This window comes from Pezoporus occidentalis, unplaced genomic scaffold (genome assembly GCF_034315485.1).
Source record: "Pezoporus occidentalis ecotype Australia unplaced genomic scaffold, CSIRO_AGI_Poc_V1 ctg304, whole genome shotgun sequence".
NCBI classification, from domain to species: Eukaryota; Metazoa; Chordata; class Aves; order Psittaciformes; family Psittacidae; genus Pezoporus; species Pezoporus occidentalis.
The window spans coordinates 1-110,482 of NW_026914986.1; the positions used below are offsets into that span (position 1 = coordinate 1).

The 110,482-nt window shown below is 59.4% G+C and overlaps 13 protein-coding genes across 16 annotated transcripts; 5 read left to right on the forward strand and 8 right to left on the reverse strand.

Annotated features, from left to right (window-relative positions):
* Window positions 1–4,526: 4,526 nt before the first annotated feature.
* On the reverse strand, window positions 4,527–5,591 carry LOC134168204 (endoplasmic reticulum membrane sensor NFE2L1-like). The gene is made up of 2 exons (XM_062627648.1): window positions 5,464–5,591; window positions 4,527–5,146 (listed from the first exon to the last, which is right to left on the reverse strand). Exon 2 carries the CDS (start codon window positions 5,142–5,144, stop codon window positions 4,551–4,553), a length of 594 nt encoding a protein of 197 aa, XP_062483632.1. The 5' UTR covers window positions 5,145–5,146; window positions 5,464–5,591; the 3' UTR covers window positions 4,527–4,550.
* A 2,722-nt stretch (window positions 5,592–8,313) lies between these two features.
* LOC134168246 (coatomer subunit zeta-1-like) lies at window positions 8,314–11,280 on the forward strand. 2 transcript variants are annotated; one of them, XM_062627715.1, is made up of 10 exons: window positions 8,314–8,344; window positions 8,691–8,759; window positions 8,921–9,002; window positions 9,092–9,183; window positions 9,962–10,017; window positions 10,158–10,235; window positions 10,446–10,497; window positions 10,579–10,682; window positions 10,827–10,854; window positions 11,029–11,280. In XM_062627715.1, the coding sequence occupies exons 1-8, from the start codon at window positions 8,327–8,329 to the stop codon at window positions 10,666–10,668; spliced, it is 537 nt and encodes a 178-aa protein (XP_062483699.1). In that variant the 5' UTR covers window positions 8,314–8,326; the 3' UTR covers window positions 10,669–10,682; window positions 10,827–10,854; window positions 11,029–11,280. The 2 variants fall into 2 exon arrangements, with proteins under 2 accessions (XP_062483699.1, XP_062483700.1); XM_062627716.1 differs by lacking the exons at window positions 9,962–10,017; window positions 10,827–10,854; window positions 11,029–11,280 and having other exon boundaries at window positions 9,092–9,182; window positions 10,579–10,820.
* A 1,364-nt stretch (window positions 11,281–12,644) lies between these two features.
* Window positions 12,645–18,742, reverse strand: HAP1 (huntingtin associated protein 1). 2 transcript variants are annotated; one of them, XM_062627658.1, is made up of 15 exons: window positions 18,635–18,742; window positions 17,079–17,155; window positions 16,871–16,987; window positions 16,699–16,799; window positions 16,374–16,482; window positions 16,205–16,283; window positions 15,957–16,087; window positions 15,794–15,868; window positions 15,567–15,704; window positions 15,416–15,483; window positions 15,164–15,322; window positions 14,710–15,017; window positions 14,408–14,626; window positions 14,039–14,141; window positions 12,645–13,348 (listed from the first exon to the last, which is right to left on the reverse strand). In XM_062627658.1, exons 1-15 carry the CDS (start codon window positions 18,729–18,731, stop codon window positions 13,000–13,002), a joined length of 2,130 nt encoding a protein of 709 aa, XP_062483642.1. In that variant the 5' UTR covers window positions 18,732–18,742; the 3' UTR covers window positions 12,645–12,999. The 2 variants fall into 2 exon arrangements, with proteins under 2 accessions (XP_062483642.1, XP_062483643.1); XM_062627659.1 differs by lacking the exon at window positions 14,039–14,141 and having other exon boundaries at window positions 13,188–13,348.
* Window positions 18,743–20,703: 1,961 nt separating this feature from the next.
* LOC134168203 (collagen alpha-4(IV) chain-like) lies at window positions 20,704–23,326 on the reverse strand. Its single transcript, XM_062627646.1, has 4 exons — window positions 23,189–23,326; window positions 22,828–22,944; window positions 21,825–22,161; window positions 20,704–20,960 (listed from the first exon to the last, which is right to left on the reverse strand). Exons 1-4 carry the CDS (start codon window positions 23,324–23,326, stop codon window positions 20,704–20,706), a joined length of 849 nt encoding a protein of 282 aa, XP_062483630.1.
* Window positions 23,327–24,915: 1,589 nt separating this feature from the next.
* On the reverse strand, window positions 24,916–40,551 carry JUP (junction plakoglobin). The gene is made up of 15 exons (XM_062627649.1): window positions 40,473–40,551; window positions 31,845–32,077; window positions 30,768–31,021; window positions 30,121–30,359; window positions 29,578–29,779; window positions 29,290–29,434; window positions 28,917–29,020; window positions 27,908–28,246; window positions 27,408–27,563; window positions 27,149–27,268; window positions 26,847–26,997; window positions 26,630–26,751; window positions 26,373–26,412; window positions 25,934–26,080; window positions 24,916–25,809 (listed from the first exon to the last, which is right to left on the reverse strand). Exons 2-14 carry the CDS (start codon window positions 32,068–32,070, stop codon window positions 25,935–25,937), a joined length of 2,244 nt encoding a protein of 747 aa, XP_062483633.1. The 5' UTR covers window positions 32,071–32,077; window positions 40,473–40,551; the 3' UTR covers window positions 24,916–25,809; window position 25,934.
* Window positions 40,552–43,357: 2,806 nt separating this feature from the next.
* P3H4 (prolyl 3-hydroxylase family member 4 (inactive)) lies at window positions 43,358–47,488 on the reverse strand. Its single transcript, XM_062627650.1, has 8 exons — window positions 46,330–47,488; window positions 45,257–45,406; window positions 44,979–45,150; window positions 44,754–44,882; window positions 44,519–44,664; window positions 44,338–44,421; window positions 44,077–44,218; window positions 43,358–43,994 (listed from the first exon to the last, which is right to left on the reverse strand). Exons 1-8 carry the CDS (start codon window positions 47,290–47,292, stop codon window positions 43,981–43,983), a joined length of 1,800 nt encoding a protein of 599 aa, XP_062483634.1. The 5' UTR covers window positions 47,293–47,488; the 3' UTR covers window positions 43,358–43,980.
* A 547-nt stretch (window positions 47,489–48,035) lies between these two features.
* Window positions 48,036–52,734, forward strand: FKBP10 (FKBP prolyl isomerase 10). Its single transcript, XM_062627660.1, has 10 exons — window positions 48,036–48,381; window positions 49,678–49,823; window positions 49,914–50,103; window positions 50,334–50,479; window positions 50,559–50,748; window positions 50,984–51,129; window positions 51,365–51,554; window positions 51,747–51,889; window positions 51,996–52,159; window positions 52,326–52,734. The coding sequence occupies exons 1-10, from the start codon at window positions 48,176–48,178 to the stop codon at window positions 52,509–52,511; spliced, it is 1,707 nt and encodes a 568-aa protein (XP_062483644.1). The 5' UTR covers window positions 48,036–48,175; the 3' UTR covers window positions 52,512–52,734.
* A 1,464-nt stretch (window positions 52,735–54,198) lies between these two features.
* Window positions 54,199–57,163, reverse strand: NT5C3B (5'-nucleotidase, cytosolic IIIB). The gene is made up of 9 exons (XM_062627661.1): window positions 57,117–57,163; window positions 56,913–57,011; window positions 56,415–56,484; window positions 56,028–56,074; window positions 55,727–55,812; window positions 55,475–55,564; window positions 54,981–55,143; window positions 54,508–54,714; window positions 54,199–54,322 (listed from the first exon to the last, which is right to left on the reverse strand). The coding sequence occupies exons 1-9, from the start codon at window positions 57,117–57,119 to the stop codon at window positions 54,218–54,220; spliced, it is 870 nt and encodes a 289-aa protein (XP_062483645.1). The 5' UTR covers window positions 57,120–57,163; the 3' UTR covers window positions 54,199–54,217.
* Window positions 57,164–58,013: 850 nt separating this feature from the next.
* Window positions 58,014–62,193, forward strand: KLHL10 (kelch like family member 10). 2 transcript variants are annotated; one of them, XM_062627651.1, is made up of 5 exons: window positions 58,014–58,273; window positions 58,464–58,953; window positions 59,362–59,979; window positions 60,671–60,820; window positions 61,784–62,193. In XM_062627651.1, exons 1-5 carry the CDS (start codon window positions 58,086–58,088, stop codon window positions 62,153–62,155), a joined length of 1,818 nt encoding a protein of 605 aa, XP_062483635.1. In that variant the 5' UTR covers window positions 58,014–58,085; the 3' UTR covers window positions 62,156–62,193. The 2 variants fall into 2 exon arrangements, with proteins under 2 accessions (XP_062483635.1, XP_062483636.1); XM_062627652.1 differs by having other exon boundaries at window positions 58,482–58,953.
* Window positions 62,194–62,336: 143 nt separating this feature from the next.
* Window positions 62,337–68,375, reverse strand: KLHL11 (kelch like family member 11). Its single transcript, XM_062627653.1, has 2 exons — window positions 67,865–68,375; window positions 62,337–67,783 (listed from the first exon to the last, which is right to left on the reverse strand). Exons 1-2 carry the CDS (start codon window positions 68,335–68,337, stop codon window positions 66,187–66,189), a joined length of 2,070 nt encoding a protein of 689 aa, XP_062483637.1. The 5' UTR covers window positions 68,338–68,375; the 3' UTR covers window positions 62,337–66,186.
* Window positions 68,376–70,101: 1,726 nt separating this feature from the next.
* On the reverse strand, window positions 70,102–94,315 carry ACLY (ATP citrate lyase). Its single transcript, XM_062627654.1, has 28 exons — window positions 94,210–94,315; window positions 87,593–87,767; window positions 86,615–86,737; window positions 85,656–85,718; window positions 85,046–85,236; window positions 84,050–84,129; window positions 83,447–83,581; window positions 82,433–82,547; window positions 81,854–81,990; window positions 81,422–81,483; window positions 81,151–81,268; window positions 80,835–80,989; window positions 80,334–80,424; window positions 77,633–77,774; window positions 75,877–76,045; window positions 75,283–75,387; window positions 74,875–75,071; window positions 74,633–74,714; window positions 74,163–74,273; window positions 73,541–73,668; window positions 73,256–73,349; window positions 72,825–72,979; window positions 72,360–72,510; window positions 71,703–71,846; window positions 71,392–71,505; window positions 70,850–70,932; window positions 70,530–70,606; window positions 70,102–70,382 (listed from the first exon to the last, which is right to left on the reverse strand). The coding sequence occupies exons 2-28, from the start codon at window positions 87,749–87,751 to the stop codon at window positions 70,288–70,290; spliced, it is 3,276 nt and encodes a 1,091-aa protein (XP_062483638.1). The 5' UTR covers window positions 87,752–87,767; window positions 94,210–94,315; the 3' UTR covers window positions 70,102–70,287.
* Window positions 94,316–95,789: 1,474 nt separating this feature from the next.
* ODAD4 (outer dynein arm docking complex subunit 4) lies at window positions 95,790–105,412 on the forward strand. Its single transcript, XM_062627656.1, has 12 exons — window positions 95,790–95,928; window positions 96,358–96,489; window positions 96,722–96,875; window positions 98,606–98,667; window positions 99,652–99,799; window positions 100,301–100,525; window positions 101,354–101,561; window positions 102,822–102,908; window positions 103,105–103,301; window positions 103,423–103,523; window positions 104,311–104,386; window positions 105,209–105,412. The coding sequence occupies exons 1-12, from the start codon at window positions 95,821–95,823 to the stop codon at window positions 105,295–105,297; spliced, it is 1,587 nt and encodes a 528-aa protein (XP_062483640.1). The 5' UTR covers window positions 95,790–95,820; the 3' UTR covers window positions 105,298–105,412.
* Window positions 105,413–105,437: 25 nt separating this feature from the next.
* On the forward strand, window positions 105,438–110,202 carry CNP (2',3'-cyclic nucleotide 3' phosphodiesterase). The gene is made up of 4 exons (XM_062627657.1): window positions 105,438–105,556; window positions 106,960–107,629; window positions 108,218–108,360; window positions 108,915–110,202. The coding sequence occupies exons 1-4, from the start codon at window positions 105,554–105,556 to the stop codon at window positions 109,365–109,367; spliced, it is 1,269 nt and encodes a 422-aa protein (XP_062483641.1). The 5' UTR covers window positions 105,438–105,553; the 3' UTR covers window positions 109,368–110,202.
* Window positions 110,203–110,482: the final 280 nt, after the last annotated feature.

Sequence of the window (110,482 nt, forward strand, 5' to 3'; positions counted from 1 at the left end):
TGGGATGCAATAACCCCCACTGCCCCTCTTTGGGATGCAATAACCCCCACTGCCCCTCTTTGGGATGCAATAACCCCCATTGCCCCCCTTTGGGATGCAATAACCCCCACTGCCCCTCTTTGGGATGCAATAACCCCCATTGCCCCCCTTTGGGATGCAATAACCCCCACTGCCCCCCTTTGGGATGCAATAACCCCCGTTCCTCCTCTTTGGGATGCAATAACCCCCATTGCCCCTCTTTGGGATGCAATAACCCCCATTGCCCCCCTTTGGGATGCAATAACCCCCCCCCCTCTTTGGGATGCAATAACCCCATTGCCCCCCTTTGGGATGCAATAACCCCCATTGCCCCCCTTTGGGATGCAATGCCCCATTGCCTCTCTTTGGGATGCAATAACCCCCATTGCCCCCCTTTGGGATGCAATAACCCCCACTGCCCCCCTTTGGGATGCAATAACCCCCATTGCCCCCCTTTGGGATGCAATAACCCCCACTGCCCCCCTTTGGGATGCAATAACCCCCATTGCCCCTCTTTGGGATGCAATAACCCCCATTGCCCCCCTCTGGGATGCATTTACCGCCTTTGCACATGTTTTGGTTGGATTTACCCCCACTGCCCCCCTTTGGGATGCGATAACCCCCACTGCCCCCCTTTGGGATGCAATCTGCCCCCCACTGCTCTCACCACCCCCCCCCCTTTGGGATGCTCTAAGCCCCCTTGCCCCTCTTTGATGGATGCTCCCACTGCCCCCCTTTGGGATGCAATAACCCCCATAGCCCCCCTTTGGGATGCTCTTGCTTCCCTTTGGGATAACCCCCATTGCCCCTCTTTGGGATGCGATAACCCCCATTGCCCCCTTTGGGATGCAATAACCCCCCTCTTTGGGATGCGATAACCCCCATTGCCCCTCTTTGGGATGGAATAACCCCCACTGCCCCCCTTTGGGATGCAATAACCCCCACTGCCCCCCTTTGCCCCCCTTTGGGATGCAATAACCCCCACTGCCCCCCTTTGGGATGCTCTAACCCCCTCCTCTTTGGGATGCAATAACCCCCATTGCCCCCCTTTGGGATGCAATAACCCCCACTGCCCCCCTTTGGGATGCAATAACCCCCACTGCCCCTCTTTGGGATGCAATAACCCCCACTGCCCCTCTTTGGGATGCAATAACCCCCACTGCCCCTCTTTGGGATGCAATAACCCCCACTGCCCCTCTTTGGGATGCAATAACCCCCACTGCCCCTCTTTGGGATGCGATAACCCCCACTGCCCCTCTTTGGGATGCGATAACCCCCATTGCCCCTCTTTGGGATGCAATAACCCCCATTGCCCCTCTTTGGGATGCAATAACCCCTGTTCCTCCTCTTTGGGATGCAATAACCCCGATTGCCCCCCTTTGGGATGCAATAACCCCCATTGCCCCTCTTTGGGATGCAATAACCCCCATTGCCCCTCTTTGGGATGCAATAACCCCCATTGCCCCTCTTTGGGATGCAATAACCCCCACTGCCCCTCTTTGGGATGCAATAACCCCCATTGCCCCTCTTTGGGATGCAATAACCCCTGTTCCTCCTCTTTGGGATGCAATAACCCCCACTGCCCCTCTTTGGGATGCAATAACCCCCATTGCCCCTCTTTGGGATGCAGTAATCCCCACTGCCCCTCTTTGGGATGCAATAACCCCCATTGCCCCTCTTTCGGATGCAATAACCCCCACTGCCCCCCTTTGGAATGCAATAACCCCCATTGCCCCTCTTTGGGATGCAATAACCCCCACTGCCCCTCTTTGGGATGCAATAACCCCCATTGCCCCCCTTTGGGATGCAATAACCCCCACTGCCCCTCTTTGGGATGCAATAACCCCCATTGCCCCTCTTTGGGATGCAATAACCCCCACTGCCCCTCTTTGGGATGCAATAACCCCCGTTCCCCCTCTTTGGGATGCAATAACCCCTGTTCCTCCTCTTTGGGATGCAATAACCCCCATTGCCCCTCTTTGGGATGCAATAACCCCCACTGCCCCTCTTTGGGATGCAATAACCCCCATTGCCCCTCTTTGGGAGGCAATAATCCCCATTGCCCCTCTTTGGGATGCAATAACCCCCGTTCCTCCTCTTTGGGATGCAATAACCCCCGTTCCTCCTCTTTGGGATGCAATAACCCCCATTGCCCCTCTTTGGAATGCAATAACCTCTGTTCCTCCTCTTTGGAATGCAATAACCCCCGTTCCTCCTCTTTGGAATGCAATAACCCCCCTTCCTCCTCTTTGGAGATGCAATAACCCCCGTTCCCCCTCTTTGGGATGCAATAACCCCCGTTCCCCCTCTTTGGGATGCAATAACCCCCGTGCCCCCCCACTTTGGAATGCAATAACCCCATTCCCCTCTTTGGGATGCTCCCGTGGTGCCCAGGCAAGGGGTGGATTGATCCTGGAATTGATAATGGACTCATCGGATTTATAATGGAATAATTAGATTGGTAACAGAATATTTAGGTTGATAATAGAATAATCAGATTTCTCATGGAATAATCAGACTTCTAATAGAATAATTATATTGATAATAGAAGAATCCAATTTATAATGGAATAATCCGATTTATAATGGAATCATATAGATAATAGAATAATCAGATTTAGAATGGAATAATCAGATTTCTAATGGAATAATTAGATCACTAATAGAATAATTAGTTCACTAATAGAATAATCAGATCAATAGAATAATTTGATTGATAATTTTTAACTTATCCCTAAAAAACAGGGATACTCCCCAGCAAGGTCGTGCCAGGCCCAGGTGAGCCACAATATTGTAAGCACTGGGGAAAAAAGTCATGGAAAAATGGAATCCCCAAGCCTAAAGCTGCACCTCATCATCATCATCATCATCCAGCACCTAAGAAAGGAGGGGAGGAAGAGACCCTGCAGGTGTCCCTGGAGGCTGCAGATGGCAGAGCTCACACGGTATTCCCGTTGGGAAGGATGGGAGCTGCTCGGGATGAAGACACCACAGAGAAGCCTGCTGGGGGATGCTCGGAGCCAAGTGCTTTGGAATGTCACACCGCATCCCAAGGGCAACGTGCCATGGGGTGGGAGCACGAGGACAAGGGGATGTCCTGGTGCTGGTGCCTGGTGCTGTGCCCCTGGCAGCGCCTCAACAACAGCCTCCCCACTGCTCCCAGCCAGGGACACGGGGGGAACAAGGAGACGGAACCCAGAGGAAGCCTCAGCACTGGGAATGGAGAAGGTGCAGCCCCAGGCCCGCACCCTGCAGCACTGGGCTGTGTTTGCAGAGACCTATGGAGCCCCTGTGTCCAACCTGGCCTTGAACACAGCCGGGGATGGGGCAGCCACAGCTTCTCTGGGCACCCTGTGCCAGCGCCTCAGCACCCTCCCAGGGAAGAGCTTCTGCCTAAGAGCTCATCTCAGTCTCCCCTCTGGCAGGTTAAAGCCATTCCCCTTGGCCTGCCCCTACAGGCCCTTGTCCCAAGCCCCTCTCCAGCTTTCCTGCAGCCCCTTCAGGCACTGGAGCTGCTCTCAGGTCTCCCCTTCAGGAGCCTTCTCTTCTCCAGGCTGACCCAGCCCAGCTCTCTCAGCCTGGCTCCAGAGCAGAGCAAGAACAGCAAGCATTTAACATGGAAACAAGGAGGCCTCTGGAAACCAGCAGCATTCCCAGCCTCAGACCCAAGGCCTCCTCTCCAAAACCTGATCCCAGCTTCCCCACGCTCCAAGGACCTGCTGCCATCAACCACGATCACCGGAGTGGGGAAGGACAGCAGAGTCGTCCATGCAGGACCTCCACAAGGCATTTCCCAAGCCAGGGAATCACCTCTCTCAATTACCAGGGGCCTGCAGCCCCCCACGCGACCTCCCCTTGGTGACACCCCCAAGGTCGATGGCTGCACACCCCCAGCGGGGTTTGATGGAATGGGATCCCCGAGGCCCCATCCCTACAACGCTCGCCCCTCAAAACCAGCCCTGTTCACACAGGAGCCACGAGCCCGAGCCCAACCGGCCCCTCAATGCAAGGGGACCAGGGGGAGCACATCTGGAGCACAAGACACGAAGGTTCCCCCCCATGAGACAAAGAGAACGGTGCCGGGAAGGGAGGAGAGCAGCAGGACCGGGGGCCCAGGCCCGCCCCACGAGGCTGTGCTCAGGCAGGGGAGGTTCTAAACCAAGGCAGGAAGCGCTTTGCAGTTCACCTCTCCCCACCCACGTGTGATGAAAGCCCGGCCATCAGCACGGGCGCTGGAGGAGCTCCAGCACCCAGGAAGCCAACCGCCCGCCCGGCCCCGGGAGGAGCTGTTACCCAACGCCCCTGTTTATTTCCCAGCCTCGTCCCATCGCTTTCGCAACACAAAGCCACGTGCAGAGGGCGAAACGCTGGCCCCGACCCTTTCCCCCTCCGTTCGCTATTGCTTTCAGGCTGAGGATAGGAGAAACAACAAGGAAAACCCACCCCACGTGTAACCCAGGCGCCCCTAAATGCATCCTAGTGGAGCATCCCAAGTGAGGAGCTGCTGTTCCCAAGCACTAAACCCAACGTGCATCACGCTGCTCGCTCAGGTGGGTACCAAAGGGCAACACACACACACACACACCCCTCCCAGCAGCCACAGAGGCTCCTGCCTACCTCTTTGGTCAGGTTGCCATTGACAGGGGCAGCCACCGCTCCCAGATCTTCCAGTTCCTCCCCAAAGCCTTGCTCAGCTCCGCTCTCCCTCACCCCGGCGTCGGGGCTGCTCCCATCCTGAAGGCCGCTGCCGTTCTCTAGGGCGATGCCGGCGCTGGGCTGAGCACCAGCCACGGAGCTCTCGGCGTCTCTGTGCACCAACCAGGCACTGACTTCGGTGGTGGGCACCTGAAACCTGTCCAGGGCCCTCACCTGGTTGAGCAGCCTGCGGGCGGTGAAGTAATAGTCCAGGTCTACGCTCTTTGGGTGGATGCCATAACCGTCCAAGGTGTTCCTCAGGTTGTGAAACTGGGTCTGGGTGTAAGCGGAGCTCTGGCCAAGGATGATCTCCCGGAGCGGGGGGAGCTGCGAGGTCAGGTAGGTGTCCACGTCCACGCGCACGCCGATCAGGCTGAGCAGGATGGTGAACTGGATGAGGCCTTCGGTGAAGTATTTCTTCAGAGAAAGCATTTCTGGAGGCCGAGGGGGAGAAAGGAAGGAGAGGAAGGTTTGGGAATGCACGGAAAGGGCACCGAAAGCACGGCGGCGGCGCTGGCTGGCTGCTCCACACACAACAGGTTGGGTGGCTTGGCTTTCGCCCTGCCCCGCTTTCACACCGACCAAGCAAAGCAGCGGCTTCGGTGCTCAGGATGGGAGCTTCAAGCACAGTCAAGGCTTTGGGTTCAGCACCTGGGGCTTCCACTGAGGGCTCCAGAGCTCGAGCAGCACCAAACTCGGCCTCCCCCCCCCCCCAGTTCTCCTCCAGGTACACGAGGACCCGGTCACTTACTGCCCAAACCCTCCACATCCAGCGGCTCCCCCCCTGCTCCAGGCCGGGGGCTGCTCCCTCCTCCGCCGGCTCCTTTGTCCCTTCTCCTCCCCGCCGCTCCTTGAAGGCGCCGGTTACGACCCAAAGGTCCCGCTCATGGAAGCTCCGAGCCCTGCTCCGCTCCCGGCTGCGGTTTCATCAGCAGCTGAAACGTAACCGGAGAGCGCGGCCGGTAACGCACCGCGGCGGAGGCGGCTCCCTCCCTCCCTCGGCGCCCGGACCCCGGCTCACAGCGGGGGCCCCGCCGCTCTCCCCATTGTCCGCGCTTCCCCTCCCCGCGCTATTCTTAGCCCCTCGCGTCAGCTCCCCCCCCCCTCCCGAGGCCTCCGGCCCCGCTCCGCCACCACCGGCACCAAAACATCCCCGCCCCGGGGGCAGGGCCGGGCCCGGTGCTGCCGAGCGGGGAGCGGGGAGCGGGGGGGGGGGGGGCAGGCGCCGCCTCCCTCATAAACCCCCCTCACCCCGCGGCCCCTTTAAGACCCCCCCGGCGCCTCCTCGTGACCCGCCCCCCCCCCACACACACCCCGCCGCTCCCCCCCCACCCCCCCATCCTCCGCTCCCCCCTCACCCCCCTCCGTTACCCGCTCGGCGCCGGCCGCCACCGCCCTCCCGATCCCGATCCCGATCCCGGTCCCGGTCCCGGCCCCGCCGCCGGCCCCGCTCCCGCTCCCCGCCCTGGCCAACCACCGCCCCCTCCCGCCTCGCGCGGCGCCGCCGCCAATCGGCGCCCGCGAAGGGGAGGGCGGGAGAAAGCGGCGGACCAATGAAAGGCGGAGCAGAGGCGTTGCTCCCGCCCCCGCCGCCCCGCGGGCAGGCGGGCTGAGCTGCCAATTGGCGCAACGGGCCAATCGGTGAAAAGAACAGAGACAACGCGACCCCGCCCTGAGTGACAGGGCCCTCGTCCAATAGAACGCGAAGTCTCCGCCGAGCGGCAGCGACAGCAGCCAATGAGACGACGCGCAGGACCCTGCCGCTTGAGCGGCAGCGGAACGCACCAATCCCCGCGAGGCAACGGCCCCGCCCCTTCGCCCCGCAGCTGTTGCCATGGCACCCGGCGCCCCAGGCCCTCAGCGAAGGGCGAGGCCCGCAGCCGCCATGGCGGAGCCGCCCCCCCCACCCCCGACACCGGCTCCGGGGCCCCCGGGCCCGCTCGGCCGCCGGAAGCACTGAGTCCAGGCCGGCCCCGGGGCGCCGCCGGGCCCCGCAGTGGCTCAGAGGCGGCGCTGGAGCGCGGCCAGGGCAGCGCCCGTGCCTCCCCCCGCCCCGCCCGTCGCTGGTCCCAAGGGCTCAGAGGCGGCTCCGGTTGGCGGCGCCCTGCGCCCGGAGCTGCCGGGAACGGGTTCATTCCATCCCCGGCAAGGGGCTCGGTGCCCCGCGGGGTGTCCATGGGGCTGCCCTTTGGACTCGTGCCCCACCGCAGGAACCCACGGGCGGGTTTGGCTTTGGGCAGGTGAACGAGGCCCCGGCTTTCAGTGCCCTGTGAGGCTGTAACTGCCCAGCGGAGGGGAGGGATGGAGCTCAGCCCAACCGCACCGGGACCCAGGGCCTGCCCCACGCAAGCTGGACACAAGGCGCTTGGATCCGCAGGGAGAGCGGCGGCAGCGGAGGTGCCAGAACCATGGAACCATGGAGGAGACCTTCAAACGCACCCAGTCCGAGCATTCCCAGCACTGCCTCGGCCACCGCTGACCCATGGCACTGAGGGACGATGACTGCAGGCCTGCCCTGGGCAGCCTGTTCCAATGCCTGAGCACCCTCTGGGGAAGGAATTGCTCCTCAGCTCCATCTAAACCTGCCCTGGAAGTTAAAGGTGTTGCAGGAGGGGAGCCGTGGTGATCCCAATGGGAGCTGTTAAATAAGCACCGCGCAGCTCAACCCCATCGCCTCTGAGCAGCTTATTTCTACCTTTCCCTATGGATCGGTGTGGCCCAAATCGATGCCAGCACCCACAGGGCAGAGCTGGCAGGGAAGGCAGGTAGGAGGTGAGGGCAGCCAAGCAGCACCACCCGGGCCTGCTATTCCTGCCCAACCCAGACACCCTCTTCCCTGCCCCAGCAACAAACAGGATGCCAGAGACAATAGTTCATCCTAAAGAGAACCCATGGAAAAGGAGCGTGGGCTCCAGCACGCAGCAGGGTGAAGGTTCCCACCCAAGGCTGCATGCCCAACGTGGCAATGCCACCGGAGCCCCTTCATGCCAGCAGCAGGGATGCTCCAGAGCATCCACCAGCAGGAAAGGCACCGGAGCCTGGAAGCGCCCACATCCACATGGAGCTTGCTTTGTCTCCCTGCCCTCCTGGAAAACACCCCGGGGCGCGGCCACATCACCCCCAGCCGGCCCTGGATCCCAACACGGGGAGGAATGAGGAATGTGGGGGTGCTGCCAGCCCCGGTGCCCAACCTCCCCCCAGCAACCCGAGCCCCTCGGGGGTTATTTTTAGTGTGTCCCCCCCCCCGGGGATCATTTGGCAGCGGCCCCAGCTCGGGCAGGCACCAGCCCTGTGGGTGCCCGGTGCTGAGCAGAGGGGGGGGGTGCGTGGAGCCCCTTCCCCATGGGAGAACTTAGCCCCCCCCACCCCCCGGGGTGAGGTTTGGCTTTGGGGGGGGGGGGGGGGAGGTCCTGTTCTCATCCCACCCCATTGGCCCCCACCCGGTGTTGGTTCCAAAGGAGGGGGCTGGAGATCAACACCCCCCCCCCCCCTCCGGAGACCCCCGTTTCCCTCCGGTACCGCGGGGAGGGGGGGACCGGGGCGGGGCGGGCCGGGGGGGGGGGGGGGGGGGCGGGCGGGGGCGGGGGGGGGGGGTGGACAAAGGCGACGGGGACATGGAGCCTGCGGGGCCGGTACGGCCGGGATTGGGATCGGGACCGCGCAGCCTTCAATGGGAACTTCGTGAGGCCTCGGCGGGATAGGGAGGAACGGGGGGGAAACGGGAAGGAAAACGTGGGAGGGGGAGAAAAGGGGAAAAACACGGAGGGGGAACGGGAGCGGGGGAAAGCGGGGTCGGGACAGAGGGGGAGGACCACGGGGGGAGACGGAGGGAGAGGGGAGGAATGGGAAGAGGGAAAATGCGGAAAGAGAATGGGGGGAACCGGGCGGGGGGGAAGGAGCGGGGCGGGCCAAGGGAGCAGCGGGGTCCCCAGTACCCGGAGCCGGGGGTGGCCGGGACTGAGCCCCCCCGGCCCCCAGGAGCCCTCCCTGTACACGGTGAAGGCTCTGCTCGTCCTGGACAGCCTCGGGCAGCGCCTCCTGGCCAAGGTGAAGCCCGGACCCCCCCCCACCCCGTGCCTCAGTTTCCCCCCATTCACCCGGCTCAGCACCAACCCCTGCCGGGCTGCGGGGGTCCTGGATGCGACCCTGGGGGTCCTGATGGCAACCTGGGGGTCCCGGCACATGGCTGAGCCCCTGCCCACCCGCAGTACTACGACAGCACCTTCCCCACGGCCAAGGAGCAGTTGGCCTTCGAGAGGAGCATCTTCAGGCAGAGCCAGCGGGCGGGCGGTGAGCAGGGGACGGGGGGGGGACACCCGGCTGCAAAGGGGAGGGCAGCAGCATCCCCGGGGGGGGCTCTGACGCTGCTCTGTGTGCAGGTGAAGTCGCGAGTCTGCAGGGACTCACCGTCGTGTACAGGAGCAGCGGAGACCTCTGCTTCTACGTGGTGGGTGGCGGACAGGAGAATGAGGTGGGAACCACGGACCCCCATGGCCCCAGTGACACCCAGGGCACCCCCATGGCCCCAGTGACACCCAGGGCACCCCCATGGGCTCCATGAAACCCAGGGCACCCCCATGGCCCCAGTGACACCCAGGGCACCCCCATGGGCTCCATGAAACCCAGGGCACCCCCATGGCCCCAGTGACACCCAGGGCACCCCCATGGCCCCAGTGACACCCAGGGCACCCCCATGGGCTCCCTGACACCCAGGGCACCCCCATGGCCTCCCTGACACCCAGGGCACCCCCATGGCCTCAGTGACACCCAGGGCACCCCCATGGCCTCAGTGACACCCAGGGCACCCCCATGGCCCCAGTGACACCCAGGGCACCCCCATGGCCCCAGTGACACCCAGGGCACCCCCATGGCCTCAGTGACACACAGGGCACCCCCATGGCCCCAGTGACACCCAGGGCACCCCCATGGCCTCAGTGACACACAGGGCACCCCCATGGCCCCAGTGACACACAGGGCACCCCCATGGCCTCAGTGACACCCAGGGCACCCCCATGGCCTCCCTGACACCCAGGGCACCCCCATGGGCTCCATGAAACCCAGGGCACCCCCATGGCCCCAGTGACACCCAGGGCACCCCCATGGCCCCAGTGACACACAGGGCACCCCCATGGCCCCAGTGACACCCAGGGCACCCCCATGGCCTCAGTGACACCCAGAGGGCACCCCCATGGCCTCCCTGACACCCAGGGCACCCCCGTGGCCTTGCTGACACCCCGCTTCTCCTGCAGCTGATGCTGTTGTCCGTGCTCACCTGCCTCCTCGATGCTCTCAGCCACCTCCTGCAGTGAGTCCCTGGAGCCACTCAGCTCCAAACGCATGGGGAAAGTGAGGCAGGGCATCCCGGGATGAGGGGGTCCGGCTGCCAGCACCTCACATGGGATCACCGGGAGCGGCTGCTCCAGCCTCCCACCCGCTCGCCCGCAGGAAGGAGGTGGAGAAGCGCCGGCTGCTGGCTAACATGGAGGGGACGTTCCTGGTGGTGGATGAGATCGTGGACAGGGGGTGAGCTCCTGCTGGGGATGGGTGCAGGCGCAGGGGGATCCCTGGGTGCTGGGATGGTGCCAAGGGGGAGCTGGGCACCCCTCTTTGCCCCCAGCGCTGCAGCTCTTCCTCCAGCCCAGGGAGGGGAACTGAGGCACGGGGTGGTGGAGCCCAGTGGAGCCCAGCGGGAATGGGGGATCCCGGTGGGATCGGCACCGCTCTGCTCCACAGGGTGATCCTGGAGAGTGACCCACAGCAAGTGATCCAGCGCCTGAGCCTGCGGGTGAGGGCACCCATCCTGCTCCATGGCCTTCCTCTTTCCTGCCTCCTTCCTGCACCCTCCTCACCCTCTTTCCCCCCCAAGGTCCCAGAGCCAGCACCCTACGGCTTCGTCCTCTTTGACTACCTGTCAGGCAGCTCGGAGCAGAAGGGCTCAGGGAACAGCCACAAATAAGCAGCACTGAGGAGGTCAAACCCTTCCCTGTCCCCGGGGGATAGGCAGGGATTGGGGTCAGGGTCCCGATGGGTGTCCAGAGGATGCTTTTCACATCAGGGCACCCCATGGGTCCCCTTTGCCACAGCCAAAGCTGTTGATCCCCTTCCCTCCTCCAGGTTGGTGCCTGAGCAGAGCGTGCCCCAGGTAGGTGCTAATGGGGGGGTTGCCCAGCTTCACCCCTTAGCAAGGAGATGGGGTGCACCCTAGCACCCATAATTGCTTGGCATGAGGTGTCCCCCCCATTCCCAGCCAAGGGAACCCATGCATCTGGCTGGGAATGGCACCCCGTGGTCAGCTTGACCCCATCCCCTTCCCCAGGGTCTCGATCCTGCAGCTCCTCAAGGAGAACACGGCGCCATCCCTATGGACGTGACCGCTCCCCTTGGAGCGGCTCTTTGGAACGGTGGGATCCCAGCGTCGGGCAGCAGGACGCAGCATCCCCCATCCGACTCTGGCCACATCCAGGCCTCCCGTCTGCCTCCAGCACTGAGAACACCAAGGGGAAAATGAGCCCCAGATGGAAGGGGGCGATTCCCCCCGCTCCCAGCCACAAATAAAGCTTTCCTCCGCGGTTCCACGTCCTCCCTCCGTCAGCCCTGTGGGGCGGTGGGTCCGGGGGTGGCCCAGCAAGGCCGGGTGCTGGGGGGTCGTTTGCTCTTTGTGTTTCCTTTGGGGGCAGAAGTGACATTTTCAGGTTTTCCGGGGAAATTCCGCTCTTTGCGGCTTCATCCTTTGAAACCGCTGCAGATCAATGGGGGAAAGGAGGAAGGGAAAAGGAAGGGAAGGGAAAAGGGATGGGAAGGGAAAAGTGATGGGAAGGGAAAAGGGAAAGGAAGGGAAGGGAAGGGAAGGGAAGGGAAGGGAAGGGAAGGGAAGGGAAGGGAAGGGAAAAGGGATGGGAAGGGAAAAGTGATGGGAAGGGAAAAGGGAAGGGAAGGGAAAAGGGAAGGGAAGGGAAGGGAAGGGAAGGGAAGGGAAGGGAAAAGGGATGGGAAGGGAAAAGGGAAGGGAAGGGGGAAGGGAAAAGGGATGAGAAGGGAAAAGGGAAGGGAAAAGGGAAGGGAAAAGGGAAGGGAAAAGGAAAGGGAAGGGAAGGGAAAAGGGAAGGGAAAAGGGATGGGAAGGGAAAAGGGAAGGGAAAAGGAAAGGGAAGGGAAGGGAAAAGGGAAGGGAAAAGGGATGGGAAGGGAAGGGAAAAGGGATGGGAAGGGAAGGGAAAAGGGATGGGAAGGGAAGGGATGGGAAGGGAAGGGAAGGGAAGGGAAGGGAAAAGGGATGGGAAGGGAAAAGGGATGGGAAGGGAAAAGGGAAGGGAAGGGAAAAGGGAAGGGAAGGGAAGGGAAAAGGGAAGGGAAAAGGGATGGGAAGGGAAGGGAAGGGAAAGGAAGGGAAGGGAAAAGGGATGGGAAGGGAAGGGAAAAGGGAAGGGAAAAGGGAAGGGAAAAGGGATGGGAAGCGTCCCCATCCTGACTCTCGCCGCCGACTCTTGCTCGACGCTCCCTTGGCAAGGCGGTGGCTTCATTTGCATATCTCCGCCCCGCGCTGGGTATACTCCTTATATGGGGCATGACCACGCCCTTCCCCGTCTTAGCCCCGCCCCTAGCGGGATTGCGCATCCCTTATCCTGCATCGCCACCTGCGGGCGGGACTGGGGAGCGAGGGAGCCCTCGCCAGGACCCTCCCCATCACATCCCACCCCCGTGTGACCCCCCAAACCACAGGGACCCCCAACCGGCCCTGGGGGACGCCCCAGTTCTGTCACCCCCCCTCCATCACAGGGACGCCTCTCCCTTGGGACACCCCCCCGTACCCCAGCCCCTCCTGCGGTCACCCCAAACCACATGGACCCCAAAGCGCCCTTTGTCTCCGCACCCCAAAGCACGAGTGACACCCCAAAAGCTTCCCCACGGCCACCCCCTGCTCCCATGGGGGAGTCACTCGGAAGGCCCAGATCGCTGCTTGGGTCACGCTGGGTACCAGTCAGTGGGTGCTGAGTAATTGTATTGGGCATCACTTGTGTTTATTGCTTTCTATTCCCCTTTCAGTTTCATATTCCCCTTATGAGCGGTGGTAGCAGTGGCTTTGTATCGTACTTCAGTTATTGGACTGTTCTTATCTCAGCCCATGGGATTCACATCCTTTCCCTTCTCCCCACCCCTTTAGGAGCGGTGCTGAGCCAAACACAGCACCCCAAGGTGCCAGTGCTGGGGCTGCCCCATCTCCATCGCCCCAGGGCTGGACCATGAAGACAACGCTTCTCATCCTGAGCCTCCGGGCACTGCAGCGCCTTCAGGTCAGCGCACCCCGGCCCCCCCTGTGCTGTCCCCGGGTGCAGGACATCTCCCCTCTGGCCACCACCGTGTCCAGCCCCAGGCGCTGCAGCTTCTCCACCAGGTTCAAGCTGAAGATGCTGCTCCGGGGCCGGGGTCCCTCCTGCCCCCCGGCCGTGGGGAAGGGCCGGGGATGAGCACGGGGGAGCCCTGGCACCGAGGGGAGGATGCCCCGGCCCAGGAGGAGCCTGACGAGTCCCACGGGGGTGCTGGTGGTGCTGGGGTAGCCAGAAGAGAGCTCTGGGCAGGGGCTGCCGCGGTTCAGCCCCTCAAAGGGCCCACAAGAAGGCACGGCCGCGTTATACAGACTGGAGGGGAAGAGAGAGGAGAAGAGGGGGTCAGTGGCTGGGGGATGCTGCTGCAGGTATTGAGACAGAGCAGGGCTCCCCTTTCCTCCACGCTCATTCCCCTCATGAACCTCGAGCTGGGGGTGACCCCAACCCTTGCACCATTGCCCAAGCACCCCAAAGCTCAAGGCACGGTGCTGGGGGGCTACAGCCTTGGTATCCACACACGCACGCATGCACATTCCCTGGCAGCCAGGAGAGAACGGGCCGGGGCTGCTGCTCCACAAGTGTTTCCCAACCATGCAAGGTCGTGTCCAGTGCCCTCCAGCTCACACCGGCCCCCAGCGAGCCCCACAGGGGCTCATTAGCACTAAAACTAATTAACTAAAGCTCATTAACGAAGGGGAACGGTCCTGGTGGATGGATGCACGAGTGCCAAGAGAAGGGAAGCCGCGTCCATTGCAGGGAAAGCGACTCCCGCCCCAAGGGTGCTCTTCCCATCAAAGGGCTGCAGCGCAGGGGCCGGGGGGGGCTGCACAGCCCCAGGCACAAGCAGCCAGAGGTGGGAGCATCCCAAGCACCGAGCATCGCTCTGTGAGGGGCTCCCAGCACAGAGCAATGAGGCAGAGGTGAGGAGCAGAGCGTTGGAGGGGCGGGGGGGGTTACGGCGGTGCAGGCAGAGCAGGCGGTGGGGGGGGGCCCACGCTTTACCTGGGTGTCACCGTGGTGAGCGCGGTGGTGGGGTGGAGGATGTGGCAGGTGGTGATGGTGAAGGTGGACGGGGTCTGGGGGAGGTTGTTAACAGAGAGGAACACTGGAAGGGACAGGAGACACGAGGTTAACGGGAACGGGGGGGGCACGACACAGGCAGGGGCGGGATGGGAGGAGCAAAGCTGAGGGTAAGGGCTCAGCTCCGAGGACAAGCAGGGACCGAAGCTGATGCCTCTCCCGGCCGAGGGCTCAGCCCACGGGGGCGGCCGCAGGCAGAGCATCCCCGCGGGGCCGGGCTGGCGCAGGGGGGTGCGAGGGGCAGGACCGGAGCATCCCTGGGGGGGCCACGTCCCGCCCGCAGCCGCTCACCCCCGGGGCGCTCCTTGGCTTTGGCGGGGGTTGAGGTAGGGAGCAGCTGGAAGGAGCCGGCGTCCACGTCGTCCTCCTCCAGGTCGTCGAGGCTGTAAACGTGCTCCTGGTCGATGTCCAAGTGCCGGAAGTCTTTGGTGAGCACCCCGGGACGGGGCACCAGGATCCCGCCCAGGTTGGGCCGCGCCAGCTGCTGCCAGTGGTGCAGCGTCACCGAGCCTGGGGCGGGGGGGACACAGAGCTGAGCCATGGGGGACCCTCAGGGCACATCCAGCCCCGCAGCGCGTCCCTGCATCCCTCACCTTCCAGGGGCTTCACGATCTGCAGCTTGTCGGGCAGGTAGGAGAGGGAGCCGAGGGAGAAGCCGGAGCCGGCGGTGAGCTCCGAGCTCGCAGAGCGGTTGGTGCCGGTGGAGCCGATGCTGTCGTTGGGGCTGAGGAAGCCGCTGGAGCTGTCCCCGTCCCGCAGCCAGAGCTTGCGCTCCCGCTCCGCCTCCAGGGAGGAGCGCTCGTCCTCGCGGCTCTGCCGCTGCACCGAGAGCCGCTGCACCGCGGCCTCCAGGTCCTGCCGGCCCGGCGCTGCCCGCGGCTCCGCTCCGGGCCCCTCGCCCCTGCCGGGGGCACAGCGTTAGGGAGCGCATGGCCATGGACCCCCGCTGCACCCCCCAGCGCTCTGCCGGCCACAGGCTTGTGGCATCAAAGCTCCATCAGCAGCACCCAGCCCGACTGTCGTGTGTGTCCCCCCCCCGGCACTCACCGGGCACCCTCCGAGCCGGTGCGGGGGGTGCTGCTCCCCATGGAAGGGGCAGCGGAGCACGGCTTGGAGCCCTGTGTGTTCTGGGGAGATTCGGAGCAAGACTTGGCTTTGGCAGCCTGGTTCACTGCTTTCACCGCCTCAAAGATGCGCCGACAGCTCCTGCAGGCAGGAAGAGCAGGGGTGGATCCTTGAGCCAAGCCCCACAGGGATCCCCCACACACACCAAGGGCCATGAGCCACCGATGCACTCACTTGTAGTCCGAGGAGGAGCTGTCTGCGCCCTTCCTCATCATCCCCTTGATCTCAGCTGCCAGCGAGTCCTGGACACCCGGGGGACCAGGGTGAGAGGGGAGAGCAGAGCCCCCCCCCGTGCCCCCAGCCCCGGGTACCGCGCTCGGCTCACCACGGGCAGCAGGCTGGCTGTGCTGTAGCGGCTGACGGTGCTGTTGGGCAGGCTGCGGCTCCGCAGGCTCTTCACCTCCTCCTGGGCCTCCTGCAGCATCCCCCCGCACTCCGTGTACTTCTCCTGCAAGTCCCGCAGCTGCGGGCACCGGCACGGCTCAGACACGGCCCCGGTGGTGCCCGGGCAGGACCCAGGACCCCCCCCCCCCCTCTGGTCCAGGGGCTCACCTCCATCCGGAGCTGCTGCTGCACCTCCTTCGCCGCAGCCAAGTGCTGCTGGAGCTCCTCCACCTCGGCGCCGTACTGCGGGCAGGAGCGGGGGCTCAGGGACCTGCGCCCTGTGCGTGTCCCCCCCACCCCGCCGCCATGGCACGGGTACCCCGGCGCTCACCGCACGGCACTTGCGCTGCAGGTCCACGACCTGCACCAGGAGCTGGCTGATCTCCTCCTGCTGCCGCGCCGTGTCCTCGGCCCTGCGGGCCAGCTCCTCCGAGAGCTGGGCGACCTGCTGGCTGGCTTCGGCTGCGGGGGGCCGGGGGCTCCATCACCGCCAGGGCCACCCCTTCCCCAGCCCATGCAGCGGTGCTGGGCAGTGCCTGCAGCCCCCCTCCCAACCCGAGCCCCCCAAAGCCCACGTACAGAACTGCTCCACGCAGTCGATCATCAGCTGCTGCTCCTGCTCCTCGTAGCGACAGGTCTCGGTTGTGATGTTGTTGGCCTGGGGGAGAGGGCCAGAGGGTCTGAGCACGACGGGCAGGACCCGCAGGGAGTGGGGCAGGGGTGGGCACAGCAAAAGGTGCCCCCCAACCTCCATGCGAAGCTTCTGGTTCTCCTCCTCCAGGCACTTGAGTTTCTGCTGCAGGGTCTCGTACTGGAAGTACTGCTGCAGGGACAGCGAGGGCTCCGGCCGCTGCAACCTGGGGGCAGCAGGGAGGGCGCTGAGCGCCGCAGAGCGGGCAGGATGGGGCTGCCACTGCCCCCAGAAGGCATCTGCAGTGACCCAGCTCTGTGGGGCTGGACCCACGGCTGCTGTAGGAGGGGAAAGAGCAGCAGCCCTGGTGCTACCCAAGGGATGGTGACGGCTCCAGGCCCAATGCCCCAGGGTCAGCCCTGGGATAGGGACCCGCACTCACGGCGCAGAGGAGCAGGAGATGGGCTCACTCTCCTCTGTGGTTGTGGTGTAGAAGTGGAGCAGATCGTCCCGCATGGAAACCTCATGGCGGAGCTGCGCGATCTGCGACGGGAAAGGGGCATCAGGGCACGGCCATAGGGACTGCACCCCCCCAGGACCCCGGGGACCGCTACCTCCTCCTTGGCCAGCTCCAGCTGCTCCTCCAGGAGCTCATTGCGCTCGGTCAGGCTCCGGTTCTGCTTCAGCAGGGACTGCCCGATGCGCGCCGCCAGCTCCAGGTCCCGCTCCTTCTGCAAAGGGCAGGTCCGGCTCAGCCCCAGCCCGGCCCCTGGCTCTGCCCCCTTGTCCCCAGCCTGCATGGGGGGGGTCCCATGGCCGTACCTCATCCAGCAGGTTGGTCACAGCATCGATGTCGTGGTAGGTCTTGGTGATCCTGGCCACCCGCTCAGCGCACAGCACTGGGGGAGATGGACGAAGGGTGACCCCAGCGGCTCAGCACTGTCCCCCCGTGTCACCGCTTCCCATCAGTGACCCCCAGGGGTGCCCATGGGGGAAACGGGAGGTCGCTGCTGCAGGTGGCACGAAGCAGCTCCACCAAAAAGGAGCTTTTATCTGCTTGGCAGCACCAGCCGTGATGCAGAGGGCAGAGATGCACAGGGATGCTCGCAGCCAGGTCAGCACCACGGGAAACGGGGTGCTCCCACCTCACCCGCACCCCTGCTGCCTCTTGGGATGGCAAAGAAGGATGCTGACACCACCACCCCCCCCGCTGCTCCCATAGCGCCAGCCCCACCGCAGGGCACACAGATGGGAAGGAGGGATGGGAAGAGGCAGGCAGCAGAGATGGGATCGGAGCCGACACCTCCAGCAAGGAGCTCCGGTACAAACAGCAGCGGGTGGCACCACGCCGAGACGGGCCCGCAGGCAGCGTCCCCAGCTCCCTCCCCTTCAACGCCCCCCCCACCAAGAGCCAGCCCCGTCCTGGGTGCCTCAGTTTCCCCTGACCTCAGCCCGCAGCCGGGCAGACAAAGCGGGTTAACGGGAGGCTCAGCCGCACAAATCCCATTACCCCGCCCCAGCTGGGGGGGGGGGGGTGTGTGCAGTGATGTGTGCGTTGTCACAGCAATGCTCCCACCCCACAACCCCCATCCTCCGGTCCCCACTGCCCCGCGGCGCTGGTCCCCTGCACCCCAGTGGGCACGGACCCCAGCGGGCACATCCATGGGGAGAGGGGACAACCCCAGCTTCATCCCCCTCCCGCGCCCCAAGAGCAGCTGCTCCCTGCAGGGTCCCCAAGTGCACCTCGTCAGGCCCCCGAGCCGTTAATTGGAAGTAATTAGAGCATGAGCATCGTTACGGTTTGAGCGAGCGGCGGGCCCGGGCAGACGCAGGGGGCTGAGCGCTGCAAGCACGTAAACACCGCCCCAGCGCCGGCCTCATCCAGCGGGGTGCGGGGCGATGGGGGACCCCCACCCCATGGGCACACAGCGACCTCCATCCCGTGGGCACACAGCGACCTCCATCCCGTGGGCACACAGGGATCCCCATCCCATGGGCACACAGGGATCCCCATCCCGTGGGCACACAGCGACCTCCATCCCGTGGGCACACAGAGACCTCCATCCCGTGGGCACACAGGGATCCCCATCCCATGGGCACACAGAGCCCTCCATCCCGTGGGCACACAGGGATCCCCATCCCATGGGCACACAGGGACCCCCACCCCGTGGGCACACAGCCACCTCCATCCCGTGGGCACGCAGGGATCCCCATCCCGTGGGCACACACGGACCTGGCCGGGTCCCTATCCCCTACCCAGCGCTGCAGGAGCTCAGAGCCCCGCTCCGGGTCTCAGCGCTGCGAGCGGGGACCGCGCACCCCCCATCAGGGACCCGGCTCCGCTGCCCCCGGTCAGGGCCGGCCCGGGCCGCCCTCACCTTCCTCCAGCTCCCGGGCGATGGGGTCGGTGCCGCCGCCCCGCTCCGCGCTCCCGTTGCGCTCATCGTAGGCAGCGGGGCTGCTCCAGATCTCCATCGCGCTGCGCCCAACCGTGCCCCCCCGCGCAGCGCAGCGCTGCGCCGCGCAGCTCGCCCCTATTTATGGCATCGTCCGGGCTGCGCGCACCTGCCCCGGGCGCCTCCCACCCACCGCGATCGTGACCGAGAGTGGGGCAGGGGGCGGAGCTGGAGGGGCCGGGGGGGGGGGGTCTGGGGCTGCCCTTTCCTGCCCGATCCCTTTGGATCGGGTCACAGAGGCTGCTGCTCCCCGGGGTACCCTGGGGACCCATCAGGACAATCCCAGGGGTGCCGGTGCCGCCGGGTGATGTGTTCCACCTCCCAGCCCCTACCCCATGGATGCGGGGCGGGGGGGGGGTGGTCTGGGCACAGGGATCCTCATGGATGTGGCCGTGGAGGGTTCGCTGGTCCCTTTGCAGGGCTGACCCAATGGGGTCATGCAGCTTCTGCCCCTTAGGGGTGAGGGGAGGTTTTGGGTCTCTCATCCAGGGCTGGGGTCCCCGGGTACCACAGCGCAGCTTTTGCCTGCCCAGGCCTGGGTGCTTCACCATCACCCAACCCGCTCAGCACAGAGCCTGCACGGTGCCCAGGGCAGTGCTGGGTCCCTGAGCTGGGAAAGGGTTTTTCCATCCATCAGCACCCCCCTACCCCGAGCAGGGGCTGGCACGAGCCTGGCCCCGTGCCCCACACTGCAGCCCCCGTTGCAGCCCCACAGCCACGACCAGCGCGGAAGCAGGAGCTGAATAAATCATGGGCTGAATGATGGAGGAGCAGCCCGGCACGTACGCAGGCCTCAAGGGCGGGAGGGCGGCGGCGAGGGCCCCACAGCCCCACGGCCCCACGGCTCAGCGTGATGCTGGTAATGCCAACATACGCACGGCCTGCCCCAGTGCCAGTCCTCATTAGCACCAAACTCAGTGACGGGTCGATGAGGCTGGGGCTGGAGCTGCCCCTCCTCATCCCATGATGCCTTTTCCTGCCTCCTGGACTCCCACCCACCCGCTGCCCCAAAACTCGTCCTGCCATAACCCTGCTGCAGCTGGGGCCAGAGCCGGGCACCCTCAGCCCCAGCATCGCCCTCCTCACACCAGGGTCTCTCCCAGTGAGGGCAGGGACCCAGCAGCAACCCAGGGCACCCAGCCAGGGACCCCAAGGACACAGCAGGGTCTCCTGGCCAGGCAGGAGCTGCTTCTTCCTAATCCCCAGCGCCAGGTCCCTCGTGTCTGTGCACAAGCAGATTACAGGGGGCTATTTCTGACGGCAGCTTAAAGGTTTGGGTAAGGGGATGAGGCAGAGCCAGCCCCCACCACAGCAGTGCTGGAGCCAGGGAGAAACGTGACCCTCGGCCCATGGCTGCACCCACATCCTGCTCCCTGCCCCATGGCACCTAAATGGGCTTTGGGGCTCAATCCCCCACTGGGTTGGGGGGTGCTGGTGTCGGGGGGGGGGGGCTGCACCTGGCGGCACAGGGAGGGGAGCAGATGGATGGGGAAAGCTGGAGCACGACGGGGGGTTTATCCCCAGCCTCAGCCCCATCTGTCTCCCACTGCCCCACATCCAGCCCCTCGCTCTAATCCTGTCCCCGCCGCACGTAGGCCGGAGGCAGAAGTGAAGTGGAGATCATCCATCAGTGCCCCACAGCCAACAGCAACCATGGGGGGCATCACCCCTGCCCCACATGGGGGCTGTGGGTGCCCCCCCCCAACCCCGGGCTTCTCATCCCCTTCAGTGGCTCGCAGCAGCACTGGGGGCACCGGTGACCCCTCTGCCACCCGTGTCCCCCTCCCCATGGCACAACGAGGGGGTTGTGCAGGGGGTCCTGGGGTACCCGGAGCCTCTCCCCGAGCATCCGGTTTGGCTCTGCAGAAGCCGCTGCCGGAATTAGAGCGGGATGTTCCGGGTGAGGAAATCCAGCTCCGCAATCCCGTTATCCCGTTGCTGTTATCCCGTTGCTGTTATCCCGTTGTTATCCCGTTGCTGTTATCCCGTTGTTATCCCGTTGCTGTTATCCCGTTAGCGGCCATGAGCGCCGGTGCCGCCCTGACCCCGCACTCACGGAAGTACCGCAGCGTCTCCTCCATCTGCCGGGGCGTGAGCGGGGCCGCGGGCCCCGGGGGGCCGGGGGGGGCACGGAGCCAGTCCTCGTGGTCGTACCCGAAGACGGTGTCGGCCCGCAGCGTGTAACGGGGCAGCGGCTCCCGCAGGAGGCTGCTGAGCTCCACCTCGGGGACATCGCCGCTGCACGGCTCTGGGGGCACCGGGCACGGGCTCAGCAGTGGGGGGCACCGGGAGCTCCCCAGAGACACTCGTGAAGGGACCGGGGGTTGGGGGACCCCCCATAGGGTGGCAAACAGGGGGACCCCCCCCCAGGTCCTAACCTTAACCCCTCTCGCCTCCCCGTTTCCCCCTTTCTGCGGGCAGGGTCCTGCTGCCATCTCCTGGCCACGCTCTGCCCGGCAGAGCAGCGCTGGGCTCAGCGGGAGAGGGGATGCTGTGGGGCGAGGGATGCTGGTGTGGGGTGAGGGATGCTGTGGGGAGAGGGATGCCGTGGGGAGAGAGATGATGCTGTGGGGAGAGGGATGCTGGTGTGGGGTGAGGGATGATGTGGGGAGAGGGATGCTGTGGGGCGAGGGATGCTGGTGTGGGGAGAGGGATGCTGGTGTGGGGTGAGGGATGCTGGTGTGGGGTGAGGGATGCTGTGGGGAGAGGGATGCTGGTGTGGGGAGAAGGATGCTGGTGTGGGGTGAGGGATGCTGGTGTGGGGAGAGGGATGCTGGTGTGGGGTGAGGGATGCTGTGGGGCGAGGGATGCTGCTGTGGGGAGAGGGATGATGTGGGGAGAGGGATGCTGGTGTGGGGAGAAGGATGATGTGGGGAGAGGGATGCCATGGGGCAAGGGATGCTGGTGTGGGGCAAGGGATGCTGTGGGGAGAGGGATGCTGCTGTGGGGAGAGGGATGCCATGGGGCAAGGGATGCTGGTGTGGGGTGAGGGATGCCAGGAGGGTGGCTCAGCTCCAGTCATAGATGGGGACAGGACAAAGGACCAGCCCGGAGCTGCCCCAGCTCCGCATCCCCCTCACCCCACTCCCCACCACAACCCGGCTCTACCCACCAGTGATGGTTGCGGCATCGCAGCATCTGCCTGTGGATGTGGGGCTGGTGTGGGGCAGGGCAGTGACGGGGGAGTCCGGGCTGCGCTGGAGGTGGCCGGGGGGGGTCTCTGGTGGGACCACGGTGTCCAGTTTGGCTGCTGTTACGTGGGGGGCGCCATGGGAGAAGCTCTTTCCACCCTGGCTCCCCGGAGCAGCACTGGGCAGCAGAGTCCCTCCTGCAGCCCCTGCCTGCGGACAAGGAGCCGTTAGGGTGATGCTCTGGGGACCAGGGACACATCCTGAACCCCGCGCTCCGGGTCCTGTCCCCAGGCACGCTGCCCGCTGGTTCAAGGCTCCCTATGGGCAGCATCTGCCCAGCCGGGGCTTGTGGGGTCCTGGACAGCGCGGCCAGGGCCGCGGGTCCCCCCATGGGGACAAGGGGAGCAGGCAGCACCAGGACAGGCCCCACTGCTGCCGAACACGGCGCAGTTCCGGGATGGCGCCGGGTCATCGTACCTGCTCAGCTCCACTACGTGACACGGGGCACTCAGCACCAAAGCAAACACTTGGTGATGTCCGGATCAGCACCGGTGCCGGAGGGGGGAGAGGATGCTCCGAAGGGATGGGGCAGGAGCCTGCGCCCCTCCCCGGGCTCGCTGCCGGGTCCCTGCCCGTGGTAGCGGGCAGAGGAAGGAGCCGCGGAGGTGCTCGGAGCGGGCAGACGCATCGGAGCCTGCGGAGCCCCACCTCGGAGGGCAAAGTTCGGCTGCGAACCTGCTCCCCGCCCGCTGCAGGATGCGGAGCCGGGACCCGCCGCGCCGCCCCGGGCAGGGCTGGGCAGCACCCGCTCCCGGCCCGGCCATAAACACATCACGGGACAGGCCATAAACCAGCGCGTTCCTGCCCCCTCCAGCGCCTCGGCTCCGGCTGCAGCCGCTGCGGGCACCGCTGTGCCCGGCCCGGAGCCCCGTGCCCCATCTCCCCCCCCCCCCCAGCAGGGCCGTGCCAGGGCATCGCCGGTACCTCCGCGGTGCCCCCAAACCCTGCACAGCCGGGAGGCAGCACGGACACCCCCGAGCACGCCCATGGCCCCGGTCTCTGCCCCCCGGCACTGGAACCATCAGGCTCAGGCGGCTCAATCTGCCCGAGGAACAGATCCGCAGCCCCAAACCCGCAGCCCCCCACCCATGGTCCCCAGCGCAGGAAGGGACCCACCGTGCTGCGGGGCTGCCGCTGCCCGCGCTGGCTCCGCGGATGGAGCCCGGTGTGGGTCAGCGCGGGGCCGGGGCTGCCAGAGCCCTGCGCCTGCTCTTGGCCCCGCTCCTGCACTCGTTGTGCCCAGGGAGAGCCGGGTCCGGACCCGTCCGAGCAGCTCCCATCGCACCCGGCCCCTGCCCTTGGGCTGATGCGGGACCTGCCCCATGGGAGCAGGGCGGTGGTGCCGGGGCAGCAGCGGGAGCAGCAGGGCCCGGGGCAGGGGGCAGGCGCAGACCTGAGCCCGGTGCCCTCTGCCCGGTGCCATCGTGCGGCTCCTGCCCTGCCCGTGCAGCCGCGGGTGGCTTCATCCCATGGCTGGGATGTGGGGGCCGCTGCCACCCTGCCCTGGCCCCAGCGCAGGGGGTGTCCCCAGGGGGGCCCTTGTGGAGCCCTCCTGAGCTGGGAACGTCCCTTGAAGTCACAGACATGGCCAGGATGCGGCTCCCGCAGTGCTGGATCCCAGCCCTCAGCAATGGGTCTCTCCATGCACCCAAAGCCATCACCCTGCCCTGCTCATCCTGACGCTGCCCAACTTCCCAGCTGGAACGGGCTCAGTTCCGCTGTGATCCCCAAGCCCGGGTGCTCTGTGCCTGCCACAGCCCTCACTGGGGCTGCCCACACCGTGGGATGCTCTCTGTGCCCAAGGGCTGTGTCCTCAGCTCCCTTCCCCCTGCAGAAACGCCCTCCGCAGCCTCAGCCTCTTCCGCAGAGCAGGAAAACCCTCCCCGCTCCCACGCTGACTTCCTGGTTCAGGCACTGGGGAAGATGGAGCACGGCCGCATCCCAGCTCCTGCGGCCAAACCGCTCTGCAGCTGCGGCCAATCCATCCCTGGGGATCCCGGTCCAGCCGCAGGCCCCCAGCCGCTCACTCCGAGGGAGCTGGAATCCCAATGGAAAACCCCTTATAGGTGTCAGAGTCCCCAAGTGGGAGTGGGGCCATGGAAGTCTCAGCACCTTCCCCACTGAGAAGACCCCAGGGTTTGAGGGGCACATCCCTGCCCATGGCCCCGGGTGCTGCAGGACGCGGTCCCTCCTGGGGCAGGTGCTCAGTGTCCTGCTCCCCCTGCACAGGGGCCCGTTCCCGTTGTCACTGCTCCAGCTCCTGCTCTGGCAGCGCCTCCCTGGTCCCAGCCTTGTCCCGAAGCTGCCCTCCGGAAGCGCGCTCGGCTCTGCCCGGGAAGCAGCTGCCGTGCTCCTCATCCCTATGGCAGGGCCAGGGCAGGAAGCGCGGCCGCATCCCTCCTGCGCCGGGGCTGAGCTCAGCACAGGAGCCATGGGGCAGGGATGGAGCCGGCCCCGCTTCCCAGAGCGGCTCCTGCCAGGCCTCACCATGGCCAAGCACGGTCCTGCTGTGCCCTGTGCTGTACCCACCTCCCAGCGCGATCCCTCCTGGCACAGGCGACGCTTCCCATTGCGCTCCTGGGCACGGCTGAGCCAAGAGCATTTCCTCTGCCATCTGCTGCCGTGCTGGGCAGGAGGCAGCCCGGGTTGATGGAGGCAATGCCACCGTTCACCTGGCCCCATCCAGGCTCCGCTCCATCACTCAGAGCAGCTCGATCCTGACCAGCACCTCAGTAAAGAGGAGATGCTGCTGGTGCTGCCTAATTAGCACGACTCTTAATTACAGGGAGGTTGCAGCTCCTGACAGAGCAGAGGTGCCTGGTGACAGGCACGGGGCTGCCAGAGGTGACCTGTGCCTTGCTGAGCAGCATCCTCAGCCACCACCTGAGCCCTGGGCCAGGCAACGTGGGTGCAAAGGATGGAATGAGCTCCCACAAGGAGGGCGCTGGTGACCCGCAGCCCGGCCACCCCAATGGGGCTCGGGGACAGAAGAACAGGCTCAGGGCACCACGGGGCTGGGGGGTTATTTTATTCTTTGCTTTGGTCTATACAAAAACAACTTACAGAAATAATAAACTCTTCCATTCCTGCACCACGCTCCTGTAAGCGTCCATCCCCTTCCAGTGGAAGCGTTAAACCACCATCTAGAGCCTCTTTAGAACATGTGTTAGAGAAGGGAGCGGGTTGGGGGGGACAGGAACACACCACTCACCAAAAAGAAGGGAAAGGGGTTAAAATGTGCAACAGAGATCAGTAACAAGGACACGGTTCCTAATGCGGGATCACTCCTATACGGGTCCTGGGGTGGGGGGGATAGGCAGGTACAGAGTCAGCTCCCCAACGGCTGATGGGAAAGAGACATCCCGATGGCTAAAAGGAAGGTCCTGGGACAGGGCACGCTTTGCTTTCAGCAAACGGGGTTGGCCTGATTTGGGTTTGGGTTCGCAGAGAACAAAGGGGTTTCCCATGTTAGATTCCATCCCTCGAACACCAACAGGGGGAACAAGCAGCGGGGTGTGGGGGGGGTGTTGGAAAGCACAAACTTAAAGGTGGCAAAAGCCATTGGCACCATATTAAAAATACAAAAGAAATCTCTAGTCATAGAAAAAGGACTATTGTGGCAACGGAAGGTCGCAGACGGGGCAGGGCTTGTGGGCCTTAAAGCTTCAGAAACAGGATCTTGGATGCTGGATGCGGCAGGAGGTGCGTGAAGAAGTCCCAGGGGGAAAGGACCTCCTCCGCAGCCCCACAGCCAAGAAAAGACATCGAAAACCAAAGCCTCTGGTGGGAATGGAAAAGTTTTGTCTTCTCAGGCACTTCTGTCTCCCAAGTCCTTCTTGCAGATGCTCAGCCTGGGGCCACCCTCTTCTGTACGGAGAAAACACCTGCACGGGGCACGGAGAGCTCCTGTTACTGAGCTGAAACCTGGGGGCCACCAAAGCCCATGGGACAATGGGGACGCCGACCCCATTGGCACCGGGGACCCCATGGCCCTGCCATGCACAGGGCAGCGGTACCTGGTGCGGGGCACGTTAGGCCAGCATGTGGTCAGCAAAGGGCGCTCGGACGCCGTCGCTGTAGGCGTCCATGGGGTAGTCCCCGTCCATGTCCATGTGCATGTCGATGGGGTCCAGGGGGATGTCACCCGAGTACATGGGGCGATAGCCGGGGTCCAGCTCTGCGGGAAGGGATGGGGCAACCTCAGCTCCCATCAGTGAGCGGCTTCTCCAAGCCCAGACCCCCTCCTGGTCCCCCTGCCCGCAGCACCCACAATGGACCCAAGCGTCACCGATGGCCCCACGCGCCAGGGCCAGCATCCTGCTGAGCATCCCCAGCAGGCCAGGCTGGTGCTGCACCAGCAGCTACCCAAGAAAGGGTTTGGAACCAGCCTGGTTTGGTGAGAGGAGGCCAATGCCCCACCAGAGCACAGCCACGAGGAGCCCCGCAGGAAGAGCCGGCGCCGCACTCACCATCTGAGTAGGGCTCGTTGATGGGGATCATGCTCTGAGCCTACAAGAGAAGGGGACACAAGTGAAGGGGGATTCGTGTTCACGTGTGCCCAAGGCCCAGCCCCATCCCAGGGAGCACCCAGCGCTGCTGGCGAGCTCGGGATGCAGCCCGTCCACCCCGCACCCCCTTTTTCCAGTCGCTCCCATCCACGGTTGGCTGCTGGAGCCGGGACGGGTCCATCCGCAGGGACAAAACGGGCTCCCTGGGGGATGCTCACCGCCTCCCAGGCTGCGGGGTCGTGCTTGAAGAGGGAGTTGGTGAGCTCCACGGAGACGCGCTTCCTGTAGTCGGGGTTCTTGTCCTCGGAGATGCGGAAGAGCACGGCAGCGGCGTAGGTGGCTGCAGGGCAAGGGCAGCAGGCTCAGCACCCTAAAGCACTGCGAGCTGGGGGGATACCCGGCAGCACAGAGCCCCCCCCCAACCCTGGCACTCACCCGTCCCCTCGTTCCTGGAGTGCAGCAGCTCCATGAGGGGAGCCGAGGCCCCCTCAGCATCGATGGCGTCTGCTGCCTCCTTGTCCTGCGCCAGCTCGCACAGCACCCCGGCCGCCACGCGCTGGATGTTCTCCACCGGCGAGTAGAGGAGCTGTCGGGGTTGGTGAGGAGCACCATGAGGGGAAGCAGGCAGCGGGGAGCTGCGGGCTCCTGACGGGCTCCCACAGCGGCAGCGCTGGCAGCGAGCACCGGGGTCCCTGGGTGGTGACAAAGAGCAGCCCCGTGCCCCCCCAGCCCCTGACCTGCACGAAGAGAGGGATGGTGTTGAGGCGGAAGATCTCCATGCGGTTCATGGGGTCCCGGGCCAGGATGTGCAGTGCCCCTGTGCATCCCTCCACGATCTCCTCCATCTTCACTCCGTCCTGCCAGGGGACAAGGGCTCAGCCAGGGCCATGGAGCAGCCGGAGCAGAACCAGCGCCAGGGCACAACCCCCCCCTGAGCATGAGCCAACCCCCCCCACCAGGGATGGGTTGGTTTTGGGGGCACCAGAGGGGTCTCACCGTGTAGGGCTGCTGCGTGCCGGCGGCCACGTGCCGCTGGGCATCCTGGTGAGCCTTGACCAGCAGCTGGACCAGGCGTGGGATGACGGCGGCCTCCTGCAGCGGGGCATGGTTGGCCGGGCACAGGGCCAGGTTGCGGATCAGGCCTATGGTAGCCTGGAGGAGAGGAGAAAGGGGTGAGGGGGGGGGGAAGAGAGATGGGTCTCAACCGTGGATCAGGGCAGCGTGTGCTTCCCATGGGAACCCATCAGCACGGAGCTTCCTCCTTGCTCATCCCACCCCATCCTCCTGCATGACTTCAGCTTCCTCCCACCGGGGCGAGTATTGATCCGAGCCAGCAGCCAGCACGAGCTCACTTCCTCCATTAGCTGCCATCAGGGATGTGCAGCTCACCGTGCCGCATGCAGCCACCACCGCTCCCCGCACAGCACCGGCCACAGAGCCCTCAGCACCACATCCCGGCACGGAGCGGCAGCCGGCGCCCAGCTCCAGCCCCTCACCTTGACCAGTGGCCACTGGTTGGGCTGGTTGAGGAGCTTGACGATGGCGGGGATGCCGTAGTTGAGCCGCACCGAGTTCTGCGCCATCTCGGCCTCGGGGTGCCGGCTGGTGAGGTGCCGCAGCGCGCACACGGCCGGCTCGGTGATGTCCTCCTTGTCGCCCGCCCGCAGGATGGTGTGGATGAGGGCTTCCACCCCGTTCGACTGCGTCACCAGGGTCTTGTTCTTGCTGTTGTTGCAGGTCAGGTTGGAGAGGGTGCCGGTGGCGCAGGTCAGCACGTTCACGTCGTCGGAGCTCAGCTGGTTCACCAGGATCTTGAGGACCCCGTCCAGGCCCTCCTGCAGGAGCAGGGATGGGAGGTTGGAGCAGCCTCCGTGCTGCAGGCTCTTGTCCAGGCGTGGGGAGGCAGAGCTGCCCCGCAGCACGCCATGGACCGGAGCAGGCAGTGATGGAGGAGATGCAGCCTTTGCACACCCCCGGTCCCCCGAGCTGCTTGCCCGCAGTGCTCCCGGCACGCGCTGCTCCATTGGGAATTCAATGTCTCCAGCAGCATTTCCCTGCTGGGAACTGCAAACAATGCATCCCCGGGTGACCCGGTCCCAGCCCCGCCGCAGGCAGGGGCAGGAAGGAGTTAAAGGCACCACGGTCCCGTCCCCCCCCGCAGCTGAGCAGGGATGGTTCAGCGCCAGCACAAATAGTTTCCAGGCTGCATCAGGCTCTAATCTGCCCGGAGGAGCCCCAGCAGCTGGGGATCGCATCAGGAGGCGGCAATGGGCTGCGAGAGCAACCCCAGAGCAGGGCTCAGGGTCACCCTCACCCGGTCCCCCATGGGCAGACATCTCCACAGCAGCTCCTTGGGCAGCACCAAGTGGGTGGCTGGGGTCCAAGGCAGGGCCAGCACCAGCCCTGGTGATGCTGCCCCCCCATCACAGATAAACGGGGGTGGCCTTGGCAGCAGCAGCCCCCAGACTGGGTGCTGGAGCACAGGGCAGGGTCCCGCACGCTCACCTGCTTGGTGGCCACATCAGACAGGTTCCGCAGGGTCCAGAGGCAGTTCTGGACCAGCCTGGGGCTGGAGCTGGTCAGGTGCTTGCCCAGCGCCTGCATGCCGCCTGCCAGGGAGGAGACCCCAGCGTCAACACCCAAAGGAGAAGGGGGAGGCAATGGGTTTGCACGGCGAGAGCAGCCCATAAACGATGCTCCTAATGCGGGATGCAGCCTCAGAGGCTAAATGCAGCGCAGGGAGACAGCTCCCAGGCAGCCAGGCCAGATCCTGCTCGCACACAGTGCCAGGGCAGCACCTCAGCAGCCGTTCAGAGCATCACCCCGGCACCCCCCTGCCCCACCTCCTGCCCCACACCGGCAGGGCAGCCCCTCTTACCAGCCTCAACAATAGCGGGCTTGTTGCTGGGACACACCGAGAGCACCTTCAGCACCCGGCTCGTGGTCCAGAGCAGCTTCTCGTAGTTGTAGCTGCGCATGATCTGCACCAGGGCCTGGGGGCCTCCGTTGGCCAGGATTATCAGCTGCAAGACAAGCACCATGGGCAGGGTGTGCGGGACACACACTGCCATCACCCCCGTGAGAGCAGGGCATCAGCCCGCAGGGAGCGAGGATGGGCAATCACCCCGCTCCTCCCTCCCTTCTGTAGGACCCCCCCGGGCCCCACCTTGCTCTCCTGGTTGCCGTAGGCGAGGAGCTGAAGGCAGTCGGTGGTGATGGCCAGGAACTTGGGGTTGTTCTTGTTGAGCAGAGGGACCATCTTCTGCAAGCCGTCGGCCAGGCGCACGGCCATCTTGGCCCCTTCCTGGTACAGCAGCAGGTTGTGCAGGGTGGTGATGGCGTAGAAGAGGACCGACTCGACCGGCGAGCTGCAGGCAGCAGCCCGGAGCCACGTCAGCTCGCCACAGCCCCGGCTCCCACCCAGCGCCCTCCCGCAGCACCGGATGCGAGCCCAACCGTGCCACGGGCAGGGACACCGAGGGAGCCCCATCCCTATGGACAAGGCAATGGGGGGGCTGCTCCCCTCCTCCTGCCGCCACACAGGCTCCAAAGGCAGCAACCCCTGGGGCTCCCATAGGCTGAAAGGTTCCAGGTCTCCCATTCCCTTGGTTTTGGTGCGAGCAGGAGGCAGCAGGAGCCCTCCCTTCCTCTACCCCCAGCCCAGGATGGGGGGGGGGACCTTTTGTGCTCCCGACCAGCAGCCTCCTACCTCAGCATCCTGACGAGGGCCGGGATGCCGCCGGACTTGAAGATGGAGAGCAGGCCCTCGCGGTGGTGCGAGAGGTTGTGCAGGATGCTGGTGGTGCAGCGCGCCGTGTCCAGGTCGCTGGTGCTCTGCATGGTGCGCACCACGGCCGCCACGATCTGCGGCGACTGCATCAGGGCACGGCGCGAGGCCTCCTTCTTGGAGAGCTGGTTCACGATCATGGCTGCTTTGCTGACAACCACCTGCGGGAGAGAAGCTGCTGGTGGGAAGGGGTCCCGCTGCCGCCCATCCCCGCAGGGACAGGAGGGATCCACGGGCAGCGTGGTGCTGGGGCAGCAGCACCGGCACGGATGAGGACCGCTGGTTGTAACAGCGCTCATCCGCGCTGCTCCGGGAGCCACGCTGCAGTGCGAACAATGGGGGGTCCATGCAGCACCAGCATGCTGCAGGGATGGGCTGCAGCACCGAGAGCTGGCGTCTGCGCAAGGCCAGGGCAGGAGAGCTGCATCCCGAGCAGCAAGGATGGGATGCGAGCGGACGGAGCTGGGTTCCATCCTTCTGCGGGGATTGCAGAGCTCTGCCAAGGAGCCCCATGAGGACGGGAGCTCATCTGTGCTGGGAGCCCGGCGCCAGCCAAGCCGCTTCCTTACCGGGTCCTCATCGTTGAGCAGCTTGGTGAGCTCGGGGATGGCGCGCGTGGCCAGCTCGGCGTCGTCCTGGTAGTTGATGAGGTGCACGATGGCCGATTTCAGCATCTGCGAGGGCTCGGCCAGGCGCTGCACGTTGGTCTGCTGCCCCTCGAGCTGCGTGCTGAGCAGCAGCGAGCGGTCCTCCACCGTCTCCGGGTACATGGCAGCACGGACGCGCTGCGCCCGGGTCATGGCCAGCTGAGCCTCCATGTCCGCTGCGGGGGGCAAGGAGGAGCAGCGTCAGAGCCGGGCTCCCCCACCGCCGCTTCCCCATCTCGATGCGCTGAGCATCGCCGCAAGGAGCTGGTGCTTCAAAGCGGGCACAGATACGGCAGCGCGGAGGTAACGCAACGCTCAGTGAGGCAGCGTGAGGAGGCACTCGTCTCACAAGGCCCGTTCATTAAGAAAATGAAGGATATTTGCAACTTGGACAAGCTGGGGATTAGGAGGAGGACACAGAGGCCTCCCCTGTAACACCGGGATGAGAGTGAGCTGTGCGGCAGCGATGCTGCAGCAGTGTCCCCGTCACTGCGGCACGGGTACCACTTGGTCCCCAGGGGTGCTGGCAACCAAACCTCCCATGGCCCATCCACACGGGGGATGCGTGGAGGCAAACAGAGCCCTCTTTTATGGGCTGAAGCTGTGGGAAGCATCTCCTTTAGCTCCGGGGGCTGTGTCTCTGCCTGCTTTGCCCTCGCAGACAGGCCAAGCAGGCAGAGCTGGAGCACAGGCTGGCAGCTCGGAGCCAGCGCTCCCGCGTGGGCAGCAGAGCAGACGCCGATCCGTGGGCCGGGATCAGCTGTTCGCAGCTCGATCCAAGGCGGATGTGCGCGCAGAGCTCAGCACCGCGGGCTGGCTGCGTGCCACCCCACAGCCCCAGCGCGGGGCAGGACAGGAGGGAGCAGATTTCAGCAGCTCCCGGGGTGTGGAAGGCGGCGTGGAGCAGTGCCCAGAATGAGCACGGCTCCCGGGGGAGGCGAAGGCAGGCAGGAGCTGAGCAGCCAAGGCTGCAGGCGTGCCCGGTCCCGCAGCCCATACCTTGTGCTTGGCTCTGGTTCTGGCTCCCTCCCTGGCAGTAGCTGGTGGTGGTCGTCTTCTTGATGGTGTACTGCTTCCCATAGAGCTCCTCCTCGTCCCCGAGGCACTTGCTGCTGACCGAGGGCACCTGGGTGTTGACTCCGGAGTGGATGCCCGAGTCGTAGGTGTAGGTTTGCTGCCACTCCGTCACCTTGATGGGCTGCTCCATCATGTTCATCACCTCCATGGCTGCTCTGCGGGGCAGGCAGGGGAGGAGTGAGTCCTGCGGCAGCCCCCAGCCCCACGCAGCCCCAGCAGATGCCAATCTGCCCCTCCGCCCGGCGCCGGATGAAAGCAGCGCGGGGATGACGAACCCACAGCTCAGCACTTTGCTGCTCGTGTTCAGACACGACCGCGCCTGGCGCAGCGTCAGCACCGCCTCGGCGGGGAAGGTGCGAGCGCAGGGACCCGCAGCCAGGACCCGGCTCCAGCCCCACCACTTGTACAGAGCGGCCTCAGAGCCAGGGGCTGCAGCGCCAAGGAGCTCTTAGAAGCCCTCTGGGATGCTCCCAGATCACCTAAAGATACCCAGGGGAAGCTCTCCTGCGGGCGCTCAGCACCACGAGCACGCGTGGCGCGGTCCCGTGCTGCGCTGAGCACCACACTGTGGCGGCAGGACAGGGCAGCCCAGCGCACCCCAAACTCAGGACCAGGCTGCTTTCGAGCAGGGCTGCGTTTCCCTTCTCTTTGCTAAGGAGGATGGCTCCCGGAGGAACCCCTGAGCTCACAGGCAGGCGGAAGCTGCAGGGCTGTGAGTCACCAGCCCCACATCCAGCCCCCGGCACGGCCAGGAGGGGAGGGATGGGGGGGACGACACGACACAGACAGCACCATCCAGCCCCACAGCGGGATTCCTGCCCCTTCCTCCGGCGGCGCAAGGGTGGGGATGACTCAGAGTTTCAGAGGCGAGATAAGCTTGAAGGGAGCAGCTGCACCCGGCCGCGCTTCCCAACAGGCGTAATTACCACCTCCACCAGCTCTGATTCATGCAGCAACCTGGACCGGGGCGGCCACGAGCCCCTGGATGCGCTCCAGACCCCGGGACCAGCCGGGCCGGTGCGGCAGCCTCGGGCCTTAGCACCCTGCTTGGGGTTGGAAGGGGAAGGGGTTGAGCCCCCCCAGCAGCCCCCCACCACCCGGCAGCTGAGTCAGGGCGTCGGGTGGCGGCCGGGGACGCGGCGTGCGTGGGGCGCGCGGTGGGGCACGGCAGGGCACGGCGCGCACGGGCTTGGCACAGCTCGCCCCAGCGCTGCCGGCTGTTCCCAAGGAGCGGCCGAGCTCGCAGGGAAAAACCCCAGCCTGGCACAAACACTGGAGCCACATCACACATCCCACCGTGAGAGCATCCCACCGTGAGAGCATCCCACCATGAGCGCACCTTACATCCCACTGCGTGAGCACCCTGCATCCCACCATGCGAGCATCCCGCATCCCACTATGAGCGCACCTTACATCCCACTGCGCAAGCACCCTGCATCCCACCATGCAAGCATCCCGCATCCCACTATGAGCGCACCTTACATCCCACTGCGCAAGCACCCTGCATCCCACCATGCAAGCATCCTGCATCCCACTATGCGAGCATCCCGCATCCCACTGCTGCATCCTGCATCCCACCCTGTCAGCATCCCACATCCCACCATGCGAGCACCTTGCATCCCACCCTGTGAGCATCCCGCATCCCACCAATGCATTCTGCATCCCACTCTGCAAGCACCCTGCATCCCACCCTATGAACATCCCGCATCTCACTGATGCTTTCTGCATCCCACCCTGTGAGCATCCCGCATCCCACTGATGCATTCTGCATCCCACCCTGCGAGCACCCTGCATCCCACCGATGCATTCTGCCTCCCACCCTGTCAGCATCCCACATCCCACCATGCGAGCACCTTGCATCCCACCCTGTGAGCATCCTGCATCCCACCAATGCATCCCGCATCCCACTGATGCATTCTGCATCCCACCCTGCGAGCACCCTGCATCCCACCGATGCATTCTGCCTCCCACCCTGTCAGCATCCCACATCCCACCATGCGAGCACCTTGCATCCCACCCTGTGGGCATCCTGCATCCCACCAATGCATTCTGCATCCCACCCTGTGAGCATCCCGCATCCCACCATGGGCACCCCCAGCCACCTCCCCAGCACCGCTGCTGGGCCCTGCTCCTGCCAGTTCAGTGTTCTTGAGCTGTCAAGCAGCAATCACAGCCTAAGAACTGCTCTGGCTTTAATGTGCCCTGCATTATGCATGCTCGCAAGGCAGCAGGACCTGGACCCGCTAATGGAGGCCAGCCAGGGCACATCATTCCCATGCAGGGTGTGGGCAGGAGCCGGGGTTCCCATTCAGCGCATGACGCCCGTGTCCGCTCCCCACCCTGTGCCCCAGCAGGGCTTGGCCAGGAGAGCCCCAGTGCCAAGCTGGGAGTGCCCCAGCACCACACACCCTGTGTGTATCCCAGAGCTGCTGCCTCGGCAGTTGGGAGAGCAAATCCTCCCCCATTGGAACGCCCTGGCCATGGGGGGCAGAGCCTCCAAACTATGGGGAAGCCAAAGGAAAGCAATGATAAGCCCTGCCCAAGGAAGGCCGCGGGCAGGAGAGCGCACTGCTGGCACTGGTGGCCTTGGTGCTGCTGCCATGGCAGCTCCCAGCCACGCTGCCCTGAACAGGCTGGGCAAGGGGAGAGCAGAGCCAAGGGCAGGGAAGCTCCTGCAGCACACGGGGGGGGTATAAGGACCCCGAGCATCCCCAAAGCCAGAGCAGGGACCCCCAGGCAGCAGGGAACCAGCACTGGAGAGGGGCAGGCTGTGCCTGCATCGCAGCGGCTGCTGGCATCTGCTCCACATCACACAGGCATTTGATAGGCTCTTAATTCTCCAAACCTGTGTGAGCCCAGCTCAGACACCGGCCCCGGCTCCTCGCAGCTCCCTCCCTGCATTATGCATGAGCCACATGAGCCATCCCCCTCCGTCTGCACCACGAGGACATCAAACGCCAGCAAAGCTCCTCCGAGCCCAGACACAAGCTCAGGTGATGATGGGCTCCAGACAAGGAGAGTGGGTCCAAGCTAATGAGCACCGGGTTAGAGGCGTCGGTGCCCTGCAGCAGATGCAGAGGGGGCACAGGGTGGGTGCTGCACAGCACAGGCAGGATCCCTCCCCAGGAGGGACCATGGGCACCTCATTTAATGCAGAACCCATCGTTCCCCTGCAGCATCAGCACAGCCGGTGGCACCCGAGGTGATGGGGCCAGGGGAGCAAACGTTGGATGCTCCAGCAGCAAGCAGGGAGGTTTCCGCTGAGCCAAGCATCCTCTGCTCATCACTCAGTAAGGGCCAGACACCCAACATAAGCTTCGCCCCCATGCTCTATAACAGGGCTCTGTCCTCAGATGTCCTCCCTCCTCCTCCTCTGAGGGACCAGAGGATGCCGGTTGTGCCGGGGCTCACCCGTGATGCTTTTGGTGGTGAATGGATGCAGCGGGGCAGGGCCCCCACAGACAGCAAAGGGGAGGGCAGCAGGGGGTGTTTGGGGTCCAGGGGAGAACACTTGCCCTGGAGGGGTCAGCCGTGAGGTATACTGGGCTGTAGGTAGGACAAGTGCTGCTCTTCCCTCCCTCATCCACAGGATGTTATTGGACGTTATGGAGCACAGCAAGGGCAGAGCGACACCACCCAGCCCCAGCTGAGCCCACCCCCAAGCCTGCAGGGAGCCAGGACTCAGCCCCAGGAACAGTGGGACCCCCCCCCCCAGGAGCCAGCAAGGCAGATATGGGGCACCCCAAAGAGCGGGTCTGGGGGAGGACAGACCTCGAGCACCACGATGGGGACAGGGCCAAGCCAATAAAGGGGCTTCAGCCAGTGCCATGCAGCAGAGAGCCAGGAGAAGGTTAATGCCTCTCCCACCACTTCCCGCAGCCAGGAATGCCAGGGAAGGCAGAGGCAGCTCCCACGGCACCAGAGCCATTTGATGAGCATCCAGCAGCACCGTCCCTCCCCACAGCGCCTGCGGAGGAAGGATCTGGGAACGGCAGCCCCAGGCTGAGCCACCCAGACCAGCAGCGGGGAGGCCACAAGCACTGCTTGGTGCAGGAAGAGCCATTGCCCAGGGACCTCGTGGGGAGCAGCAGCGCTTCCCCCCCCAAAGCGAGCAGATGGGGGGCACAGAGCAGGTTTGGGGGGCTGAGATCACATCGTGCTTCCCAGTCCAGAGCATCCTTGCGCCCATTCTTCCCATGGAGCAGTGGAGCTGCAGTGACCCCCAAAGAGGCTGTGCCTGGAACTGGAGCCACTTCAGCTCTTAAGGAGAGGGAAGAGGCAGTGGCAGCAACTCAACAAATGCAGTGTGAGAACAGAGTCTATTTTAGAAGCACTCGGGCTACAACGGGAACGATCTCCGGTCCCCAGCACCCTGCTGGAGCGGTGACCCCTGCTCGAACAGAGCCACATCGACACCCAGCAGCACTGGAGCCCTCCAAGGGACAAGGTCCCCCATCACCATCACCCCATCGCTAAGGAAGCTCCTGCAGCAGCCCCAGCACCGCACAAAAGCTGTGCTGGCTTTGAAGAGGATCCCTCGCAGGAACACGCAGCGGGAGGAGGCAGAGAAAGGAGCTTTTCAGGAGCATCAATGGGAAGCGTTAGAGTCAGAGCCCGGCTACCACAAGCCCTTTCAATGGGGCTTTACAGTGAAGATAAGTGGGTTTCAAAGGGGGAACAAGAGCAGTTTGAAGTTTAATGAGGAGGAGAGGGCAACAGGGGATCGGCCTCTTGTTGGAGACTGAGAGCTGACTGCAATGGCACGAGGCTGCCCTGGACCTGCACACAAAGGAGCTGGTGGCCTTTGTTGCCTGACAGAGGTACCAGCAGCTCTGGCCACCCCACCAGCTCTGACAGCATCAGGTCCCTGAGGACAGGGATGGGTGGAAGCTGCTCTATAGACCTGTGCTCTCACCCCCTGGTTATTCTTTGGGTGCTCCTGAGGAGGTTAAGCTTGAGCAGAGCTCCTGCTCCCACCATCCAGGGGTACCACAGCCCGTGGGCATGGTGCCACCAGCCCCTGGCAGCATCCCCAGCGGGACCCGCTCTGCTCCTGCTCTCCATCACCTGCTCCCTGCACCCGCATCAACCGCTCCCGACAGCCCTGGCACACGCCGAGCCCAGGCTGGAGGGTCCTGGCACTTCACGCCATGACGAGTTATCACCCATCGCCCCTTGTGAGAGCGGGCACAGCACCAGGCATGACAGCCACCGACCTGTGCGGGAGCTGCACCAAGGCACCATCTGCTGCACCACGGCCACCGCGCGCTCCCCACACCGTGCCCCACTGCAGCCCAGCATCACCTCCCTGCCCCACATGCGCTTCTGACCACTAGCACGGACCCAGCAGCCTTGATGTGGGATCAGGTCCCCTTCTCTTGTGCTGCCTCTGCTCCCATGGGGGCAGCCCCACACCAGGGATCCTGTCTCAAGGAGGCTTTTCCCATGGGCACGGACGTGCTGAAGACCCACGGCAGGCTCTCTGGCAGCCCCACATCTTCTCTCCCCACGTCCAACACTACCATCTGCAGAGGCATCGGGAAGACCCACACAGACACATCCCCTCCTCAGTTCAAGCTTGCTGATCTCATTAGAAACACTGCCACTTGTCCATGGCAATTACCCACCATAGCTCCATCTGCATTAAAAGAAAAAACACACAAACCCCATTATTTTGCTTTCAAGCGCACAAAGAACAAATCGTCCTTTAAGAACACGATAATTGCAGGCTTTAAATTTAGGCTTTGAGCCTCCCAGCCTGTTCCCAGCTCCCATCACGAAACACTGGGGTTTTGCCACCTCGGCCCCGGCGGAGCCGAGGCGGTGGCAGGGACCCTGCGCTTCCCTTCTCCATCCAACTGCATTCCACGGGTAAAGTTCAGAGGCTTCACAAGGAATTATCAGCGGCACCCGTCAGCACCCGGCCTGTCGGAGCAAGTTACGGGTTTGTCACCGGGGCTCTGCCCGCGCGTCACAGCCATTACAACAGCGCTGGGGCAGCACCAAAGCTCTCTCCCACACGCCTGATGCAGCCATTCCCGGCCCTGGTGGCAAAGGGGTTTGGGAGCTGAGTGGCCGAGGTGCGTGGAGGTGCCCTGGGGTCTGCCAGCAGCGGAGCCCCCCAGGGCTGGCCGGTTGGGAAGGGTATTTCAAGCCTCTCCTTATAGAAACAGCTTCATCTCCCCTGCGCGCAGCCCTGGGGAAGCCGGGTTGAGGAGCTCTGCCCATTGAGGCACCTGCACAGCACCAGACCCAGCCCAGTTTAAGCACAGGCATTGCTTAGGCCAAGTTTAAAGGCTTCTTTGGAGAGGGAGCACCTCTGCCTCCACACCCCTGCTGGCCTCCAGTGCTTCAAACAGCATCCATAGGAAACAGGGGTGAACCCAACCCTCCCATCGCAGGGATTCGAGGCACCAGCACAGCCCCGGCGAGCTGCTTCCATCCACACAGACCCCCACAGTTACATGGGGCCGAGAGGCACCTCCCAAGCCCCACACCCCCAGTCTAGGTGAGAAAGCACCACCAAAAAGGAAGGCAAAAGCTCAAGTCCAAAGCAGCCTGAGCTGTTTTAACAGACATTAAATGTCCTTTTAAGTTGTGTTAATTAGAAGCCAGTCTCATTTAAACCCTGCAGACGAGCAGCAGCCTGGGTACAGATGCTGCAATTAAAGCCTTGCAAGTTCTCTGCAAAGCACCTCCGGGCCTGCGGATGGGCCCAGGGCAGCTCCGCTCCCGGGGGCTCCCCCATTCGCACCCGGCTCCGAAACCCTGGAGAGCTGGAAGCAGGATGGAAAGCCAGATCCCATGGAGCGCTCCCACACCAAACCACAGCCTCGAAGGGAAACCAGCATCCCGGGAACAGCCCCAGCCGAGAGCCGTGCAGCTGCACCCGCCTGCCCCACAGAGCAGGATTCCAATGGGGAAACAAAGGGGACACTTAATGGGATTAGGGCAGCAGCGAGTATGACACTGAACACCAGCACCGGGACCAGGGGGATGACCCTCCAAGGTCCCCGGCTGCAGCCAAGCCACGGCAGTGCCACCATGGCTGAGCACAGGGCACGGTGCATGGGTCACTCCGTGCCCAGCCCCGGCAGAACCCCCCCAGCAGCCGGGCTCGGCCCCACCGGGATGCAGGCGCTTCCTGGAGCCGGCAAGGACGCTCCACCTCGCCCAGACAATAGGCTGAGAACGCCATTGTCTGGAAGCCAGGGCCCTGCCGTGGCAGCCCCACCTTCCCACAGCACCCCATTAGCACCCCCGAGTGCTGGGGACCCACATCTCCCCTAGGAGCCGACCCCTGAGGAGGGGAAACCACCCCTTGGCCACTGGCGCCGGGAGCCTTGGCCATTCCTACCCAGACAGCCAACTTTGAGCCAAATCAGCAGTAAAATGGGTTTTTCATGAGACTTTACAGAAAGCCTCCAAAGCGATGAGCGATTACAGGCTTCAGATGTGCGGAGCCAGTTCCGTGGGGTGCCCAGCGCACCGCCTGGGTGACATTGACACAGCACCCCCAAGGACACCAAAAGGGACCCTAAAGCCTCCCCGGCCCCGTTACCGGCTGGGCCGGACCCGAGTGCGGGGCCAGGAGCGGAGCCTTGGGCACAGCGCCCGCCCCGGCTGCGGTGACAGCTCCCGGCCCCGCTCCAGCCCCGCGGTACCCGGGGGGGGGGTGTGAAGACGCTTTGCCCCCGGCACCAGCCAGCCCCACGGCAGAAGGCGCCGAGAGCAGCGGGCGCCGAAGCCAGGACGGTGCGGGCTGGAGCAGGAGGTGCGGCGGCTGCTGGGGATGAAGCCAGCTGGGTCATGGTCCCCTCCACACGGGGATGGTGGCAGGGAACGGTCACCAAAGCCATGGGGCTTGCCCGAGGTGCTAAGGAAGGGAAACGCTGTGGCCTAAGTGAGGGCAGCCGCCACCTTCCCACCCGTGCGGGGACAACGCCAAGACAGGACCGAGGCCTCTCGGCAAGGGCTCTCCCTCCTCTCCCGGCACCGACGTCCAAGCTGCACCGGGCAGCTCCCAGCGCCTTTCACCGTTGCCCCTTCCTCTGCGAACCCGATTCACGAAGCCAAAGCGAGGAGCGGGCGCGCTCCTCTCCCACCGCCGCGGGCTCACCCTGGAGGGCTCCACCGGGACCCCCCTCTGGGCTGCGCTGATCCCGGGCCACCGAAGCCCCCCCCCCCCCAAGCCCTCGGGCAGCGCCGGGCACCGCAGGGCTCCGGGGCGGACCCGGCAGCGCGGCCGCCACCGGGGAGCGGGGCCCGGGACAGCGCCCGCGGGGCCTCGCCCCAGGGACCCGCCCGACCGGATCCGCGCAGGCTGCGCCCTCCCCGGCCGCACGCACACGGGACCGGCGGAACTCGGGGCTCCGCTGCTGCGGAGGGGTTGGGGGGGGGGGGGGGTGGCACCGACGGACCTGCCCCGGACAGCGGGACCGAGCCGCGACCCCCGACCCGGCTCCGATCCCGGTCCCGATCCCGATCCCGATCCCGATCCCGATCCCGATCCCGATCCCGGTCCCGGTCCCGATCCCGGTCCCCTCTCACCTGCGCGCGCGCGACCCCAGCGCGAGCTCTGCCGCCCGCCCCGCTCCGGCCCGAACAAAAGCCGAGCAGCGCCCGCGCCAGCCCCGCCCCGCCCCGCCCTGCCTCGCCCCGCCCCAAGCCCCGCCCCTTATGGAGTTTCCGCGTTCCTATTGGACACTCGACGCGCCCGTCAACAGCGGCCGCCTCCTGGCCACGCCCCCCCGCCGGACGTGTTTATCCGCTCCCTATTGGCGGGGGCGCGGCCGCCCCGCCTGTGGCCGGCAGGTGATTGGGCAGCGGGGCGGGAATCACCTGGGTGACGTCACCGGGCGCGGCGAGGCACGTGCGGGGGGGGGGGGAGCGCGGGGACCCCCATGTGCGGGGATCCCCCCCCAGGTCCCCCCAAGGCTCCAGCATCGCCCTGAGGGCTCCGAGCGGGCAGGGCCGTGGTCAGGGTCCGGCTCAGCCCTGCGGCCCCCCTGGGGTCCCCCGGTGCTGCCGGGCCATGGTGGCGCCATGCGGGCACCCCTGCCCCGGGCGTGGCGGTGGCAGCGCTGCGTGCCCGGGTGGGTTAAGAACGGAGCAGGGCCCGTTCCCCGCGGAGGGAACCCGAGGCCGGAGCCGGGCAGGGGCAGCGAGAGGCGCTGGGGAAGGGCTGGGGCGGTGACAGCGCCCTGCGTCACCCGGCCCTGGCCAGACTGGTCCAGCCGGGTGCTGCTGCCGCGTCCCGGCTCACCCGGCTCCGCGCCGGCCCCAGGCGAAGCCTCGTCAGCCCGAGTCAGGAGTGAGCGCCCAGCAGCAGGGCAGGGCCCAGCCCATGGTGGGGATCGTCCAGCCGCCAGCCCCCCCAGAGCTGGGGACGCATCCTGCACCCCCAGCACCAGCCCTGCGCGGGTCTGTGCCGCAGCTGCCTGCCAGCGCTGACTCAGTTGGGGAATAGCAGCTCTGAAGGGAGGTGAGAGACGGAGCTTCCACCGCCCCTGCAAGGAGCTGGGATCTCATCCCTGTGTGTGGAGCTGGGGAGCCAGAGCACAGCGAGAGCCCTTCCAGCATGGGGAGGAAAGTGGCACAGCACACAGCATGGCATGGCACAACACACAGCATGGCACGGCACAGCACACAGCATGGCACAGCACACAGCATGGCATGGCACAGAACACAGCATGGCACAGCACACAGCATGGCATGGCACAGCACACAGCATGGCATGGCACAACACACAGCATGGCATGGCACAGCACACAGCATGGCACGGCACAGCACACAGCATGGCACGGCACAGCACACAGCATGGCACAGCACACAGCATGGCATGGCATGGCACAGCACACAGCATGGCACGGCACAGCACACAGCATGGCACAGCACACAGCATGGCATGGCACAACACACAGCATGGCATGGCACAGCACAGCACACAGCATGGCATGCCAAGATGACAGCCAAAACACTCATGTTCCTCCTTGGCCAAGGTCAGGGGAGTCAGGGCAGCTCAGTGCTGCCTGTATGGTGCTAACCCATGGAGTACTGCAGGCTCAGTAGCCCTCCAGTATAACCCAGTACACTGCAGGCTCAGTATCCCTCCAGTATAACCCAGCACACTGCAGGCTCAGTATCCCTCCAGTATAACCCAGTACACTGCAGGCTCAGTATCCCTCCAGTATAACCCAGTACACTGCAGGCTCAGTAGCCCTCCAATATAACCCAGCACACTGCAGGCTCAGTAGCCCTCCAGTATAACCCAGTACACTGCAGGCCCTGCATCCCACCTCCATCCCCTGCTCATGCCCCTGCATCCCACCCCTGCACTCCATGGGGAACGGTGACTGTGACCACAGCTCAACCACTGCTGGGTCACGCCAGTTGCAGAGCGCTACCGGGAGCGCTGGCCCCAGTGGTGCAGGGGGGAGCAGGAAGGGGACCCAGGAGAGCCGGCCTGGGACTCTGAGCGGCTTCACCCGGTGCCAGCAGAGGAGCAGGAGCAAGGAACCGTGTCCCACAACGTGAGCCCAGGGCCACGGTGCCCAGGAGCGCGTCAGAGCAGGGCGGAGGCCGGTTGGGAGCATCGAGCCTTTGGCCCCTGGGCCGAGCCCCAGCTCCACTCCCATGGGTGACGAACCCCGATCCTCCCCGTCCAGGCACAGCCCTGCCCTGCGCAGGGGGCAAGGGGCTGCCCCCCCCCCCCAGCGCTGTCCCGAGCCCCGAGCCCTGCAGTGGGTCTGGGGGCTCAGCCCCATCCCTGCTCCCAGCGCGGAGCTGGGAAAGCCCTGGGAAATGGGAGCTGCGGGGCCGGGCAGGGCGGGTCCTGGCAGCCTCCCCGCCACCCCCTTCCTTCCATTCCATTCCCTTCCCTGCCCTGCCCTGCCCCGGGGCCAACGCCGTGATTCACCCTCTCGGTTTCAGTCCTCGCAGCCAACAGCTTCCATGGGAGCAGGAACGCGCCCCGGTGCTGCCCTGTGCCCCGTGCCCGGGGCACGCACGGGCCCGCAGCCCCTGGAGCGGCTCCGAAACAGGCTCCAAACCGCCCGGCGGGAGGGGGGCATCACCCCCCCCCCCAGGCACCCTGGGACAGAGGCAGGGGCCACGCTGCACCCTCCGGGCCAGCCGCAGCACCAGGCACCCCCAGTGACCGGTGTCGGGATGATGCAACCCCAAACCAAGCAGCAGGTGATGCACATCGCCCCCAGGCACCCATCCTGCCCCCCTGCAGCCCCCCCCCAGCCCCATTCACTGTTCCCATCATGTGGTCAGGACCCTGCCAAGCCCCACAAGAGGCTCCCATGGCCCCCAAGCCACGCAAGGCTCCCTGTGGGGTCTCCCCTACTCGATGGGGGCATCCAGTCCCCCAACCCATCCCGGCCCATAGGATAGCCCAGTGCCAGGGAGTCCCCAGGCGGAGGCAGCCATGAAAAGACTGGTCCAGACTTTATTAAAAGTAAATATTTAGGACTAAAAAGCACCCGTGCAGGTCAGGAAGTATTAAATTAACGGAGCTTGAGGCTACAGAGGGCTGGTGGGGGGAGAACTCAAGGCACACATAGGGCATGGGCGATGCGGCCTCGCCAGGCACCATGGGGACGCCAGCACACCGGGATCCCCATCCCATCACTGGGACATGGGGTCCAAAGGGACCCTGGAAGGAGCCCTGGGATGGGGCAGCACCGTGCATTGCTCCCGGAGCAGGGCAGCCCCTTGAGACAACATGGAGCAGTGTCCCCAGGCCCTGGGAAGGAGCTGATGGACACAGTGACCCCGGTGCTGTGGGTTACCATCAGGCTCCTAGGGACAAGGGTGGCCCCGGGGGGAGCTCGTGGGCAGGCAGGAAGGTTCAGCGGTGCCGATGCTCCATTGACAGGCATGGGGCTGCGCTCAGCACAGGGATGCCCGGGCGGCAGAGGCAGCGCTGCCGCAGGGCTCTGGGCAGGATCAGCCCTTCCCTGCAAGCCCAAGGTTTCCGCGGGGGGGCCGTCAGGAGCTCAGGGCCACCAGCACCATCCAGCTCTGCCAGGGCCGTGCCCCTTCGCCTGGCTCACGACAGGGTCTCTGCAAACATGGAGGGCTCGGTGGCACCGGGGAGCAGGCGCCCCTGCCCCATGGCGCGGCCCCTTGTCCCAGCATCACAAACCTTGGTCAGCTTTGTCCCCTTTGGTCCTGGGCTCCTGCCACCACTCAGCAAAGAAGCCCTCCTCGTAGTCACCTTCACCCTCAAACTCACCATCAGAGGGCAGGTCCCGCACCTCCAGCCCCTCATCCCCATCCACCTCCATCTGCAACGTGGGGTGGGCAGGGGGAGGCATTGGATCAGCCCCCCCCCCGCCTGAGTAAAAGCCCTCCCCAGGGGTACCCACAGCACCCACCCGCACCCCAAAGCGTGGCCATCGTTTACCTCATCATCAGCCTGCAGGTACTGCCTGGCGAAGTCCAGCATCATCTTCTGCGTGGCCGTCTGGTTGTGGTAGTGCACGGCTTCCTGGGCACAGCGTGGAGCGAGGCCTGGGTCAGCCCCTCCGTCCCCACCGGAGCCATGGGACATGGGGCTCAGGATGGTGGGGGGGGGGGGTCCTCACCGGCCGTGGCTCGAAGTCCTCCTCACGCAGGCGCCAGCGCTCGCGGTGGAAGCGGTAATAGACGAGGTTCTGCTGCATCACGGTGTCCCCCGGGTCGAAGAGCATGTAGCTGGCGACGCTGCGCACCGCATCCTGCACGTCGTTCACTGTGGGGAGCAGCGCCCAGAGCCGGTGACACCCAGCCCAGGGACCCGCAGCACCCCGGGGCTGCCCTGTCCTCCCCACCATCACTCACACTTGTAGTAGGCGAACTGCAGGTAGTGGTACATGGTGGCCACAAACTTCTCCACGAAGTAGCCCCCCACGTTGGGGGTGAGCTCGGTCTCGCAGTCCACCTTGCACTGCAGCACGCTCACAAAGTGGTCTGGGGGGGTGTGGGGTGTGAAGCATCACGTTCTGCACCCCATTGCCCCCCCACCCCGGTCCCAACCCGCTGTCCCCCGGCCCCATAGCGAGTCACCTGCAATAGCAGGGTAGAAGTCCTTGAAGTCCTGCAGCTCGTAGGCTCCCTCGCAGCCGGCCAGGCAGTCCTCGTACGCCCGGTAGTACTGAGCCAGCGCCTGCTCCATGTCGGCCGCGCTGCTCCGGAAGTCGCCGTTGTTGTAGAGCTTCACCGACCGCACGAATGTCGGCTGCGGGAGGTCAGGGACCGGGGCTCAGGATGCTCCCAAAGGGCTTGGCAGGACCAGGCGTTGGCAGCCCCAGGAGACCCAGCCCTAACCCCATGGCCCTCCTCACCTCGTAGGGCTGAGCCTCCAGGTCCACCAGGTATTCATCCACATCCAGCATCGTCCTGTAATAGTTCAGGTACCTCAAGGTCATCTCGTGCTTGGGGTTCTTCTGCAGGAAGGTGTGGGCAGCGGACACGGCCTTCTCGAGCTTATTTGACTGGGGAAGGGGGAAGAGGCAGGGTGGGGACAGGTCAACCCCTCAGGAACCCCACATCCACGTGGTGCGGGTTGGATCCATGCATCCCGGGAGAGCCTCCTGCTTTACGAGCACTGGGATGGCAGCTTCAGGGGAGTGAGACTTGGTGGGGCGAAGGAGCCATCAATGAGATGGGTTTGGGCCAGAGCGAGCAAGAGGAAAAGGCATTAAGAATCTAGGCCAGGCTGTCCCCTGCCCCTGCCAGCACTGAGCATTAAACCAGGATCCACAGCTCAGCACCGTGCCTGGGGAGGGGAGAGGCCCCCACCAGAGAGCTTGGGCAGGGTCACCCGGGCCGATGCATCCGAAACCTCCCTCCATGTCTGCACCGCGAGCCCAGGCAAGGGCTTCTCCCTGCTGAGGCATCCAGACACGTCCTGCAGCAACCACAGTGGCTCTGGTCCTGCCAGCTCAGGCTGCTTGGCCAGGGGGACGCCGGGGCACCAGGGGGACACAAGGTGGAATGGGGTGGATGCAACCACAGGGGCCCAGTCCCAGGCACTCCCCTCACGTCCTGATGCATCCCAGATGATGCTGACGTGCCGTGGCACAGGGGCAGGATGGAGGAGCCAAGGGGGGGATGCCAGGTGGGGGGTGCAGGACAGGAAAGCAAATGACAGCAGGGTGCAGGATAGAAGGGAATGGGGTTCAGGGGGTGCGGGCTGGGAGTGAAGGGTGGGGAATGCAGGATGGGGGTGTCAAAGAGGAGGACAAGGGGTGCAGGATGAGTGTGCAGAGCTGGGGGGATGCAGGGTGAAGGGTAAAAGAGGAGGCACAGACCAGGGCAGTGCAGGATGGAGGCACAGGAACACCCCCCCACCACCACCACTTCCTCCTTCTTCCCACCAGCCGCATTGCGCGGCATTTGCGCGCCCCCGGCTCACCTTGAAGAGCGCGTAGTGCAGGTACTGGTAGGGCAGGCGGCGCTGGAAGTCGCGCAGCGTCTGCGCGGGCGGGTAGCGCAGCTGGAACACGGGCAGGTCGCGCTTGCAGGCGCGCAGGCAGCCTGCGCGGCGCAGCAGCTGCCCGAAGAGCTGCATCTCCCGCTCCCACTCCCGGGCCGCGGGGTCCCCATCGGCGGGGGGCTCCCCGGCGGGGCCCGGCTCCGCGCAGCGCCGGTGGCAATGCGCTTCGCTGTCGCGCAGCAGCCGGTGCAGGCGCAGGCTCGCCTCCAGCTCCCGGGCGCTCTCTGCCCACTGCGCACCCGCGTATTGCTCCAGCGCCCGCGCGTAGGCTCGCTGCAGCGGCTCCAGCGCGTCCGCGGGGAACCCGCGCACGCTGTACTCCTCGTACTGCGCCGCGCACGGCCCCCCCGCCGCCACCACCAGCAGCAGCAGCAGCGCCAGCGCCGCGCCGCCCATCCCCGCCGCCTCCGCCGCCGCGCAATGCCCGCGCAGCGCCGCGCACCGCTCCGCGCAGGGGGGCGGGCGGCGGGGAAGGGGCGGTGCGCGGCGGGCGCGCAGGGTCTTAGTGCGGCTCTGCGCGGCCGGCGCAGCGCAACACGGGGCGTGCTCGGTGCTGCGCGGCTCCCGTGTGTTCCCTCCCGCACCCCGCGCTGTCGCGGGGTGAAGGGGGTCACTCTGCGCCCCGCACTGCGGGCTCCGGGGCTGCAGGACCCCGGCGATGTGCTCGGCGCTGCCCTGTGGAGCGGGATGTGCTGCGTGTGCCCTGTGCTGCAGCTCAGAGCATCCCGCACCCTGTGCTGGACCCCGGAGCACCCCGGGGTGCTGGGCTCTGCCAAACCCGTGCAGTGGCCCCATCCCAGCGCTGGTGGCTGGTGCCAAGCTGGTGGCCACAGAGCCGGTGCCGTGCCAGCCCCTAGCACTGCCCCGAGCCAGCCTTGGCATGGCCACGCTGGCCGCAGCCCAAACCCAGCGCCTTGCTGCCGGCTGGCCAGTGGCACTGAGGGATGTCACAGCGTGGGGCAGGAGCCAGGACACTGCTGAGGCTTCTTCCTGCTCCCACAAGCTCCACAGGATGCAGGCCGGGCGCTGCGTGCACCCTGAGCCCCGGCTCCAGGGGGGTGCTTGAGGTTTTGTCCTCACCCGGGGTGCTGCCCCTCGGAGAACCCGGGTTTTGGTTCGGGTTGTCTTGAATTCCCATCTGGGACTTGCCAAGGGCTCTTATCACGGTGCCCATCACGTTTGGGTTTGGGGAGGTGGGGATGCAGGGGCAACGCGTACGGGTGCATTTGGTGCTGCTGCTATCGGGGAAAGGCTTTTGGGGGGGGTATTTTTAACCATCAGCACCCAATAAAAGCAGATTGAGGAGTAGGAGGTGTTACTGAAACACTGAATCCCTCGGATTCCCTCTGCCAGGGGACTGAGCAGCAGCATCCGGAGCTGGGGGAGCGATGGCTCCGGCGGGAAGAGGCAGCAGCGCTAGGACCCGGCACAAACTCGCTTCCAAGCAGCTCCCGCGGGGCTCTTCCTTTGCGGAAAAGAAAGGAAAACACAAAAAGGAGAGGAAAAAAAAACCCTCACCCCGACCCGTCCTGCGGGAGCTGCCCTGGAGCTTCCCCTGGGGCTTCCCAGCGCTGCCCGCTTGTGGAATCGCCCCGGTGTGGGGGGGGACGGGACTGGCGTTGGGATCGTGGCTGAGGAAGCGGCAGGCCCGGACACGTGTACAGAAATTCCGGGCAGGAATCCCACGGGAAGGGGCGGCCGAGCTGAGCAGGCCCCGTCCCTCCGCCTCCCGCTGCCTTTCCGCCGGCTGCAGCCTCCCAGCGCCATGGCCCCCGGCAGCGTCTTCCTCCTCCTCCTCCTCCTCCTCAGCATCCTGGGGGTGCCGGGGCTGGGCGACCCCGGCCCGCTGGAAGACGTGGTGATAGACAGATACTACATCCCCAAAATCTGCCTGCGGGAGGCCCAGATGGGGGATTTCATTCGCTACCACTACAATGGGACCTTTAAAGACGGCCAAAAGTTTGACTCCAGGTACAGCCCTCGGCTCCTCACCACTGCATGCGGTGCCGGGGGGGACCCCTGCATGCCTTGCGTCCCCAAGGGGCAGCAGGGGAGGGACAGGCTCCGGGGCAGCCCCATGCTTGGAGCCCAAGGAAGGCTTTTGGTGGGTGCTGGGGGCGAGGGCAGGGAGCCTGAGGGTTCTGCTGCGCCCCATGAAGCAGCAGCCCCTGCCCATCGGTGCCTGCACGCCCTCAGCCCCAGGCACGGGCAGGATCTGTCCCTGAGGGAGGCATTTTGCGCTCAGGACATGTATTTGCATGTGCAGGGGCAGGGAAGCACTGGAAGCCCTTTGAAACGTGGCAGCAGTGAAACCCGTTCATTACCTAAGAGGCTTTGCTCTGGCCGGACTTGGTTTTCCTCAGCCTGGGCACCGATCCTGCTCTGCTCCCAGTGGCTGCCGAGCAGTTTGTGTCGGGGCAGTCCCTGCTCTGCAGCACCGGGAGCAAGGGGAGAGTGAGGGACACAACCAAAGGGCAGAGACAGAGGGTGCAGGAGCAAAAGCTTTCCACACAGACGCGTTTAAGAGGAAAGCAAAGGGATGCTGCTCCGGTTTAATGTGTCTTTAGTGGGAGCATGAACGGGGGAGAAAGTAACTGGGTGATGAGATTCACCTTCTGCTGTGCACACCCCACATGCATTGGGAGCCTGGGGACATTCCCTGCTAAAGGAACTCCTTGTCTTGACTGCAGGGTGGCAGCATGAGCTGCACATGGGGGGGGACGGAGGGTTCACTTTATCCTAAACGGCCCCAGTTGCTTCTTGCAGTATTGTCAGGTTTACAAATAAAGCCGGATTTGCAATGGAAGGATGAGGCCTGGGCTCTTTCCTTCCCTCCTTGCTCCATAGAGCTCCAAACACGCTGTATGCAAAGGGGTTTGGAAGCGGCAGAAAGCCCTGGAGCTGCCGCATCCAGCTCCATGGATGAGGATGGTGTCGAAGAGTTTGGTACCAATGGGAAGCATCACCCATGTCCTTTGCACCCAGAGGGTCCCATCTGCACTCCCCTGCCTGCAGGGCGCTGGGTGCGCAGGTCAGGATGCAGCTCCACCGCAGGCAGTGCAGGATTGAGCCCATCAGCATCAATGGTTTTGGGCTGCGGGCTCTGCAGCAGCGCAGGGACCCACCGCGAGGCTGCCCTGTGTTCGCATGGTTGGGGTCCTGATGCACCCCAAACCCTGGGTGCTGAGCACTCGGCTCCCCCAGCACCAGCAGCATCAGGGGCTTCCCCCCATCCCGCACCCCTGACGGCTCTGCCCCTTCACCCAGCTACGACCGAGGGGCCACGGTGGCCGGCGTGGTGGGTGTCGGGCGCCTCATCACGGGCATGGACCGGGGGCTGCAGGGCATGTGCGTCAACGAGCGGCGTCACCTCATCGTGCCCCCCCACCTCGGCTACGGCAGCATCGGTGTGGGTACGTGGGGCTGGGGGGGGGCCTGCATAGGCTTTGCTGGGAGCGGGGGTCCTGACCTAAGCTGCTCTGTCCTCGCTGCTGCCCCTTTAGCGGGGCTGATCCCCCCAGATGCCACCTTGTACTTCGATGTGGTCATGCTGGACATCTGGAACAAGAAGGACAAGCTGCAGGTCACCTCCTTGTCCAGACCCCTGCACTGCAACCGCACCGTGGAGAACTCGGACTTCGTGCGCTACCACTACAACGGCACGCTGCTGGATGGCACCCCCTTCGACTCCAGGTACAGGGCACCGGGATGCTGCAGGTGGATGCAGCCTCTGCCCTGGGGATGGGGGCACTGGGAGGGCAGGGACCAGCAGGTGCTGGACATGGGGGCTCAAGCTGCACCCCGGCCACAGCAGCCTCCCCCTGTGATTTCCCTCCCTGCATCCCGGCAGGGCCGGTGCAGCTCCGTGATCCCAAACCAGCTTCCCACATGGCACCGTCCCCACTCTTATTCCTCCCCACCAGCTACAGCAAGAACAGCACCTACGACACCTACGTGGGCACGGGCTGGCTGATCAAGGGCATGGACCAGGGGCTGCTGGGCATGTGCGCCGGGGAGAAGAGGAGCATCATCATCCCGCCGTTCCTCGCCTATGGGGAGAAGGGCTATGGTGGGTCGGGCATCGCCCCCTTCCCTCCCGCCCCTGTGCGCCAGGCCCCGGCGCGGGCTGATCCGTGTCCCCTCCTCAGGGTCCGTGATCCCGCCGCAGGCGTCGCTGGTGTTCAGCGTGCTGCTGGTGGACTTCCACAACCCCAAGGACGGGGTGTCCCTGCAGCACCTCGAGGTGCCCGAGCCCTGCAAGCGCCGCGCTGCGAGCGGGGACTTCGTCCGCTACCACTACAACGGGACATTGATGGACGGGACGCTCTTTGACTCCAGGTGTGGGGAGGGAAGTGGGGAGTCCCTGAGCCCGCCCTCTCCATCCCCGTGCTCAGCAGCATGGAAAAGCTGGAGAACTGATGGAGGAGAGGGTGGGAAGGGCACAAAACCGGCTGCAAAGGACAACCCCTGTTTGCTGCGGAGGGTTTGGCTCCGGGGGAGCGGGGCAGAGGCTGGGACAAGAGGTGCGGGAGCAGGGCTGAGATCACCCCAGGCTCTGCTCCTGTCCCCGCAGCTACTCCCGCAACCACACGTACAACACCTACATCGGGAAGGGCTACATCATCCCCGGCATGGACCAGGGCCTGCAGGGGGTCTGCATGGGGGAGAGGCTGCGCGTGGTCATCCCCCCACACCTGGCCTATGGGGAGAACGGAGCAGGTAAAGCACCGGCTCCAGCACCACGCGCTGCGGCATCCCCTCCTTCAGCCCTGCGCATCCCACACCATGGGAAAAGCTCTGACCAGGTGGGACCACCACCATCCCCAGGGCTCTGGGTGTCGTGGGGGGGCAGGGCTGACACCAACACGTGCCGAGGGATGGATGCGCTATGGGGAGATGCAGGAAAGGGCTTTACCGCGGGGCTCCCGCAGCTCCCCTCATCCTCCCCTTCCAGGGAACAAGATTCCCGGCTCAGCCGTGCTCATCTTCGACGTCCACATCATTGACTTCCACAACCCCGAGGACCCGGTGGAGATGGAGACCTTGTACCGGCCGGAGGGCTGCAACCTCACCACCCGCCCCCGGGACTTCATCCGCTACCACTACAACTGCTCCTTGCTGGACGGCACCAAGCTCTTCTCCTCGTGCGTGCTGGGACGCATCCTGCCGGTGCTGGGCTGGGGCGAGGACAGGCGCCGGTGCAGCAGCCCCGTGCCACGGGGCAGCACTGGCGCATCGGCAGCACGGCCATGGGGCAGAGCAGGGTGGTTTGGGGGGCACAGCGGGATGGAGCACAGGGGACGGGGACCAAGGGGTCTTCTCTGTGCCTGCTGCAGCCACGACTACGAGAAGCCGCAGGAGGTGACCCTGGGCACCAACAAAGTGATCGAAGGCTTGAACCGGGGCCTCCTGGATATGTGCGTAGGGGAGCGGAGGGTGCTCATCGTCCCCCCTCACCTGGGACACGGCGAGAGCGGAGGTAGGAAGCATCCTGCGCGCAGCCGGGGGGCCCGGGGTCCTTTCCCCCATCACCCGATGGGCGCTGGAGGCTTTCGCCCATCGGGATCCTTCGTGGGGTTTTGCAGCCCGGGGGGTGCCGGGCAGCGCCGTGCTCCGCTTCGAGGTGGAGCTGATCTCCATGGAGGAGGGCGTTCCCGAGGGATACCTCTTCATCTGGCACGGGGAGCCCCCGGCCGGCCTCTACGAACAGATGGACCTCAACAAGGACGGGGAAATCCCGGCTGAGGAGGTGAGTGAGGGCCCCGAGTGCCCCCGGGTGATGGGTGCAGGAGGACACCGGGGACCCCACGGCGGGGAGCAGCATCCCAGGGATGCCGGAGCCAGGCACCCAGGGCCGCGCAGGAGGGAGCCGGGTGCGCGGAGCGAAGCAGCTTCTCCCCCTGTCCCCGCTGCAGTTCTCCACCTTCATCAAGAGCCAGGTGGCGGAAGGGAAGGGGCGGCTCATGCCCGGCTCCGACCCGGACAAAGTCATCGCCGACATGTTCAGGAACCAGGACCGCAACCAGGACGGGAGGATCAGCCCCGAGGAGCTGAAGCTGAAGTCGGATGAGGACCAGGAGAAGATCCACGAGGAGCTCTGAGGAGCAGCTCCTGCTCTTCCCTCACACAGGACTCGTCCTGGCCATGCCCTGGCCGGTCCCCCCCTCCCCAGGAACCTGCCCTTGCCCTTCCCCAGCCCTTCCAGGGGAGAGCATTTGGGGGTTCCCCCCCCCATCCATTAACTGAGGGGCTTTGGATGCTCCTTTGGGCAGGAAAACACCGAGCCCCAGCAAATAAACCCAGGCAAGAAGGTGGGAAACACCCCCACGGGGTCTGCATCCACCCCGGGGACAGCAGCGCCCGCATCCCCGTCCCCTTGCGCCCTGCACATGGTACCTCTGCTGTGGAGCCAGACCCTGGAGCCCTTCCCTGCTGCCAAACCCCACTCTGCCCCCCTGCTCCCAGCTCCCCACAGGGTAGCAGCATCCCCATCCCCATCCCCTTCCTCCCCAGCCAGTAACTGCATGTCCTGCTCCATGTGCTGCACCCATGGCAGGCAGGAGGGAGCTGCCTCTCGCTGCTGCAGCAGCACGGTGTGGTTTGGGGCTGAGCCTTTAATGCTCCAGCCCCTGCTCCCCCCAGCATCCTCTCTGGGACAAGAGGCTGGAAGGGGCTCAGGTCCCAGGGCAAAACCCCAAGGTCCCGCAGGCATTTGCTGCTCCAGAAAACCCAGCACCCCCCAAGGCAGCAGGGAGCTGGCAAAGCCCTTGTTTGCCTTTGGGAGCAGGAAACCAGAAACGGCCCTCAGGGAGCAGCATCCTCCCTGCCCTGCAGCAGCGGCCCTCACGGATGAGAGCAATCAGCCCAAAACTGCCTCTAAAAGTGTCTTGCAGGTCAAAGGGATGCAAGAAGAGAAGAGTGCAACGGGTCCCAGAGAGCTCCTCCACCGAGTGCTGCCTTCCACCAAATAAATCATCTCTACTGGTTTCCAAGGAGTTTGCTTTGTGCCACGTTACTTTGCCATGGAACATTCCTCATGCAGGGGGGGTTCCAGGCTCCAGCACTGCTGGGTCAGGCAGGATTGGAACCAAACCTCCTGGGATGCTCCAGCACAGGGGGATGATGCTGCAGTGCCCGGTGGCTCCATCCGGGATGGCGATACCTGGAGCTGGGAGCAGAGATGCAGCAGCCCTGGCACTGAAAGCTGAAACGGAGCGAGAGGAACAGCAAGGCTGGGAGCTGCAGGGTGTCCATGGGGCACATGGGGTGGGTGATGCTACCCCTGGAGCTCAGCCGGGCACTTGGAAGCCCAGAGACAACAGAAGAGACTTGTTTTCACAGGGAGGAAATTAAACCACTTCCATCTGTCCTCAGACTACAGCAAATGATCTCCACTTCCATGCTTGACCACTGCAGCAAGTGTGGAGCATCTCTACCTGAGACATAAAAGGGGTTGTCCGAGTGGGATGAAGCCTGAATGGGATGAAGTCTGAATGGGATACACAGTCTGAATGGGATGAAGTCCCAGTCTGAACGGGATGAAGTCCAAGTGGGATGAAGCCTGAATAGGATGAAGTCTGGGTAGGATATGCAGTCTGAATGGGATGAAGTCTGAGTGGGAAGCAGCAGATGTGGGCAATGTGGGGTGAAGGCAGTGGAGCAGCTTCCTCCACCTCCAGGGCTGCCCAAAGGGGGTGAGTGAGGTCGGGATGTGCAAAGGGGCAGGAGCCAGCCCAGCATCAGGATGTAGGTAGCAGAAGATCAACTCCAGCTCTGCCCGGGGCAGGACACCTGGAGCCTTCCCAGCTCACGTCTCCGTAAGGATGTAGCGGAGGATCCCGTTGGCCACGTCCAGCGTCTCGTCTCTCTCCAGCACGATGTCGTAGGCATCCAGGTACTTCCCCCTCCGCTCCTCCACCTACAGCAATGGGATGGAGCAGGGAGGACTGAGAATGAAGCTGCTGCACCCACAGCACCTCCTGATGCTACCACAGAGAGGGGTCAGGGACCACAGCGATGATGCTCCCCCCGTCACTGGGGCAGCTCCTCTTTAGGGCTCTCTTAAGGACGACGGGGGATCAAGGAACTGCTTCTCACTCCCACCTTGTCATTGAGGAAGCCAATCTTGAGGATGTTCTCCACGCTGGGAACACCGTCTGCCATGGTCAGGTCGCCCATGGAGTCCCCCAGCAGGATGATGCTCGTCCTGGTGCTCAGCTGCTGGAAGTACTCCGTGCCCTGCAGGACGCTGTTGTTCTTGTTGTAGGTGTGGATGAGAGGTCCCTTGAAGCGCGTGAGGACTCCCTGTGCAAACAGGACAAACCCCTCCATGGGCCACAGCTCCCTTCCTGGAATGGGGATGCTCCCAGGGCAGCGGCCCTCATCTCCGGGATACCCCAAGGAAAACCCAGCAGCCCTGGAACAAGGAGATGGCCCCAGCAGTCAGCTCCATCCACAGGGATCAAACAGGCAGCTTTGAACCTAGCGGTGCCTTTAAACACATCGCAGCCCTCGGTCCCAGCTGGGGCCTCCTCTCCGCATCCCCACACGCACGCGATGCAGGAACTCACATCCCCATCAAAGTCCATGTAGTTGGAGACCACGTTGATGTTCGCGTGGAAGACGTTGGCCTGACGGAGGATCTCCTCAAGGACGTCCCCGACGCCAGCGGAGAAGATGAACAGGGGCACGCTGTGCTCGTGCAGCTGATCAAACAATTCCTTGAATCCATCCCTGGAGCAGAGGTGCCCGTTACAGGGTATCCCGTTCACCCCGGTGTGACAGCCCCAGAATGCCAGGACACGATTTCCATGCAGAAGGAGAACTTGGGCTCGGGAAAGCCCGGAGGAATGGAGCCATCTCTCCTCTGGGACTGGCAGCTCCTTCAAGCCAAGCCAGTTTTAGGACCATCACCAGCAGGGCCAGCTTTAATAGTGAGCGTTAGCACAACGGTTTTGTGCTCTGGGTAACATCTGATGCTGAGCCAAGGGCCTGGATAATGCCCAGCAGTGGAGAGGGGAGCTGCCCCCATACCCTGCCTGCTGCCGGTGCCTGCAGCCCGTACCTGAGCATCACTCCCGACTCCCTGACGATCTGGGCTATGTCCCCCTTCCGGATGTTCTGCTGTGTCAGGAGCTCATGGACCCTGCTCCACCTGGGGAGAGGCAGAGGAAGGAGCTTCCCAAAGCACCCTTTGGGCAATGAAAGCTCCCGGCGCTGCCACCGAGCGCAGGGACACCTCGAGCCCGTGTCCTGTAGAACCCAGGCACAAGCAGCTGCCGGGACAAGGCGAAGCTCGCCCCATCCAAGCACTCACCACTCCACCATGAGGGGCCGTTTCTCTTCCAGGGTGCGGTTGGGATCGATTTCTATGGGATAGTAATAGTGCAGCAGATCCTTTAGCTGGCGGTGGAGAGATGGAAAAGAGCGGAGTGAACGTCCTGCCTGAAGAGGCTGAGCCACAGCGAGCAGGCAGACTAAAACCTCCCTTCGTAACCTCTCCTTCCATCAGCAGTGGCTGAGGCACAGCCTGGGGAGCTGCCACAGGACCCCTGCAGCCTCCTGATGATGGGTGATAGGCGCAAAGCCCACAGCGCCGAGCAGCAGCAGGCACCCACCTTCTTCCTGCCGTCCTCGCTGATAACGCGGCTGTCGTTGAGGATATCTGCGAGGACAGTGAGGAGCCGGTGCTGCAGCCCAGCAGCACCCGAAGGCTTCCCAAGAGGCGGCTGCCCTGCAGCCCCAGCCCCAGCTCTTCCCAAAGGCGAGCCCTGCGTGGCACGGTGCCGACCACAGGCGCTATGAGAGCAGCATCAGCGCTGGTGAGGAGACAGCGAGGAGGAGAAGCAGCAAGGCCGGGGGGGGGCAGCTTCTGCAGGGCTGCCCAAGGAGAGGGGAGGAGCGGGTGGGCTCGGCAGAGGTGCGAGGAGGAGAACGGGAGGCACAGAGCCCGAGAGCACAAACACGGGAAGCAAACAGCACCAGCGCCAAGGGCTCGGACTCACTGTGCGAGGTGGGGCAGCGCCGGCCGTTGCACCCGAACCTGCTCAGGGTCATGTCGAAGTCAGAAATGACCTGGGGGGTGAGAGGAGCCCGGACCGGTGTGAGGCAGCGCGTTCTGCCCTGGCCGACTCAGCCAAGGCGCTGCGAGGGTGCAAGGTCCAGGGCAGGGTGCAGAGCCCAGCGGCCATGGATGCGGATGCTCCTGCCTCCGTGGGGCTGCCAGCCCCATCACCCTCCCGCCCTAGGGCGCCTGTCAGCACCAAACGGCTTCATCCTGCTGACACCGCCGTGGGCAGAGGGGGCTGTTTGGGCACCCGGACATATTCGTATCGTGCATTAACAGGGAAGGAAAGGGCCCATGCAGGGAGAGCCGCCCCCCTGGTCCTGCCTCTCCCCTGGGGCTTCTCCATCTGCGCAGCGTGGGGACGGCGCTCCCGGCACCGGGCTGGGCACGGAGCACCCCAACCCCTCACCGCTTCCCCCCCCCCCGGGGCCGGTACCTGCAGTTTGCTCGCCCCCTGCTCCTTGAGGGACCGGATGATCCCGGCCGCACGCTCCGGGTGCCGGATGAGGACCGTGGCTTTCTCCAGCTCGGGCACCTGCGGGCAGAGACCGCGCTGCGGTGTCCGGGCCCCAGCGCGGCTCCCGGGGCTGCGGTGCCCTCCAGCCCCCGCCGGGCCCCGCTCCCGCAGCCCCGCGCTCACCATCGCTGCGCTCCGGGCAGGGCCGAGCAGCGCCGGGGCCGCGCAACCGCGGGGAGGAGCCGGAGCCGGAGCCGGAGCCGGGGCTGGGGCTGGGGCCGGGGCGTGCGGGGCCGCCTGGAGCCGCTGGGGGCGCGGCGGGGCCGGTGCCCGAGGCTGCGCTTCCCCCGCAGGGCGGTGCGGGGCAGGACGGGGCAAGAGAGGAGGAGCAAAAACCCCAGCGGGGCCCGGGGCACCGAGACACGCACGGGTCGGATTCAGAGCCCGCACCGGCAGCAGCGCGGGACCCCGGGATGGGCTGGGTTGAAGGGAGCTTAAACCCCATCCAGCTCCAACCCCTGCCACGGGCAGGGACCCCTTCCGCTGGAGCAGCTTGCTCCAAGCGCCTGTGTCCAACCTGGCCTTGAACACTGCCAGGGATGGGGCAGCCATTTCCCTCCCAGAGCTGTTTCCTGGTACACCCAGACACGGTGACAAGCAGCCAGCAATGAGCTACAGCAGGATGGGGGTCCCTGTGCCCCACATGCCCTCCTCAGCCCCAGGCGGCTCTTTCCACCCCTCCAAAAGGAGCAGCAGACCCAGCACTTGTGGCTCCATCACTGACATGAGCTAACCTGGGCCCCAGCTTCCTCCTGCATGAGCTGGTTCAGGGGCACTGCAGCAGCCATGGGTGCCTGCACCTGGGGAGCTTTATACCAGTGCTGAATGGCATGAAGGAGCTGCAGGGGAATCTTGAAGCCCTTCTTCCTCAGCCATCAATGGGGCCTGGTCCAGCACAGCCTGGGCTATGGGGCAGCCATGGATCAGGGGCTGGGGGGGGGCAGGACCCTGTTCCCAGGCACTGCTGCCCTGGTTCCCTGAGTTTGTGACCTCATCATGGAGCATGTTCTAGAACCACCGGGCAGGGGTGATGTTGGAGGGACAAAGATAAAGACCCTGAGAGAGGCACCTCCCACGGCCGCAGGCTTCACCATGGGAGACAGGTTGGTGTCCACCAAATGCTCACCCTCACACATGGAGAGGAAGATGAGTGCTATGGCTTGCACCATCTTCAATGAACTTCGTCTCGAGGGGAAACTCTGTGATGTGATCATCAGCGTGGATGGGATCGAATTTAATGCCCACAAGAACATCCTCTGCAGCTGCAGCCACTATTTCAGGTTGGTCAGAGCGGATGGGTGGCATTTCCTAGCCTGGGCCGTGCTTCCATCACTAATGAAACATGGATAAAACCACACGGCCTCCCAGCATGGCTACTGCTGGTACCCAAATGGGTGCCCAGGGGATAACGGGCAGGGTTTAACCCAGCAAAGCTGGTTTTGCCTCCAGCACTGCTTGTTTTTTTTCCAGGGCTTTGTTCACCAGCAGCTGGAACAGGGCCGAGAAGACGGTGTACAAAATCCCCGGGATTTCACCCGAAATGATGAGGCTCATTATCGATTACGCCTACACCCGGACCGTTCAGGTCACCATGGAGAACGTGGAAAGCCTGCTCGTCGCCGCAGACCAGCTCAACATCATGGGCATCATTCGGCTGTGCTGCGAGTTCCTAAAGTCCCAGCTCTGCTTTGAGAACTGCATCGGCATCTACAGGCTCACAGAACACTACTACTGCCCCGAGCTGCAGGAAGCAGCCTTCCTGTTCATCCTCCATCACTTCGAGGACATCACCAAGGTCTCTGCAGAGTTCCTCGACCTCTCCGTCAGCGAGCTGGATAACATCATCGAGAAGGACGAGCTCAACGCGAGGGATGAGGATGCCGTGTTCAAGGCTATTGTGAAGTGGATTGACCACGACCCCCCGAACCGGCGGCACCACATCGCCAAGCTGCTGAGCAAGGTTGGTGCTGACGCAGGCTCTGCAGGGCCACAGCCGCTCTGCTTGAAGACCCTGGCGCTGGGCTCCGGGCTGAGCTCCCACGTGCCCGTTTCCTCGCGTTCAGCCAGGAGGGACCAAAGCTCACAAGGGACGTTATCCCTGCACACGCAGAGCCTCTGTCTGTGCACGAGCCACGCAAACAGCAGCAGGCATTAGGGCAGTTTGAGTCTGCGAAGAGGAAAGCCCCGTGCCAAAGCAGCAGCAGGCTCCGTGCCATGAAATCAAGCGATTTACCCTTGCACCCCCCTTTCCAGACTAGCTATAAGCGACACATTGAGTTCTCAGGTTCTGTCACAGCAAAACCATTGAGCGCTGCGGCTCTCCCCCATGGGGATGCCGCCCCTAACCCCCCCTTTCTGTGCTTTCCAGGTTCGTCTGGCGCTGATGCAAGCGGAATTCTTCATGAACGACGTCAAGACGCAGGAGTACGTGGTGGAAAGCGAGGACTGCAAAGGCCTCATCATCAACACGCTGACGGAGATGTACCACCTCAGCATGCACGGGCCCCCTTACATGGACTTCGCCAACCCGCTCAGCCGGCCTCGCCTGCCCTACGCCGTCCTGTTCGCCATCGGGGGCTGGAGCGGGGGCAGCCCCACCAACGCCATGGAGACGTACGACGTGCGGGCGGACAAGTGGATGAACGTGACGAGCGAGCGGGAGAGCCCGGTGGCTTACCACGGCACGGCCTATTTGAAAGGCTTCGTCTACGTCGTGGGCGGCTTCGACAGCGTGGATTACTTCAACAACGTCAGGAGGTTCGACCCCCTGCGGAAGACGTGGCACCAGGTCGCGCCCATGCACTCGCGCCGCTGCTACGTCAGCGTCACCGTCCTCGACGGCTTCATCTACGCCATGGGCGGGTTCGACGGCTACACGCGCCTCAACACGGCCGAGCGCTACGAGCCCGAGACGAACCAGTGGACGCTGATCACCCCCATGCGGGCGCAGAGGAGCGACGCCAGTGCCACCACGCTGCATGGGAAGGTAACGGGCACGTTAGCGGGGAGCGGGTCGGGTTGGGGTGAGCGGAGCGGGATGAGGAACCGAGCACGTGCGCAGCATCACACGCACGGCCTGTCCTTTCACATGGCCCAACAGCGAGCACTTGAGCCAGAGCCCCTTGGTGAGCAGCAGCTCAAGGAGGGGATTCTCCCCCTCTGCTGTGCTCTGGGAGAACCCCCCCTGCAGCCCTGATCCAGCACAAGGGGGATATGGAGCTGCTGGAGTGAGTGCAGAGGAGGCCATGGGGATGCTGCGAGGGCTGGAGCAGCTCTGCTCTGGAGCCAGGCTGAGAGAGCTGGGCTGGGGCAGCCTGGACAAGAGAAGGCTCCTGAAGGGGAGACCTGAGAGCAGCTCCAGTGCCTGAAGGGGCTGCAGGAAAGCTGGAGAGGGGCCTGGGACAAGGGATGTAGGGACAGGCCAAGGGGAATGGCTTGAACCTGCCAGAGGGCCTGCCTCAGGCAGTTGGGGAAACACAGGGTCTAAATCCTGCTGGCCTGAAGAACACACTGTGCTTGTACTCCTTCAAAGCCAGGATGCCAGGACCATTCCCACTGAAAACCAAAGCAACCTCCCCCTAAAAACCCCATCCAGCCACGTCACTCGTTTTCCCTTCACGTCCTCCTACCAGGAGAGCCACTGCCCTGCTCACACTGCGCCTTCCTCCCCTGCTCAGGTGTACATATGCGGTGGGTTCAACGGCAACGAGTGCCTGATCACTGCTGAAGTGTACGACGCCAGCACAGAGCAGTGGACCTTCATAGCGCCCATGAGAAGCAGAAGAAGCGGAGTAGGAGTCATCGCGTACCGGAACGAGGTGTATGCGGTAAGGGAGCCCGGTGTCTCTGTCCTCACAGCCCCCAGCACGTGTAGTGCTCCCCCTTTGCTGATCTGCATCTCCTGGACTTCAGTGCTGGCCTTCTGCTTTAAAGTGAGATGTAGGGAAGGAAGGAATAGAATCATGGAAAGGGTTGGGTTGGAAGGGACCTTAAAGCTCCTCCAGCTCCAACCCCTGCCACTGGAGCAGCTTGCTCCAAGCCCCTGTGTCCAACCTGGCCTTGAACACTGCCAGGGATGGGGCAGCCACAGCTTCTCTGGGCACCCTGTGCCAGCGCCTCAGCACCCTCACAGGGAAGAGCTTCTGCCTTATCTCCAATCTAAACTTCCCCCATTTCAGTCTGAACCCATTGGAGCCTCCTGAGAACATCATCACCTGCACGCTTCTGGTTCTGAGAAATGTACAGACTATTTTTAAGCATCCTGCAGCAAAGCAGTGATTTTTGGCTGCTGCCAACAGGTTCAGCAGCACAGAGGCCTCGCTTGGTCCCATTCACCCCAGCCATACACTGCATTTAAACCCTGTAAAGTGCGAAATCTGACAGTTGCACAAAATACTTTTGGATGTTTCAGGAGGAACAAGGGAGCAGCCTGCAATGATCACACGTTTTGAGATGCCACGCTCTCAGCAATGCTCAACTGAGCTCAGCGAGGCACGGCCACTTCCCCTTGTGCAGGAAGTTCTTCCTTGTGAGGGTGCTGAGGCACTGGAATGGGTTACCCAAAGAAGTGGTGAATGCTCCACCCCTGGCAGTGTTCAAGGCCAGGTTGGACAGAGCCTTGGGCAACATGTGTGAGGTGTCCTTGTCCATGGCAGGGGGCTGGAACTGGATGATTTTAAGGTCCTTTCCACCCCAAACTACTCTGTGATTCTGTAACTCTATGTAATGACCCAGCTGGCCGAGCAGGTGAGGAAGAGCCGGGTTCAGCTCCGTGCCTTTGGCATTCACAGGTAGGAGGATTCGACGGAGTGAACCGGCTCCGCAGCGTGGAAGCGTACAACCCCATCAACAACACGTGGCACGCGGTCCCCCCCATGTTCAACCCTCGCAGCAACTTCGGCATCGAGGTGGTGGACGACTTCTTGTACGTGGTTGGGGGCTTCAACGGCTTTACAACGACTTTCAACGCCGAGTGCTACGATGAAAACGCCAACGAGTGGTACGACATCCAGGACATGAGCATATACCGCAGCGCCCTGAGCTGCTGCGTGGTGCCAGGCCTCTCCAACATCAGGGACTACGTTGCCAAGCGAGACGGCATCGTGGACAACTCTTCAAATGAAGTCAGGTTCACTTCTTCAACCAGCAGCCTGCCTGTATAAACAGCTCCATGCAGTGAATAAAGCCCTCTGAGCAGCAAGTGAATGTATTGACTTCTGTTCTATAACAAATCAATAAAATCATAAAGGCCAAAAGAAGGCCTTTCATTCTATGGCACCACAAAGCGTGCGCATCGGCCCCGGCCTCTGCAGCCACTGAGACAATGAAAGGTACAACAAAGGATGCTAGAGAAATAAAAGGTTTATTTTCATTAATCCACCTCTTACAGTGAACTTTAGTACAGTGTATTCAAGGTAAAGAACGTGACAGTAGGGTTTGTTTCAAACCTAGATGCACACACACTACGTTACCTTACTGGAAGCCAGTACAGGCATGCTCCTCCCCAGGCACTCATGGAAGTCTACATTAACACAGGAGAGCACCGCTGCCGTGATCCACAGTGACACGCACCTATGAGGAGCATCTGACTATTAATGGTCTTCAACCACCTCGTTAGTTCCACACTTTACATTCATGTTAGTAACAGGATTAGATCCTCAAGAGCACCTGTTTTAGCAGACTTCCACTTCAGGACTGACAAGTGGAGATATGATGTATACCCTGCGTAACGTGGACACAGCTGGCAATAAATCTAAGCCATACACCACTTACTTGAAGCTTGCTTTTTTAAGCCCACTGAGAGTTACAATGTACTGTTAACTAGGTTGTGTTAAACAGAACCCAAACAGTTGCAATGCTTTGTGACTCAGTTTGTCAGTACAGAGCAGTGGATTCCCTGACACACAAGTTGAGCCAATAGCTCTCATGTTAACATTGACTGTGATGGAGAAAGATGCTGTTGAAAATAGTACTGCAGAATGCTTGGCATGGCTATTCATAATGCATGCTAAAAAGTTGGCATGTCTTCATTACAAACCCAGCGTACTAACAGAGTATTCAGGTAGTTAGAAAATACTATGTACACACGTGGCACCTAGAAATTACTACACTGACTGCCGAGTGTGAGGCAGGATGTGTCCTACTCCACTGATGCTCTGAGCAGGAAGACAGGACATGAAACATGCATTGTGTGGCACATACTCAGTACAGGTGGAGGAGTGTGATTGTCATGAGGAGGAGGGAAAACTCCTCCCAGTGCTCTTTTACGTTAGTAAAGCCAAAAGTTGGCCTTCCAATACTTACTGCATACACACTAGGATCTTGCTGACATGGAACTGGCCACTATAGACACACTGAAAGAATCTCCAGGCTTCTGCTTCTAGGATCATTTTATTGAGAGCCAGCAAGCTACGGCAGTCAGGGGAGTTGTGAGCCTCACAGGTTAGTGGGCTACAACACAGAGCCAATAATGCAGCTCTTCCAAACACCTACATGTGATACAACGGGTAGTTAGAGTTGTCAGTTAAAACCCATGTGCAATGCAATTGGTCCATTTAAAGTCAAGGTTAAAAGACCCCAAAACAAACCCAATGACTTTAAAAATCCATAGAACCAGCATAGCAAGAGTTTGAGCAAGTGCAGCTGTGCCCCTCACTCACCATGCAGACACAGCACACGGGTACAGTGCATCACGGATGGAATCACGGCTGGCATTCCCGTGCTCTGGATGCTAAAGCTGTTTGGACACTATCTTGGAGTGGAATGTTTTTAGTAAACTATGGAGCCTGTGTGTTAGCCAAAAGTTCTCATGGTAAGTGCAGTATCAGTTTTGCTTAGGAAAAGAATGACTGCAGTAAGTTTGTTCTTGTATTGAATTTGGTCGCATGCTGCCACATGTTAAACTAGTCATCTTCCACCAGAAATAACCTTGGGATTTCTCCCTATATATTGTCCATATTAATTGGCAGACCACAAGAGGGCTTTGACAGAGCTGGGCTGGGCTGATATACACCATCCTACAGCTGCTTGTCAAACCCCTACAGCCAAGTCAGCGGGTAGAGCACAAAACCTCTTCTCCATTTTTTCTGTGCAAAGTCTGGTGAAATATCTTGAAATCAGCTCCCACAAATTAAAGTTAAATCAGTGGATTTAGCTCCAGTTCTTAAACTACTCAAGCCAAACCCACAAGAGCTCATGGGCCAAACTCCACTGAGTAAGCCCTTGCTCACAGGCTGATTTGGTAACAGTCACTTCTGGACATCAGCCTTAAACCTGAGCAAGCATTACCTACTTGTTCTCTTAGGCCAGCATCATACAATTTCATCTGCCCTAACAATCTGACAGGCAAAGAAAATACAACAGAGTTACTACAGGTGAGTAAATTGAGACAAACTGTTAGGATTTTCAACTTCTTTTCTTTTTAAACCAAGGCTAGATTCTTCTCTTACAAAAAGACAAGTTACTGATCTCCAAAGTGGCAACTGCAAAGCAGAGCAGAAAGGGTTGTACACATCAGAGAAACCTTGACACACTGTGTGGTTGAAAGACTTACCCAGTGTTTCAGCTCTGATCTAGGTTGGTGCTGAATTGGGAAATGGGAAGTATCAGCTCAGAAAGCTAAACAGTTAAAACAAAACAAAACAAAAAGCCAAACTGTTTAGAAGTTCTTTTGCAAAGAAGTTGCCCCCATCAAAACCACCAGAAAACCATGCTAAGAACCAAAGACAGTAAATACATTCTCCAACAAGGTTTGTCTAGACAAATTCTGGAACACCCTGCTTACTCCTCCCTTTCCCTTCCCTAAGATCCTGAGTTAGCTGCATGTGAACGCCTGGAACATTCAAACGAAGGGAAGGATGGGGAAGAAATGAAGGGAGGAAGGATGCATTCAATCTGCCAGTAACCTCAACCGTCCTGGAGCTCTTGGGATCAGGGAGGAGGAGTGTTCGGTGGGACAGGAACCGTTTACTCTGAAGGAAATCTTCCATTTCTGTTCCTTAGGAGCCCAGCAGGAAGCGAACCAGAGCCAGTCAGGGCACTGGTTTATGTAAAACCCCCTCAGCACACCGAAAGGTATTGAAATCAGCTTCAATCTTCCCACCACACTAAGTGGGGAAATTCACCTGTTGAGACACTACGGAAACTCAAGTGTCTCGCTTCAAGAGGACACCAAGTATGGATTTGTGATGGACCCTGCAGCACGAGGGACAGGGTACCGAAGGCAAAGAGTTCTGATTGTCACAGACAGGCTGGAAACAGGCTCACGGGGGTTCTTCTAATCACCTTTTCATTAGGCTTAAAAGGTGTGCAACACGCGAGGAAGGATCTACAACCAGCTCCGGTTTCAGGCCGTTACTGTGAAACACCCTCATTCTCACTACTCCACACTGACAGCAGGAACCAGTCCGTGCTGGCGGGTGGTACTTTGGTGGTTTTCACTCCTTTTCTCAGGCTGATGTTGACCCCAGTTCCTAACGAAGCTGTCAAAGACAAAGCATCTTCTTTACTGCCTCAAGTTCTCTGCTCTAGCAAGGGTCTTGTGTTCTACCAACCATCCATTCACAAGCAAACGCTGCAGCCTCTCTACAACAGACAAATACAAAATATTGAATACACATAGAAACATCCTGCAGTAAGTTGGCAAGGAAAGATTGTGCTTTTGTTTTCATATATAGACATAACTATTGCACTTGCCTCCAGCGTGGGAAAGCGAAGTACATGAACACAAACTGCATGTGAAGTTTAGTCACTGAGGAGGAGAGACTCAAAGGAATGTCAATAGATAAGTGCAAATAAAAGAGGAGAGGTGCTTTCAAGCACATACAAATGTAACCACTGAATTATTACAATAAGGATCTTTGATTTTCAAAATGCAACTGCTGGAGCCCAACTCCACAGAAGTCCTTGAAAACAAAGATCCCAAGAGAGAAGTAACAAACATAATGTTCCCAAAGATACCTCACAGCCCGATACAGGCCACGGCTTCTCCCTGGGCACCACTGAGTAATACTGTTGGATTCACATAGCTCCTCAATTCCCATCCATCCTCCATTTCTGAGCTTCTTAATACTCAATACATAGAAGATGCTGGTTTTATGCATCAAACCAAACCAACACCCTCATGTCTTATAAAGACATCTCCAGCCGAACAAGACACCACTTTCTAGGCTCATCAGGAGTGATGCTCCATGAGCTAGCACTCTATCTGCGAGCGGGGGATCCTCCGCAAGCTCAGGGAGTGCCGGTGTATTTCCTGCATCTGCCTTTCCTGCATTTGCCTTATTCTGTCCTTTTGCCACATGAGATTTTGTGGCATAGGGTATCTCTGCGTGCCCTGCAAGCACCTGAAGGGAATCCTCACGTGGCAGGCTGTTGCTCTGCACCGAGGCTGAGGCATAGGAGGCAAAAGCATCCAGCGCTTTCTCTCCGCACAGTAACGGTAGGCCTCCTTCCTGTACTGCTTGTCAATATCATCGCTGTTTTTCCACCCCCCAATGATAAACACATCATCTTTATAATAACAAATAGCTGCTCCTTCAATGCTAAGCACCTCTGGGGGTAAGCTTTCAAGTATTTCATCTGAGGCCCTGCCAGAGATCTTTACCTTGGCCTCCTCATTATCTATAGGGTAACTCTTGGGGCAGCACGATGCTGTGTGGTAAAAGTTCGTGTTAGCCACAGACATCTGAAAAGAGCAATAGTTATCAATGAGAGGCAGGGACTCCACGTCCTGCCACTGCCTCGTGTCAGCATCGTATCTGATAATGACTGCCCTCAGCCCATCTTCACTATCCCTGTCAACCGGGGTTCGAGCAGCGACATAAATGAAACGGTCTTCTACAGAAACAGCTTTGACATCCCGAAGGATCTTGGGGGCTGACTCCAGGTTAAGCCATTTGTCCTGCTCAGGGTTATAAACGGCCACATCTTTAAAGCCAGGGCTGAAATTGCCATGCCCACCGATACTGTACAAGCTGCCTCTCACTTCAGTAAGGCCAAAGGAATGCTTTCTGGTTAGCAGGTTGGAGACTTGCTCCCAGATATTCCTGTTTGGATTGTACCTTTCTACAGTCTTGGCAAACCCTGGTTCCATGGAGCCAGCCACATACACGTACGATTCCGTCACGGCAACCGCGTGCCCATCGAGGTGGTTATGGATGTGGGGTAAGTTTACCCACCTATCTTCATCGATGAAATACCCTACGCACTCACTCAAGTAATCCCCTCCCTCCGACACGCCACCAATGACCATAATGACATCCATGTTCTGCCCAAACCGCGGCAGCAACGCTACAGGACAAGCGGAATGCTGCAAGTTACCAGGCTGCAAGTTCTCGGACCTCAAGGCATGGCTCTCCACGGCTTCAGCCACTAATTTAACACAGGCTTCGTTGCTCGACACCAGCCTTTCCGACTTGACGTGGCGAGTAAGGTAAGTGGGCTTCATCTGGGACAACCTGAGCAGTTTAAAGAGATCCTCAAAGTACCTCTCTCTTTCCTCGGGGCTCTTCTGCACCCACCTCAGCACAGTCTCAAAGAGGACTTCTTCAGAGTCCACCGTGATCTCCGAGTCCGAGAGCCAGTCCCTGACCAGGTGGAAGGGCAGCGTGTAGAACTCCTCGTCCTGGATGACCCTGTAGAAGTTCCTCCTGATCATGTCCTGCGCTTTGAGGGCCAGCTGGTTCAGGGAGTACATGTGCGCCAGGCTGTGAACCGCCACGCAGTTGGAGAGGTTCAGCTTCTTCTTCAGGAACTCCCCGCAGAACTCCTTCAGCCGGGCCAGGAGGAACCTGCGGCACAAACGCACACGGGTGATGCCGGGCCCGGCCCCGCGCCCTGCCCGCTGCCACCCCCCCTCCGGCCCCGCTCACCTGTCCGCCATCTCCAGCACCTCATGCACGTTCCCGGGGCTCACGCGGATGGTGCCGGTGTACATGAACCCGATGACGGCCTCCACCGTGTCGGGGTCGGGGCCGCCCTCCGAGCTCCACTTCTGCAGCTCCACGCGGCCCGAGCGCGACTCGGCGAAGCCGCCCGACAGCAGCGGGGTGAAGTACTCGGTGGCGGCGGCCAGCACGGAGCGGTGCGCCCGGTACTCGCGGGCCGGGCCGGGCCGCCCGCCGCCGAACGCCAGGGTGATGTCGCAGTAGAGGCCGTGGCGGCGCTGCTCGTTCTGCCGCCACGCCAGGTCGGAGCAGTGCGCGGGGCACCCGAACTCCTCCGCCTCGGCCTCCACCTCCCCCCCGCCGCCGGGCCGCGGGGCTCCGCTCTCCGCTACCGCCGGCGGCCCCGGGCCCGGCTGCGGCTGAGGGGAGGCCGCGGCCGCCGCCATCTTGTCCGACATGGCGGGGAGCGAGCACTGCGCCTGCGCTGCGAGCCTGAGCGGCGCGGCACTGCCCCCTGGCGGGTGGGAGGTGTCGCCGCCGCAGGGAAAATGGCGGCGGAGTGGGCGGGAGCGGGGCTTTACCTCAGCGCCGGTCGGAGCCCGGGGCAGGCCGGAGGGGGAGGCACCGGCTCCATCACCCCCTGAGAGCCCCTCAGGAGCGAGCTGAGGTGGTTCTCCCGGTGCAGGACCCGGTGTGACAGCAGCCAGAGCCGGAGGCAGCGCCCAGGCACTGGGAGGAGGGAGGCCCTGGGGCTCCTTCCCACCCTGCACAGGTACCGGGGGCCGGGAGCACGAACACAGGGCTTGGCAGAGCCTGGACGTGGCCTTTCCTTTATTTCTCCTCCTTAAAACCTCCTCCCTCAGGCAAAGCTGCAGGGAAGGGATTTAAGGAGAAATTAACTCCCTCCACCCAAAGGGCACTTGTTGGTGTGGAGCTGATTGCGTGTTTCCTATGCAACGTGTGTATCCCCCCATTCCTCTTAACTAGAACACGGAATTATGGAGTGGTTTGGGTTGGAAAAGACCTCAAGCTCTTCGAGTTCCAACCCCCTGCCACCCAAGGCTCCAGCCTTGAGCACTGCCAGGGATGGGGCAGCCACAGCTTCTCTGGGCACCCTGTGCCAGCGCCTCAGCACCCTCACAGTAAAGAATTCCTTCCTTACATCCAATCGGGATCCCACCTGCTTCAGTCTGAACCCATCACCCCTTGTCCTATCACTACATTCCCTGATGAAGAGCCCCTCTCCAGACACTGGAAGCTGCTCTGAGGTCTCCACACAGCTTCTCTTCTCCAGGCTGAACAGCCCCAAGGTTCCCAGCCTGGCTCCATACAGGAGCTGCTCAGCCCCTGCTCATCCTTGTGGCCTCCTCCGGACTTGTTCCAGAGGACACCAGACCTGCACCCAGGGCTGCAAGGGGGATATCATGAGCAGAGTAGAGGGGCAAGATCAGCTCCTTGGCCCTGCTGTCACACTCCTTTTGATGCAGCCCAGGACACGGTTGGTTGCTGTCTGGGTCACATTCAGCTTCTCATAGACCAACAGCCCCAAGTCCTTCTCCTCAGGCTACTCTGAATCCCTTCTCTGCCCAACCTGGAGCTGGGCCTGGGACTGCCCCACCCCTGAGGAAAGAACTGGTTGGAGGTAGTGACCATTTCCCCCTATCTAAACCCCAATTTCTAGGAGCCAGAAGAAGAGTAACGGAGTAATGTATCATTTATTTGAGTTGGGTTACAATACACAGACGTTATCACGGAGATGAGCTGGGATCTGCAGCTCCCATGAGTGACAGTCCCATCTACCAGCGCTCGTGTAGTACAGGAGAAGCTGTTTGCATAAATACAGACACCGGCACACAGGGAGGTTCACAGTTTTAACAGCGGTTATGTTACAACTTTACACTTTAAATTACTACACCCGAGGTCGAGTAACATTGATTACACATCAGCGGTGGTCCCACGAGGCAGGGTACAGAGAGACTGAAGATGAGAACACAGTAAAGGGTGGAAGAACAGCCAAGAACAAAAAGAGGCCAAAGTCAGGGCTGAGGGGAAGGGTGGGAACCTTCCCCTCCATCAGGAACAGTCACAGCTGGGTACCACACTAATGGATCTGCCTAAGAGCAAACTCCCCCTCACCACATCCCTTAAAGTCTTCTCTGGAGATTAATGAAACAGGAAGAAAAGGGTGAGAGACAGTATTAAATACAGCAGGTAAGATGGCATATCACAACTTTTGGTTTTTATTAGAGTAAGGTTCTAGTTAGAAAACAGTTGCTTTGCACAGCTGGACCAGGCAGCTCAATGTCTATGTACCAGTGGCCTTCAGCCAGCAAAGTCCCATCTGTGGCTGACCTCTGTGCAGGCTGCTGTGGTCTTCAAGTGCCATTCTGAGGCAGGAGTACAGGCTCTCACATGGTCATGTGCTCGGGTAGAACATAGGATATGTCATCCCATGGGTGACGGTACAGACCCTGCTTCAGTCGCTTCTGATCCAGGTAGTGTCCTAAACCAGAAGCAGTTTGGGTTATAACGGTGCTGTTGCTCCTCCTTGTCTTATTTTGCCTGGAAACAGCTTTGGTTCCTGGCTTCCTACAAGGAGCATTGGGCATCCCTCACTAAGATGGAAGGGGTGGGAAAGTGGCAAACTTACCAATGAATCCCATGCTCCTGCCTAGTACAAAGATGCCATTAAGAGCTCCTATATCAATATATTCATCTGCTTCTTCCCTGCAAAAGAGAAGGAATTCAATAGCTCCTCACAACGATCTAGTTAAGGAATCAATTAGCAAGGCTATGAGTCTCCTCTAGAGGCAGTAGCAACACTGAGTTCATGTGGAAGCTTCCTTCCCAAGTCCAGGTTATGTTCCCTTCGCAATGTCCCAAAACCCTGGCCCCACGTGAGCTGGCAGGACAGTTCCCATCGTTTTTATAGGGCCGTGATCCAAGAGAAACAGCCCCCACCAGACTTACCTTGTGAAAGAGCCACAATTCCTGAGTACATCAACAAAGGCAACTCCAATAAAGCCATCTACATTCAGAATAAGGTTTGGTTTCTGCAGGAAATGAGAACACAGCCCAACAAAGATGTTAACAGTGGTGGAGGATGATCACCAGGCAACTTTCATCCTCAAGGGCAATTTGGGGGTTGTGGACACAGAAGCCTCGTGATAGACGAGGCCATACTTAATGTGAGCAATGGAAAACCAGCCCCGAACAATGGGCCTGTGTTTTCAGGGATCAACCACAGGGATGATCTGCCCCAGCCCATCACACGTGCTACTTCTGCCTCAGCTTTAAAGGCAGCCCTTCCAGTGTGGACAACACCAGGAATGGGTTCTGGTTTAATTCAGTGTTTTCCTGCTGTCCCAACAAATGCCTTCAGCCTTACCAAGCTGTAGTTGCACTTGGCCTCAAGTCTACCATAGAACAACCACCATCTGGGACACTGCAATTGAAATGCAGTATTTCCTGGAGGAAGAGGGCTCGGGGAGGAAAGCAGTAGCACATTTCACCTTGGAAGTTGTAATCTTCTCTACTTCAAGCGCGTAGTCCAGCAGCGGGGTGGCCGGGAAGTGCTGCTTCACGTAGTCTTTGAGAATCTGAACTCTCATGTCTGGGTTATTTATCTGCAGGTTAAACACACATGACAGTCACTCACGTTGCCTCTCACCCATGTACTTGCCATAAGCTTTGCTGTTTATAGCTTGAAGAGAATTTGGTCAATAGATGCCTCAAAAATTGCTGATTTTCTTTCCTCTGTTTCTTCTCTCCCCCACCCTTCCACTAAAACCCCCTCCAGCTTGTAAGGATGCACTTCTCTTACTGATTTGACTCTGTGTCCAATGCCCATGATCAGTTTCCCTTCTTTCTTCATCTTATTCACAAACTCCATAGGGATAATGCCACTGTCGAAGGCTTTGCTGAACATTTTAGCTGCAGCATCCAGTGCTCCACCAAACCGGTCACCCTGGGGGCAACACACAAAGGGAATTACCGCAAAGGACTCCCCAGTTAAGGAACAAAACAAACACAGGCTTATCTTCCCCATCTGCCCTGCCTATCGCTGTGGCACGCACAACATTCCCATTAGGCAGGCAGCTGAGATAAAGCATCTGTTTATAACTCAAGTGCCAACATGCAGCCAACACATCTCCACTAGAGACAAGTGTGGGGGAAAGGCAAGCTCCAGTTTTGCTTCACATTTTCACTTGTCAGTCTTGGAAGAGACTCAGCAACCACACAGGGACCACGCTGGAAACAGTTTGGCCTCTACAGAACATTTCTAGTGACAGACATTCAAGTGACAGACATCAAAATAGCTTGCTTACTAGGAAAATGGGCTAGAAGTCAACAGAAACTCAAAGTGTAAGTGAATAGACACTGCCTGGCCATGGCTCTGCACTATTCTTAAATTAACAGTAATAAAAGCTAAGTGGAATAGTAAGTAATGATGCTCATGTGCTGGGCATTAGGCACTTACGATAGTAAGAAGGCCTGAAGTGAGACTTGAGACAAGATCCTTTCCAGCTCTTGCACAGACGATGGTGTTGTGGGCTCCAGACACAGCAGGGCCGTGGTCTGCTGTTACCATCAGGCACATCTCAATGAACTGGCAGGCATACCTGGGTAACCTGAGCAAGAGAGGGACTGGGGTCATTTACTGTGAAGAAAACCAAGTAACAAGACACTTGGTGTTACTGGACAGTGGCTTTTGGTATAGGTGTATGCTTGAAAGAAACAGCAGAGAAAAGGAGCTGCAGAGTCTCAACACCCATCAGCCTTGAGATGCTGACGTGGTGACAGAAGAGGGAACAGAGATGGCATTTCTAGTGATCCTATATCCACAAAGGAATCCTTGAGTTACAGTTTTTGCTTACAAGTCTAATAACACCCAAAAAAACCTTGAAGCCAAAGGATGCAAGAACTTTCCCACAAGCTGCCTCACCTCCTCTGAAACCAGAGCAGGCCCAGCACCCCTCCAATGCCCATCTCTTCTTTGAAGACCTCAGTGATCGGCATCCCAGCATAGATCAGTTCCTGGCCTCTCTCGTCACAGATGCTTGTCATGAAGGAAGCTGGTTTGCGAATCAGACCCAGCTCCTGGAATTACAGCATAAAGATGGGATTTTAAACAAGCCCCATTAGGAGCAAGGGGCAGGAGGAGGCAGAGTGGTCAAACAACAGCACCTCGAGCTTGCCCTCAGAGCAGCTTCCACAGCCCAGAACCAGTGTAAGTCACTGAGCTCACAAATAACACTATGAAGTGTGAGAAATAACCCCAAGGCAGCACCATTACTGCCATGAGCATCCAGAATCACAGCAAACAGCCTGTTGGTTTCTAAGGAACCAAAAAGCAGGTAAAACCACACAGCTCACCCTTGCCCAGGAGTAGTCCATTGGCACAGTTGGAGGAGGCACTTCCTCAGCTGGTTCAATCACTCTTTTGGCCACAAGATCCTGGTAGACAGACCTAGGGAAAGAATCCTGGTATTCAGTTCCCTTTTAAGATACACAAGTGAAGTGGTCTTAATCTGCACCTTAAAACCCCATAATGGGTAGAAGCTGCTTTCCTTGAGCAGGAATATATTCCTTTATCAGGCTTGAATCAGTGCCCCAGCAGTTTCTGTCCCCTGCTGAAGGTGTTCTGTTCGTGTCACTTACTGAATGACCTCTCCCAGCTCATCAAAACTGCGGGGAACAAAGACTCCAGCTTCTTTTAAGGCCTGATTCTTTGCCACAGCAGTTTCGGAAGCCTGGTTGGCACAAGCTCCTGCGTGGCCAAACTGCACCTACAAACAAGAGAGGAGACAGCAGTGAGGAATGCCCTCATTCACCTGCAGAGAGTAAGACAGAATCAAGAACTGACTGGGAAATGGTGACAGCGCAATTCCAGTGACTGCACATCTGCCCTCCTGGGCTAACACAACTCTTGGTCACACTACAGTCAGCACTGCAATATGCAAGGTGCCTTCTGATCTGGAATCACTCCAGGATGTCCACTGAGGTTCTGCCTCTGAGTTCCCCACTCCCCAGAGCTGCTTGCCTTGCATCATTCCCATTCCACTCCAGAAGCAGGTGGCTGTTAGAATCTGTTGCATTCCCTGGGGTCTTTGGGCTCCCTTTAGAAGCAGACCCCAGCAGAACAGAAAGCTTTTATCATTTATTACCTTCTGCATGCTACTGGCAATTCTGGGAGGTTTAAGCCCAGTGAGAGGTTGGTGTATTTTCTTCTTGTCATGGACATAGACTTATTTTATGCTTTTGCCCCCCTGTTTGCACATACCTCTGAAGAAAACATGGTGGCACAAGTCCCGATACACCAGCACACCACGGGCTTGGTGATACGACCTTCTTTAATACCCCTGCAGATCTTGTACTCTTCTGTGCCTCCAATCTGCAGAAAGAGAGCTGAGCTGGTTCAAAACTGCATCATTCCAGCAACCAGCTCCATGATTCACACGGAAACATTAATCAGATTCTTTTCCCTCTCCTGTTTCATTAATAACAACTGAAGTCTCAAAACCAAACCTCTCTATTGGATTGGATTGGTAGAGGAACCTGTGCTTGTCTGTGGAATACATTCAATTTCTTTGGACTAAAGCAGCATGAAACAAGAATTGGGCTATTCAGGAACAGCCTGAAGAGCTGGCCCTGACCTGTAGCTGTTACTTAGCATCCTGGCAGCCAGGTGAGCTGCTCCCACAACAGAACACGGGGGTGCTGCTCAGGTAAGAGTGAACTGGTCTCACTCACCTCTCCAAGTACTACGATCATTTTCACTCCTGGAGTATCCTGGTAACGCAAGACATGATCCATGAAAGTTGAACCAGGATATCTGTGCAGAACAGGGGGGAAATGGCAGAACTTGAATTTGTTTCATGAACTTGTCTGAAAGAGCTAAAATTAACACCAACCCACCCTTCCTCCTCCAAACCACTAAGTTCTTCTGTTGACTGACTTAACAACTCATGCCTTTGTTGAAGACACAGTCCTACCTGTCTCCTCCAATGGCCACCCCTTCATAGACCCCATCAGTGGTTCGGGAAATGATGTTGTTGAGCTCATTGGACATCCCTCCTGAGCGTGAAACATAAGCCACGCTGCCGGGTCGGTACAGTTTGGATGCCAAGATATTATCCAGCATGCCTCCTGTGTTGCCTATTTTAAAGCAACCTGGTTTGATGCCACCAACCTGCAAGACAATGAGAGATGGAAAAAGCCCTTGGAGCCCTCCTCAAAGAGTTTACACAAACCATGGAATGTGACCTTCAAACAAGAAACTAACATGCACTTGATGTTACTGAGGCCAAAACGGGTTGTAGGAGATACTTAATGCTTCAGAGCAAGATGATCTGAAGGCTAAGACAGATAAAGAAGGGGAGAAAAAGGCTCTCAGTACTTACAGTTGCAGGCCCAATGATGGTGACTCCTTTTTTATCAGCTGCCTTGATCAGTTTGCGTGTCAGGGCCTCTGGAATGCCCTCGGCAATGATGGCGATGGTGCGGATCTGCAGCAAGGTAAAGAAAGCCACTGGTACCCCCAAGCATCACCAACCTGAGGGACTGCAGGACAGAGAAGGCAAAGAGCTGCTTGCAGGGCAGGACCAGCCTCTTGTCTGGCCTCTGGGTGAGTGCACCCTCGACTGGAAAGGCCCAGTGCATGGATCCAGTCTGCTGAGATCACACTGTTCAGAGAGCTCTTTTCTCCCCCTTGCACAGCAGAGCAGTGCTATGTCTTAACCAACCCAGAGTAATTCCTCCTGACCATGAGGTGCCAAGTCCCTCTTACACAAATTGCCAGTCCAGCATTAGATTTTGCTCTGCAGCTCCATTGGAAATCCTCCTTGGAACCTGTAAGGAGCTGGAATCGAGGTATTTATCTGCCAGCTTGGACACCCAAGACAATTTGCTAATGCTATAATGGTTTCAGAAATGCTGGTACCCTGCTGACGAGAGCTGCCTTCTTTTCTTGGGCTTCTTCTAGACCCCTCGCTCACCTGTGGATAATTCATGGTTTCAACAGTGCTGTCATAAGCAGAGCGCAGAGAGGCAAAGTTGATGAGAACATCGACCTCCGGGTGCTTCCTCATGGCATCCGACATGTTCTTGTACACTGGGATCAGGATTTCCTTGTGGCCCCAATAGAACTTCTGCCTGTGGTCACCACTGTGGAGGAGAAAGCAAGAAAGCCCTGACCTTAAGGCTACTGGAAGGACAACAGGATACAGTGCATGCAGACAGAGAGGTTTACCAACCCAGCTCTCAGACACCACAACTGACTGCAAGACACTCACTAGCAAGTGAGGGCATATGGGAAGGGACCATACTAACAGCAGAAGGATCTTCAGAGTATAGAACAGAGCAGCATATGGAAGGAGACGGGCTAATGGGGACAGAGGCATCCAGCAAGATGAATAAGCTCTCCCACAGTGAGGTTACCAGAGCCTCAAGTCTACTCCAAGCTGGAAGACAGAATGAGGCACAGAAAGAGTAATGAATGAGATGCATGCAAAGCGGCATTACTGGGCTGGAACAAATACCAGGCTGAGGGAAGAGGAAACCAGTATCTGGGGTGGAGAACCAGTACAGCAAATCAAGGGCCAGTCAGCTCTCCAGCTCTTCTACAGTGAGACTTTGTCCACCCTGCCCCTCAGACACCAAAGGATGCACCTAGGAAAGCTTCACTGTAGGTCTTGTCTTTTACAGGGTGGTTGCTCGTTGAAGTCTGCTCTGTTCAGTCACTCAGGAGTGTACCTATTGGCTGTATTCCCACACTGGTACATTTGTAACAGAACATTCCAGGTTTTGCCAGCCTGGCTTCCTCCAAAAGGTCAGGCTGAACCAGGAATTGTAGGCAGCCTTAAGCTTTTAATCCCTATTGCTTTTTCTCTGCTGAATAACCATAACCCCGCAAGGGGTTGAGCTCAGCTCTAGCCGTGGCTGAGCCTGCACTCGCTTTTAGTACCCTGGGGTTGGCACCAGCTGAGAAGTTATTGCAGAGCTGCAATCATCATCAGAGCTACTGCACTGTCAAGAGGCAGAATCCTCTGCGGGACAGCGGCTGATTAGACACGAGCTCTCCTGGGTGTCTGTGAACACCACAGCAAGGAGAAACCTCCTCCCTCTGCCTGGGCTCCCAGCAGAGCCCAGCCACTCCTTTCCTTCTCACTGCTTGCTGTTTGACAGGGACCCCCCTGAGGGGGGTACAGCCACAAACCAGCCTGTGCACACAGTGCTCTGCAGGCTCCTCCTGATGGCAGTTTCAAACACCCAAGAGCCTCTCTCACCCCACTGAGCTGTGAGGATAAGGCAAAAGAAGGTGAACAGCACAAGAGAACTCTGTGCCTCTGAAGGAGCCACATGCTTCCTGCCTGCTAAGGAACTTCTGCCACTGTAGGGAAGAGTGTGAGCTCAGGTTCCTAGAGAAAGCCCAGCTCATCATGCCTGCCTTGCTTGCTGAGTGAAGGAACAGAATGTGGAGACTCTCTGAAGGAACAGAAAGTAGGACTTCATTTATGTAGCTGGCATTAAGCTGTTTCAACAGAGCAGCCTGAGGATCAACGGCGGAGGGAAATGGGAAGCAGTCTGCAAAGCCAACCTGATGGTGGGAGGGAGCAGGGGAGAAGGTGTTAAAGCAGAGATGCAGGCTAGGGCAGAGCTACACCAAAGAACTGCGGAGACTGGGAAAGGGGGAACTGAACAGAAGGATTTGAGGGAAACAGAGAAAGAGTGGAGTGAACACAGGGTACTTACGTGAATGGATAAACCATGGCAGCGACTGAAGGCTCATCCCGGGAGCAAATATAATCAAAGTCCAGCATCCCTTGCACAGCCCGTGTCTGCATCCCCCAGATGATGGCTTTGGTGTGGCGGCTGAACAGGGTTGTAGCTTTCCCTGCTCAGAGAAAGGGGGAAATCCACACACATTCAAAGTGTCCATCCGTGCAAGATAAAGCTCCAACTTCACCAGGTGCCTGCTGAAAGATGGGGCTACTCCCCTCCCTCTTCCTGCACTGCACATGTGGTAGCCACAGTGTCCAAACTAAGGCAGAAACTGCAGATGAAGCAGCATCCCCCTTGCCAGGATTCCAAACACAAGAGCCAGGTTCTGGGTTTCAGGAAACGGGCAAATGCTTTATCATGAGTTAAATAATCAGTGATTTATTGCTTGGGGTATGGCCTACAGGAGGTTTGCCCCCCCGTGCTTGTCAGGGCACCACAGCAGGATGACAGGAAACAGAGAGAAAAGCAGTGAATGGGGGGGACAGAGAAAGCAAAGGAGCTCTCAGGACTCAGCTTTTGGTTTCTGGGTTTTCTGGATGATCAAACACAAACCTGACAGCTCCAAGAGTTCATAAATGGGAACCCAACAGCCCAAAATGTGGCTTCAGGGCACAGTCACAGAAAGGCAACAGCTCAGTCGGTGAGGATGGCCTGTTTGCTTATGTCCACCCCTGTTCCTCCCTTTGACTCCAGGCAGGGTTTGTACTAAACCCCTTAGGAACTCGGAGCTGATCCTGCTGCTGTAGCCAGCTCGGTCTACAGCTCATTTCTTCTTGGCTTTGACCCAAAGGTAAACAGCATTAGGGATTAAACAGGATCCTGTTCCTTGGGCTTTAACAAGAGACCAGTCACTGCTCTCCACCCCTACACACTGGAGGCACTGCCACAAGACTTGGTATTAGATGACTGAAAGACTCCTGCAAGGAGGTGACAAGAATTGACAGGACCAGGGAAGCAGAGGTCCAGAAAGGCCACGCTCCTCGAGACCACACAAGGAAACAATCTGAGCATTCCCCTTCTACTGCCCCTCCTCGTAGGATAGGGGGGAAGAGCTTGAAATTCCACCTTGATCCCAATCCAGCAGTTCATTTCCATCCAGCACAGAGCTCAGAGTGCTTCAAGTCCCCAGGAATTCAGTGCTTTGCTGAAGTGATAAGGCAACAAGAACATTTAGTTCTGTGCCCTTCAAGGCTCAGCGGCAGAGCACCTGCACTGTTCTGTTCCCCTTTTAAACACAACCCCAGTTACTAGGCCTGGTAAATGATGCCTTCTCTCTGAAGGCAAAGGGGACAGAGGTTTTCACAATGTGCCTGGATTTGACTGGGGAGGGGGAGAAGGGAAAACAGAGTTTATTTCAACCTGTTCCTGTCTCCTCCAGAAACAAGTCTTTGCACCAAGGGATATGTTGAGGAAAGAGATGAAAAGCTCATGTGGTGGTAACCGAATGGGCTGGGCAGGAGGGAGGGAGCAGACAACACTGCAAACTACTGCAGAGGACAAACAGCAACAGAACCAGGAACTAAAGCCAGCTGCCAGCGAGGGCAGGCACACTGAGCCCATCACACAGCTCCTACCTGAACCACGGCTCCAAGCTGGGACTGAGTCTGTTAAAGAGAGAATCACTCCTGCAGCCACACGACAGAGCTGGCTGCTGCCAGGCCAGCAGCAGGGCTCCAGCACTCCAGCCTTTGGGATCTGCTTGTGTTAAAGCCAAGCAGACTGGAGCCCTCTCCCCTGCCTCCTGGAATAGCCACGCATCCAATGTGCATTTTGCCATCTAGAGAAGCTTTGCTCATCCCAGCACAACCACTGCAGCTCTGTGCACTGGAGCTCCATGGGGCTCACATTCCCAGTTGTCTGAGGCATTGCTCATGCCAAACTGTGTGCCCAGTGATCAGGAGGAGCAGAAGTGCCTTTTGTGATGTGTTTCACCACAATTAGATGTGGCTCTTGGTGGCATCCTGTCACAGTGATGTAAATGGGACCAGTATCGCCTCATGTTCAAATGAGGAGGACCAGGACGTTATCCCATTCTGTCCCTGCCCCATTCGGCTGTTGTTTTATCCCTATATAACATGCTCTTACTCAATAAGGCTTCCAAATACGAACACAAAGCTGCCAAAGCTCTTGCTTATCTCCATGTTAGAGAAGCTTCCTACAGATGTCAGTAAAGAACACCTCAAACAAGCCCCAAACCTGAAAAATGAGGACAAATCCCCCCAAGAAAACCACACAACACAGCACACAGCAACCTCTGACCCTGAATGTCACAACTGAACTGACTGCAGAGTGTTTATCCAGGAAGCTGCAGCGTGTACCAAATAGGACTTTGTTAATACCTCCACCATTCCAGCAGCATCCCATGGGAACACCCCCATGTATTTAATAAGAAGCAGGCCTCAGTTGAGCAACCACAGCGCAGACAGTTACATAAAGGGACATGGGGAAGTGGGAGTTCTCAGACTGTGCTGTTCCCTTCAGAGGAACACTCGGGATCAAGGCAACTCTGACTCAGCTTGTGCATGAGCTAATGGCACAGCAAGTGACAACGCTCTAAAGTGCTTAACTTAACCCAGCACGAAGACAGACAGGTACCACAGCATCAGTCTAGTCCACATTCTGTCTTTGGGAGAGGAGAACTGCTCACAATCATTTCCAATGCTGGACTTACCAAGAGGTGCTGCTGGTTTTGCCTTCTTAGCTGGAGCAATATCATCTGGTCTGGACTCCGAGAAGGAAGCTGTTCTGCTTGTTGCTGGAGTCTGAAAGATTCAGAAGCCACGTAAGGGACAGGGTGCCAGGTAAGACCTGGAGCATACAGAAGACGGGCACTTTGGCTATGGAGCACGCAGGAAATGACCACTTTGGCTACGCAAGTCTATAAAGCAAGTTATTTCTGAGATAGGGCCATTTCAGTGTAGTGAGGGAAACCACACTGACCAAATCCTCAGCAGATGCAGCAGTCACATCGCTGCTTTCAAGGGGTCACATTTCCTGTATGAGGGAGGTGGACACTGCGAGGATCCCTCCTGATAAACCATGCAGGCAGAGGCACTTTAGCTCTCCTAGAGCTTAGTGCAAACACAATGGCAGCCAGGATCCACCTCCAAGCTGCTCAGCCTTTGGGAAGCTGCCTTCAGGAGCGTTCCTTTCACAGAGGGAAGGGACTCACCGAGGGGCTGCCGCTGGCGTTGAGGAGGAAGTTGGCAGTGTGGGCTGCAGCAGGAGGCTGGTTGGGGATGGGCCGGTGGCCAAGGGCCATGCCCACAATTGCAGTCATGTGAGTCTCCGTGCCAAAGACATGGATGGGGATCCCAGTGGTCTTCCCTGTGTATGCATATGAGAACAGTCAGCTTTGGGGCGGGGGGGGGGAAGGAACAACAGGAGCTTCTGGCAAAATAAAGCATTTAACTGTGAAAAGGCTCAGCAGGAAGCAGGTGGAAGAAACCAGATGCAAGAATGAAACTTGGGAAGCGGCTGATCCTTACCAACTTCTCCCATCACACGTAATCCTTCTTGGTAGTTCGGGCCTCCTCTTCGCACAAAGATCCTCACCTCATGCTCTTTCAGAGGACCCTGGTAATCCTTAATGGCTCTCACGATGCCCTAAGAGAAACACACAGGAGGGGTGAACTGGGCAGGCAACGCTGACCCTGTCCCATCAGCTCAGGACCTCCTGGAAGGGATGCGCCACCAGCCTCAGCACAGAGCTCAGGGGCCATCACTGGGATGTGCTGACACTTCCCCACAGGCACTCACTTTAAAGGTGGCTGCCACGTTGGTGAAGTTGGCGATGCTGCCGCCGATGATCAGGATCTTTCCTGAGGGAAGAAACAGGCATCTATAAAAGTGGTTTAGGAACATCAGGTGCTCCCTGTCCTGAGCTGCTTCCTGATCCTGCAGTGAAACACGGCTGCAGTTTACACTGGCCAATAGTTCACAGTAAGCTGGGTTTAAACAGAGCTTGGAAGGTAAGAGCTTCGTACCAAGCAAGAACTTTCCTGATAAGACTCTTTTGAGGCACACTTTGCTCTTTGCTACACTGAAAATTACAAGTCCTGCCTCTGAAACCCAGTGCTATTCACTCAGAAGGCAGCACTACATTAAAAGCTCTGCCAGGGAGATCCAAGCATAGGAACAGCCCAGATTTAGTCATTTTTCCCAGATTTGGAATTGCAGCAGCTCCCTTACCTTCAGGGTGCTTCTCTCGAGTCATGAGGGAGAGAATAGTCTTGGCGTAGTCATAGGTCTGCTGCTCACTGGGGGCTCCAGAGTATTCCCCATAGTTGGCCAGTTCATTCACACCCCCCAGGTCACAAATGGTGTCACTGTGACAAAAGTTATTTAAAGAGATATAATTAGAGGCACTATAAAGGGCTTAACAAAGCATTGTGTGCAAGTCCTGGGAAAGTGGGATCATGCTGTCTGCTGAAGACAAAGCTGCTCTTGGTGCCAGTCATGATTAATCTCATTACTTCCTAGATATGATGGGAACTCGGTGATTACCACAGCAATGACAGTACCATAAACAGCTTCCAGCTTCTGCCTTCACAAGACAAGAAGAAACTGCATCTCAGTCTCCCAGAATTAAACTCCCTAAGGGACACGTGCTGGTAAGAAATGTGCACAGCATCTTCATTGCAAAGAGGTCCCAAGCAGTGATGGCACTGGGAAGGATCACTTTAGCAGAGGCTCCCTTCCAGAGGCTGCATCAGTTTCTTCCAGCAGTGTAAATCCCCCCTCCAGCCTCTGGAAGCCTCATTTTGTTACCTGTAAACCACTGAGGCACCACCACCAGCCACCATGGTCCAGATCCTGCCTTTGGGGTTGAGAATAGTGAGTTTCAAGCTGGCTCCACTCTTCGCATCCAGGTCAGCAATGTAGGCTTCCTGCAAGCAGAGCAGCACAGTTTAAGCTCCCTTCCCTGCATCCTCCTTTCCCAAATCAGAGGGTTTCCAGTGCTGGGCCCATTTGGATATGCAGAGCCCCCACATCTCCTGTCAACTACAGTTGAGGGGAGAGCAGAACCACAAACACCATTGGTGTAAGGGACAGAGAGCCAGGGTCATCTCTTGGGGGCCAGGACTGGTTTGGCTCCAGTGTTCTTCCAGATAGAACACGGAATTAGGCTGGATGTAGAGAGCTTGCACCGTTCTCTGTGACAAACTCCAAGGGGATCAACCTGAGCAGAAACTCCAAGGTTTCTCCATTCCACATCACAGTCATAGCATCAAATGCCTCTGAACTGACAAGTCTTGTTCTGACCTTGTCTGCAGACTGAGGCCAGAGGAAGGTTAAACCTCAACGCACCCATGGCTATACACTGGCTGTGCTGCAGCCAAGAATGTCATCACTGAGAGCACTGCAATCTGGCTCAAGAGTGTCCCTGTATCACAGTGGGTTTGCCTCTTGAGAAGCACTTTATTGGGAGTTCATTACAGCCCTCAGCAGAGACACTGCCATAACAACCTTCACAGTGATTTGCAGAGGGATGATTCAGAGACAAACACTGAACTAATCCTTTTAAGAGCAAATTGAGTTAAGAGTTGGCATCCAGCAAGCTACATGGAGAGAAAGAGCTAAATGGATTTCCTGGCCACGTTACAAAAACCTTCCCCAAGTGAAGCATAATTATAATGATCAAAATTAAAAAGCCAGGACAGAAATCTTTTTGGAGACAGCAGAAGTCACTTGGGATGAGTAACAGCAGTTAAGGAGAGAGCTCCACTTCCAACAGTTGTGGTAGCCCACAGTAAAGGGGTTTGGGCCACAGTGGGCAGGTACTTGCCTCGGGATAAGCTTCCCTGCCAAAGGGAGGGGGGAACTCCACGTCCCCCCATTTCACTTTGCAGATGTAGTCAGCAGTCGCATCGATCTTCGCGGCCAAGTCGAGGATGTAGACACCATCACCGGTCACCACTGCGTTTGAGGACACACACCACTGTGGGCTGGGTTTGTACAGAGAGATTTACCCCTAAAACCCAACACCCTACAGAGAGCACTACAAAAGGCCTCTGTTCCCCTTCTTGCAGCACTCAGTTTGCTGTATGCACCAGACCCAGCAAGTTCCCTTCAGCATTAAGCAGTGCCTGTGGTCATAGAGCAGGCCCTGGTTCAGGTTCTGTTTTGTTCAGATCCAACCCAGCAATTTTTATGTACTTCAGATTTAACATTCCTTTCAATTGAATTTTTCATTTCCACCAGGAATTTAGATAAGAGAACACCTATAAGCAGTGCTTGGTTTGATTTATTCAGCCCAGATACATCCCAGCCGCTTTTGTACTTCTTTTGCATATGCCACTTGGAACTGTTGCAAACTACACAAAGATAAAGTACCCATTTCAGTGGTTTAGAACAGAAAGTCCTGCTCCCCAAAATGTCTGTTACCTAAGGGATTGATCTCGAGGTATGTGAAATATAGATCTTCATAAAGGTTGAACAGGCCACAGATGAAGCTAGCCAAGATGCTGTAAAAAAACGTAACACAAGCTCATTAAAGCAGCCAGATACAAAGTGCAGCCTGCTCTGCCTCATTTATATGAGTGGCAATCTGCAAATCTACTCCCTATCAATCTCTTCCGTTCCCATTCATCTTGTCTGGAAGAAGCCCAGGTGATGACTCAAGGAGAGGAGGACCTCAATGACTCATCTTAATTACACTCCACCAAACTCTGCTGAGAGCACAGTGCTCGACTGCCAGAGATGCTTGGTCCAGACAGAAATGCATCACTGTCCCACTGGCACGTACACGTCTTGGTCAGAACTAAGCTTCCTTAGCTGGGAACAGGACAAGGCAACGGTCAGCTATGTTGGTGACAGGCTTCTTGAGCCTCTCAGAGCTGAACAGTGCCATCAGTTACTATGTTGTCTTTGGAAAAATCATGACTTATATTAAGATAACTAATAGGTAAGGGCTAAAGCATCTCATTAAAGGAGATGCAGAAGACTTTGACATCTACAGATAAGCTTGCAGTAAGCAGAGGAACAGCAAGAGAATTCTTTCTTAAACCAGGCCAGAGCAAGAGAGGGTACATTTCGGAATTAGCAATCAGAACCACATCTTATCACCACTTCTTCTAAATAAAAACCTCTTCTATGCTGGAAGGATCAGGATTCAATACAAGCCTCCAGCACCGCAGAGGTCAGGCCCTGAGAAGTGCTCCTGCCAAGAGAAGGCTCCAAGCACTGTGAACACTCATTTTGAATTTGACAAGCAGTTCGGATCACGTCAAAGAACCTGGATTTAGGATGCATGGCATATACTTGAGAGCAGCAGGGATGGCAGCAGAACAAGCTTTAGGGTGAAGCAGAATAAAGGGATGCTGGACTGAAATAGAGGAGCTTCTGGCTGGCCATGCCTGGGACTGGGCATCTTGTACTTACTCCTTTTTATTGGCTGGTGCATGCTGCAGGAGATATTTCTTGACATCTGATTCATTGAGCTTTTCATCCACCGCCACAAGCAACTTCTGAGCTTTGGCATCAACGTCTCCCACATCCACACCCCCTTCGTGGTGGAAGAGCACGTAGTCTCCTTCACGGGCAGCGTATATGCACACATAGAACTCCTCCTCCTGCACCACGGACCCAGCACAAGCATTAGCAAGTCACACTCAGAGAAGACCTCGAAGAAGAGGCTTTTGTGTTGGTGTTAGGGAAGGGGCAGCTGGGCACAGCACTGGAGCAGCCCAGACACCCCCCAGGCTCATCCCTAGGGAGAGCAGCAGGGCTCAGAGCGCTTCATCCTGGTGAGAGGTGCCAGGGACAACATGTTCCATTGCTGGAGACAACTGCTCCTGGCTGACACATCCCAAGTGCAGCCCAGGTATCTGTAACCTCCTCCCAGCCAATGTGATTGTGTGCTCTGACCACACACGGACACCATCAGCTCACAGCACCCTCCCAAGCTCCTGCTTTCTCTGCTGTATCATCCATCTGAGCTGCATCAAAGAGATTGCCAAGCACTTTTTAATGCTTTCTTTGGTACACTGACCTGTTTGTGAGGCACGAAGGGTTCAATCAGGAAATTCTTGAGGATTCCCTTAGCGTTAGCAATCTGCAGGCAGAAAACAAGACAGACACCAGTAAACCCTTGTCCAGTTTCCATAGTCATGGCAGCATAAGGCAAGCCTTAAGAATTAACCAGCACTGCTCTGAAATCACTTCCTCCCAGTCACTCTCCGCTGGGTTTCGCAGGGAACTGGGCTATTGGAATTATACTGGACTGGCTGCTCCTGTCCCAGAGACAGCACCGTGATAGAGCACTGCTCAGTGCAGCATCAACTGCAACGGCTGCAGCTGCTGCTTGGAGCTTTGGAAGAATCCAAAGTGAGGGAACTCCTGAGCTCCACAGGGAGCAGCAGGAGCAGTGGTGTCAGTGAGCATGGAAGAGTGAGAGAGCTCTTTAAGCCCCTTCCTGCACCTGGGATGGCAGGCGTTTCTTTACCATCACCAGTGCAGTGTCACTCCCAGGAGAAGAAATATTACAAGGCAGCACTGCATTAAAGTGAGCACTTGAAGTAACTCAGTCATCAGCCAGAACCCGCTGGCTGGCTGCAGTAAGAGGGCAGTTTCAGGACAGATTTTACCCTTGCCTTGTTAAATCTGCCTTGGGGATTCAAAGCAGGCAGCTCAGCCAAGGACACACCGCATCTGAGCTCTCAGCTGCTGACTCCCAAGGGGAAAGGACTTTCCAAATGGTATCAGTCCCACCACACAGGCCCTGCACTGGGGATGGGAACAGGGAGCATTGAGCTGTGCTCCCTCTCGAGGCCTGGCATTTACCAGCAGGGAATTCACACGTGGGACAGTTTCTCACTTGCTTTGGCATCAGCGTAACATGGATATTAAACCACCATAAGCAAGAGAAGAGCTGTGCACCAGCTCCTATCTCACAAGCAGGCAGAGAAGACAGAACGAGTCCTCTGGCTCTGTGGCTGAGGTGGCACTCACCGTGGTTTCCTGGCCCAGGCGCTGTTTGAGCCAAACCTTCACCTGCTCCAGGGTGAGGTTAATCCCAACGAGGCCGAGCTTCCCACGTCTCTTGATGAGCTGATCTGGCTTCACCACCAAACGCTACAACAACATTGTGCAAGGGAGATGAAACCAAAGCAGCGTTAGAAAGCGCCTCTGCAGAGAGTGAAACCTCCTGGAATTCTGTCCAGCAAACAGCCTTGACAAATGCCTTTAATCTCCTCCTGGAAAGGGCTGCAAGCCCTTTCAGCAGCACTGCCAACACCTTCCTGCAATTCACTCGTGCACTGGAGCATGGCACATGGACTTGCTTAGCACAGGGCTGCCATCAGTCAGTCAAGGACTGTGGAACATCCATGCTCTCCCAGCCAGTGACTTCAGGTAATTAATCACTCGTAAGAAGCCGGCTTGGACAACAAATAAAGAGAGCTTTAGGTATGTTGTTTTCTATAGGAAGTGCATGGCTATGAAGCACAAAGAGATAGAAAAGATCTTACACAGAAAAAGCAAAAGAGGAAGTTTTCCACGACATTTTGCTTGGATGCAGGGAAGCTGAGCAGAACCCCACCTGAACAGGAAGGCTAGTGGAGAAAGCACCCTGCCTTCAGAAAGTGAGGCTTTGGGAACAGGGACTGGCATCCCGAGGGCTTCTGGCTTTGTCTGAATTAGCCTCGTTTGCCCTGTTATTAGCAGGGTTTTGTTGGCAGCTCCCTCTGCTCCTGTGTTTCACAGGCCTTAAAGGAATGTGACAATCACCCCCCCCCAGAAGGTGACAGAACCGCCTTGGAGCAGGGCTTGTTTCTTCATCAGTGTTGCAAATGAACGTGTCGGAGCAGCAGCAGCGACCGGTCCTTCCGGAAAGATCCGGAGCTCAGGACCTGCTGCAGCACGATGGGAGCAGCTCCAGGGAGCGGGGGGGCAGAGGTGCCACTGCTGCAGGGCAAGTCCCATCCTCACCTCGCTCAGAAGCCAGGGGTGGTCCTGGGTGAGCCGGGCCCAGTCCGTGGCTGGGGTGACCCGGGCATACTTGAAGCGGTTCTGGATGGCAGAGGACGTGCAGATGTACTTGTACAGGAACTCCTTCCCCGTCTGCTCAGAGATGGCTTTGGCCGACATGGCTGCCTAGTCTGAACTGGGGGAATAAACCAGCAATCAGGAGCAGAGCCCGTGGAGAACTCCCTATCACGCAGCTCAATGCAAAACCAAAGTAAATACAAAGCTGGGTGTCTGCCCACCATAAACGAGGCTGTAAAACTCACCTGCTAAGAGCTTTTCCTGTTGCTTACAACTTCCACCCCATCCCACTGCTCTGAGCACTGGTGTGGTCCAGCCTTGCCCAGCTCTGAGCATCCCGAGTATGAACTAACTCATCTCAACCCACAGAGCACGTGGGGTTGCTGCCATGGGATGCAGGTAACACACCTACAGCATCTAGATCAGCACCAGGGAGTGACATGGCAGCAGGAGAGGAAAACCTTCCCCCTCCCACTTGTTTTCCTATGGCATGCCACATTTCCAGTCTGAGCTTGGCTGCAGGCAACCCAGCAACCCCCCAGGTCTTCTTCTACAGGGAAAAGAAACCAGGGCCAGTATTAGCAAAACCAGAGCACTGGTTTGTCCATCACTCTTTTGTTTCAGAATCCACTTTTCCTGGAAGCAGGCTCACCCCCTGCAGAGCAAGATGCTCAAGACCCTTTTTCCTCTCTCAAGACTTTTCTGCACTGACATCAGCGAGTTCTGACCTCAAGGCTGTAACTTTCCGATGGGCAGCAAGTCACAGGGGCCCAAGATGCATTTATATTTAGGAGCAGCAACCATTTATGTAAAGGAACCCTTCATCCCAATGAACCTGTCTGCATGTGTCAAGCATCAGAACTGCGTCAGCCAGCGGTCAACAGGCAGTCTGGGTTGGTGTGAGGGCTCAGGCTGCTGACAGAGGAGCTCGAGCAGTGCTCGTGCTGCATTCTGAGTGCCTGGAGGTCGAGTCACTGCTCCCGAGCCCAGCACGGACAGCAAACACACTTGGGGATGGTTTCTGCAGGCACCAACACGACAAAGAGCAGCTCTGTTTGCACCTGAAGATGTGAAGTCTCTGAACGGCTCAGTAACACTGACTGTAACTGCCCATTCCAGCACGAAACGCATCCCAGATTGATACCCATAGAGGGGAAACGGCTCAAAAACCCCTCAGGTATTTCTCGTGCTACCTTCTGGGTAATAAGCATTAAGCAATCAACTGGGTTATTCATCCTATAAGGAAGCAGGGAACACGCCAGGCAATAACCAGCTACCTTTACAAAAAGACCTTTTATGCCCCTTAAAGGAAGGGGTTTGGTTGGTCCCAGTCCCACCCCAGAGACACACAACAGTTACTGAGCAGAAAGGAGCAGGAGGAGGCTGGCTGCTTTCTCTGGGTACCTCTAGAATGGCAGAGGTTGGGTTAAGCAAGTGCTGCTATTGACACCTGTTCATTAGGCTTAGGAACCAGCAGTCAGATTTGGGGCTAACAACTTCCCCAAAGCAATTCCAATGGGAAAACGGAAAAGGAGAAGCCACAGACAGGGTAAAAGGTGTTCAACCCCAGTGTTCCTGCTTCCAGGAAAGCGTTGTTAGGCGAAACTCCAACACGATTGCGGCGCAGCTTCCAATTGAACCCGTTTCAAAACAACATCAGGCACCCCATCTTTCGTCACAGCATCAAACCCCATCCCTGTCACCATAAGCACTTGCACCTAATACTTAGTTTGCTAAACATAACCTCACTTTGTTTTCATCACCTTGGTGCCCAAGCCCCATAGGCTAAGGATAGGGCTACGACAACCTAAAGGAGACCAAGCACGTGTTGAGTGTCTGGCCCTGCAAAGCCAGCCTGGTTTGTGTTAGAAGGGACCCTAAAGCTCATCCAGCTCCAACCCCTGCCACGGGCAGGGACCCCTTCCACTGGAGCAGCTTGCTCCAAGCCCCTGTGTCCAACCTGGCCTTGAGCACTGCCAGGGATGGGGCAGCCACAGCTTCTCTGGGCACCCTCACAGGGAACAGTTTCTTCCGGGCACCCTCACAGGGAACAGTTTCTTCCTGCCTCTCCTCCCTTCTCCCTTTTACCCCCTTTACCACCGTGGTGCTGTGTTAGCTCCACTGGCTCTCCAAGAGGCATTCCTAAAGATACGCATCCAGAGATGCTGTGGGAATGGAGCTGTCTCAGAAAACCACTGAGTTATGGCAAGTCCCGAGGCTACGAGCAGCAGTAACTCCAGCAGCAATCCAGAGCTGCCACTGCAAGCTCCTCATTGCAAAAGACGGAGACTAAAACAAAGATTTAACTCACTGGAAGGATTTATACAGAGCTATGGGAGATCTACAGTCAGGGAAGGGGAAACACTGGGTACCAGTGGATTAACCTTCAACGTTCAGGAGCTGGGAGGTTGATGCTGCAGCCCCTGAGGGAGGCTGCAGTTCTGGCTGCGAGCTAAGCACAGACATCAGTGCTGGAGAAACACCGATCTCTTCTTGGTGTTAAACCACCACAGCTCCCAAAGACAGGAGGAGGTGCCCCAGGCTCAAGGGGAAGCCACCCACAGCAGGTAAGCGGTGGTGACAGAGACACTGGTGTCGCACAGGTGGCAGGCACGGCACAGCTTCCTGTGCTTATGGAGCAACTGGGCACTTGCTCCATAAAGCCCTGCTGACAGCTGCAGTTCTCTGCCCATCTTTGCCCTGTGAAGGCCATGAAATTGGATGAGCACCAGTTGTGTTGTAATCTGGATTAAACCCCAAAGATCAGCAGAGTTGCTTTGGCTCCTGCACCTTTATTGGCAGGGAAGCTGCAGGTTTACTGCTAGAAACCAGCTTGAGTTTGCTGCATCAGGCTAAGAAGCATCTCAAGTGGGTTTGCAGAACTGGTTTGCATCAATCCTCTCCTAATTGTGGATCAGCTTCAGGGCACCATTCCAAAACAGCTTTTTCCTTAATTATCAGGCACTGTCTGTACATGAGATAACCTTGTTGACAAGGTTGATACCAGGCTCTGACCAAAGCCTACTGCTTTATTCAATGGTCAGTCAGGCACGGAAGACTTCCCAAAGCTGCACAAGTGCCTGGATGCTGGGCAGAGCTGTAAGAAAGCAAACACAGAACAGAAAACCGAACCAGCCCTACCTGCAGGCATGCACAGGCACATCCCCTGCCCACAGACACCGCTGCTGCCTTGCCTCCACAGCTGGGCACACACATCCCACAGTAAATCACCTGTACTGTAGTGCTGAACACTTTCCATCCCGATTTCTGCTTTCAAGCAGTGCTACTTCCGAGAGCAAATCCTGCTCCAGGTTACCTGCAGCTATTTATGTTGCCTGCCAGGAAGCTGGAATACCCTTGGCTTTCAAAGCCCTTCAAATCCATCAGCTGCCTGATCTACAACAGGCTAAAGGCCAGTCCCAGAGGAAACAGTGTCACATTTCACTGCAGCAGAATCAGATGGAGAAAGGGGAGCGGCAAAGCTATTCCTTAACCTGACAAAGAGCCCGGCTGAGCAGTTTTCATCCCTCCAGGGTGACACAGCCCCTGCACAACGCTGCAGCTCTTCGGTCCACCCTCAGATTGAAACAACGGAGCTGATGCTGTGCCAATGCCCAAGCTGGAATTGGCTGCAACTGCAGGGAGCCGGACCCAGGACATGGCTCGGGTCTTACTAAAACCGGCCCTGCAAAATGAAGACATCAGTGGGAACAGGAGTGACGTACGTGGGATTGCTCAAAGCCGAGGGACACGGCGGCGCTCCCCACGGCACCACTGCCAAGCTGCTGCTCACAGGAGCTTTGCTGGCCTTGGCCACCACCTTCTCTGCTCCCCTCGTTGCTGGCCCGGTTTCACCACCTCCTTTGTTGCAATAGCACTACTGGGGTAAAGAGAGAAAACCCAGAGGATGATTACACGAAATAACACGATCCTTGTGTCGGCAACAGCAGCAGGAGCGAGGCTCTTCCACCCGTGTCTGCCCGTGGTGCACCAGAACGGCTCCTGAGCATTAGGGAGTCATTAATCAGCCCCCTTGCTCAGTTTTTCCACTGCTCCAACCCTGCTTTTCCCAGGCCATAAACAGCACAAAACAATTGCTTGGGTCTGCTGAGCTGCGGAGCTAAAAGATCAGCAGGAAAACATAAAACCCCATCTGGCATCAGCAATCCCCAGCTATGTGCTGGTGCAGGTCCCTCATCAGCCAGGGAGACAGGAGCAGAGCAGCTCCATCACCTCCTGCAGGCTCCGGGAAGCAGCATCTCTGCAGCTTCCCAGGGATGAGGATGCTCATGTGTCCTGGGTAATCCGATGTTCAGTCATGCCCAGCACCTGCAATGCCAACCAACACTGCTGGGAGCAACGGATGCACCTCTGAAGGAGAACAGAGGAGATGCAGAGGAAAACCAAGCTCCTTTCTCTGTACCAAAGACGAGCTCCAGGGTAATGTTCTCTTCTACTGCTGCTCTCCAGCCTTTAAAGCATTTCCCACAGTCTGTGCCATGAAGTTGTCAGTTAAAATGCAACTCTTGAGCAGAGGGAAACGTGCTTCAGGCACAAGAAGTGAAGGAGAAGAGCAGGCTAAGAGCTCTCCTGAACAGGTGCCATGCACCCGGCGTCAGTTTAAGGAGTGATCACTGACCTCCATGAATGATTTGTGCTCATTTACTGAGGCTCTAAACCAAACAGCTTCCCTGTAACACATCAGAGATCATCATCCATACCCATGGATTCAAAAAGCATTTCAGCCTTCACTAACCAGTCCAGAGCACGAGAACTGGATCGGATCACATCTCTGGGGGCTCAGAATCCCTGTCAAACATGTGCAAAACTAAAACTGCGCTTGGGGAAAGCATCTCGAGTGTGTTGGCAAACAAAAGACAGCTCAATGGTGGCAAGCTAGACAAGGATTAAAGAGCTGGCTGCTGTGCTGGCTGTGACACAACTGATACACGTGCCTCAAGACTCTAGCGATGAGCTGAAGGGAAAACCCAGAGGCAGCATCCCTGACACCAGAACCAGGTAAAGCCTCCTCGGCTCCCAGAACTCAGGCGATGCGGCACCACTTAGCACAGCTAGCCTGCCCTGCAAGGGGGCACAAGACAGACATTGCTTTGGTTTATGCTTCTTTAAACCCTTTTAGGACTCAGAGGTAGGCTGAGCATCGCCGGGTTGTGCTCACACTTAGATCCAGCTCAGTACCAGCCCCAGCCACGCACAAGTGATGCTTTTGTTGGGAGAAAAGGACTCCCTCTCCAGTAAAGGTTTATGCCCTCTTTCCTAAGAGCTCTGTCAACAACCCCACACTGCACAGCAACCGCCCCTCGCATCCCAGGTCATTTATTAACACAGTTCCAGATGAGCCAGTACAGTCAGCCCACAGCAGCGTGAAAGTTACGTCAGCTCCCACCTGGCAAACACACACAGGTTTGTCAGAGGGCTCTGCAGAAGAGGCCCAGCAAACACCACGGGTCAAGATACCTGGGTGCTGGGTGTTAGGAAACGCCTGGCACCGCTGCAGAGTGATGCAAGCGGGTGAGCTGAGGCAGCGGGTGCTGAGCACCTGGTGCTGGAAGAGGCTCCCTGCAGACACGGGACCTCCGAGAGCAGAACAGCAGCCGTGGAAGGAGCACACTATGAGCAGGGGCAAGCCGGGCTAAAAGACAGCAGCCAATGGGTGCCAAACACCCGCATAAGCACCCAGTGCCAGGCACAGGGAATCCTGCCTTTGGAGCCCACCTTGTTCTGCAGCTTTAGGGAAGGGCCTCGATGAGTTTATTCCTTAAATCCCTGCTCTGCGCTGTGTGGCTGGGCAGGATTCCCAGCCAGGCTCCCCTTGGCATCAGGTCCCAGCTCAGGCAGAGCAGCGGTGCTGCCGGAGCACGGCAAGCACAGCTCCATGCGTGCAAACGAAGCCTGGAATGTGGAAAACTCCACAGGGCTGGAATAACAGCATCGGGCAGCAGAACTGATAACACTGAGCTCCAAACGCAGCAGAACTGATAGCACTGAGCTCCAAACGCAGGTCGGGAAACGAATCAAACAGAGATATCTACACAACATAGTGAGGATGCACTTAAGCTTCCAGCCTGCAGGCAAGAAACAGAGAGAGGAGCAGCCTGTAGGAAAGGAAGGGGACTCCAAAGCACCGGGAGACAGCAGGCAGCGAACAAGGGAATGGGGAAGCACCATGGAGCAGCTCCGGGGAACCAGAAGGGCACGGGCTCACCCCCGCCGGTGCGGACCAAGCACCGGGGCTACCGCCGAGGGAAGAGCACTGGGGAAGAGGCCCCGCTGGGCGAACGGAACCGAGGCGCAGAGCACAGGGCCCCCGTAAGTACCCAAAGGGACCGGGACCTCACCGGGGGCCGCCGCCTCCCCTCCCGCTGATGAGGAAATCGCGGCCGGAGGCCCGCGGACTCGCACCGGGGCGCTCCGCTCCGTTCCGCCCCGCAAACCCTCCCCTCGAGCCGCACCGCGGCCCTGCGCGTCCCGCAGGCTGCGGCCCAGCCCCCGGTGGGTGCGACCGGCGCCGCTGCCCCGGGGGCCCCGCCGGCACTCACCGGACCCCGCTCCTCCGCGCTGGCCCCGCGCCGCTGCCGCCGCCTTTTGTTCGCTGCGGCGCGGCGGAGCCTCCCCGGCCCATCGGCCTACGGGCGCCGCCACCTCCCATTGGCTGCCGCCGCCGTCACATGTGCCTTGCCTGAGCGGCTGCCCCGCGCCCATTGGCTGCCGAGGGTGGGGCGCGGCCGCGCGGCCTTGTGGGAGTCGTAGTTCCGCCCCTCCTTCGCCACGCCCCTCGTGCAGTGAACGGGGGGGGGCAGCGGGACACGGCCGATGACGTCACGCGGGAGCACGGGGGCGCGTGCCCGCTTCTGCCTCCCCCCCCCCCCCCGGGATCGGGGCCGCGCCCGGTGCTCCCGCTCCCGCCCGGCCCCGGCGGAGCAGCCTCCCACGGGTGTGTTGTAACCGCGGGGGCAGGCGCAGCCCGGGGGGTGCCCGCGGTCCCGGCTGAGCCGCAGCGGTGACCGCCCCAGCGCGGAGTGCGACCAGCGACCAGGGCAGCGCAGGCGGGGAATGGGGCCGGGGCCGGGTCAGGGACGCTGCGGAGGGGAACAGGGACGTGGCCATCCTGGCTCCGGGCTCCCGCCTGCCCCGTTCTCCACCGCGCCTCTACCAGCAGACATCAGACCTCTGCCAGCCAGAACCGCTCGTCCCGTGTTCATCGCCACTGTCACAACCTCTGGTGTGACAGCAGCAGCAGCAGCGCCAAGGGGAGGCACCGGGGCGGCCTCTGACGAGAGCCGGTGGCCTTGCTCCAGGGGACAGGTCAGTGGTGATGTTGTCACCAGGCTGACCACGGGCCTGGGGCAGCCACCACGCAGGACACAGACAAGGATGCTCCTGCCCATCTCAGGGAGAGCGGCTCACCCTTGGCGGCACCGCTGGGGAAAGACTCCATGGAAAACAATTACTGAAGCTTAAACTCTGCCCGGCTCCCTGGTGACGGGGGGCATCACGCTGGCCTCTCACCCCTGGGCTCCCTCCCCTCCAGCCACTCCAGCCCCATTCCCGCAGCCACGGAGTGAGGATGGGCTGTGTCATTCCCGAGCTGTGTCCAAACCCAACATCGGCGCTGATTTTCCCTGCGGTGACGTTAAATCTGACAGGTTTGGAGCAGGACGGACACGCCACGCCACACTGAGTCACTTGGCAGGGACAAACTGCTTCAATCATTCATCTTGGCAGTGTCTTAGCCAAGGCCAGAATGAAGTCACTGAGAGGAGAGAACCATCGGCATCTCCCATTCATCCCTCCCGCCTGTCTCGGATGGGATGCTGCCGGGATGAGGCAGTACCAGCGCATCCCCAAACGCACCCAATTTCCCTATGGGAAACCGGTTTTACCGAGGGTCCGTGCTCGGTAAAACCTTTGGAACCCCGGGTGCAGGGACCAGCCCCCATCGGACACCGGCTCCTCCTCCGCACCCAGGCGGGCTGGGCCAGGAGCCACGGTGAGGACCGACCGGGACCGGCGGCTCCACGCGGGAACTGCTGCCGGGGCGCGGGAAAGCTCCCGGGGCGCGCCACGTCGACGTCACTGCCTGGGCGGGGCTTAGCGCCGTGCCGGAAGTCGGGCGGTTGCCAAGCGACGGCGGCGGCAGCGGCCTGGCCATGGAGGCGGAGGCGGCGCCGGTCGGGACCTTCCCCAGCTTCATGACCGAGGGCTCCGTGCTGCTGCGGCGTGGGGAGCACGGCAAGGCCCTGGTCTGCTTCAACAACGTGAGCGCAGCGGGAGGCCGGGGGGCGGCTGTGCCCTGTGGGGGTGCCCAGAGGAGCTGTGGCTGCCCCATCCCCGGCAGTGTTCAAGGCCGCAGGGGCTTGGAGCACCCTGCTCCAGTGGAAGGGGTCCCTGCCCGTGGTAAGGGATTGGGACTGGGTGAGCTTTGAGGTCCCTTCAACCCAAACCAGGCTGGGGTTCCATGAAGGGAAGCGTCCTCAAGAGCACCTGGAGGTGAGGGCATGAAGGGAGGTGGCAGACGGGCAGCAGTGGGGCCGCAGCACCCATGGGCGGCTGCAGCAGCAGCAGCAGAGGGGGTTTTGAGCATCAAGGGAATCCGTGGGTTCATCCCCATCCATCACCAAGGCCCGTGCCGGGATGGAGCAGGCTCCTCCGTTGATGCTGGATGCTGGATCCCTGCTGTGTTGCAGGCGCTGAAGCTGCGAGGCGGTGACAGGGAGTGCCTGGCTGCGCGCTCCAAGTGCTTCCTGCGCCTGGGGGACACGGACAATGCCCTGAAAGACGCTGAAGCCTCTCTCCGCAATGACCAAACCTTCTCCAAGGTAAAGAGCAGGAAGGGGGAAGAGCCAGGGATCCGGTCACTAACACGGCCCTGCCGGGGTTACTGCTTCCAGAGAAGTGGAGGTGCTGGGAGACAACTGAATTCCAGGGCTGGATTTGAGCGGAGGCCGGTTGGGACAGTGCAGGGCAGTCAATGGGGAGGGAACCGCGATCTCCAAAGCTCTCCCCATCCCCTGATTTTCACTTGTTTCTTGTTTCCCAATGGCGCTTTAGGGACTGTACCAAAAAGCAGAGGCGCTGTACACCATGGGCGACTTCGAGTTCGCGTTGGTGTTCTACCACCGTGGCTACCGGCTGCGGCCGGAGCTGCACGAGTTCAAGGTGGGGATCGAGAAATCCCAGGAAGCCATCATCAACTGCATCGGAGGTGAGGGCTCCAGCCAGGCTGGCGGGGGGCAGTGGGGCCGCGCCAGCTCTGCAAGGCACCCGTGGACCCTGCAACTGGAACCTCTTTGCCTGCGTGTGCCCAGTGGTCACCGAGATGAAACCAGGAAGCACCAAGAAGTGCACAGCTCGGCTCCTGTTTAATTCTAATTCTATGCCTGTTCCTATGTAGTAGATATAATATATATTTTATATATGAATTATATTAAATATTTTATATATTATATGTATGAATATATGTGAATATAATTAATATATATTTATTTATATTAAATATATTTAATATAATCATATGAACAGGCACAGAATTAGAATATTATATATATTTATACATCAATATATATATTATACACATATATGAATATATGTGAATATAATTAATATATTTTTATATTAAATATATTTTAAATAATATACTTATTATAATTTCATAATATGCTTTAATATAATTTTAACATAATATTGATTAAATGTATTAAATATATATTAAATATATTAATATAAATATATTAATTATATTCACATATATTCAAACATATAATCTATATTTAATATAACTCATATATAATATATATAAATATAGATATGATGTGTATTATATACCTGTTCTAATAACTCCAGTTATGGAAGTAAACGATGACACTGATTTAATTGTCCAAAGTCACCATCAAACCCCAGGTAACAAAGTAACAAACGGAACAAAGCAGCTCCTCTACTTGCAGATCCCACTGGGAGATCTTTATCCCGACATTCCAAGTTTGTAATGGAATTTGCCGTGCTACCTGAGACTGCCCCTGCCGTGATCCTGACTTCCCTCCAGCTCCCATTGCATAAGTCCAGTGAAACTGTTGACTCTTGCAATGCAGCAACTGCTTTCCTAACTCCTGGCTTGGATCCTAGACTGGAGTCCTGCAGGAAAGGCCAAGGACCAGGGGATGTTCAAAGCAAACCTGTCCCTTTTCCCTTAGTTTTCCTTCCTCTTATGCAGCGATGAGCATGGGCAGAGCGTGCTCCGGCTCTCAGGCACGCAGCCACCCTGCAGGGAGATGAATGGATTAGAGCCCAAGAGGAGATAGCCCTTGATGCAGGGGGAAAGGAAACGCTGCCATCTGATCCGGCTGTTTAAACAGTTGGGAAATGTGCATACATGAACAGGGCACATCCCAGAACCGCTTTGCTGGCGGCATTCAGAACCTCCAGCCTTCCGTGACACACGTGGACACACGCTGCTCCCTCCGGCCCCATTGCCCTGCTGCAGGTCAGGCTCTTCCCTTCCTTCCAACCAGCCCAAGCCAGAGCTGCTTTCACTCTTACCTCCAGTGCCAGAGTGCTGCCTGAGCAGCAGCGTGGGAGTCACAGTGAAAATGGGAGTTAGTTGCTCTGGAACATCCCTGTACTTAGAGCTTTAACTCCAGTTTAAGCATCAGCTGTAAGCCCTCAGAAGAACCTGCCATCCTTTGCCTTCCTCTGTTTCCACGCAGTAGGAAAAGCCCCCTGGTGCCATGGGAAAGCAGTGATTAAAACCCCAAGAGGAGCTGCACCTCTGAGCTGTATTCCCTGCCTGCAGACCACAGATTTCACATGGAAGAATTAGCAGAAGGCTTTATTTCAAACAGGACATGATAGGCTCGGCACATTTATGGTCATTTTGATTCCTAAAGCCTCTGCACTGCTGTTCTTGAGCACTAACCAGTGTTTTCTCTGTATTTGCAGCTCCATCCTCAGTTAAACTGAAGAACAAAGGGAATCTGTGCTTCATAAGCAAGCAGGCAGAGGTACGGTCTGAAGAGCTCTTGCTTTAGGGGCCAACTGGAGCTGTTGTATCACCGGTGCTTTCTGAAATAGCTGTTAGAGGGTTAATAGTTTCTGCAGCAAGGTGGACTAGGCTGGTCTCTGAGCACTGGAAGCGCAGTGAGCCCTCACGAGAGCATTTATGCACCCGGTTTTAATGTAGCTCTTGCTCAAGCTACACAGAATGTGAAGGAGGAGGCAGAAGGGCAGGAAAGAGCAGCCACGGAGGAGCAGAGCATCCTCTGCCAGCCCCAGTTTGGCTGCCGGGTGTTGCTGCTCACCCATCACAGGCTAATGAGTAACAGCAGCGAGGTCGGAGCCAGGGTACCTTTGCCTCCAGTGTTTGCTTTGGGTTTCCTGATGTTTAAGGTTTGATAATGGGCACTTTCTCCATTGCTTCACCCTGGGGGGATGCATGGAGGCAGTGCCCTGCTCCTGCAGGATGCCACGTTTCCCTTTGAAGGCAGTGCAGGGGATGCTCACTGCCTCCTCCAGCGGGAATCACGGGTCCTCAGTGCTTAAAAGAACTACAAAGGGGCCTAAGGAATAGCCCTGCAATTCCTGGGATTCGGAATGTGAAACTTTAAAAGCCCTGGCTCTTACAGCCTCTGTTTCTTTGTGGATAACTGGACCTGCCTTGCCCACCACCTTCATAGAACCCATGAATCCCAGGAGGGATGGGACCTCAAGGATCACCTGGTCCAGCCATTCTAGGCCCTAGGTGAGGTGTCCCAGCTCCCTGTCCTCCCACAGCAGTGATCAGGAGCAGAACTAATTCTTGCTCTTATGATGCTCAACATCATACAGAGGGCAAAACTGCAGCTGCTCAGCACCAGAGCAATCGGTGACACTGATTGTTGCTTTTAGTTAAAGACTAAGCTGGTTTATGTGGAGTGTAATGAGAATCCTGCTAAGCCCAGTGCTCCCCACTCACCTCTCCCAACTGCCTTTGTTGTTCCTTGCTGTAGTGCAAACAGAAAGTCCCAATCAAAGTGGCAAAGAATCCAAAGTGGACAAAGAACCAGAAGCCTGTGAGGAACCCAAAGACGGAGCGAGAGCTGCTTGGAGAGCTCTATGCTGACAAGGCCTACCTGGAAAAGCTGCTCAATGACAAAGGTCTTTCTCCACTGCAGTTAACTAAATGCTCCTTCTAAGCAGGTTCTTTCTCCTCTTCTTTTATATCCCTGTGGCTACTCTTCCTTGTTTGTATCAGAGCTCACATAGAGCTTGTGGGGGTCGTGAGAGAGGCAGGTATCTTTGGAGCCAGATCCCATCTCTGAGCACATTTCCTTCCCTGTTAAATGGGAGGCTTTTATAACCAAGCGTAAATCAAGCCCAAGCAATCTGTGCTGACGAAATCCAAAGCAGAAACAGCAGCGTTACAAATAACTCCTGTCATCATGATTCATGATGAATTCCACCACAGGGGTTGGGAACACCAGCACTAGCTCACTGAAGCACATGGAATGGGAATGACGAGGCAGCTTTCCCTCCTAAGCACACCAGTTCTGAGGAGCACCAAGGCTTTGGTTTCTAGGAGCCTCTGTCAGAGCAGGAAAACTGCAGCCTCCTCCATCCCTCTCATTAACGCTCCCCTGGGTTCCTGTCTCCTTTCAGAGCTGATGGAGAGCAGCACACAGCAGGGGATCAAGGTAAAGGACCTGGTTTTGGGGGGCATTTCCTACCTGGAGACCCGCAGCGAGTTCTGGCAGCAGCAGAAGCCCATTTATGCCCGGGTGAGGGAGCGCAAGCTCCGGCAGCAAAGGTGGAGCCGGGACAAGAAGCAGAAACCCCTGGAGGTTGGCAGATACATTGAGAAGGCCATGGAGGACATTGACATGTGTGGGTATCCTGGCTGGAAGCAGTAAGGAAATGATGGCGGGCACATGGGGTTATCTGCTGTAGTAATTACAGTAGATGCAGACCAACAGAAGCAGTGCAAACACGAGCAGGCTGTTTGGGGCAGGATTTGCTGTTGCAGTCTTCACCTTTCCAACACTTTCTTCACAATCCTGGGTTAGTTTTCCCATACTTCCTGCTCTGAAGGAAGGAGAATTCAGCTCCCCCTGGGCTCTTTCTTTGGCCCTCTGCTACTTGTTTAGAACCCAGAGAGAATCATTTACTTGTTTCCTTCTTTTAAGCTGTAACAGTGAGGAGGGTGGCAAAACCCCTGCAGCCTCATTCCCACAGCACTGCAGCCCAGCTGGGTACAGGGAGCAGAGCTCAGCAGGGATGTGCAAGGGGCTAATGTGGGGGATAAACCCCACAGTGTTGTAGCTAGAACTTCATCCAAGAGCAGGCTGCTCTGCTACAACCGTGAGCTCTCGAACCTTCAGACAAGCAGCTTTACTTCAGCATGGGATGTTAGCAGTAATTCCCCATCCCTGGCAGTGCTCAAAGCCATGCTGGATGGGGCTTGGAGCAAGCTGCTCTAGTGGAAGGAGCTGCGTGAGCTTTGGTCCCTTCCAACCCATAGCCTGGGATTCTGTGTTTTCCCTTTACTTGCTGTGATCCCCAGTAGTGCAGTTTCCCAGGGGAATAGTGCCTGACCAGTGAGGAGCTCTAACCCATCCCAAGGTTTGCCTGGGGCTAATCCAGCTGCACTCAGCCTCACCCGCCCAGCACCGCCACGTCCACCCAGCAGCATTAAACCTCCCTCTTTCCCTCCAGTGCTGAGCGGTGACTCCCCTGAAGACAGCTGCAAGAAAGCCAAGCGTGTGCTAAGAAAGGTACAAGGGTGGTCAGAGGAGGAACTTCCCAACAGGAAGGAGCTGATCGCAGACCTCTACAGCCGCATTGGGAAAGCTCAGCTAGAGATGGGCCAGACGGAGGCAGCCCTGCAGAGCCACAGAATGGATTTGGAGCTGGCCAGGCAGCAGTAAGTGCTGGGTTCAGGTGGATGGGCAAAGAGGGAAGTAGCTCTATTAAGATGTTACAGCATCAGGTCATGGAATTCTCACCTGGAGCTTTAACAGGACAATGTGCTCAGCCCGTGCCCAGGTATCACACTGATTTCTTATCGTCCCTGTTTCAAACAGAAGGAGCCTGAAGCAGGTCTTTAAAGGGCCTGGAGCACGTGGCACATCTCAGCCCCTGCTGAAGCAAAGCAAGAGGGAGCACAAGCCCCACTGTGAGCTCTGGAGGATGCGTTTCCTTCCCAGGCTCTGACCTCAAGTCTTCCGCTGCGTTTGCTCTTAGAACCATTTGCATTCAAACCTGGATGTATTTATCCTGGAGGAGCAGTCACCTGCCCACACACAGCAATTCCAGCTAAAACAGAATGGAGCAAGGCATAGCCTGAAGCCTTCCTCAGAGCCTTGCCTGCTGTGAACTGGGGGTTCCTTCTGCCAAGCCTGCGAAGGGCTTGCAGCAGCCTCGGAGCATTTTCACGTGGTTTGTGAACCTTCTGCCTGTCTCCTTGTGCCCTCCACTCGCACAAACCAAGTCCAGCATCAGCAGGAGGGAGGCAGCAGCCGGGGTTCAGTTGCTTTTAGAGCCGTGGGAAGCGATGGTGAAGGAGAACCCGCAGCGGGGGGGGCGGCTCGCCCTCTGGTGGCTGCCGCCCGCAGTGGGCACAGAGAAGATGTCCCCAACGGGGCGCATCCCTCCTCTCCATCAGCTTTTCCCTGTTAGGTGAGGGCAGGCGGCTCAGGCCACTCTGGAGATGGGGACAGGGACTGCTTGAGGTCCTCAGGCTACATCCTTACAGAAGGAGCTGCCTCCAGCGTGGGGCAAAGGCTCATTGCGAGCACAGCAAGTCTGGAGCCCCATTGCTGACACACGTCTGGGGTCTTCCCTTTCCTCCCGGCCAGAACTAACCTGTCAGCGTTAAGGACCCAGGAGCTCTGTGGGGCCCACAAGGCAACAAAGAGCGAGACTTTGACAAGGACGGCCAGATCCACAGCAGCAAATCCCCACAGAACCTGAGGACAAACCTAAACCCTTTCTCCCTGCGTGTTATGGGCTGCCAGGAGAGAAAATCAGAACTCAGCCTTCAGTTCATGGCCTCGCTCCTTTGCTTCTCAACACGTAGCCTGAGGTGCTGTTGAGCCCCAAAGCGAGTGGGAAGCTGAGGGAAGCACGGACTGTAGCAGAAACAAGCCCCTGCCACAATGATTTCTTTCTCTTTCCAATGCAGTGATCTGCCAGATGCTGTATCCAGAGCCCTCGAGAACATCGGCAGGGTTTATGCCAGCACCAGGAGATTCCAGCCTGCTATCGACACGTACGTAACACCAGGGACAAGGGAAGGCACCAGCTTGTGGATATATTTCAGGTTATCTATCCCCGCTGCTCGAGGGGGAGCTGTGGGGTGTTTGTACCCACAGTACCTGGAAGCCTTCAGTTATAACAGCAGGGGTTGAACTAACCACACCTGGGGAGATGCACTCACCTCTGCCCTGCTTCCTCCCTGCTTGCAGATGGGAGAAGAAGATTCCAATGGTGAAATCCAACCTGGAGAAGGCCTGGCTATTCCATGAAATTGGCCGATGTTACCTCGAGCTGGATAATGCAAAAGCTGCCCAAAGTTACGGGCTGAAGTCCCTGCAGGCGGCAGGTGAAGAGGGAGATGCTGAGTGGCAGCTCCACGCTATGGTCCTCGTGGCACAAGCACAAGGTAGAGGCGTTAGTACCAATGGGAACTGTTCAGATCAAGGCATCTTGGAGACCTGCTCGATCCACCAGTGGTGTTCTCTTGGTCTGGGGTTAAAATAGATGTTTGCATTTGTCTGTTACAGTGAGGTTAAAGGATTACCGGCCTGCAATCCTGACCTTTGAGAAAGCACTCGACAAGGCAACACTTCTTCATGATGAAGCTGCTCAGGAGGCCATCGTCACTGTAAGTGGGTTCTTGCAAAGAGGACAGGAGCTTGGGGCAGCATCCGTCAGTTACCTCTAACTAACTAGTGTCTGGTGTGCTGTGAACTGAGGAAGTATCCCTGCACAGCCAGTGTGTGCAGAGGGAACATCCCTGCACAGCCAGTGTGTCCAGAGGGAACATCCCTGCACAGCCAGTGTGTGCAGAGGGAGCATCCCTGCACAGCCAGTGTGTCCAGAGGGAACATCCCTGCACAGCCAGTGTGTGCAGAGGGAACATCCCTGCACAGCCAGTGTGTGCAGAGGGAGCATCCCTGCACAGCCAGTGTGTCCAGAGGGAACATCCCTGCACAGCCAGTGTGTGCAGAGGGAACATCCCTGCACAGCCAGTGTGTGCAGAGGGAACATCCCTGCACAGCCAGTGTGTGCAGAGGGAACATCCCTGCACAGCCAGTGTGTGCAGAGGGAACATCCCTGCACAGCCAGTGTGTCCACAGGGAACATCCAAAATGTCCCAGAGAAACCCCTCTGCACCAAACCACAGCCCCAGCACAGCACTCACCTCCCCGGTGATCCCTCCTGGGTGCCTGGAGCTCGGGCAGAGCCAGGAGAAAAGCACTAGTGGAGAGAGATGGAACGGTCAGGGGAGGAGACCTTTGTGAAGGGACAGGAACAGGTAGTGACCACTGCAGGGAGCTCTGTGGTAGGAAAGGGCCGTGTGATGACAGCAGAGAGCAGGACACAGGAGGAGCGTGGCAGTGTGTAACTGCCTTTCTAGGGCCTTTCTTAACAACCTCCATCCCTTCCAGGCTTTGGATGAGGTGAGCAAAAGCTTCATGGAGCAGCTGAGCGACACAGAAGACCCAAGAGCTCCGAGCCTCAGAGGTACCTGCCCTTGACACCTCTGCGCCCCATAAGCACACACATTCTCCACCTCCCTTCCCCGAAGCACGGGAGCAAAGCTCCCCATTCCCAGGGAGCAGACACCCGCGCTCCTGGCACTATCGCATCCACTGCGCTAGCCCGGAGCAGCCGGAACACGCGGGTGGGTGCGGAGTTACCGCGGATAGGGGCGGAGTTACCGCGGAGGTACCGCGGGTGAGCGCGGAGTTACCGTGGCGTTACCGTGGAGGTACCGGGAGTGGGTGCGGAGGTACCGCGGAGTTACTGTGGAGGTACCGCGGGTGGGTGGGGAGTTAGTGCGGGTGGGTGCGGAGGTACCGCGGGTGCGGGCAGAGATACCGAGGAGTTACCGGGGAGTTACCGCGGAGGTACCGCAGGTGCGCGTGGAGTTACCACGGGTACGTGCGGAGGTACCGCGGGTTAGCGCAGAGGTACCGCGGGTGGGCGCGGAGTTACCGTGGGTGCCGGCGGAGTTACCGCGGGTGGGTGCGGAGTTACCGCGGGTGGGCGCGGAGTTACCGCGGGTGGGTGCGGAGTTACCGCGGGTGGGCGCGGAGTTACCGCGGGTGGGTGCGGAGTTACCGCGGGTGGGCGCGGAGTTACCGCGGGTGGGTGCGGAGTTACCGTGGGTGCCGGCGGAGTTACCGCGGGTGGGTGCGGAGTTACCGTGGGTGCGGGCGAAGTTAAGGCGGGTGGGTGCGGAGTTACCGCGGGTGGGCGCGGAGTTACCGCGGGTGGGCGCGGAGTTACCGCGGAGCTCCCGCGGCTCCGGTTCGCGGCTCAAAGCGGCGTTTTCCTCCGCAGAGGACCCCAGCAGCGAGAGCACCGAAGTCGACGGCTTCGAGAAGGACGCGGAGGGAGAGGCCGGGGCCGGAGCGCAGCGGGGGCACTGAGCGGGACGGGGGAGGAAGGGGCGACACGGGGACAATAAACAGCGGCCGGTGACGGTGTCGCGCTATCGCGATAGCGCTGCAAACAGAGGCCCCCTCGTGTCCGCTCCGTCCCTCCCCGCTCCCCCCCCGCGCATGCTCCGCCGCAGCGGGGCGGGGGGGGTCCCCCCGGTGCTATGAAAGGGGCTGCGGTGGGGGGGGCCGGTCCAGAGCCGCTGTCCCGCCGCGCCGCTCCGCACCGGCGGCCGCTGCCCTCACCATGGTAAGTGCGGGACCGGGGGTGCTGCGGGGCGCGTTCACCCGACGGGAGGCGGCGGCGGCGCGGACGCGAGGTCGATGGGAGCGGGGGGGTGCGGGAGGGGAGGGAGCGCAGCCGGACCCCGAGGCTCCATCGCGGTCTCCCCGAACCCCTCCGGCCGCCCGGAGCAGCCGAGCCTCGGCCCCGCGGGGGCTGAATGGGGGGGATTGTCCGGCTGCAGCCCGGCGCGGGGCTCTGTGGGGCCATTGTCCGCCCGCCCCGGCCGTGAAGGCTCCATTCTCCTCCGCGCTGGCCCCCGAACAATGGGGCCGGAGCGAGGTTTTCCATTATTGTTCCTTTGTTTGCGGCTCTGAAAAGCGGCCTCAGTCCTGCCCCGCCGGCAGCTGCGGGCGCAGGGGACACGCACCAGCTCCCGGAGCTGCCTCGACCGTTTGCTGCCTCCTGGAGCCCCCCAGTCCATAGGGAAGGGGCCAGGAGCGATGCTTGGGGCTCGCTCTCCTTGGAGACCCATTCATGGAACTCCTTGTGCAGGCACAGCTGCTCCCCTGCACCCGGGGCTCTCCGTCCTGGTCCCCATCCTCCGTGTTCTGCAATGGGAGATGGGGCAGGGAGCTGGAATAGCTGGGTTTTGGTAACAGCTTCCCTCTGCAAACGGGGGAGCAGGCAGAGCACAGAGGTTGGGGATAAACCCCTCAGTGTTTGCATCAAAGGCAAACCGGAATCCTTCAGCCCCTCTGCAGCTCGGGTCTGGTGGGGGAAAATGGAGAGGTCCCAGCGCCGCAAAAAGCAGCGGCTGCCCCATTGCTGCGAGTGCGCGGGCACGGCTGGAGAAGTCCCCGTCCCGCTTCCACCTTTTCCCAGACCCTGCTGGGAATTAAGCCCGGATTCCAGCTGGCGGCAGCGCTGCTCGCTCGCTCCAGGGGCTGGTTTCACTTTCGTGTTCCTCCCCGCGGCCGCTGAGCGCAGGTTTGCCTTTACCGGAAGCATTTTCAGCTGCTCCTCAGCACGAGAGGAGCCCAAATCCCCTCCTCGGAGGCAGCCGGGGGCTGCAGTGCAGAGAAAGGGGCAGCTCTTACAGTGCGAGAGCATCCTCAGCCTCAGGACCAGCTTTGCCTTCGGGTCGGCTGAAGGGCTGGGACGGCAGCAGCCGCCACAACGCGCTGGGACTTCAGGTTGCTGTTCTCAAGGCAAGTTCCCCTCCGCACGCCCAGGTTTAGGGGGCACAGAAGCGTTTTGGGCGCTCAGAGGGAGGCTTTGATGCTCACAGCTGCAGCTCTGCCACGGCAGGGGTGAAACCTCCCCTTCCCGAGGGTCCTGCTGCAAGGGGGGGAGTTAAGCCGCAGGGGTAACGCATCCCCATCGCACCGGGGTCGGTAACTGGCACCTCTCTCCTTGTCGCATTCCAGAACAGAGGCTTCTCCAAGAAGAGTCACCCATTCCTGCCCAAGCTGTTTAGGAAAATGTCCACTCAATCAGCCAAAGAAAGACCCGAAAGTTTGCACTTCCCCTTCCTGGACGATGAAGACACCATCGCCACGCTCAAAGAGTCCAAAACCTTCTTCATCCTCCGAGGCCTGCCCGGCAGCGGGAAGTCCACGCTGGCCCACGCTATCCAAGACCGGTATAAGGATGCCTGCAAGGTGATCTCTGTCGACAACTATAAAATCACTCCTTCCGTTCGAAGCGCCATTCCCGAAGAGTATTCCAAGGTGGATGAGGATCTAGTTGACTATTGCAAACGCGACATCAGCGTTATCGTTTTGGATGACACCCACCACGAGAGGGAACGACTGGACCAACTCTTTGATATTGCTGACAAATACCGGTACAAAGTCATCTTCGCCGAGCCCAAAACCCCGTGGCGACAGGATTGCTCGCAGCTGAAGGAGAAGAACCAATGGAAACTGTCAGCGGAAGAGCTGAAGAAGATGAAGCCCAGCCTGGAGAAGGAATTCCTGCCCATGTATTTTGGGTGGTTTCTGAGCAAAAGAAGCTCGGAGATCCTGCGCAAGGCTGGCCAGGCCTTCTTGGATGAGCTCGCAAGTCTCAAAGCCTTCAAAAAGGAGAGTAAATACTGTACGTATAGAAGCAGCGTACCCAGTTCTTCCTCTGGTGGCAGGATGTTAGCGCTTGGCAAGCGGAACGCATCCACTGGGCTTCCGAGGTGGATTCCTAGTTAGAGTAAGGCGCGAGGCCAGGCTACGAGATCCTAACCCCTAGTTCACAGAGGGCTTTTGTGAGCTCAAGGGAATGAAACCGCTCTCCCCAAGCAGCCCGTTCGGTCCAACCCTGCGGGAGCTGGGTCCAGCACCAGCATCGGGGGCCTGGGCATGGGCATGGCCCCAGCTCCGCAGCTGGGTGGGTGAGGGCAGAACCAACGTGGAGCCAGGGAGCGAAGGGAAGGACGGAGCCCGCTGTCCCCCGAGGGGGTCTGACATGGGCAGCGTTGGCCCAAGCCCTGTTTTGTGCAGAAGCCTCTGTTTTGGGGTCCCATGCAGCAGTGAGGTGGGAGGTGTGTGTGTGTGTGGGGAGTTCATTTCCCCACCTGCTCCTTCGCAGCGTTAAGCTAAAGCAGGAGGGGCTCTGCTGGGCTGGGCCCTGGGCTCCTGGTGGCACTGCTGGCGCTGGGGCTCTCGCAGTAACGTCGCTTCCCTCCGCCTGCAGTTGCTTCCGCTATCGAGGACCCCAAAATCAAAATCGCCCTCACCAGCTACTTCGTGAAGAGGCCGCCCGGGGTCCTGCACTGCACCACGAAGTACACCGAGTTCGGGAAGGCAGCCGGGGCCGAGGACTACGCGCAGCAAGAGGTGAGCAACCGGGGCCCTGGTGGCCCCAGGAGCCGCGGGGTGGGCTGGGGACACGGCCTGAGCTGAGGCCCAGCGACAGCGGGAACTGGAGGGTGTTAAGGTCCTTTCCAGCCCTATTCGATGGTTCTATGACATCCCTGTGCAATAGAGAAGCTGGAGGAGATGGGGGCTACTTCCCATGGCAGGGGGGTTGGAACTAGATCATCTTAAGGTCCTTTCCAACCCTAACTGTTCTATGATTTCCTGTATGTTTCCAGAGAGCCCATTCCTGCACCATCTCCAACAGCTTGCTTTGGGTGATGATGAACTGCTAGAGGATTTCAAACCCAATAAACCCAAGTTAAATAGTGGAATGTGGGAGGGAACAAGACGCAGGCAGCTCCAAATTCATGGAGCAGGGACTCGGGCCATGAGAACTTCGAGGTGCACATGGTATTTCCAATAGGTCCCTGTGATCAGCCAAGCCCCCGAGCAATAAACCCAAGCACAGGGCCGCAAACCCCTTGCCTGCAGGCAGCTCAAGCTGTGCTCTGCTTCCTTCCCTCTCCTCCCAGGCCGTGAAGGCTTCGTACGGCAAAGGCTTCACCTTGTCCATCTCGGCCCTGTTCCTCACGACAAAAACTGTGGGTGCTCGCGTGGAGCTGAGCGAGCAGCAGCTGCTGCTTTGGCCTGGGGATGCCGACAAGATCCTGCCCACCGACAGCCTCCCGAAGGGCAGCCGGGCCCACATCACCCTGGGCTGCGCCAACGGCGTCGAGGCCGTGCAGACCGGGCTGGATCTGCTGGAGTTCGTGAAGCTGGAAAAGGCAGGGAACAAAGGGGATGAAGTGGGGGAGATTGGAGGAGGGAAACTGCTGTATTTCGATAACGGGATGTGGATGCTCACCCTCTCGAAAAAGATCGATGTGAAGGCGATATTCTCGGGTTACTACGGAAAAGGGAAGCTCGTGCCAACGCAGAGCACCAACAAACGGGGCTCTGCTTTTAGCTCCTGCACCATCATCTAGGAGCGTGGGGAGGGCGCCACGTTTGCTTGGGTTTAAAAGGCAAGTAACTCCTGTAACCTTTAAACGTGGAAAGAGAAATAATGCTACCTTTACTAAAGCCCTTTCGCCAGCCCCTGGGTGAAGCCTCTCTGCAGAGAGGTCCCCGGCCTCAGAACGAGGATGAAAACAAGCACCAAAGCGAAGCTGCCCCATAACCCCTGCCAGCGGCTGAAGGGCTGCTCAGGGTATTTAACACGAGTGCGCTCTGCTTGTTTTCTTCCTCGGAGGAAGAGCCCCCGTGGTCTCTTGTAACTTCCCTATGAACCACAATCGTTTGATCCTTACCTGGCAGCACCCCAAAGCCTGCACAGATGGGGCTGATGCCAAGCGACGCAACCGCCCCATGGCTCCCCTTCACCCGCAGCCCAGGGCCCGACCCCGCTCACGCCGGTACCCGAGCTCCTGGGTACAACCCTGCAAGACCCTGGTGCGGGTCCCTTCTGTGTGGCAGTTACTGAGCCCAGCCTGCAGGAGGGGGCACATGGGGAGGCCACCAGCCATGCTCTGCCCAACTCCTGCCTGTGTCCGTGCCCCCTTCGCTGCAGGGGAGGGATGCGCTGGCGAGCGGACAAGGAAAGGACCTTGGTGTCAAAGGCCACTGCGATGGAGTGAAAGGGAAGCACCAGGAGAGGTGCTCAGATCCTGCAGCTTCCCTTCACCCATCGGAGCAGGCAGGAGCAAGCACCGTCCCTGTCCTTATCCTGTAGGGAACAATCCTGCCTTGGCAGGGAGCGGAAGAGACGAACTCGAGTCTTTTCCATCGTATCTGATAGCAACTAAAATCGTGCCTGAGGTACAGCAGAGTTCTTCAGGCAAGGTTTTCCTACTTTTCTCTAATGCACTTGAATGTTAAGAGGTAGGATGGCAGTAACATCGTAATCTAGGACGTAAGCGGAGGCACTGTAACTGCGTAACTCAAGGCTGCTCAAACCTAAACCGTTGGCTGGAAACACAGAAGTTAATGGTCAAGCACTCCTCTTCTTAAGCCTCTTTCAGGGGAGCTTCTGGATTTGCTCTTAGCCAGGCCCTTTGCCGGTGGCTACACGGTCACTAACACAGAGCTCGACTAACGCACG

Bases quoted from the DNA above. Each gene is read 5' to 3' on its own strand.
- ACLY (XM_062627654.1), bottom strand. From the start codon at position 87,751: ATGTCGGCCAAAGCCATCTCTGAGCAGACGGGGAAGGAGTTCCTGTAC. The intron at 85,237-85,655 runs GTCAGTGTACCA...TCCGTGGTGCAG, and splicing joins CCTTCGTGCCTCACAAACAG to GAGGAGGAGTTCTATGTGTG. The intron at 81,269-81,421 runs GTGAGTGCCTGT...TGTTTCTCTTAG, and splicing joins ACGTGGCAGCCACCTTTAAA to GGCATCGTGAGAGCCATTAA.
- CNP (XM_062627657.1), top strand. The intron at 107,630-108,217 runs GTACGTATAGAA...CTCCGCCTGCAG, and splicing joins CAAAAAGGAGAGTAAATACT to TTGCTTCCGCTATCGAGGAC. The intron at 108,361-108,914 runs GTGAGCAACCGG...CTCTCCTCCCAG, and splicing joins AGGACTACGCGCAGCAAGAG to GCCGTGAAGGCTTCGTACGG.
- LOC134168204 (XM_062627648.1), bottom strand. From the start codon at position 5,144: ATGCTTTCTCTGAAGAAATACTTCACCGAAGGCCTCATCCAGTTCACC.
- ODAD4 (XM_062627656.1), top strand. From the start codon at position 95,821: ATGGAGGCGGAGGCGGCGCCGGTCGGGACCTTCCCCAGCTTCATGACC. The intron at 96,490-96,721 runs GTAAAGAGCAGG...ATGGCGCTTTAG, and splicing joins ATGACCAAACCTTCTCCAAG to GGACTGTACCAAAAAGCAGA. The intron at 99,800-100,300 runs GTCTTTCTCCAC...GTCTCCTTTCAG, and splicing joins AAAGCTGCTCAATGACAAAG to AGCTGATGGAGAGCAGCACA.
- FKBP10 (XM_062627660.1), top strand. From the start codon at position 48,176: ATGGCCCCCGGCAGCGTCTTCCTCCTCCTCCTCCTCCTCCTCAGCATC. The intron at 50,104-50,333 runs GTACAGGGCACC...CCTCCCCACCAG, and splicing joins GGCACCCCCTTCGACTCCAG to CTACAGCAAGAACAGCACCT. The intron at 50,749-50,983 runs GTGTGGGGAGGG...CTGTCCCCGCAG, and splicing joins GGGACGCTCTTTGACTCCAG to CTACTCCCGCAACCACACGT.
- KLHL11 (XM_062627653.1), bottom strand. From the start codon at position 68,337: ATGTCGGACAAGATGGCGGCGGCCGCGGCCTCCCCTCAGCCGCAGCCG. The intron at 67,784-67,864 runs GTGAGCGGGGCC...TTTGTGCCGCAG, and splicing joins GTGCTGGAGATGGCGGACAG to GTTCCTCCTGGCCCGGCTGA.
- LOC134168203 (XM_062627646.1), bottom strand. From the start codon at position 23,326: ATGGCACCGGGCAGAGGGCACCGGGCTCAGGTCTGCGCCTGCCCCCTG. The intron at 22,945-23,188 runs GTGCGATGGGAG...TTCCTCGGGCAG, and splicing joins AGCCCAAGGGCAGGGGCCGG to ATTGAGCCGCCTGAGCCTGA. The intron at 22,162-22,827 runs GTACCGGCGATG...TGCTGCCCATAG, and splicing joins GGTTTGGGGGCACCGCGGAG to GGAGCCTTGAACCAGCGGGC.
- HAP1 (XM_062627658.1), bottom strand. From the start codon at position 18,731: ATGGAGATCTGGAGCAGCCCCGCTGCCTACGATGAGCGCAACGGGAGC. The intron at 16,284-16,373 runs GTTGGGGGGCAC...CCTCTCCCCCAG, and splicing joins ACCAGAAGCTTCGCATGGAG to GCCAACAACATCACAACCGA. The intron at 15,484-15,566 runs GTGAGCCGAGCG...CCGGGTGTCCAG, and splicing joins CAGCCAGCCTGCTGCCCGTG to GACTCGCTGGCAGCTGAGAT.
- NT5C3B (XM_062627661.1), bottom strand. The intron at 56,485-56,912 runs GTACCGGCCCCG...CTCACCCCCCAG, and splicing joins AGGGGGCGAGCAAACTGCAG to GTCATTTCTGACTTCGACAT. The intron at 55,144-55,474 runs GTACGGGCTGCA...CCTCTGCTCCAG, and splicing joins GAGTCGGGAGTGATGCTCAG to GGATGGATTCAAGGAATTGT.
- KLHL10 (XM_062627651.1), top strand. From the start codon at position 58,086: ATGGGAGACAGGTTGGTGTCCACCAAATGCTCACCCTCACACATGGAG. The intron at 58,274-58,463 runs GTTGGTCAGAGC...TTTTTTTTCCAG, and splicing joins AGCTGCAGCCACTATTTCAG to GGCTTTGTTCACCAGCAGCT. The intron at 60,821-61,783 runs GTAAGGGAGCCC...TGGCATTCACAG, and splicing joins ACCGGAACGAGGTGTATGCG to GTAGGAGGATTCGACGGAGT.
- JUP (XM_062627649.1), bottom strand. From the start codon at position 32,070: ATGGAGGTGATGAACATGATGGAGCAGCCCATCAAGGTGACGGAGTGG. The intron at 29,780-30,120 runs GTAGGAGGCTGC...TGCTGCCTGCAG, and splicing joins GCCCTCGTCAGGATGCTGAG to CTCGCCGGTCGAGTCGGTCC. The intron at 26,998-27,148 runs GTCAGGGGCTGG...CAACCCCGACAG, and splicing joins CCATCCCTCTCTTCGTGCAG to CTCCTCTACTCGCCGGTGGA.
- LOC134168246 (XM_062627715.1), top strand. The intron at 9,003-9,091 runs GTGAGCAGGGGA...CTCTGTGTGCAG, and splicing joins GCAGAGCCAGCGGGCGGGCG to GTGAAGTCGCGAGTCTGCAG. The intron at 10,018-10,157 runs GTGAGTCCCTGG...GCTCGCCCGCAG, and splicing joins GCTCTCAGCCACCTCCTGCA to GAAGGAGGTGGAGAAGCGCC.
- P3H4 (XM_062627650.1), bottom strand. From the start codon at position 47,292: ATGCCAAGGCTGGCTCGGGGCAGTGCTAGGGGCTGGCACGGCACCGGC. The intron at 44,883-44,978 runs GTGACTCGCTAT...ACACCCCCCCAG, and splicing joins CTTCTACCCTGCTATTGCAG to ACCACTTTGTGAGCGTGCTG. The intron at 44,665-44,753 runs GTGAGTGATGGT...TGCTCCCCACAG, and splicing joins GCAGTTCGCCTACTACAAGT to TGAACGACGTGCAGGATGCG.